At 45.7% G+C, this 144179-nt stretch overlaps 3 protein-coding genes across 4 annotated transcripts in view; 1 reads left to right on the top strand and 2 right to left on the bottom strand.

Annotated features, from left to right (window-relative positions):
- The first annotated feature begins 20565 nt into the window (after positions 1 to 20565).
- LOC120987190 (low molecular weight neuronal intermediate filament-like) lies at positions 20566 to 48839 on the top strand. The gene is made up of 5 exons (XM_040415794.1): positions 20566 to 21333; positions 44067 to 44387; positions 44662 to 44786; positions 46370 to 47690; positions 48806 to 48839. Exons 1-4 carry the CDS (start codon positions 20620 to 20622, stop codon positions 46656 to 46658), a joined length of 1449 nt encoding a protein of 482 aa, XP_040271728.1. The 5' UTR covers positions 20566 to 20619; the 3' UTR covers positions 46659 to 47690; positions 48806 to 48839.
- An 18730-nt stretch (positions 48840 to 67569) lies between these two features.
- On the bottom strand, positions 67570 to 87137 carry C1H2orf42 (chromosome 1 C2orf42 homolog). Of its 2 annotated transcripts, none has more exons than XM_040414426.1 (9): positions 87045 to 87137; positions 83454 to 84289; positions 80577 to 80702; positions 78997 to 79089; positions 76671 to 76775; positions 73906 to 74013; positions 72513 to 72613; positions 71009 to 71168; positions 67570 to 69343 (listed from the first exon to the last, which is right to left on the bottom strand). In XM_040414426.1, the coding sequence occupies exons 2-9, from the start codon at positions 84274 to 84276 to the stop codon at positions 69132 to 69134; spliced, it is 1728 nt and encodes a 575-aa protein (XP_040270360.1). In that variant the 5' UTR covers positions 84277 to 84289; positions 87045 to 87137; the 3' UTR covers positions 67570 to 69131. The 2 variants fall into 2 exon arrangements, with proteins under 2 accessions (XP_040270360.1, XP_040270361.1); XM_040414427.1 differs by lacking the exon at positions 87045 to 87137 and adding an exon at positions 84377 to 84461.
- Positions 87138 to 103145: 16008 nt separating this feature from the next.
- TIA1 (TIA1 cytotoxic granule associated RNA binding protein) overlaps positions 103146 to 144179 on the bottom strand; it is a 44458-nt gene continuing 3424 nt past the window's right edge. The window contains exons 2-13 of the mRNA XM_040414428.1: positions 133066 to 133162; positions 121911 to 122009; positions 121497 to 121551; positions 121139 to 121171; positions 116370 to 116457; positions 115428 to 115503; positions 115194 to 115302; positions 113401 to 113496; positions 113236 to 113320; positions 106012 to 106135; positions 105520 to 105665; positions 103146 to 104348 (exon numbers count right to left, since the gene is read on the bottom strand). Of these exons, the coding sequence (XP_040270362.1) occupies positions 104222 to 104348; positions 105520 to 105665; positions 106012 to 106135; positions 113236 to 113320; positions 113401 to 113496; positions 115194 to 115302; positions 115428 to 115503; positions 116370 to 116457; positions 121139 to 121171; positions 121497 to 121551; positions 121911 to 122009; positions 133066 to 133162 (1135 nt within the window). The 3' untranslated portion in view covers positions 103146 to 104221. The remainder of the gene's footprint in view (positions 104349 to 105519; positions 105666 to 106011; positions 106136 to 113235; positions 113321 to 113400; positions 113497 to 115193; positions 115303 to 115427; positions 115504 to 116369; positions 116458 to 121138; positions 121172 to 121496; positions 121552 to 121910; positions 122010 to 133065; positions 133163 to 144179) is intronic.

The raw sequence follows: 144179 nt of genomic DNA on the forward strand, positions 1-144179 counted from the left end.
TCTTGTGTAGGATGCCATTGTGGTGCATGTGGTCCGCTGCCGACATCCTCCATTGTATGCATTTTTTCTGGGGATTGCCGCCCAAACCCCTGATGAAGCCAGATCACTGGTGAAACATGTTGGGGGGCAGACTTAGGTTTTAGAAGCTGATCTCTCATGGAAATGTGATCTAGATGGTTAGGAAATATTCTCTCACACGCGCATGTTTAAGAGTGGATCACAATCAGAGCGGTGGTGTGGGGAAGTGCACTCCCAGCCACCCTCTACAATCACCCAGATACATGGCACTGATAATGAGGATCAGCTAGTTTTAACCCGCATTAATATAGCTCACTTATAGTATTGGAATAGTTTAATAGTTTTACCATTTTAAACAATTCATTAAAAGTTATATTTTAATATCTGGGAGAAGAGAGAATATTAGCTTGTAGTTATTTTATTATTTATTGTTAATCCTTTCCCATAGAAACATAGAATGTGTCGGCAGATGAGAACCATTTGGCCCATCTAGTCTGCCCAATATACTGAATACTATGAATAGCCCCCGGCCCTATCTTATATGAAGGATGGCCTTATGCCTATCCCATGCATGCTTAAACTCCTTCACTGTATTTGCAGCTACCACTTCTGCAGGAAGGCTATTCCATGCATCCACTACTCTCTCAGTAAAGTAATACTTCCTGATATTACTGTTAAACCAGATAGGGTCTAATTTATTTTTGGGACATCCTCCATTGTATGCATTTTTGCTGGGGTTGCCGTTAGCAGCAGATCACATGCGGAGGAATTGCTCCCCGGTTATAAACACGCCACAGTGTTTGGGGGTTTTGAGCATTTCCTCCCATTTAGGCCACTTTATTTCAGTTATTATTTTATAAAACAGCTGCATAAAAATACACACTGATGTGCACTAAATATGTATTTTACATTAAAATACAAGGCAAGCTATTTGGTGGCGATTAGAATGTGTACTACACAGCCTCAAATGCCATTCTACATGACCAAATCCACAGTGTTTTTTGACCTTGTGAACACAACCATACTGCTTAATGTCTGATTTTGTCTGTACCCTCCGATTGTAAAGTGCTGCAGAATTAAGGTTGCAAATGTATTAGAGCTGACATTTTCATTATGTACTGTAGATACTGCAGCAGCCCATAATGCGATTACTGCAAAAGGTCGATTGTTATCATGTTATATTACTAAAGTGAAATATTTTGATTGAATGTGTTTATGTACCAAATAGAACTGTATGGATAATTCAGGGTTAACCACCATGAATCAACCTCTTTGAGGTTGTTAGGAGATGGACCTGGGTCTGCCTCCTAGTTAGTGTTGAGTCTGTGCTTAGCTGAGGAAAAGAGAGGACCTACACGTGCTTACTCCTAAGGACTAGGCCTGGGTCCCAGAGAACCATTTCCTCTGAACAGCTAGAGTTACTTCATCTGAAAGGGCTTGAGAAAGGAAGATTAGAAGTTTCAGAATCTGCAAGGCCGTGCAGTACACCTTTCCACACTTTGAGACAGTCTAGCCAACTTTATCTTAATTCTGTTCCCCCTTAGCCTGGGGATTACAGAACTTATATCAAAAACCTCAGTTGCATGCCTACAGTTCTGCAGAGAGACTTTGGGGAGACAAAGAGAAGTTCCACAGTATCACAGTCCCCATCATTGCTGCTGTCCATCCTTACATTGCTGTTGGGAAAGGATTGCAATGTGAACTGCTTTTGGGATTGTGCATTGATACTGTTGGATGTACTACTACCCCAATTCTGCACTTTAGTAAAGAGAGACCAATGCATTTGCACCAACTGGTCTGTTCACTGATTCAATCACCACTCGCTGGGCATTGCACCTTCATCCACACCCTTTCACTTTTTTAACATATTGTTATGTTGTGGCCTTGTGCTAAAATAAAATAAAAAATCATGTTTTCCCCAATCATTCTGCACTCAGTACCTTATAATAGAGACAGTAAAAACAGAATTTAAGAAATGTCAGCAATATTTTTTAAAAGGAAATATTTTGCACGGACATAAGTATTCAGACCCTTTACTATGACACTTGAAATTTAGCTCTGGGGGCCTCCGATTTCTCTTGATCATCTTTGAGATGTTTCTACACCTTGATTGGAGTCTGCTTGTGGTAAATTCAGTTGGTTGGACATGATTTGTCCCCTGGACACCATCAAGATGTCACCACATGTTACTGCTCTCCAGAAGGAAAGGCGTGGTGCTCCCCAATAGGAAATAAGTCCAGAGAGTCAGAGTCTGACTGGAGGAATTCAGGTGTAAAACAATACAGGCGAGGCATTGGGCTGGCGTCTCCAGTCTCCTCCCTGGCAGAAGAAGGGTTTGATGCTGAGGAAAGGCCTGCGCTAGCTGTCCTTCTCTCTCTCTCAGAAGGCTGGTACCCTGGTCAAAGGATGGTGATCCAGGGTCTGTGGCAGAGTATCCCCATCTCAGCATCTTCTTCTGGTCACTCGATAGTCTGGCAGAGTCTCCTCTTCTAAGTACTGATCCCTAACTGCAGAACACTAGGGGCTCTGACTGCTCTCCTTGTATAGAGTTTCTGACTGAACTGGAACCTTCTAGGGGGTGGAGTGGAGAAACTCAGCACAAACATATACAATGTTACAATGTCCCGTCTCTCATAGACATGTTTTAGAACTTCAATGATACTCAATGTCAATGACACAGCAGTTTTTCCAGACAAAAACAGGTTTTCTTACATAAAGCTACTTTCACATTAGAGTTTTGGCTTTCCATTTGTGAGATCTGTTCAGGGCTCTCAAAAGTGGTCCAAAACGGATACGTTTTGCCCTAATGCATTCTGAATAGAAAAGGATCTGCTCAGAATGCATCAGTTTGCCTCCATTCAGTCACCATTCCACTCTAGAGTCTGACACCAAAACTCTGCCTGCAGCGTTTTGCTGTCCGTCTGACGAAGTGGAGCCAAACGGATCCGTCCTGGCACACAATGTAAGTCAATGGGGACGGATCAGTTTTCTCTGACACAATCTGGAACAATAGAAAACGGATCCGTCCCCATTGACTTTCAATGGAGTTCAAGATGGATCCGTCATGGCTATAGAAGACATAATACAACCGGATCCGTACATGATGGATGCATGTGGTTGTATTATTGTAACGGAAGCATTTTTGCAGATCCATGACGGGTCCGCAAAAAACGATAGTGTGAAAGTAGCCTTAGATAGATAAACCAACATTCAAAAGGTCAGTCTGACTGGTTTGGGTGGTAAACAAAGTCTGGCTTTTTTCCCTCCAAAACATGCTCTTCTTTAAACCTTATGGTAGCTTTGGAAAATTACCAGCTTCTCATTATTATTCTACAAAGTACCAAAAGTCTCTCAGTATTCATTAACCCTTTCCACAGTGCTGTGCAAACACAATGCAAATGAACAGGATATATATCACAGCAAATATATAAAATAAAGTTACACAGTATTAAACAGTATAAGTCAATGCAGGTTAATCCTTTAAAGTGAAATAAAGTAAGGAGTTGATGACTTTGGATAGGGGAAACAGGGGCAAATGTCCAGACTCCAAAGGTCCCACAGCTGACAATGATTATCAAAGCAAAAACTAAGCTATGAGGAGGAAAGGGCTGCCTGTAGAGCTCATAGACAGGATTGTGTGGAGGCCAAATGGAGAAGGTTACAAAGAATTTCTGCTGCACTAATTTATTCTGTTTTCACTTTTACATTATGGGGTATTGAGTGCAGACTGATGGGTGAAAATTTTTTTTTTATTTTAGCACAAAATCGCAACATAACAAAATAGGACAAAAGGTCTGAAGACTTTCTCAATGTACTGTATTTTTGTGCAAAGAAAGAAATGGGGGTTAGTCAGCAGGTGCACATCGCCATGACAAACACAATGCAACAGCACCCTGCAAACACAAATAATCAAGTAAATACAATCGTGCCGTACTCACTATAGAAAATGTATACAACATTACAATTATAATTTTGAGATTCTTGGCAAATACATTTTGTACAATATTATTTGTGCCTGTCCGCCGACGACAAGGTGATCTCTTTAGGACAGGAGTCTCTATTAAATTCAGGGAATGCAGGTTCCACATGCATGCTGAGCGCACACTGTATTATACCTCTTTTGGTGCCACAATTGCCTCCATTAAAGGGGTTGTCCAGGTTCAGAGCTGAACCAGGACATATCCCTGTTTTCACCCAGACAGGCCCTCTGATATGAACATTTCATGCTCCGCTGCTCTCCCTTGCGCTGTATAGTGCAGGGCAAGGGCTGTTTATTTATATTTTTAAAACTGCTTCTGCCCCTGCAATAGAGAGTGAAATCCACAGTCATTTTCACAGCAAAATCCACTTATAATACATGCTGCAGATTTTGAGGCAGATTCGTGTCAAAATCAGTAGTGAATGTTTCCACTATATTTTCAGTCCAGTGTGGACGTACCCTCAAGGAAGAAGGTTTTATGTGAGTGAATGAGAATGTTCTTGTTTACACACAGAGCCTACACCTTTACATACTAGATCTGCTCCAGGGCCCTGAAAGTAGTGGCTGTTGCGTAAATGTATCAATGTCCTGAAGGTGATAATACAGTTGGTTAGTGTGGCAGGGCACAGAAACCAATGGTTCCTGGCCCGGGATCTCGGCCAGACCAAAGGATGACGCAAGGGAATAGGAGGGCGGGCATAGGCAGAGGCTGGGGCGGGAAAACAATGAAAAAAGGCAGAGCAGCCTGGGCTCCAACACAGTGAACGACGCCCCTGGGCACTGTATATGGCCGTATGGAGGTGACAGACTCCCTTTAAGAATATTTCTGTACTTTGCTCTATTTAGCTTTCCCTCAACTCTGACCAGTCTCCCTGTACCAGCCACTGAAAACCACCTCAACAGCATAATGCTGCCACCTCCATGCTTCACTGTAGGGTTGGTATTGGGCAGGTGATGAGCAGTGCCTGGTTTTCTCCAGACATGATGCTTAGAATTGAAGCTAAAAAAGTTCAATCTTGGTTTCATCAGACCAGAGAATCTTGTTTCTCACTGTCTGAGAGTCCTTTAGGTGCTTTTTTTTTTTTGCAAAATCCAGGTGGACTTTCATGTGTTTTTTTGTCCCTAAGGAAAGACTTTTTTCTGGTCCCAGATTGGTGGAGTGCTGCAGCAATGGTTGGAAGTTTCTCCCATCTGCACACAGGATCTTTGGAGATCAGCCACAGTGACTATTGGGTTCTTGGTCACCTCTCTTACCAAGGCCCCTTTTCTCTGATTACTGGTGTGGGCAGTCTTCCAAACGTCTTCCATTTAAGAATTAAGGAGGCCACTGTGCTCTTGGGAAATTTTGGTGCAGAAGAAATGTTTTTGATCTCTCCTCCAGATCTGTTCCTCCACACATTCCTGTCTCTGAGTTCTACAGGCAGTGTTTTTCTCCTTGTGGCTTGGTTTTTGCTCTGACATGCATTGTCAGCTGTGAGAACTTATATGTGTCTTTCCAAATCATGTCCAATCAACTGAATTTACCACATGTGGACTCTAATCAAGATGTAGAAAACTCTCAAAGATGGTCGAGAGAAATGGGAGGCCTCAGAGCTAAATTTCAAGTGCCATAGCAAAAGGATTTTAATACTTATGTACATGCCAAATTTTATTTTTTTCATTTTAATGTACAAACCGGATTCCAAAAAAGTTGGGACACTATACAAATCGTGAATAAAAACTGAATGCAATGATGTGGAGGTGCCAACTTCTAATATTTTATTCAGAATAGAACATAAATCTGAGAAAATGTACCATTTTAAGGGAAAAATATGTTGAATCAGAATTTCATGGTGTCAACAAATCCCCAAAAAGTTGGGACAAGGCCATTTTCACCACTGTGTGGCATCTCCCCTTCTTCTTACAACACTCAACAGACGTCTGGGGACCGAGGAGACCAGTTTCTCAAGTTTAGAAATAGGAATGCTCTCCCATTCTTGTCTAATACAGGCCTCTAACTGTTCATCGTCTTGGGCCTTCTTTGTTGCACCTTCCTCTTTATGATGCGCCAAATGTTCTCTATAGGTGAAAGATCTGGACTGCAGACTGGCCATTTCAGTACCCAGATCCTTCTCCTACGCAGCCATGATGTTGTGATTGATGCAGAATGTGGTCTGGCATTATCTTGTTGAAAAATGCAGGGTCTTCCCTGAAAGAGATGACGTCTGGATGGGAGCATATGTTGTTCTAGAACCTGAATATATTTTTCTGCATTGATGGTGCCTTTCCAGACATGCAAGCTGCCCATGCCACACGCACTCATGCAACCCCATACCATCAGAGATGCAGGCTTCTGAACTGAGCATTGATAACAACTTGGGTTGTCCTTGTCCTCTTTGGTCCGGATGACATGGCGTCCCAGATTTCCAAAAAGAACTTTGAATCGTGACTCGTCTGACCACAGAACAGTCTTCCATTTTGCCACACTCCATTTTAAATGATCCCTGGCCCAGTGAAAACGCCTGAGCTTGTGGATCTTGCTTAGAAATGGCTTCTTCTTTGCACTGTAGAGTTTCAGCTGGCAACGGCGGATGGCACGGTGGATTGTGTTCACTGGCAATGGTTTCTGGAAGTATTCCTGAGCCCATTCTGTGATTTCCTTTACAGTAGCATTCCTGTTTGTGGTGCAGTGTCGTTTAAGGGCCCGGAGATCACGGGCATCCAGTATGGTTTTACGGCCTTGACCCTTACGCACAGAGATTGTTCCAGATTCTCTGAATCTTCGGATGATGTTATGCACAGTTGATGATGATAGATGCAAAGTCTTTGCAATTTTTCGCTGGGTAACACCTTTCTGATATTGCTCCACTATCTTTCTGCGCAACATCGTGGGAATTGGTGATCCTCTACCCATCTTGGCTTCTGAGAGACACTGCCACTCTGAGAAGCTCTTTTTATACCCAATCATGTTGCCAATTGACCTAATTAGTGTTAATTGGTCTTCCAGCTCTTCGTTATGCTCAAATTTACTTTTTCCAGCCTCTTATTGCTACTTGTCCCAACTTTTTGGGGATTTGTTGACACCGTGAAAATTGGAATCAACGTATTTTTCCTTTAAAATGATACATTTACTCGGATTAAACGTTTGATCTGTCATCTACGTTCTATTACAAATAAAATATTGACATTTGCCATCTCCACATCATTGCATTCAGTTTTTATTCACAATTTGTTTAGTGTCCCAACTTTTTTGGAATCCGGTTTGTATTTTATTTGGATTTTATGTGATAGACCAACACAAAGTAGCAAGTATGTGTGAATTGAAAAGAAAATGATACATGGTTTTCAAAGTTTTTAATAAATAAAAATCTGAAAAGTGTGGCTTGCATTTGTATTCAGACCCCTGTACTCTGATACCCCTTAATAAAATCCAATGTAACCAAATGCCTTCAGAAGTCACCTAATTAGTAAATAGAGTTCACCTGTGTGTAATTTATTCTCAGTATATCTACAGCTGAGGTATACTCAGGCCTCAGAGGTTTGTTAGTGATCAAACAACATCATGAAGGGGAGCTTCCTCCGTCTATGCAGGAGGCGGTAATAGTAGTCATTCCTAAGCCGGACAAGGATCACTCTCTCCCTGACTCGTATAGACCGATATCGTTACTCTCCACTGATGTTAAGTTGCTTGCAAAGGTCTTGGCCATGCGTCTGTCTAAAGTGATTCTGTCTATCATACACTCTGACCAGACTGGCTTCATGCCTCAGAAATCAACGTCAATTAATATTAGAAGAGTGTTTGCCAGTATTCAACTTCCAGCTGATAATGTTGGAGATAGAGCTATCCTTTCTTTGGATGCGGCCAAGGCCTTTGACAGCATTGAGTGGAGATTCCTGTGGAGAGTTATGGCGTATATGGGATTTGGAGATGAGTATATATCCTGGGTCCGGGTGCTATACTCTAAACCCGAAGCATGTATCGGGGCGAATGGAGGGGTGTCCCCCAAGTTCTGTCTGGGCCGGGGTACTAGACAGGGGTGCCCGTTGTCGCCTCTGCTATTTGCAGTTGCGATTGAGCCATTAGCCGCAGCAATTCGTAAATCAATGGACATCCGGGGGTTCCAATATGGGACAGTTAATAATAAAGTGGCGATGTATGCAGATGACACCTTGCTTTTTCTGGGAGATACTGGTCCATCGTTGGAAGTGGCTATGAAAATCATTGATTGCTTCGGGGATCTGTCGGGTCTGACTATTAACTGGAGTAAGTCGGCGATTATGCTGCTCGACGGGCAAGTGCAATCACAGACAGTGCGAGACAGAAATATTCCATGTGTAGCGACCTTTAAGTATTTGGGTATCCATATATCTCCGAGACTTTGGGCGCCTTAACTTTGACCCGTTGGTTATCAAATTTCGTAATAAGACTAAGGCATGGTGTAAACTATATCTGTCGGTGGCGGGAAGAGCTAATCTCATTAAAATGGTGTTGATGCCCCAGCTACTCTATGTTCTACATAACTCCCCGGTCTGGCTGTCAAAATCCAAATTTGTTCCTATCAATGCTACTTTCAGGGAGCTCATATGGCGGAAGGGGCAACCGAGAATTAAGCTTGAAACGTTGCAATATCCTAAAACAGAAGGGGGCCTTGCAGTGCCAAACCCCTGGGTGTACTTCCTGGCTGCACAATGCCAACATTTTAAGGGGTGGATGGAACTGGAGTCGAGTGAGATGTCGTGTCAGTTGTTTAAACATTGCTTGTCCTCTAATGACCTAATGCTGATCCTTGAGACTAGGGGGGCTGGAAAGAGTGGTCCGATGGGCGATTTGGGACACTTGATGCAGTCCGTATGGAATAAGGTCAAGCTCCTGAGGGGGGTTTTCGGCAATACGGAATATACTCCACTGTGGGGCAATCCTGTGCTGCCGGAATTCCTCTCCCTATCTGAGTTTGGGGCATGGAAAAGGAAGAGTATTCTGAGGTTGGGCCATCTTTTGGAGGAAAAGAAATTCATGTCATTTGCCAGATTTCAAGAGAAGTATGATCTGCCTAGAACTCACTTTTATAAGTACCTTCAGGTGAGACATGCATACAACTCCACATTTAAAGGTACGAATGTGGTGGCTGGGAGAGATGCTGCATTGCATCAGATTCTGTCCAGGGGGGCGAGGAGAGGTATGATTTCCTGTATATACAAGCTGCTGCTTGAGAAGTTTCTAATGTCGCATCCGCTTACGGCTAAAAGTAAATGGGAGAAAGATGTTGGCGAATTAACTGATGACCAATGGTCTGACATACTGGAGGCGATACCTCTCTCTTCCTTGAGTGAAGGACGTAAACTCTCGCAGCTGTTTATTGTCCATAGGGTCTACAAAACACCGTTTTTTTTTGTTCCGTATAGGGTTCAGACCCACGGATGAGTGTCCAAGATGCTCTGTGGTGTCTGCAGATTTGTTGCATATGATGTGGACGTGCGAGAGGTTAGGGAGATACTGGGAGTTGGTACGTCAGACAATACAGGATGTATACAAGGTACGAATACCCTCTGACCCGAAAGTGTGTGTGTTAGGATATGTCTCTGAATTGGCCACTGGGCAGGTGCATAAAATAGCTATAGGGAGAATGTTATATGTCGCTAGGAAGTTAATAGCCCTACATTGGATACAGACAGCGCCGCCAATCCTAGGCGAATTCCTAAGTGCGGTTGACACAATGCTGAGTTATGAACGGATGGTGTACCAGAAGCGTGGATGTCCAGCGAAATTTGAAAAATTGTGGGATCCATGGCTGTCGTTTCGACGTCTGAATAGAAATGTTTAAAAATGTGCCTTTGTATTTTGTAGGTTAGGGTGGGGTGGGATGGGGAGGTTGGATTGGAACTGGATTAATACACATAGTTTGGTGCCCTTTTTGTTATTAGTCCTATGGACAATATGTCTCTATGTCATCCTTGTATGTATTGTGGAAAAACGTGTATTTACACTGTAAAATGTTTAATAAAAATTATCTGTTTTAAAAACAACATCATGAAAACCAAGGAACACTCCAGACCGGTCAGGGATAAAGATGTGGAGAAGTGTAAAGCAGGCTTAGGTTATAAAAAAAAAAATATCCCAAGTTCTGAATATCTCACGGAGCACTGTTCAACCCATCATTCGAAAATGAGTATGGCACAACTGCAAACCTACAAAGACATCGCCACCCACCTAAACTGACAGCCCAGGCAAGGAGAGTACTGATTACAGAAGCAGCCAAGAGGCCCACTGTCTCTCTGGAGTGGCTGCAGAGATCCACAGCTCAGGTGGGAAAATCTGTCCACAGGACAACTATTAGTTGTGTACTCCACAACTCTGGCCTTTATGGAAGAGTGGCAAGAAGAAAGCCATTTTTGAAAGCAAGCCATAAGAAGTCCCATTTGAAGTTTGCCACAAGCCATGTAGGGGACATAACAAACATGTGGAAGGAGGTGCTCTGGTCAGATGAGACCAAAGTTGAACTTTTAGACTTAAATGCAAAATGCTATGTGTGGAGGAAAACTAACCCTGCAAACCATCCCCCACCGTAAAATATGGTGGTGACAGCATCATGCTGTGGGGATGCTTTTCTTCAACAGAGACGGGGAAGCTGGTCAGAGTTGATGGGAAGATGGATGGAGCTAAATACAGGGCAATCCTGGAGGGAAACCTGTTAGAGGCTGCAAAAGACTTCAGACTAGGGTGGAGGGTCACCTTTCAGCAGGACAACAACCCTAAACATACAGCCAGAGCTGCAATGGAATAGTTTAGATCACAGCATATTCATGTGTTAGAAGGCCCAGTGAAATTCCAGACCTAAATCCCATTGAGAATCTGTGTCAGGACTTGAACATTGCTGATCACAGACGCTCTCCATCCCATCTGACTGAGCTTGAGCTATTTTGCAAAGAAGGATGGGCAAAAATTTCAACCTCTAGACGTGCAAAGCTGGTAGAGACATACCCCAAAAGACTTGCAGCTCTAATTACAATGAAAGGCGCCGTATATAGGTATATTTTATTAATTGACATATTCAGGGGTTGTATAGGGTGGATTTTTATCCTCATTATTGGGAAAAGCTGTACAATAGAAATGAAGCTCTAGGACCCTGTTATGCCTTCTCTAGCCTGGATACAAGATGATATATGGTTAGGCATGGAGGCATATAGGTTCTGTATGGTATCCAGTGGCAAATTTTCCCACAGACGTTACAGTTGGGTCTGTAGATCCTGGACACCTGAAGGTTGCTGAAGGCCTAGCTGGTCCAATGAAGCAGTGTGCGAAACGTACACTGGGGAGCGGGGTAGTGTGGTGGACTATTAATATGGTATGTAGGGAGTATTATATTTTGTGCATGTGATTATATCAAGAAGAGGTATTTAGTTATTGCTGGGATTTATTATTGTGGATAAATGTAGAGGTATGACCCCTCTCATATTTATATGATATTTATATATCTCGACTTAAAGGTCTATACACGGGAGAGAATTATGTTGGTTTATGTAGGATGAGACTTTGTATCCTTTATTGGTTAACAGTTGTATCTACCCCATGTTCTGCAAGCTCCATCCTGATACATTGTAGCAAACTAGCAGAAATGTGTGCAGCTGCTGTTTATGTTTCACTGATCATCATATACTGGATACAAATGTAACAGTATAAGCTAGAGAGTGCCACCATAAATAGTGCCAGACAGAGAAAGTGCCCCCATAAATAGTGCCAGACAGACAGAGTGCCCCCATTTCTTCAGGAAATTACACATCTGTATCTCTCCTTACCTTTCCTCTTGGCTCGCATATTCCAAGATTGCTGACACAAAATGATCAGTCTTGGAAAGCTGGTTATTTCATGACACTGATCAGGATGTGAGATGGGGAAACAGCTGTTGTTTGAACACTGTTTGTGTGGATTAAATTAAATGTTCTGGACTGATGTTCTGCTGTTTGGCCATAAGATGCCGCTGTTTCCTAGGCACAGCTGACTGACTGCATATACAGTGGATATAAAAAGTCAGTGGATAAAAATGAATGTCAGGTTTCTGAGATGTAAATAAATGAGACAAAGATAAATAATTTCAGAACTTTTTCCACCTTTTAATGTGACCTATAAACTGTACAACTCAATTGAAAAACAAACTGAAATCTTTTAGGTAGAGGGAAGAAAAAATATAAAAATAAAATAATATGGTTGCATAAGTGTGCACACCCTTAAACTAATACTTTGTTGAAGCACCTTTTGATTTTATTACAGCACTCAGTCTTTTTGGGTATGAGTCCATAGGTATGGCACATTTTGACTTGGCAAGATTTGCCCACTCTTCTTTGCAAAAACAATCTCTTGTGCACAGCCCTCTTCAGATCACCCCACAGATTTTCAATCGGATTCAGGTCTGGGCTCTGGCTGGCATTCCAAAACTTTAATCTTCTTCTGGTGAAGCCATTCCTTTGTTGATTTGGATGTGAAGTTCCTCTTCATGTTTAGCTTTCTAGCAGAAGCCTGAGGGTTTTGTGCCAATATTGACTGGTATTTGGAACTGTTCATAATTCCCTCTAGCTTAACTAAGGCCCCAGTTCCAGTTGAAGAAAAACGGCCCCTTGGCATGATGCTGCCACCACCATGCTTCACTGTGGGTATGATGTTCTTTTGGTGATGTGCAGTGTTGTTTTTGCGCCAAACATATCTTTTGGAATTATGGCCACAAAGTTCAACCTTGGTTTCATCAGACCATAACACCTTTTCCCACATGCCTTTGGGAGACTTCAGATGTGTTTTTGCAAAATGTAGCCTGGCTTGGATGTTTTTCTTCGTAAGAAAAGGCTTTCGTCTTGCCACTCTACCCCATAGCCCAGACATATGAAGTATACGGGAGATTGTTGTCACATGTACCACACAGCCAGTACTTGCCAGATATTGCTGCAGCTCCTTTAATGTTGCTGTAGGCCTCTTGGTCGCCTCCCAGACCAGTTTTCTTTTTGTCTTTTCTTCAATTTTGGAGGGACGTCCAGTTTTTGGTAATGTCACTGTTGGGCCATATTTTCTCCACTTGATGATGATTTCACTGTGTTCCATGGTATATCTAATGCCTTGGAAATTATTTTGTACCCTTCTCCTGACTGATACCTTTTAACAATGAGATCCCTCTGATGCTTTGGAAGCTCTCTGTGGACCATGGCTTTTGCTGTGAGATGCGACTAAGAACATTTCAGGAAAGACCAACTAGAGCAGCTGAACTTTATTTGGGGTTAATCAGAGGCACTTTAAATGATGGCAGGTGTATGCTGACTCCTATTTAACATGATTTTGAATGTGATTGCTTAATTCTGAACACAGCTACATCCCCAGTTATAAGAGGGTGTGCACACTTATGCGACCACATTATTTTAGTTATTTTTTTTCTTCCCTCCACCTAAAAGATTTCAGTTTGTTTTTCAATTGAGTTGTACAGTTTATAGGTCACATTAAAGGTGGAAAAAGTTCTGAAATGATTTATCTTTGTTTCATTTTTTTACATCACAGAAACATGACTTTTTATATCCACTGTATATTTCCATATTCATGAGAGGAGTGGTTTTCAGAGCATGAAGAAGAAGAGGAGGCAGCCATCTTAAGGAGCAGAGACTGAGGAGCTGTGTGAACAGTGAATCTGACGGCATCCAGGTGTAAGAGTGACCAGAGCGGCAGCTGAGGGAAGCTGATCGTGTCCAAGACCCTGATCCTGTCCAGAGGAAGGAAGATTGTGGCCAGGGACGCTAATGAGAGCAGAGGAACAAAGCAACATACACTGCGGTACCGCATTCTTGTTGGAGAGATGTTTGTTCTGTTCGGAGTCACCAGCGGATGCAAAAGAGACCCGGGTCGGTAAGATCGTGCACACACCTCATCACTGTGTTGGTGTCTAGAGACTGAGACCAGGCCTGTAGTTAGTTAGTTAGGGTTTCTGTTTGTGTCAGGCCACAAGTGTTAAAGGGGTTGTCCGGGATCAAAGTTTTTTTTTTTTTTTAAGTGTACCCATATGTTTTAAGGTATTTTTGCCATTTCCGCGCGCTCCGACAGTCCCCCACGCACTGTTTACATCTCTGTTTATTTTTGTCTAACTTCCTGACGTTCTGCTGGGTCCCAGCACAGCGCGGCATCACGTGCTTTCAGATGACTCACATCTCTGCCATGAATCCGCCCCCTCATTGTTATTCCGCCTCCTGCCACACATCGCCACGTCCTCCATGCATCCGCCCCCCTTGAATCATATTCCGCCTCCTGCCGCACATTTTCCTCCCCCTTAGTAATGCCCCTAAACTCCTCCTGGCTCAGTCCTTTGAAACGTGATTAGGTTAGAGTATTGATTCTATCTCCACCTGCCGCTCCATTTGCCTGCATTAGAGGCATTTACTATGCTAATTAGCATGGTTCCCTTGCCTCTTTCATTGTGAACAACACGCCCTGCCCGGTGATGTCACCAGACCGGAGGGGCATGGCTTAGAGAGATCTGTTGCCGCTGAGGTACCGCCCCTCCGAGCACTCTGAATAATGCCTATGGCTGATGGTGACGTCACCGGGCTCCCTACAAAGCGGAAGAAGTGGCTTCGCTCTGCAGAAGGGACCCGGTACGTCACTGAATGTGAGAAAAGACTAACTTTTGCCTGAGAATTTGTGTAATGAATACGGGGCATCAGAAAAGTATAGGAAAGGTAGGACAGTCATGTAGGAGATATTTATGCCCTTGTTAAACAATTAAACCAATATCTTTTGTAACACCCCAGAGTTGTGTTACTACACTCCTCTACCCTGCTACTATCTTCTAGGAGCTGTTATATTGTCATCTGATGTGATTTTGATTATGTCTTCACAAATTTGCATGTAAAACCTATGTTAAATACAATGTTTCCTGTAATTTTACAGGTCCACCAGCAGGTGGCAGCAATGGATTGGTAAGGAATTAATTTCAATTTAGTATATCTAGGCTGGAATGGTTCATTCCAGCTTAGCTCCCCCTCTGTGGAGGTGTGGACTGTTCCCACATCCTGCAGCTTGGGTGGAGAAGGAAGTGAGAGTCAGTGTAGCCCACCCCCTGCTAGGGGTAGGGTGTGTGTGTCTGTCAGGAGTCCCCCTGAATAGGGAAGAAAGACAGGATCTTGTATCAGCTGAGACATCGATCACCTCCCCAGCCTGAGAACCCTCAGCCTCGGCTGGATGAAGCAAGCAGACAATCTCCAGAGTTTTAGGACGAAAGCATTCCCTGAGAGCCTATCTGTGAGTAATGTCCAGAGACCTAGGAGAAGCCATATTCCTCCTCAGCTAGTCAGTTCCCACAGAGCAGAAGTTAAAGAGAAATGCAGAAACTAAATTCCTGCCACAGTTATAGAGCTACTAAGCAGACATCTTTTCCTGCAAGCTCCACATTTATAGTGCAGAAGATTTATTCCTGACAACCATTGCCAAAGCCTGTTGGACCAAAGACCAAAGCTGGATTCTCATGAATAAATAGAAGGAAAAAGCGGCACTCATCGAATCTTCACAAATCGTAGCTTTATTACAGGTTAAAACACTGCGGATGCGGGTCACAATTGCAGCAAAATCAGGCAACAGCCGTTTCGCGCTAAGATCGCGCTTTGTCAAACCAACTATGACGTGAAAGGGGAAGGTCCTAAATACCTCACCGTACGTCACAGCCAGACAGGTGTATCAATCATATCTACGGATCACCTCTACAAATAATGCGATTTGTGAAGATTGCCGCTTTTTCCTTCTATTTATTCATGCGATTATTGGTCTGCTAGCTCTGGCAGAGCACCACCTATTTCACTGCATGTTTGCTGAAAGAGAAGTGTTGCTGACATTGGACCGCGTTGAGTAGTGACGGCTGTGATTTCTTCTTGTTGTGACAAAGCTGTATTCTGTTGGGGATTCAAGTTATCCTCAGTAAAGAAAAGTTTGAACTACACCTAAAGGTCTGGACATCATTTCTGCTGCAAAATTCCTCTATTACTGCTACTATCACTACACTCAATTTATTGCAAGTGAGCCAGGAGCCAGGAGTCCAGCCGTACCCAGGTAGGAGACACCGTTGACACCATTATGACCACCATACAGAGACATTATAGGCCATGACACCGCTCTGGCATTGCTAACCTGGGACGTGCGTTATAACACCTTGGGAGGACCCTGTGATAGTACCCTGCACACGCTGCAATTGGCGTCACAAACAAAACTACAAACTATCTGTCTACCCTGTTCCTGGTCACTGCATCTCCAATCCCGGACAACCCCTTTAATACTGTTCATTGCAAGGACTCCATAACTTAAAGGGACATTTCACCTTGGAGAGCTTATAAATCCCCACAAACTCAAGCCAGGCTGGCGTTTTGCGCAGAAGGAACACTCAGGCACGTACTACAGGACCAGTTATGGGAGGGGGAATACTGTAGAACTTGGTAAGATTGTAAGCTGTTGTGCTGCACCGCAGCCGAGCCAGTACCACGCACCCAAACAATTGTTTTGTGTTTTTTTTAGAATAATAACAGGTAAGGTGTGGCAGTTTAGTTGTGCCCGCCAGTAGGTAAATTACAGCATTTTCCTCCTACATCCATCGGAGGGCGCCGTTCTGTGCAGCACAAGGGTCTCAGCCTTCGGGCTGGGTGTATGTAAATTTTTTATTTTATGTTCCTAGCATTTGTGGTTGTGTTCATTATCATGTTTTAGTAAAATCCTGTTTTGGCAAAAGATGGTGTTGGAGTTGCTTTCCTCGTTCGTGACTTCGCTGTATGGGGAGCCCACCCCGATACACAGCTTACAAGGACATTGTGAGAAAAGTAAGGAAGAACACATTTGAGCAGCCAAAAAGCGGCTGACGTGTTACATCTTCTCCCTGGTGTATGGGTCTGTTCCTGTCATTCCCACAGAGCAGCAGCACACGTGCTCGCTCTCAGCTCCATAAAACCCCTCATTACCACCGTCATGGTGGAAGTGTGGACTGGTGCCCCCCATTCTAGCCACCATTGGGTGTCCTATTGGTCATCCCACCACCTAGCTAACATTTATAAACTACCCCTTTAAATGAAAAATACTGTAAATCAGGAAATCTTGTTGGAATGCCATTTCCTGTTACATCATTCTGGCTCATATGCCGTCTCCATACATGTGTTTAATCAGCGCTTGAGATGAAGCAGGGCCCTGGGGGCTTCACTAATGATCCATCATCGGCGTTGGTGATGCTGTTTCCCACCTCCAGACTGCAGCAGTTCTGCAGCGAAGCAGCTGCATGTAGATGAGGGTTTCTGTCTCTCAATGCGGCAGCACAGGATGAATAACTTATTTTTGGGACAGACCTCTGCAGATCCAGCAGCCTCGGTGATGATGAGGATGGTGGGGAGCTCTGCAGCAGAGGCCCTGAGCACCGCTGACGCAGCAGCTTCCAAGGTTGCAGCATCTGCATTACACAAGCATCTGACAGAAGAGTTCCTGATTGATCCAGCACTAACATCTCCTAGAGGATTAAGGACATAATGGCCACACAGCACTGAATACATACCGTGTTTATGGGCACTATATCCGTGCAGAATACACCATGCCGTATTATACAGTCATTTCCCAAGAGGAACATATCTTCCCTTTCAGCTTGATTGGGGGATAGTAACGATCAGAGTATAGCATGGCGATTATTAACCATTTGGGACCTGTTTTATATTATAAAAAAAGTATTGGCTTAAGCCCCATATGGCAGTATTAGTTATACCGTCCTTTGTTTGTATATGGGAATTACACTGACGACAACTTGCTAATATGTTACTTTATAAATAGGAGGATTTCTCTTGACAAGTAGCAGTGAAATCGGGGATTGTTCTGTAGTCTTTATGCATCAACCTGTGATATCCGTACTCGTATGGGAGAAATGGATCTCGTTTCTCCCACTGCAATTCTTTGTAGGCCTTCAATGTTCACAGGATGTCCACTTTATTTTCTCAACTCTTCTTGTGTACTTTTGGACATGTGCTTCTGCTGTAAGGACTATTTTACCAAAAACCCATACACATTTCTTCACATTTCTGGCCTCTCACCCAGTTAAGCCAGTTCTCTCTGCTCTGCACTGATGAGGGGCAACCACCCCAAAACAGCTGTCCCTGCAGATGAGGCGCTGGCTTATTTAATACCTTAGTCATGTCTCAAGGCCTGTTTAAAGGGTTTGAACATTGACTTATAGGATAGCTTTCTTACATCTGGAAGCTTGAACATAACAGTAGTCGGCATTACTGAAGAGCTCTATTTCAGTTTCATCTTTCCAAAGGATTGCAGTTTGTCTTGATGCCTCCTGACAGTGTTCAGTTAGACCTTTTTATGGTCCATATTGCCCATAGAGGCCTTCTTTGTTCCGTATGGGAGACACCATACAATTTGAAGCCATGACCCCAGTTGTCTCCAGCTCAGTGTGAATTTCTTTAGATGTTGTATGTGATTTATTTTGAACATTTTGAACCAGTACTTGCGGGGTTCACTCATCAGTTTTCTTCTTCCCACCACTTCACGGAAGATTCTGGATTGTTTTATGAATAGCAAATTTCATGAAGACAACCCCTGTCCATATTCTGTATTATATATGGACATATGGCTTTCATGCATGAGTCCAGCAATGAAACATTATTTTTTCCAGCAGAAAGTTGGATTCTATGCTGGACACTGCCGGATCTCATTGTAGTGTATGGGGATCCGGCAGTGCCCAGCGGTGTCCGGCTAAGCTGGTAACTCCTCTGCTAGAACACAATGCAGATGTGGAGCTGATTCTGTCCTTTCTTTGAAAAGGCACTGTGAATTCAGGGGTGGCAAAAATCCTAACCACAACTACCTATCTTTGCATCTGTCTGTCTATTTCTATCGCATCTATCTCATATCTATCTATTTCATATCTATCTATTTATATTGCATTTATCTCATATCTATCTATCTAAAATACAGAGTTCCACGGCACATCCAAGAAAAGTGTACGTTTATTTCACCAGAAAAAACAGCAACGTTTCAATCCTCTCAGTGGGATCTTTCTCAAGCAGTGATGATCTATTTATCTATTTATCTATCTATCTATCTATCTATCTATCTATCTATCTACCTATCTATCTATCTATCTATCTATCTATCTCTCTCTATCTATCTATCTATCTATCTATCTATCTATCTATCTATCTATCTATCTATCTACATATCTATCTATCTATCTATCTATCTATCTATCTATCTATCTATCTATCTCTCTCTCTCTATCTATCTATCTATCTATCCTGTATCTATCTATCTATCTATCTATCTATCCTGTATCTATCTATCTATCTATCTATCTATCTATCTCATATCTATATCTATCTATATCTATCTATCTATCTATCTATCTATCTATCTATCCTGTATCTATCTATCTCTCTATCTATCTCTCTATCCTGTATCTATCTATCTCTCTATCTATCTCTCTATCTATCTCCTATCTATCTATCTATCTATCTATCTATCTATCTATCTATCTATCTATCTATCTATCTATCTCATATCTATATCTATCTATCCTGTATCTTTCTATCTATCTATCTATCTATCTATCTATCTATCTATCTATCTATCTATCCCATATCTATCTATCTATCTATCCCATATCTATCTATCTATCTCATATCTATCTATCTATCTATCTATCTATCTATCTATCTATCTATCTATCCTGTATCTTTCTATCTATCTATCTATCTATCTATCTATCTATCTATCTATCTATCTATCTATCTATCTATCCCATATCTATCTATCTATCTATCTATCTATCTCATATCTATCTATCTCATATCTATCTATCTATCTATCTATCTACCTACCTATCTATCCCATATCTACCTACCTATCTAGGCCACCATATTGTATATCTAACCCTCTGAGTACCTATAGAGAGGACAGCAGCAGTTGAGCACTGCTACATTCTCTCTAGGTCAGACTGCAGACTTGTGGGGCCATCCCACTGACTCCCACACCCTCCAAATCCTCCTGCAGTAGGGAGGTCCATCTCTCTGGATGGGCATGGCGGACCACGGGACAAAAAGGAGTGGCCGCCTTACATGTATGATAGGAGGCTGTTTATTATTATCACCCTGTATGAATGTGTATTACTTGTAACTTTCAAACCAATACAGCAGCTGAATTTCTTCCCCATCGAAGTCTACATTTTCCTATGTATCTATCTTTTTATTGATTTTCATATGTTTTTTAGGAAAATATTTGACTCTAAAACTAAATTTGTTGAAAAACTATCTGCCTTCTAATACCTTATTATGGGTAGTCATGTTCTAGCAGGTATAGAGCCAGTATGGACAGTATAGGAGAGCGCTGCTGTCACTGCTCCAAGGTGCTGGATTCTGCTCTGTTCTTTAGCTGCAGCAGTGCTCTGAATTGATTAACCCTTCCCCGTGGTGGATGGGATAACTGCAGAGCACATGCTATAGTGCTGGGAGTGGCTAGCTCCTGGGATGGGTGGCTGGAGCAATGTGTGTATATAAAATGATGCTGTGGGTCTGCAGTGTGCATTGTGTAGAGGGAAAGAAGGAAGGTACTACATCCTCAGCATTCACCAGCAGCGTACCACACCCACCTCCAAGGCTTAACCATGGCTTCCAGGGATCTTTACACCTCATCCTACAAGAAGGTATTTGGGGACTCTCCCAGGTCATCGAGCCACCTGTACTCTTCTAGCTCCAGGTCCTCCCAGTCATATAAACCTAGAGATACCTACTCCAGCATCTCCTCCTACAGGAAGACAAGCAGGTCTCCTGCCAGCCACCTTGCCTCAGTGCACCAGGTAGATTTTGATTTGCCCCAGACCACAGCTCTCAGCAATGAGTTGAAGATAGTGAGGACCAACGAGAAGGAACAATTGCAGGGTCTCAATGACCGATTTGTCACTTACATTGAGAAGGTGCACCACCTGGAGCAGCAGAACAAGTTACTGGAGTCAGAGGTGACCTTGCTGAGGCAGAGGCAATCAGAACCTTCAAGGCTCAGCCAGGTCTTTGAGCAGGAGATCAGGGAGCTTAGGTCAAGGCTCGAGGAACAACTCCATGAGAAGGATCAAGCTCATCTTGACTGTCAGCATCTGGAAAATGCTGTACACCAACTTCAGGAGAAATTGGAGCAAGAGACAAGCAAGAGAGAAGAGGCTGAGGATGCCATGAAGAACTTTAGAAAAGATGTAGATCAAGCCACCCTGGACCGTCTACAGTTAGAGAAGAAAGTGGAGTCCCTGCTAGATGAGGTGGCTTTCTTGAGGAAGGTCCATGAGGAAGAAGTTGCTGAGCTTCAGGCTGCAGTGACAGAGGCTCAGGTGGGTCCCATGGGCGCTGTCTGGGCTGTGGCTCCAGGAGGGAAGGGATGAGGGGGGTGGTGTGTGTGTGTGTGTGTGTGTGTGTGTGTGTGTATGATGGAGACAAATGAGGCATGCACCAAAGAGGAGACAAGATGCCCAGATATCTATAAAATGTATTCATTAGTAAATTGTGACAGTAATACATATGCATGTGGACTCTGCAGCTGATATCACTGATGGGGGACGAGGGGGCACAACCAGCATCAGGTCAAATCCTGCAATGAGCGAATGGGATGCACAAGGTGCTCCAGTACATTAGTGTTCTGCTAATATTTAATTGAGGACCATGATGCTATTGTATGAGTCCTCCACCCACTGCATTGATTATGTATTATTCCTCTCCTCCATGGACAGAGGGAGAAGATAGAAAGAAGCAAACAACCATCCAGAAGTGTTACTCATAGAAAGTGAGAGTCTGTGCAATAAGTGTAATGAAAGGTTATTAGAAAATGTGTAGGAGGGAACCAGGAGTACAGCACAGGAGATCGGAAATATGGTTTGGTTGGGCACTATAGTCAAGTGCTTAGGGCTGCACTTTGTAGGGAATAGCAATTATTTTGTAATTTATCCTCCTCTAATATTCATATTTTACAACATGTTCTGTGCAAAAATCGAACTGAAAGCCAGTGGGACCACCACTCCCTAAGCTGGAAAAGAAGGGACTGATGCTCCTTTGTGACAGGTCTCTTTTGGTCGTCCAACCATCTTTTGATTGCATAAGCCAAAGTTACAGAAACTTTGAAGAGAGGGAGTCCATATATATCTTGTATACATACCTTTAGTAGTAGTGAGCTCCTGGCAGCAACACATAATTGGAGGCATGTGATCCATAGGGAATGGATAGATGCTACACCATGCAGGATCATGCACAGGGAGGAGGCCCACACCAAATGAGAAGATGAAATTGGAAAACTGCTGAATTATTTAGGAAGGATGAGCCACAAGGGACAAAAACTTCCAGCAGGGCTGTTACAACATTTGTATATGCCACAGGAATTCAGGGCTGGCACAGAAGTGTAGGAAGGAAAATAAAAGATATATTATAAGAAATCAATTATACTGTAACCATAATAGCACACACCCTATCTCTACAGTGGTGTGCAAACAGTCTGATTGTTGTATCGAACACTACCAGCTATTGACAATAGCCATGGGATCTATACAACAATTCCCCATGATGCAGTAGTGCCGGGGGGATCCGATACTGATTGCCAGCAGTACCACACCCACTTTCACAAAGATCAACATGGCACAAAAGGCATTTAAAAGACACCTCACCTTTAAACACACAACACATTATGTATAGACATTAGATACCATAATAGACCACATGGTCCATAGTCTGTCCTTATATTATTTGTATATAGCTTAGGATAGATATCTATATAGACTTGCTTACATATTTACACTGTTCTTCTCTGTTTAAAATTTACATTTAAAATGTTTTCATGGAGGGCGACTAAAATTATATTTCTCTTTGACCGGCATAAACCCTTGCACTAATGCCATTGGATTGGACTACAATGTCTATCTACTTTACCATGGTTAAAGCAGTTCATTTATGTTTTGCCCTCGTCACGCCCACCCAAATTATTTCTTTGACATGTGCAAACCAAATCCATACGTGTGCACATGTAACGCCTTTCTTTCCATATAGAAGAATCAGGGTAGGAACATCTGAGGTACCAGGGCAGGCAATTAGCTTTTTTTTAAGCTTTTTTGCCTACTCCTCTATGAATCTGAAGACTCATCAATATTAAAGCTACTAGTCCTCTAGAGAGAACATAGACATGATGTGTTCCCCGAGGAGCAGAGGGAGATAGATCTGGTGACTTCTGAAGGTCAACTCACAAACGTGATCAGAGATGAGTTAATAGGGTAATAAGGAAGCATTGGACAAATGTAATGTATTCTTTAAATGGGGGAAAATTGCTAAGATATGCCCCCATTGTCTGATAGGTGCAGGTCCCACTGTTAGGAACCGCACCTAAATTGAGAACGGAGCCCTAAAAGTGGTGGAGGGCACACTTCATTTCTATGGGGCTGTCGGAAATAGCGGAGCACTGGCTCATAGAAGTGAATAGGAGTGGTGGGCGGTCATGCAAGGTGCGCTCCCAATTCACTTCTATGGGGAGAGCATATGGTGGTGGCTGGACTGGAGTCCTTCATCTCCATTTTTAGGAGATAGGTGCGGCTCCTAGCCGTGGGATCTGCACCCATCAGACAATGGGGGCATATCCTAGCTGTATGCCCCCATTGTCTGAGATGAGACAACCCCTTTAAGTTATCTCTAGTCATTAAATATTTCTTGCCAGATTTGAAAGTCTAAAGGTGGCCATATTTCTTAATGGGTGTGGGAGTCTCCTGACTAATCTCCAATGGAAGAGGTGTCTGACAGCAGCTTATTCTCTTTACCTTAAAGGGGTTCTCCATGAATGATTTAAAATGGCCGCCATTAACCTGTCCTAGAATGTCAGCAGGACTGGTTGCCTCCACTTGCAGAGCTGCCTAGGGGATTGAGGGGGCAGAGCCTCACTACGCACTACATATTGGTGAGTTTTCCTGTCAGGCTGCTCAGCCATATCATAGGCAGGATAGCAGTGCAGTGTGTACTGAGGCCCCACCCGCCCACCGCCCTAGGCAGCTCTGCAAGTGGAGGCAACTAGTCCTGCTCACATTCTGGGACAAGTTGCTGGCGGCCATTTTAAATAATTTATTTTTGCTAATTAAAACTATATCCCGACATATATTTTGTTCTGTTGTTTTATTGTATTTTATGTTCTGTACATGATTATGTTTGAGCTGTTCAGCAGTTTAGAAAGTTACAGAAGCCACACGGATCTGCTGTAAGAGACAACTTTTAGAATTTTACGGAAGCTTTCTTAGTACAGAATGACAATTCATAAAAACATTCTTACTTATATACTGATACTGCTGATACAGGGACAGAGCTAGTTAAAGAGGGTCTCTGAGACCGATCCGGGGCCAGGCATGGTGCAAAATGTAAAAAAAAAAAAAAAAATGCATTCAGAGACCAGAGGTCTTGGAGAACCCTTTTAAGTGCATCAGAGATCTCGTAACTAGATGGGTGCCAGGCATCACAAAGCTGCTTCTTGAGCCAATAAGATCTAGAGGCACCATTATTAGCATATGATCCTTAATTTTGAATCACACCCCAAAAGGAAGCTTGAGTGCTGTTTAGCAGGTGCAAAAGGTCCTGCTTAAAGGGGTATTTTAGTTGTGACAACTTATCTCCTATCCACAGGATTGGTGTAAGTTGTACCACTGGGACCCCCACTGATAACAAGATTAGGGACCTCGTACCCCTCTATGCTCCCAGAAATGAAGGGAGCAGCATGTCGAAGAGTCCCCACCGATGGCACTCTCACCAATCTAACAGTTATCTCCTATCATATGGATAGCATGTCACAACTTGAATACCTGTACTTTCAAATAACTTTTGACATGTTATAGTGTTGACGTTTTTATCGGTGGGATTCGGGTGCTGTGCCCCTTCAGATCTGATCTCCATTCCTCAGGCTCATAGACTTCTATCTTCAGCTATCTTACTGCCGTCATCTAATGTGGAGAGACGATCATGAGTACTTCAGCCCCTTCACGTTAGTATTCAGTGGTGGTCTCAGCATCCAGACACCCACTGATTAAAACTTCTGACATGTCAGTATGACACGGCAAAGGTTTTCTAAAAGGACAGGTACTCAATGGGATAGATTTATTAACACTCTCTAATAGTAATAGGAAGAGTGTAAATGTAAATCTGCACCAAATTTATCAAGGTGGATGATACTGGGTGATGAATCTGTCACATCTTTAGACTGTCTATATAGGCGCTTTTAAGCCACTCCCCTTTCCACTAAGCCACACCCTCTTGTCAGACAAGGCATAAAAAAGGTTAGAAAACTGTCTAAAATACATTATAAATGCAGTGCAAAGCAAATTGCCAAGTACAGCAGTGTAGAGATGACCAAGCTACTGCTGTCTACCACAACCACCCCAGATTCTGGCATTTCGGGAGACAGCATAAGTCAGTGATAGGATAGGTCATCATTATAAAAGAGGGCACTTTTTTACACCATGTCTTTGTATATATTTGCGTATATGGAGCTCAGTTTTCCTGATACAGAGCTCCAAATCTCCTGCATAGAGTAAAATGAAAAATTCTGTAGCTACTTCTAGGGGGAAGATTAGATACTGCATAATGATTTATTATTGAGTTCTATGCTGAATAGTATGCATTTACCTCTGAAGCTCCCTCTAGTGGTGGCTGGCAGCTAGCTAAAATATTGTCGTATATTGCTTTTCTATGCAGGAGATTTGCATCAGAAAAAAGAAGCTCTGACTGGTATTAATCAGTACAGAACTTTGGACGTATTTAGGTTAAGTGACACTGCATAAGGTTTAAAGTGATGGTCATCTCTTTAAGCTCTCTAAGAATTTTGCAATTATCGTATATAATTCATAAACAACCATTATAACCAAATGCGTATTACTGAACAGTAGTATATACACATAATGATTTCCTATTAATCATATATATCATTGATGGCAGTTAAATTATCGTATGCATCCAATTAATTGCAGTACCTGCACTTGCTATCACAGTATCATAGATTCTGCATGCAGATTACCGCTAATTGCTGCACTTGCCACAAAAGATCAACAAAGATCTTATATGGCCTCATAACAAAACTTATCACAGGCCCCCCACCCCACCCAGTGTCCCAGTGTGCATGCAACAATCACTCCCAGACAGCTCAAAGCGTCCTCCTCCAGATTTCTGATGAATTTACATTTTTATTAAATGGGGAAAAAAAAAAAAAAAAAATTTTATTTAAAAAAAGTCACCGTCTACCTCACCTTCTTTATCTGACTTCATAAATATGGGACTTATTCTGAACATCATATTCCTCTATGTATTTACACCAGAGAACTGGCAAAAATACATTGATAAATTTCCTGTTTCCCTGTATTACAAAACGGATGTCTGCAGCCACCACTAGGGGGAGCTCTGTGCATAGGAATTTAGACAATTACCATTTACTGGACTGGAAGCTGAAATCTTAATTTTGCATTGAACTCCCCCTAGTGGAATCTGCATGAAAATGCAGCATGGATAGATTTGGAGGAACTGAGCAGATAGATGTGTATTTTAATGGGGGGGGGGGGGGGGGGGGGGGGGGGGGGGGGGGGAATATGTAAAATATGTAATTTATTCATTTACACTTTTGCTAAACCTCTGCTTAGGAGTCATGTGGGCGGTCCTAGTCAGTGACTGATCGCTAAATCATCATAGAGAGATAGCTGTAAATCGGGGATGCCCAACCTGCACCCCGCAGCTGTTGCAAAACTGCAACTCCCAGCATACTGGGACAGCCTACAGCTATTGAAGCATTCTGGGAGTTGTAGTTTTGGAAGGTTGAGCATCCCTGCTGTAAATTGATAAATGTGATAAGCATAGGAACAGTAGAGGTTTAAATGTATAAATTATACGTTTTACTGAATCTTTTCCCATAAAACGATATATCAATCTGCTCAGCTCGTCCTGCTCTATGACGTGCCACCTCCAGACTGCACCGTATTTTCATGGGTTCCCTTCAAAAGCATCATGTTGAAATATCTCAAAATTAGTACAAAGGATCAGTTGCTCGTAGGAAGCAATTAGCTGATTTCATTTTACAAAGTGCTTCTGAGAAATATGAGCTGAAATCAGATTGGTTGCTATGGGCAACTGCACCACTGTTTCTGTGCACCAGACTTGATAAATCTCCTGTATATGGATTTCTGACCTATCCGCACCTGTTTTTCATCTTTGGCTATTGTATTCAGGAGGATTAGGCCTCTGCCCAGTCCTATAGTCTTGCTTCTCATAGTCTACACTTGTCTTGTCTTAATCCAGCAGATAAGACGATCTCTCAGTAATATAACTGCATATCACAAGCGGGGGGCAGATGTAAGTACGGTGCCTTTGTTCCGACATTGCTTGTCGCCCTTTTTCTTAGCTGCTGTATTGATTTTTGCATTCGCTTTGCTATTCTTAGCTGAGTGCTGTCACTTTGATTTGTCCTTGTACTGCCGCAGGTCATGCTATGAAGTAATATAGCTGTTAGAGTCATGAATACAAGATTTTCCTTTAACTTAATGTACATTTTCCCATCTGTCAGGCCTCCTACCATAATGGATTCTGGCCTTGATTTGTCCTGACTCTTTTCAGCTGACTCTTAAGGGGGTTGTGTAGCGATATAGCCAGCACCCCCGCCGATCAGCTGTTTGACGAGGAGGTGGCGCTCCATGCAAGCACCGCTTCCTGTTATTATACTACTCGCTGTCTACTGTGGAGCGGTGGCGTAGCGTAATTACAAGTACTTGCTCCATTCAGTTGAATCATTATATCTGGCTGGACAACCCCTTTAAGGTGGCCATTTACATTGGACTTTCCTGTAACTGACTCAGCTTCTAACAGAACATATGGCTGGTGGCAGTTGATGATTTAAACTGAGCGTGTGCGACCAGCTCAGTGAGGCGGACACAAAATAAGAAAAAGAACAAACAGCAGGTGGCGCCATACAGATAACTCAGTGGCTATACTAAATTTTGAATTACATGCAATTACAAAAGTATTCAGATCCGTGTGATGGTTTGAAAACTGTGGAACACGGTGGCTCAGTGGTTAGCACTGGGGGATTCTAGGTTTGAATCTGCATGGAGTTTGTATGTTCTCCCCGTGTTTGTGTGGGTTTCCTCCCACATTCCAAAGACATACTGATAGGGACCTTAGATTGTGAGCCCCATTGGGGACAGTTTAAGTCTGCTGAACCTGCCGATTTCAGACAGGTTGGCCATCTAATGTATATGAAATGGCCCAGCTCATGTTCATTTGGTATATGTTGGAGAAGAAAGTATCGGGCATTATCTCATGAGCAGGGCCAGTGCAAGGATTTTTGCCGCCCTAGGCAAGATAAAAATTGCCGCCCTTCCCCCCCTTATCAGATGATCTGCCCATATCATGTTCCACCCCTTTCTCAGCATTTAAATTAAAAGAACTGCTATGTTTCCTTTAGGGTTAATCAAGCTTCTTGTAGCTGTCTCTTTTTGCGGAATGGAATTGCGGACCCATACATTTCTATGGGGCCGCACGACGTGCGGCCCCGATCCGGAATTGCGGACCGCACTTCCGGGTCCACAATTCCGATCCTGAAAAAGATAGAACATGTCCTATTCTTGTCCGCAATAGCGGACAAGAATAGTCCTATTCTCTTAGTGACGGCAATTTGCGGTCCGCAAAATGCGGAACGCACATTGCCGCTGTCCGTGTTTTGCGGATGTGTGAATGGACCCTAAATGTAAGGTAAATTAGTTTCCAATGTAGTATTGATAACTAAACAATTAAATAATAAACATATTGCATTGTCTACTTACCACCAGGACAATAAGATGATCTGGTCTCTGGCTGCAGTCTGGCTCTTGGTCTGGCTCTGGGGACCCCCTTGTCACTCTCTTCTCCCCCCTCCTCCCTTGTCACTCTCTTCTCCCCCCCTCCTTCCCTTGTCACTCTCTTCTCCCCCCTCCCTCCCTTGTCACTCTCTTCTCCCCCCCTTCCTCCCTTGTCACACTCTTCTCCCCCCCTCCCTCCCTTGTCACTCTCTTCTCCCCCCCTTGTCACTCTCTTCTCCCCCCTTCCTCCCTTGTCACTCTCTTCCCCCCCCTCCCTCCCTTGTCACTCTATTCTCCCCCCCTCCCACCCTTGTCACTCTCTTCTCCCCCCTCCCTCCCTTGTCACTCTCTTCTCCCCCCCCTCCCACCCTTGTCACTCTCTTCTCCCCCCTTCCTCCCTTGTCACACTCGTCTCCCCCCCTCCCTCCCTTGTCACTCTCTTCTCCCCCCCTCCCTCCCTTGTCACTCTCTTATCCCCCCCTCCCTCCCTTGTCACTCTCTTCTCCCCCCCTCCCTTGTCACTCTCTTTCCCCCCTCCCTCGTCACTCTCTTCTCCCCCCCATCCCTCCCTTGTCACTCTCTTTCCCCCCCCCCTCCCTTGTCACTCTCTTCCCCCCCCCTCCCTCCCTTGTCACTCTTTTCTCCCCCCCTCCCTCCCTTGTCACTCTCTTCTCCCCCCTCCCTCCCTTGTCACTCTCTTCTCCCCCCCTCCCTCCCTTGTCACTCTCTTCTCCCCCCCTTGTCACTCTCTTCTCCCCCCCTTCCTCCCTTGTCACTCTCTTCCCCCCCCTCCCTCCCTTGTCACTCTCTTCTCCCCCCCCCCTCCCACCCTTGTCACTCTCTTCTCCCCCCTCCCTCCCTTGTCACTCTCTTCTCCCCCCCCATCCCACCCTTGTCACTCTCTTCTCCCCCCCTCCCACCCTTGTCACTCTCTTCTCCCCCCTTCCTCCCTTGTCCCACTCTTCTCCCCCCCTCCCTCCCTTGTCACTCTCTTCTCCCCCCCTCCCTCCCTTGTCACTCTCTTCTCCCCCCCTCCCTTGTCACACTCTTCTCCCCCCTCCCTCCCTTGTCACTATCTTCTCCCCCCCCTCCCTCCCTTGTCACTCTCTTCTCCCCCCTCCCTCCCTTGTCACTCTCTTCTCCCCCCCCTTCCTCCCTTGTCACTTTCTTCCCGCCCCTCCTTCCCTTGTCACTCTCTTCTCCCCCCTCCCTCCCTTGTCACTCTCTTCTCCCCCCTCCCTCCCTTGTCACTCTCTTCTCCCCCCCTTCCTCCCTTGTCACTTTCTTCCCGCCCCTCCCTCCCTTGTCACTCTCTTCTCCCCCCCCTCCCTTGTCACTCTCTTCTCCCCCCCCTCCTTGTCACTCTCTTCCCCCCCCTCCCTCCCTTGTCACTCTCTTCCCCCCCTCCCTTGTCACTCTCTTCTCCCCCCTCCCTCCCTTGTCACTCTCTTCTCCCCCCTCCCTCCCTTGTCACTCTCTTCTCCCCCCCTCCCTCCCTTGTCACTCTCCTCCCCCCTCCCTTGTCACTCTCTTCTCCCCCCCCTCCCTCCCTTGTCACTCTCTTCTCCCCCCCTTCCTCCCTTGTCACTCTCTTCCCCCCCTCCCTCCCTTGTCACTCTCTTCTCCCCCCCTCCCACCCTTGTCACTCTCTTCTCCCCCCCTCCCACCCTTGTCACTCTCTTCTCCCCCCCTCCCTCCCTTGTCACTCTCTTCTCCCCCCCTCCCTCCCTTGTCACTCTCTTCTCCCCCCCCTCCCTTGTCACTCTCTTCTCACCCCCCCTCCCACCCTTGTCACTCTCTTCTCCCCCCCTCCCACCCTTGTCACTCTCTTCTCCCCCCCCTCCCACCCTTGTCACTCTCTTCTCCCCCCCTCCCTCCCTTGTCACTCTCTTCTCCCCCCCTCCCTCCCTTGTCACTCTCTTCTCCCCCCCTTGTCACTCTCTTCTCCCCCCCTTCCTCCCTTGTCACTCTCTTCCCCCCCCTCCCTCCCTTGTCACTCTCTTCTCCCCCCCTCCCACCCTTGTCACTCTCTTCTCCCCCCTCCCTCCCTTGTCACTCTCTTCTCCCCCCCATCCCACCCTTGTCACTCTCTTCTCCCCCCCTCTCACCCTTGTCACTCTCTTCTCCCCCCTTCCTCCCTTGTCCCACTCTTCTCCCCCCTCCCTCCCTTGTCACTCTCTTCTCCCCCCCTCCCTCCCTTGTCACTCTCTTCTCCCCCCCTCCCTCCCTTGTCACTCTCTTCTCCCCCCCTCCCTCCCTTGTCACTATCTTCTCCCCCCCTCCCTCCCTTGTCACTCTCTTCTCCCCCCTCCCTCCCTTGTCACTCTCTTCTCCCCCCCTTCCTCCCTTGTCACTTTCTTCCCGCCCCTCCTTCCCTTGTCACTCTCTTCTCCCCCCTCCCTCCCTTGTCACTCTCTTCTCCCTCCTCCCTCCCTTGTCACTCTCTTCTCCCCCCTCCTTTGTCACTCTCTTCTCCCCCCTCCCTCCCTTGTCACTCTCTTCTCCCCCCCTTCCTCCCTTGTCACTTTCTTCCCGCCCCTCCCTCCCTTGTCACTCTCTTCTCCCCCCCCCCTCCCTTGTCACTCTCTTCTCCCCCCCTCCCTTGTCACTCTCTTCCCCCCCTCCCTCCCTTGTCACTCTCTTCTCCCCCCTCCCTCCCTTGTCACTCTCTTCTCCCCCCTCCCTCCCTTGTCACTCTCTTCTCCCCCCTCCCTCCCTTGTCACTCTCTTCTCCCCCCTCCCTCCCTTGTCACTCTCTTCTCCCCCCCTCCCTCCCTTGTCACTCTCCCCCCCCTTCCCTTGTCACTCTCTTCTCCCCCCCCCTCCCTCCCTTGTCACTCTCTTCTCCCCCCCTTCCTCCCTTGTCACTCTCTTCCCCCCTCCCTCCCTTGTCACTCTCTTCTCCCCCTCCCTCCCTTGTCACTCTCTTCTCCCCCCCCTCCCACCCTTGTCACTCTCTTCTCCCCCCCTCCCTCCCTTGTCACTCTCTTCCCCCCCCCCCTCCCACCCTTGTCACTCTCTTCTCCCCCCCTCCCACCCTTGTCACTCTCTTCTCCCCCCCTCCCACCCTTGTCACTCTCTTCTTCCCCCCCTCCCTCCCTTGTCACTCTCTTCCCCCCCTCCCTCCCTTGTCACTCTCTTCCCCCCCTCCCTCCCTTGTCACTCTCTTCTCCCCCCTCCCTCCCTTGTCACTCTCTTCTCCCCCCTCCCTCCCTTGTCACTCTCTTCTCCCCCCTCCCTCCCTTGTCACTCTCTTCTCCCCCCTCCCTCCTTTGTCACTCTCTCCCCCCCCTCCCTCCCTTGTCACTCTCTTCTCCCCCCCCCTCCCACCCTTGTCACTCTCTTCTCCCCCCCTCCCTCCCTTGTCACTCTCTTCTCCCCCCTCCCACCCTTGTCACTCTCTTCTCCCCCCCCTCCCACCCTTGTCACTCTCTTCTTCCCCCCCTCCCTCCCTTGTCACTCTCTTCCCCCCCCTCCCTCCCTTGTCACTCTCTTCCCCCCCCTCCCTCCCTTGTCACTCTCTTCTCCCCCCTCCCTCCCTTGTCACTCTCTTCTCCCCCCTCCCTCCTTTGTCACTCTCTCCCCCCCCTCCCTCCCTTGTCACTCTCTTCTCCCCCCCCTCCCACCCTTGTCACTCTCTTCTCCCCCCCTCCCTCCCTTGTCACTCTCTTCTCCCCCCTCCCTCCCTTGTCACTCTCTTCTCCGTCCCTCCCTCTCTTGTCACTCTCTTCTCCCCCCTCCCTCCCTTGTCCCTCTCTTCTCCCCCCTCCCTCCCTGCCTTGTCACTCTCACCCCCCCCCCCTCACATCTAGTGTAACGTGGCTGAGCTCTGTTGGGTCCGTGGTACAGGAGCATTTGTACTGCCTAGGTCGCCTTACAGGTGGCGCCGGCCCTGCTCATGAGAGATAAGCCGCCACCACCAGAGGTGTCTGGCAGGAACTAACGCAATAATGTCACGTCTCGTGTGACCATCGCAGCCTGTGGTTGGCTGCAGCCATTACATGGGACAAGATGTCATTGCAGGAGACCTGGCTGTACAGAAAGCAGGAAACGGAGCCATGGAAGGTTTAATTTTCAAAAGAGTTTATTTTCAAAGGAGGATTTGGGGATGTTGCTGTGGATCCACCTAAAATCCGCATCAAACTTCACTAGAGCTCATTCACACGTTGCCCCTACGGCGGGTCCGTAATACATGGGGCACCGGCCGCGTGCATTACGCATCACGGATGCGGGCCCATTCACTTAAATGAGTCCACAAATCCGGGCATGCGGTGCGGAATGGAACGGAAGCATGGAACGGAACCCAATGGACTCCCCTCTGGAGTGCTTCCGTGGGGTTCCATTCCTCCGCACCGCAAAAAGATAGAGCAAGTTCGGACGGACCGCGGACCCCATTCAAGTGAATAGGTCCGCGATCCGCATGCGGCTGCCCCACGGTTGCCCTTACGTTCGTGTGAACAAGCCCTTATGCTGATTTCATGCAGATGACATTCTCCCTATTGAAGTTAATAGGAAATGTCTGCAAAAAAATCTACTATGGATTTGTAACATAAATTGACATTGCAGATCAATGTTATGCATGGAAATATTCTGCAAAGGGTGCATGACATTTTGATAATGTAATTGACTTTACTGCTGCTCTATTGCGCTGTGGACTTGCTGCACAAAAATCCCTGTGACCTATCTGCATGTAATACGCAAGGCGTGCAGGCGGCCTCCGAATTTCTCCGGACACCAGACTACAGCAGCATTTCCGAATAAGTGGGTGGAAATTAAATGTTTTGGAAACTGCGTTAAAAAGGTATATAGCATTTTTTTACCTCTGTGATGTGGAAAAATCCATGCCGTATAAACTGTGATGCGTAATGGGAGGCGGATTTTATGTGGCTAAATACGCACTGAAATCAACGTGAAAAAAATGCAGGTGATTCGCATATGAAGCTCTTTGTCCTTTTTATTACCGCTGCTAGGGAAGGTGTAAGAATGCCTGTATACGTCTATAGGTGAGAAGTGCCGGAGCGGCCCCCATGTAATATGAGGACACAGATAGCAGCCTGCATAGAGACATCTTCAAGGCTCCTTGGCTTCCTCTGGGAGATGAATGATAATAAGATTTTTAAAGATGTCTCTGTCCAGCCTACACTTACTGCCTCCGTCCCCTCTGTCCAGCTGTTCATTTAATGCATTTGTCTTACCCATAATCCATTGAGGTCCTCTGATGGGATTTACAGTCAGCAGTCATTGGATTAACGCTTTCACTGCCCGCTGTAGGTCGAAGGGTCAGGATTTCCATTAACCACTGTATTCCTATTAGACATAAATAATTGGAGCAGTGTAGAAGACCTGATCGGAAAGTAACAACATTTCTCAGGACTAGTAAAGACTTTCAACCTATAGCACACTTCCTTTGTCAAAAAAAAAAAAGCTCCTAGCATTGGCACCAGAGGGGGTATGCTGGAAGGTGTAGTTCTCCTACATGCGGAGATGTAAATATTGCAGACAACCTATGGTTGAATTGAATGCCTCCTATTGGAACTTCTTCATTTAGATAACCGGCTTTACATTATGGTCAGTTGTTGGTCATTTCTGACCATTAAAGGGGTTGTCTCACTATGTTCCAGACCATTCTGAAATGGGACAATGGGGCATACCACCACTTCTCCACTTCTGTGAGTGAGACTACTACTTCACCACTTTTGCTATGTGCCAGACCATTTCTTCCCCAGCAATCCTATGCCAGTCCTCCAAGTAAAATGATAACTGCAATAACCTTCCTACCTACCTCTAGTATCTAAAATGTGTGCCAATCCATACTAAATGTGTTTCATTAACCAAAATGTAATTAAATGACAAAGAACATAAAATGAGTTCTCTCACTTCAATAAACTGCATTTATCATGAAGAGAAAGTTAATACAAGGCACATACTAATGTATTGTGATTGTCCAGCCCTCCTTTACTGGTTTGATTCATTTTTCCATTACATTATACACTGCTTGTATCTAGTGTTTACGACCACCCTGTAATCCAGCAGCAGCGGTGGTGGTGCTTGCACATAACAAAAAAAAAAAAGCGCGGCCTCTCTGGTGGCCAGAACCTTGGGAGTACGTATAGGCACTGTAAGGGATTGCTCTCTCTCAGGGGGTCGCAATCACAGACTTCTCCTCTGACAACAGGGCTCAGGTCCAAAAGGTGCTTTATTTTGGCACTTCAGCACCATCACACAAATAAACACCTGCCCGTCTGGGCTCTACCTAATACACGTGTTGTCTCTACCTCACCTATAGAGCGCCGTTCATATACGGGATTAGATCCGGCTTCCTCAGCCATATACGTCCAGCAGCCTCCAGGCTGTGACCACACCAGCACCCTTGGGGAGAGATGGTCCAGAAGTCCTCCCGACTCTGACCGTGCAACCCTCTTTCCGTAGGCGTCGCTGGGCCCCCCAAACTTCAGGCTTTACAAAGACTCGTGGCCCATCAGCCCTCCTGGCTGAAACCACACAGAGCCTATCAAGCTTCCCTCTCTCTCAGGCTTTCTCAGCCGTTCTTCCTCCTCTAAGGCCTCAAGCATACGGCCGTTGCCCGACCGTGGCAGTATTGCGACCCGCAAACAGCGGGTCCGCAATATGCGGGCACCGGCCGTGTGCTCCCTGCATCACAGATGGGGACCCATTCACTTGAATGGGTCCGCACTCCGGACCTGCGAGGTGGAACGGAGGCACAGAACCACTATGGAGTGCTTCCGTGGTGTTTCTGTCCGTGCGGGCGGATTACAGACCCATTCAAGTTACAGACCCATTCAAGTTGACATTGCCCATGCAAATTGCGGTCTCCAATGCATGGATCGGCCATGTGCATGAGGCCTAAGTCATACACAGAGGGTTGTTTTATCCCTTCTTGATTCCAGCAGCAGGCCTCACCTGCGATGACCTCCGGCAAAGGACAATACATGTAGTGGAAGGGTGTGGACTGGCAGATCCCACTACTAAACCTATCCCCCAGTCCACATGAAATCCAGCCCAGAGCAACATCTAGACAAAACTGTCTCAGCAAACTACACTTTGCTGAAACCACTGCAGCTTTCTGGATTTCCGTTATCTCACCCAGCTGAGGTATCTGGGTGGAATATACACACCTCCCAGCACTTATACTGTACACATCACCACAGCACGTATGTGCAGCAGCTGCCGTCCTGGCATAATCGTATCTGCGCTGCAGCAATGGCCATAACCCTGGATATGAGCAGTGTATAATGTGATGGAAGAATGAATAAAGCCAGCAAAGGATGCAATATGGACAATCACAATACATTAGTAAGCAGTGGCGACTCTAGGAACAATATATAGGGGGGCACATAAGATACCACAGTCAAAAATGGGGGGGGGGCACTAATAATTTTCACCACTTAATCATACTACTGAAATAAACGAAATAAGTATATATAAATAAGATTACAAAATACGAGAGTATTGCGGTATGCAGGAATACCTTTTTATTGTACTAACCCAATACTTAAAAGACAAGCTTTCAAGAGTTTTCCTTTCTTCCTCGGTATTGCTTCAGACCCGAGAAAGAGAGAAACACTCTCGAAAACGTTTCTTTATAGTTTAAAGCAGTTTCAGCAAACGCCAGGGCTGTGTAAATAATCCCAAGACCAATGAACAGACGCTCACAGGCTTATTCACAAAAGGGTGAAGAGTTTGGAGAAGGGAACAATCTAGGACAACATAACTGAATAGGAAAGTGAGCTGAATTGGAGAATATTTTTCAAATCAGCTATGTTGTCCTAAAGCAGTGCTTCTCAATTATTTTCTGTCATGCCCCCCCCTAGGAAGAAGAAAACATTTCGCGCCCCCCCGCGCGACTGTAAATAGTATCATTTGTCTATAAAATTGTTATAAGTACACCTCTGCATAACACTGTATCCTTATTAACGTATAAGAGAATAAAAAAAGAAAGAAATGTGGATCGGACACACACTTATGGGGGGATCTGTGGATGACGGACACTTATGGGGGGATCTGTGGATGACGGACACTTATGGGGGGATCTGTGGATGACGGACACTTATGGGGGGATCTGTGGATGACGGACACTTATGGGGGGATCTGTGGATGACGGACACTTATGGGGGGATCTGTGGATGACGGACACTTATGGGGGGATCTGTGGATGACGGACACTTATGGGGGGATCTGTGGATGACGGACACTTATGGGGGGATCTGTGAATGACGGACACTTATGGGGGGATCTGTGGATGACGGACACTTATGGGGGGATCTGTGGATGACGGACACTTATGGGGGGATCTGTGGATGACGGACACTTATGGGGGGGATCTGTGGATGACGGACACTTATGGGGGGATCTGTGGATGACGGACACTTATGGGGGGGATCTGTGGCTGGCACTGTTACAGGGGGATCTGTGGCTGGCACTGTTACAGGGGGATCTGTGGCTGGCACTGTTATATATGTGCCATCCACAGACCCCCCACCCCATAACAGTGCCATCCACAGTGCCCCCCCAGCCCATAACAGTGCCATCCACAGACCCCCACCCCTTAACTGTGCCATCCACAGATTCCGTGTGCCCGCCGCCGCCATTTAAAGTTATTAAACATGCCCCCCTCACTCCTAATAGTACCGTATATATCCGAATTTCTTCTGTATAATGCCGGCAGGCGGGCCGGGCGGCCGGCGCGTCCCTCAGTGACGTCACTTGTCTGCGCCGCCTGCTTCATTCATAAAGCAGGCGGCGCAGGCACGTGACATCACTGAGGGACGTGCCGGCCGCCCGGCCTGCCTTCTGGCATTATACAGAAGAAATTCGCACACCCCAAAGGCCGGCCCTGAACGAGCCCCCCTTTACGGAGCCTGGCGCCCCCCTTGGGGGGAACGCCACACTATTTGAGAAGCACTGTCCTACAGGGAGTGCAGAATTATTAGGCAAGTTGTATTTTTGAGGATTAATTTTATTATTGAACAACAACCATGTTCTCAATGAACCCAAAAAACTCATTAATATCAAAGCTGAATATTTTTGGAAGTAGTTTTTAGTTTGTTTTTAGTTTTAGCTATTTTAGGGGGATATCTGTGTGTGCAGGTGACTATTACTGTGCATAATTATTAGGCAACTTAACAAAAAACAAATATATACCCATTTCAATTATTTATTTTTACCAGTGAAACCAATATAACATCTCAACATTCACAAATATACATTTCTGACATTCAAAAACAAAACAAAAACAAATCAGTGACCAATATAGCCACCTTTCTTTGCAAGGACACTCAAAAACCTGCCATCCATGGATTCTGTCAGTGTTTTGATCTGTTCACCATCAACATTGCGTGCAGCAGCAACCACAGCCTCCCAGCAACCACCCATTTCAATTATTTATTTTTACCAGTGAAACCAATATAACATCTCAACATTCACAAATATACATTTCTGACATTCAAAAACAAAACAAAAACAAATCAGTGACCAATATAGCCACCTTTCTTTGCAAGGACACTCAAAAGCCTGCCATCCATGGATTCTGTCAGTGTTTTGATCTGTTCACCATCAACATTGCATGCAGCAGCAACCACAGCCTCCCAGACACTGTTCAGAGAGGTGTACTGTTTTCCCTCCTTGTAAATCTCACATTTGATGATGGACCACAGGTTCTCAATGGGGTTCAGATCAGGTGAACAAGGAGGCCATGTCATTAGATTTTCTTGTTTTATACTCTTTCTTGCCAGCCACGCTGTGGAGTACTTGGACGCGTGTGAGGGAGCATTGTCCTGCATGAAAATCATGTTTTTCTTGAAGGATGCAGACTTCTTCCTGTACCACTGCTTGAAGAAGGTGTCTTCCAGAAACTGGCAGTAGGACTGGGAGTTGAGCTTGACTCCATCCTCAACCCGAAAAGGCCCCACAAGCTCATCTTTGATGATACCAGCCCAAACCAGTACTCCACCTCCACCTTGCTGGCGTCTGAGTCGGACTGGAGCTCTCTGCCCTTTACCAATCCAGCCACGGGCCCATCCATCTGGCCCATCAAGACTCACTCTCATTTCATCAGTCCATAAAACCTTAGAAAAATCAGTCTTGAGATATTTCTTGGCCCAGTCTTGACGTTTCAGCTTGTGTGTCTTGTTCAGTGGTGGTCGTCTTTCAGCCTTTCTTACCTTGGCCATGTCTGTGAGTATTGCACACCTTGTGCATTTGGGCACTCCAGTGATGTTGCAGCTCTGAAATATGGCCAAACTGGTGGCAAGTGGCATCTTGGCAGCTGCACGCTTGACTTTTCTCAGTTCATGGGCAGTTATTTTGCGCCTTGGTTTTTCCACACGCTTCTTGCGACCCTGTTGACTATTTTGAATAAAAAAAGCTTGATTGTTCGATGATCACGCTTCAGAAGCTTTGCAATTTTAAGAGTGCTGCATCCCTCTGCAAGATATCTCACTATTTTTGACTTTTCTGAGCCTGTCAAGTCCTTCTTTTGACCCATTTTGCCAAAGGAAAGGAAGTTGCCTAATAATTATGCACACCTAATATAGGGTGTTGATGTCATTAGACCACACCCCTTCTCATTACAGAGATGCACATCACCTAATATGCTTAGTTGGTAGTAGGCTTTCGAGCCTATACAGCTTGGAGTAAGACAACATGCATAAAGAGGATGATGTGGTCAAAATACTCATTTGCCTAATAATTCTGCATTCCCTGTATATTGTTCACTTCTCCTGACTTCTCCAAACTCTTCACCCTTTTGTGAAATAACCTTGTGGGTGTTGTTGGTGTGTGCAACTAATACTACTTATTCTGCTTGTAACGCAGAGTGCGGCGGTCAGGGGTGCGTGTAACGCAGAGTGCGGCGGTCAGGGGTGCGTGTAACGCAGAGTGCGGCGGTCAGGGGTGCGTGTAACTCAGAGTGCGGCGGTCAGTGGTGCGTGTAACTCAGGGTGCGCTGGTAAGGGGTGCATGTGACGCAAGGTGTGCTGGTAAGGGGTGCATGTGACGCAAGGTGTGCTGGTAAGGGGTGCATGTAACGCAAGGGGCAGATAAAAAAGGTACTTACAGTTTTGATGTGCTCTGTCCTCGTGCCTTCTTCCTCTAGGCATGGTGGCAGGGGAGGGGAACTACTACGTTTAGCTGTTGTGGTTCTGGTGACTATAGTGTCCCTTAATATAGAGGGGAAAAAAAGAATCAACACAAAAGTATCAAATAAAATGACTGTATCATTATTCTAAAAATTAAAAAAGCACAACTTCTGACACAGATATATAGTATTTTGCTAATTATTATTATTTTTTTTTCAATGTGCAGATAGTACACTGTACTACTAACCCCTCCATCCACCGCTACATACAGGGTAATACAGTGCCACATATCTCTTACATCAAGTGACGTCTCTTTGATGTAGATGTTCACTCTCATCGTCTCCTTTCAGACCTTCAGACCAGATCACCATTTTTCAGCCATTTCTCGTCTTCTCGTTTACTACTTTTCTATCATCCTCCCATCTTCTGGGCAAATCATCCTACCACCCCCAATACTGTGCCGCTGTGTTCCCCAATACTATACTACAGAAACAGATAAACCCCCTGATAATAGTAGTACCATGCAGATAGTGCTCTTCAATAATTATTGGCACATAGTGCCCTAAAATAACTGCGCCCAGCAAATAGTGCCCCTGATACTAATAGTGTAAACATAATGTCCCCCAAAAATAATTGTGGTAAGCTGATACTGTGCCAAGGTGCCCCCACAGTAATAATGCTCCCAAAATGAATAATTCTCTTCTAGAGCACACATGGTAGTAATAGTGCTCCTACAGTGCCCCCAACATGTCCCCACTGTGCCCCAGAAGTAATAATGATCCCATAGTGCCCATACTAGTAATCATGTTGCCCATAGACCCCCAGTAGTAATAAAGCCCATCATAATGCCCCCCAGTAGTAATAGTTCTCCTTATAATGTGCCAGTGCAAATTTTTATGCCCCCAGTTGAGCTAATGTCCCCATAGTGCCCCCATAATGTGGCAGTATAAAATACCACTATATAGTGCCCCCAGTGTGCTCCTCTCCCCCTTCTTCCTAGTGCCCCCCATAATGTACCAGTATAAAATGTCCCATATATAGTGCCCCAGTAGATGCCCTCAGTGTCCCCCATAATTTGCAAGTATAAAATACCCCTTCTTAGTGCCCCCATAGATGAGCCCATAGTACTCCTTTCTCCCCTTCCCCATAGTACCCACCATAATGTGCCCCAGTATAAAATGCCCCTATACAGAGCCCCCCATATAAAATACCCCTTCTTTGTGGCCTCAGTAGATGCCCCCATAGTGTTTCCCCCCTTCCCCCATATAAAATACCCCTTCTTTGTGGCCTCAGTAGATGCCCCCATAGTGCCCCTAATAATGTGCCAGTAAAAAGTGCCGCCATTGATGCCCCCACAGTTCCCTCCAATCATGTGCCAGTAATATATGCCCCCATAGATGCCCCCCAATAATGTGCCAGTAACAAGCGCCCCCATAGATGCCCCCCAATCATGTGCCAGTAACAAGTGCCCCATAGATGCCCCCCAATCATGTGCCAGTAACAAGTACCCCATAGATGCCCCCAATCATGTGCCAGTAACAAGTGCCCCCATAGATGCCTCCCAATCATGTGCCAGTAACAAGTGCCCCCCAATCATGTGCCAGTAACAGGTGCCCCCATAGAGGCCCCCAATCATGTGCCAATAACAAGTGCCCCCATAGATGCCCCCCAATCATGTGCCAGTAACAAGTGCCCCATAGATGCCCCCCAATCATGTGCCAGTAACAAGTCCCCCCATAGATGCCCCCCAATCATGTTCCAGTAACAAGTGCCCCCATTAATGGACCCCAATCATGTGCCAGTAACAGGTGCACCCATAGATGCCCCCAACTCATGTGCCAGTAGCAGGTGCCCATATAGATGCCCCCAAATCATGTGCCAGTAGTAGTACCATATAAAAAAATAAACACATACTTACCTCCATCAGGCTGGCAGTGAGGCGATGCAGGCCTCTTCCGGCCTGTGCCCCGCGCTGTACAGCTCAGGCGGCGTGATGACGTCATGAGGACGGCTATACAGATGACTATGGAGATGAGCGCTTCCACAATGGAAGCGTTCATCGCCTTGTGCCCTGCCGCCGCCCCCCACGCCACCAGTGGTTAGCGGTGTTCAAGAGGCAGCTTCCCCCCAGGAGTCCCTGGGCCCGGGGCAGCTGCCCCTTTTGCCTCGCATTAAAGATGGCCCTGGACAGATTACCGCTGCACTAGCGGCGGCGGTGGCCAGCATTTTAAAGGGGAATCAGCGGGGGGCACGCGGGGGGCACGCGGGGGGCACGCGGGGGGGGGGGGGGGCAAGGAATAACCTAGGGGGGCAATTGCCCCCCTGTAACGACATCTATGTTAGTAACTTTCTCTACAGGATAAATGCCATTTATTGAAGTGAGACAACCCCTTTAATGTCATTTAATAACATTTTGGTCAATGAAACCATTTGTGGTGGAGAAGGAGTAGTCTAATTTATAGCAGAGGTGGAGAAGGAGTAGTCTCACTTATAGGAGAAGTGGAGAAGAAGACTTTTTTTTATAGCAGAGGTGGAGAAGGAGTAGTCTCACTTATAGCAGAGGTGGAGACGGAGTAGTCTCATTTATAGCAGAGGTGGAAAAGGAGTAGTCTCACTTATAGCAGAGGTGGAGAAGGAGTAGTCTCACTTATAGCAGAGGTGGAGAAGGAGTAGTCTCACTTATAGCAGAAGTGGAGAAGGAGTAGACTTTTTTATAGCAGAGGTGGAGAAGAAGAAGTCTCACTTATGGCAGAGGTGGAGACGGAGTAGTCTCACTTATAGCAGAAGTGGAGAACAAGTAGACTTTTTTTATAGCAGAGGTGGAGTAGGAGTAGTCTCACTTATAGCAGAGGTGGAGAAGGAGTAGTCTCACTTATAGCAGAGGTGGAGAAGGAGCAGTCTCATTTATAGCATAGGTGGAGAAGGAGTAGTCTCACTTATGGCAGAGATGGAGAAGGAGCAGTCTCATTTATAGCAGAGGTGGAGAAGGAGCAGTCTCATTTATAGCATAGGTGGAGAAGGAGTAGTCTCACTTATGGCAGAGGTGCAGAAGGAGTAGTCTCATTGATAGCAGAGATGGAGAAGGAGTAGTCTCATTGATAGCAGAGGTAGAGAAGGAGTAGACTTGTTTATAGCAGAGGTGGAGAAGGAGTAGTCTCACTTATAATAGAAGTGGAGAAGGAGTAGTTTCATTTATAGCAGAGATGGAGAAGAAGTAGACTTGTTTATAGCAGAGGTGGAGAAGAAGTAGACTTGTTTATAGCAGAGGTGGAGAAGGAGTAGTCTCACTTATAGCAGAGATGGAGAAGAAGTAGACTTGTTTATAGCAGAGGTGGAGAAGGTGTAGTCTCACGTATAGCAGAGGTGGAGGTGTAGTCTCATGTATAGCAGAGGTGGAGAAGGAGTAGTCTCACTTATAGCAGAGGTGGAGAAGAAGTAGACTTGTTTATAGCAGAGGTGGAGAAGGAGTAGTCTCACTTATAGCAGAGGTGGAGAAGGAGTAGTCTCACTTATAGCAGAGGTGGAGAAGAAGTAGACTTGTTTATAGCAGAGGTGGAGAAGGTGTAGTCTCACGTATAGCAGAGGTGGAGAAGGAGTAGTCTCACTTATAGCAGAGGTGGAGAAGGAGTAGTCTCACTTATAGCAGAGGTGGAGAAGGAGTAGTCTCACTTATAGCAGAGATGGAGAAGGAGCAGTCTCTCTTATAGCAGAAGTGGAGAAGTAGTAGTTTTAACTCATAGCAGAGGTGGAGAAGGAGCAGTCTCACTTATAGCAGAAGTGGAGAAGGAGTAGTTTTACTCATAGCAGAGGTATATAAGTTCTGGCACAAAGCAGAAACAGGGAGGAGAGACCTGATACATATAACTTATAAGAGGTGGGAAGAAGTGGCCAGGCATGTCACAGTCATTCCACAATGTGTCTGTGGTGTACGTGTACCATATGCAATGGGAAAGTGCTTGGCACATACGTTAAATGGACCCATTATACTAATGGAAGTGTTCTTTCAGCTTCTGTTCAGTCATATCACAGTGTGTTAAGATGATAAGAAAGTTTCAGTATGATTGGTCTCATAGCAGAGGTGGAGAAGTAGCATTAAACTTGACTTTTTTACATGACTATAACTTTTAACATTTTGCCTTACAGATTACTGTAGAGATGGATGTGGTCAGCAAGCCTGACCTTACAGCTGCCCTAAAGGAAATCCGCATGCAATATGAGGTCCTGTCCACTCGTAATCAGCAGTCAGCTGAGGAGTGGTACCAGACCAAGATTGCCAACGTGTCTCAAGAGGCAGCCCGCAACAATGACAGCGCGCGCCAAGCCAAGGAAGAGATCACAGAATACCGAAGACAACTGCAATCCCGAACATTGGAGATTGATGCTCTACGCAATGCTAATGAGTCACTAGCGAGGCAGCTCCAGGAGTCGGAGGACAGGAACAATGATGAGATAGCTCAGATGCAGGTAATACTTCTGCAAAGTCTTGTTAGGAAGACCTTGTTCTAGGGAATAGCTGTTTGGTCTGGTCTTGCATGGGTAAGGGGTTATACCTTAAAAAAATATTTGGAGGTATAATATGTAGACAAACTTTCTATTTTTGGTTTAAAAATTCATGAAGGTGATGTGGAATACTTGATAGTAATATAGTACAGTGCTACTATTCAAAGTCAGCAATTCTTGGTGTTATCAATCTACTTTGAGCTTTTTTATATTGTCGTTGTCTTCATGATTTCTCTAGGAAACCATAAACCAACTGGATAATGCTCTAAGAACTACTAAAGGAGAAATGGCACGTCACCTGAGAGAATACCAGGATCTGCTCAATGTCAAGATGGCTTTGGATATTGAAATAGCTGCATACAGGTAACTGTCTCATAAATATGAAAAAGCAATCTATCCTAAGAAGCTACCACCACTTTAAGAGTGAATATGGTGCCACAGACTTCAGGCTTTCAAGAGAAGCATAATTGCCAATCAAATGTACCTAAGGCAATGATCCTCAATGGCACTACACTGATGTTCTTGAGAGACAGCTCCATAGTCTCCCTGCTCATACAGTAAAGAATCCTCTGCTATGTTAGCGTAGAAACCCTCTTTTTTCTAGTCCAGGGATGCCCAACCTGCAGCTGTTGCAAAACTACAACGCCCAGCATGCCTGGAAAGCCTACAACTATTAGGGCATGCTGGGAGTTGTAGTTTTGCAACAGCTAGAGGCCTGCAGGTAGAGCATGCCTGCTCTAGACATAAAGGATGTCCCCTTGTCACAGTCTTGGAAATAAATGGATCATGGGAGAGATCTCTGTCATGGTCTTTGATATATTTATACATAGTTATTTCACTTATCGTTTTGGTAGGCCACGCATGCAATTTATTACTTTGGTAGAACACCACTGAATCTTCTGGCAGTATGTAAAGCGGTAAAAATACAGAATGTTCTAATCATGTGCATCTACACTCTTTTTGCATCCCATGATCTTATATGCCTTGGCAGCAACTGACTGACACTGATATTCCTAAGTGCTTTTCCATATCAGTTTTGCCCATTGTTTTCCCATTTAGCATGTAATGGTGGAATGCAACATAAAATTGGTAGCAATTATCTCTGTAATTTATTTAATCACTTAAAGGCTCTGTAAACCTTTGTGGACAATTTCTTTTATGATTGAATTTTACTCATTTTGGACTAAAAAAAGAATTTTTTTAATTGGTCTTCTTTAAAAATATTCAGTTGTTCTGTCAAAAAGGGATAACTGTTTTTCTAGCTGTGTGAATCCTACTTTTTACCGTCACTTTGTGTCATCTAATAAACCTTATCTCTAAATTACTAAAAGGTCATAAACAATTTAAGCCACATTCTTATCAGTAAGATAAGAATTGAGCCAGTCAGTTAAGCTGTGTGATGGAACAGAGAGAGAGAAAATTCACATCCTGCTACTAGAGAAACTCAGCCCTGTACAAAGAAAAGGGCTCCAATTTTTTTTAAAATAAAGACCAACTGAAAAAATGACTTTTAGCATAAAATGAGTACAAGGCAATAATAAAAAAAATAACCTTTAAAGAGGTTTCCCATTAAATGCAGTTTCAATTTTTGTCAGGCACATCATACAATTTTTGTCAGACTCTCTCCCACAATCCCCTATCATCTAGTCAGCAATATGCAGGGCAGTAGAGTTAGTGTGCACAGAGCTTTGCAGGAACAGACATGGAGAGAGATTGTACTGTGCAAGTGTGACCACCAGATGCAAGAAACTCTGATGAATGTTAGCACTAGAAATGAAGGACTGCTAATAAGGGAATAATTGTTGAAAGATGCAGCTCCAAATATAGAATTCTGTGACAAACAGTAATATTTTTGGAATATCTAGCTAGATTTAGTTAGTGGGAAACCCCTTTAATATAAATTCTATACAGTACTGATGTTGACTTAACCATAATTATATTTTCAGGAAACTCCTTGAGGGGGAGGAGACCCGTTTAACCACAGTGGGAGGAGGCAGCATGTTTGGCATAGGTTACCCATATTCTTCTGGCTCTTACTCTGGCGGAAAGAGTTATACCTCAAGTACAGTCACCATCCGGAAAGAGGAGAAAAAAGAAGAAAAGAAAGAAGAGAAAAAAGAAAAGAAAGAAGAGAAAAAAGACGCATCTGACGGAGGCAAGGGAGATGGAGCTAGTCAACCCAAAGCCCCAAAATCAGGAGAAGCATCCTCAGAAAAGACCTCCTCCAAGATCTGAGCTAGCTACAATACGCTGAAACCCACACCCCTGCCAAACTAATGCTTTTTATTCATCCATTTCCTTTTCAACTTTTTGCAGCTAGGCTAGCACAGGTTTAAAAAAAAGAAGCCATAAAATATTATCAGGAGCCACTGATAAGCTTTATCCAGTCATCTGGTGTAATGAATTCAATAAAGAGATTTTCCAGAACTTAGATATTAATGGTTATCCTCAGGATAGGTAAAGTATATCAGATGAGTGGGGATCCGACACCCAGCACCTCTACCAATTGGCTGTCTCGGGCAGCCACTGGCACTGGAAACTGTACTATGGGTGGAAGGCTCCGTATACTGTGTACTGGTGCTGGAGAATTGCACTTCACTTGAATATGAGCTGCAGCACCCAGGCATGGCTGCTCCACAGTGAGCGGAGCCTTGTGTTCTCAGCTCTGTCTACTCTATAGTTTCCAGGGCTGGCGACGGCCAAGACAGCTGATCATGTGAGTGCTATGTGTCTGACCCCCACCGATCTGATATTCATGATGTACCCTGAGAATAGGCCATCAATATTTAAGTGCTGGAAAAACCCCTGAAGCAGTTCATCCCATTTTATTCATCCTCCTGTCAATAGACTGTTATTATATTGTTTAACTGTAATAAGCCTATGATCAAATTCAGCAAAAATAAATCAGTACCAATATATATCTGAGAAATGACTGGAACAATCCTACGATATATATGTAGCCCATAAATTGCAATATTTTCTCACTGCTGTGAGATTTCATTATGCATAATGAGTAACCCTGGAGTATGCAGGTTTCAACATTAGGCCCAGGCTGTTATTCACAAATGTTCATGTGCCAGAGGAAAACTGTCTACAACATAGGATATAGATAGAAATCTTATATTAGACCTGTCTGTCCTTAAACAGTAGTGGTTAGTATGGGCTCTGATCCAAAAAGCCACAATGGGGAAAAAAACAGGATTTCCCATTTTGAGTATTTTTTAGCAGACCCTCTTTTGTCTTCTCCCAAGATGAGCACCACTGGAGGTGTGTCACGGCTGAGGATGGGGGAAATCCTCAGCCGTGCGGTGATGGAAGATGTCCAGTCGCTACTCGCCAGGAACACAGAATCAGGGCGCAGGTCACCTCCTGTTGCGTCCCTAACGCTGACCCTGTCTCCTACCTGCATGGGCCGACCTTGATGGTAGGAGGACCCATGCGCAGGAACCTTGGATCCCTGACTTACCCTCCGACCGGTCCCTGGGCTAAGGAGCAGGGTAAGACAACCCACTCCTCCTAGGCACGGAGGAGCAGGAGTCTCACTGGGCAAGCAGCATGAAGAAGGGGGTACATAAACAGGACTATGGATAAGACAGGTGAACCAAACAGTTCCACACAAACCTGTCTCAGCCTTACTGACTGGAACCCGTGCTAAGGAAAGGCTGTCCACACAGACAAAGGTAAACAGCACACACATGAAGACACACAGGGACCAGGACATCCATAGCTGCACAAAACACAGAGACACAAGACATCAACAACACATCACGGTATTAGAACTTATGACCGGAAGGGTGGCCCTTACAAGAAGATGGAAAATCACAGGAGGCTGCAACAGCAAAGCATGACTGAAGCAACCTACTGAGCCATGCCAAAGTGAGAGGCTTTATAGGCCTAAGAGGCCACACCCAACGGTCAGACACACCCAGTGACATCACACACACTGGGAAGGGAGTTAACCCTTCCAGCACCACAGGAAAGGGAAAACACCAACTTAAAGGGAAAGTGTCCAACACAACAAACACACTGTGGTTGTTGCCGCAGGCAACGACATGGGTGGCAACCGTGTCCTGGGAGTCAGCCCCAAGGCCGAGACACTGCCACCACATGTACACAACGACAAACGTTGCCACGGGCAACCACAGTGCAGGAAAGGTGTCCGTGCACACCACACACTACACAGAGTCCACACAGACAAACGACAGTGCATACATACACGCACACAAACTCCAAAAGGACCGCACACATACCTGTTGTCCGCGGCAACCGCACTTGAGGCAAACAACATCAAGCCTCAAGCTGCGGTTGAAACAACAACCCAAACCGCGGGCAACTGTATGCGGCTCCCAAGGAGTCACGGCCAAAACCGTGGCTGTGACAAGGTGTCCGGCTTCTGATCACCCTTTCCCCTTCCATCAAACAATTGGTCATCAGTTGTCCTTACAGGTAATCTGGATTTATAAGGCCCGATGTTTGATGGATTATTGAGAACAAGCATTCCTGCAAACGCTCATTCCTGATAATCGGTCTATCTAAAATGTGCAAAATGCTCGTTCATGGTTGGTGCGGACACCTTAATCATTGTTCTTGGGCAGCAGATCGTGCTGTCTAAACAAAAACAATGATTTTGTATGGGAACAAAAGGTAGCAGTAGTGTTTGCTTGTCCTCCCACTGTGAAGGTGATCTTTGCATGTAAATGCACCTCTTCATCTCCACTTAACGAGCAGGCGACAGTTGGGAAGGAACAATTGGCTGCTCCTCGCAGCATCTAAATTTTCCTTACTGGTTTTCCTTATGGGGATCCAGCTCAGGTAATGATAATTTTTGGCCAGCAGTTATCTAATGGGAATGGACAGCTGCAGCACCTACACCCAGTGTTGGACTGGGGTGCCTAGGGCCCACCAGTAAAATTTATTTTGGGGGCCCACTATAAAGCTACATGCAAATACTAACCACCCATACAGTGGCAGCAGCAGCAAGATGCTACAATGTGATTATGGGGGCCCATGCAGTGACTTTGAGAGGGCAGGTCATGGGGAAAGAGGACATGGCTAGCTTGAATCTATACCTAAAAGCCATCACAGCCCCCCCCCCCCCCCACCCAATGTGTCTATAATAATAAACTGTGCACTTTGTTAAATAATGTGCCCAGGTTTTCATATCAACATAGGCTGGTTGAGCCGCTCTATGCTGCCTATCTATATCTAGTGCAGTCCGTCTACTGCGCCATGTGCCACTTCTAAAGGGAGGGGAGGGACTAGGGGGAGTCACCTGTACCCCTGTGGGCCAGTCCGAGCCTGCCTACACTATATAACAATGATTCCATTCTAAAGTATAGAGACTTCCAAAGGTGCTCATCAGATCAGCTCATAGATCAATGAGCTCCAATGTTCCCGGTTTGCTTGTTTCAGATGTGGACCTCCGTCACGCACTCCAATAATGTATATCCTTGTAACATTCATGAAAGTCAATGGGAATAATTTATTATGACCCCCTATGTGACTTTTTGAACACCACTGTGCTTAAGGTTAGTGGAGTTTGTATGCTGTCCTTCGAGATGGAGGCCTAGTGTGGGTGGGCCCATTGGCCTCAGAACGTTTACTATCTTTTACGCCAATTTACTGGGATAAATGAAATCAGTGTAGATGCATGGACTATGCCTCATCATAAATTAAGAGCATCTTCCAGTGGCGCAGGGGGTATCAAAGACCGGTGTAAAATGCAGGTCTTTGATAGATGTCTTTCTACCTAGGAGCAAAGAGAAGCCAGTTTTTCATCACTGCCATAACCACTAGTTATACGTCACAGCAAGATTATTACACTTCTAAACAGTAGAAAGTAGAAAAGTAAAAGTAGATGGACAGTATTGTATTATGGCTGAATAGAAGGAGTAGGACCTTTCAAGAGGGTTTATAAATGTGTATGTATCTGCTTTTGTACTCTGAATGTATTTGTGAGAATTATTCTATGTGTCCTTATCTCTCCATCTATCCTTTCTATAGATATACTAGTATTGTGAGTATGGTGATGGCTTATGCGGGGTTAACATTGAGCTTTATAAACTAGACATCATTTTTCTTTTACTATTATGGTCCTAAATAACTTATACACTTTGGGTAAGGCCATACTTTGGGCCAAAACAGAAGTCCCTAGACATAAAAGGGTTGTATGAGATCATAAAAACATGGCTAGTTTCTTCCAGAAAAGTTGCAGTATGGACAAGAATGCACTGCTTCTGGAAGAAAGTAACCATGTTTTTCTAATCTCATACAACCCCTTTAAGACATCATGGACTAGTGAAGTTGCTAACAAAGCCTCGTTCCTTGTGAATTGTATTCTCAGGACTTTACGTAACTGCCTCCACTGTAGTTAACAGGGTCATGCATCAGGAATTTTCTTTCCTGTATCGCCTGAGATTCAAAGTGTTGTGCAGCCCAGTTATTAAAAGGGTCCCTTGGGGACCTTTTCTACAGACACCACAGCGTGGTCGGACCCACAGTGGTAATCCTACGTACCTAATCCCTGTTGCTGGGTTCTGGCTCCATCACTGTCCCGCAGGCAGTGTAGGTCCAGAATCTTCTCGCGTCAACTTCCAGTTTGAAGCCAGGTTATGTGACCACTGCAGCCAATTACTGGCCACAGTGGTCACATGTCACCCAAGCAGCACGTCACTGCTGTGGCCAGTCATTGGCTGTGACCCAGCGTCAAACCGAATGATCATGGGGGGAGACCGGGGTATCTACAGAGCCAGAGGGGCAGTGATGAAGCTGGTACCCAGCAGTGGGGATCAGGTAAGTACGATTACCACCACAAGTCACTCTTTGAGGTCTGTAGAAAACGTTTAGAAAGGTGAACAACCCCTTTAAGAAGACAATGCTAAAATACAGAATATAATCTCCAGTACATGAGCCCTGTGGGATAACTGTAGAATGAATGAGAGGCAAGTCTAATATGGAATTAGCCATGTGTACAGGTCACTGTGGTAGTCGATGAATCTTTGCATGTAGATCTGAGTTTTGATGTGGAAGACAATAATAAAAGAGAACAGTAACACCATGGCAGTGTTTTGAGGGTTTTATTTCTGTCTAATTTTTGATTTCTGTACTGTTATGGCTAAGGACTATCCTACCAAGATCTGCTCCATCCATGTTAACAAAGTCTATCTACTGACCATATACTGATGGTTATGGTTGATAAAATTACCATCAGGGATGTAGGTAAAGGTGGTGGAAAGGTAGCAGTGATCCCTGAGCTATGATGCCTAATGGCAACCAAAGCCCCCTTGAAACTTGAGAAGATGACACTATTATAAATGGCACATGGTAGTGGGGGCCTTGTGACAGATTTTAGGGGCCAGGAGCGTTTAGAGAGCTTAGATGCACTGCGCAATAAAATACTGTATACCTATATCCAAATAGCCTTTAAAAGGATAATTCAGATGATCGGATCTCCATACTTCTCAACTAGATAAACATAGGGCTCATGCGCGCAAACATATTTTTTTCTCCGTGTCCATTCAGTTTATTTTTTTTTTTTGTGGCCCCTTTGCAGAAGCATTCACTTCAATGGGGCCGCAAAAAAAAATAAAAAAAAATGACTTCATGTGCATTCCGTTTCTGTATGTCCGCATGGCCATTCTACAAAAAAAAAAATCGAACATGTCCTATTGTCCGCATTTAAGACAAGGATAGGACTGTTCTATTAGGGGCCAGCTGTTCCATTCCACAAAATACGGAATGCGCATCGTCGGTATCCGTGTTTTGCGGATACGTAATCTGCGGACTACAAACAACAATGGTCGTGTGCATGAGACCATACTCTGTGGCTGAATATTACACTTGGCATGTTGTGTATATCAGTTTGCCCTCTGCACATCTGCCCGCATCTTCGATGGTACATTAATGTCCAGGTAAGGACACATCTGGCACATATTTTACGCTGCTGAATTCGCCACAAATCTGTATATGTTACATGCGGATTTTGATGCAGATTTCACCGTAATTGACGATGCGGAATTGAAAAATTGGAAGAGAAAGCTCTGTGTAGATTTTTTCCCACAACATGTGGATGGCGGGTTTTGAAAACCTCTTCCACATGTTTGGTGCTGTTATTGATTTTCATTGTGGGATCCACACCAAAAAACTGGATGAAAAAAAGAACACCAACGTTATTAAAGGCTGGTTTCAAATGGTAGTATTACGACAGCATTATACTGTCCACATTGTGGCTGGAACACCCAGACCTCCTATAGTTCTATTGTCCCGAACTACGATGAGCAATGCATGGTGGAACCGGCCATACCCATCTCGGTAAATACTAGCCCACAAAAATCTATTAATTATCCTGATGAATTATTAATATTTCTTCTTGAAATACATTACCTACAAAGGCAGGCACATTCACTGAGGTTCAATTAGGCAGGTGGAGGAAATAGAAATGTAATTATTTCAGCAATGGGATCAAGAGAAGATATAAGAGAACTAGATAAAGATAAATAAGAATGATATCCTCCAGATTCACAGGCCAGGCAGGAATTTCAGCAGGACCCCTTCCATCTTTAGAGGATCAGCCAGGCTCTCAGAGGGCCAAGGTAATTAGATTTCAGACCCAAGACATACCACTGATACAGCTGTTTTATTCTTGGTAGACATCTAAGAATATCTACATTGATGACCACCACAGGGAAGTTTCACCACAAAATGTGTGATTTATCTGAAGAAAAGGAAATCTGGGACATCTTGCTATGTGTCAGTACTGAGATGAGAGACCTGAAGATGTCGCTCTGGTCCTCATATCTAGTGTATCAAGGACAGGTCAGAAAACAACCATTCATTTATTGATTTCATCAATCAATTAATGTGTGATGTATTACAGAGATACTGAATATAAATCTGGTGGAATCTGCTGACCCCCTTTAAATGGATGATGCTGAGTTTTGTTGCCTTTTTTTTTTTTAGCCAAAGCCAGAAATTAATTTAAAAGTAATGGGTTACATAAAGAAGGACTTCTACTCCTTCCTGCTTCATCCACTTATGGCTTTGGCTCAAAAACTGCATCCAAAAAAACTGCCACAAGAAGCTGTGTGTGACACCACCCTCGGGCCTCGTCCACACAATTTGTCTGCAAATTTAGCATGGATTCCACACCTAAAACCGCAGGACTGACACGCGGAAACTGCCTTCCATCGTTTATTTCTTGGTGTTGTTTCCTGTGCGGACACATCTGGAAAGCAGGGTGGGTGTGTGCTTACAGTTTAGCCCCATTCAATGGGGCCAAATCGCAAGAAGCTTCGCTGCATTGAAAAAGTGTAGCAGAAACTAAAGGGTTTGTGCTTCAGACTTTGCGACAAAGGCAAAATCCACACATAGTTTCTGTTTAAAAAAAAAAACACCCAAAAACACCTGACCTGTGCTGCATTTTTTAGGCATCTATTACAGGGGTTTTCCAATACTGGTGACCTATCCAGAGGATAGCTCATCAGTTTCTGATCGTGGAGGTCCTGCACCCGGGACCCCCGCTGATCAGCTGTTTGAGAAGGTAGCAGCGCTTACAGTAGTGCCACAGCCTTCTCGTAGCTTTGCCTAGGACATGTCCGCCAACGTTTATCGGTAACATGGCCTGGCGCAGCTCAGCCGCATTGAAGTGAAACCAAGCACCAACCATACAATGTACGCCAGTGCCTTCTCAAACAGCTGATCGGCAGACTTCCTGGGTGTCAGATACTAACGACTTATCCAGAGGACAGGTCAACAGTATAAATGTCTCGGAAAACCTGTTTAAGTATTGTGGGCCAAACAGTACGTCTGAAAACATATTTTCGATTGGAGTTTTTTGCAAGCCTTGCATTTTTGTATAGGAAACTATGTACCTCCTGTAGCATCACATCCTCTGTAGAGCAGTATGGGGAAAATACATTGGTTAATAAAAGACCAGCAAAAACTACATTGTAAAATGGAAAGCATGTTGCATTTTTTCAAGCAGGGTAAAAAATAAAAAATAAATAGATGTCCATGAAACAAAAATGTCAGACAATGAGGAAAAAATATCACACCCAGAGCATGCTGTGATTTAAAAAAATTACATTGACCCCCCCTCCCAAAAAAAAAAAACTTGTGTCAAAAGTGTCACTACAAAAGAGAAAGAAAACAAAATACACTTGTTTGTTCTCTTTAATAATTCCCAAAGACTTCCATGTAACATCTGGAGCTTTGTAAAAAATCAGCAACAAGCACCAAAGAAGCAAAAGGACCAAAAAAAGACAATGGCCAACATAAATCAACCCTATGCACCGGAAACCTGGGGTGAAAAAGTTGCAAATTTTGGTGCACAGCCCACTTGTGTTAAAATTTTCATTTTTTTGGAGCAAACCCTGAACATTTACAGCAGTAAACTGGTATAAATTGTACCTAAAATCTACACCAGCTCCCTCCATGGCAGAGATTTCAGTGCACAGGCCTGCAGAGATGTGTTGCAAATAATGAGTCGTACCCCTCTTAATAATTGTGTCATATCTCACAACAGGGTGTGCAACACCAAAATTTGGCGAACAGTGGCTCAGTGGTTAGCACTGTTGCCTTGCAGCACTGGAGTCTTGGGTTTGAATCCGACAAAGGACAACATCTGCATGGAGTTTGTATGTTCTCCCCGTGTTTGCGTGGGTTTCCTCCGGATATTCCGGTTTTCTCCCACACTCTAAAGACTTACTGATAGGGAACTTAGATTTGGGGTCAGCATAATGCTAGTGTCTCTAAAAGCGCTGCGGGATATGTCAGCTCTATATCAGTGCATAAAAAAAATAAAAATGCCAGCCTTAAAGGGTTGTTCCCAACCTCTCATGGCGAAGATGGAAATAAGCACTGTCTGGAAGAAGGTGGAATTATGGTAATATCCAAGTGGCCAGCACTCCACTGTTTCTCTAGCCCCCATAGCAGTGAAGGGGAGCTCCGCAAACAGCATAGCAATGCAAACCTACACTCTTTCCATAACTCCCTAGATACTGGGAATAGTGTAGCTTGAAGTGATACGCTCTTTGCAGAGCTCTCATTCACTGCTATGGGAGTTACCATGAAAGACCAAGATGGGAATACACCTTTAGTATATATCCCCTTATATGTGACACCACCCGAAGAGAAACTGGAGACAGCACTTAGGTCCCCCAAGTGAAGGTGGGTCCAAATTGACAGGACAACAGAAGTAGGCAGGGCCTCAAATACCATAGTGCAGCACAAAATACGGCCACCCTCGCCACAGTATTCAACTATATCACTATCCTGAGGACGCAGATACAGTTGCGTTCAGGAGGGCACCTGCGGTCGTTGGCCAGGTGCATAAGTTCCTGATGCTTAGAGCATCAGATCATTATGTAACCAGCTGGCAGCCATGAGGAGGGCTCGGCCAGCCCCCTGGGCATTGGCCACCAGAAAATATCTCTGTAGGGCTGTTGTGCCCCTGGTTCCCCCACATTTATGTCAGGTTGAAGAGATCTAAAAGCATTCCAGTGGAGAAACCCTGTAAATGTTGCAGCATTCTGCATTTATTCTGTCTGCTGAGCTGCTTTTGCTTGTGCCAGATACATGAAAGGAAATTTTTGAAACCCCTCCCCGGGGATCCTTACTGAGCGGAAATTATCAATGAGTGGCCTGTTGTTCTGCAGCCTTGCTGTCTTTATGTCTCTACCAGAAATGGTTCTAGAAATGAACACTAATAAACCGGGCATACACATGGAGCAGAGATTGATCACTTTAAATTAAAACTAACCTCATGACACCACTGAACAGAACACAGGGCATATGAGATGTTCAGAGGAGAAAGCAACAGAGACATATCTTTATCTCAAGATGGCTGAGCAAGCAAGAGAAAGATGAAGAGGTTCAGAGGGCAAAAATAAAGCAAAGCACATTTCCGACCAGCCTCTCTATCCTTTTCAAGGGGGCTCCACGGGGTATGGGGCCCCCGTTCTCGTGATTGGTGGGGGTACCAGCGGTAGGACCCCCACCGATCTAAAAGTTATTTCCTATCCTGTGGACAGGGGATAACTTCTTATAACAAGAATATCCCTTTAATGCGTATGGCCACCTTTAGGCCTCTTTCACCTGAGCGATACGGAATGTCTGTTCAGTGTTCTGTGTTTCAGTTTTTACCATCCATTATTTCACCCGCATTAGAAAAAATAAAGAATAACACTCAGCATCTTCTAGTAACCATCAATGGACAACAGACTTCATCCCAATGCCATGCATGAGCTGGCAGTTTTTTTTTCCTGCTGATCCGTTGGCATGAAAGGACAAGTCCTGTGCAAAAAACGAATGTGAGTGCACCTAGATTTTAGAGTGGAACAATTTCACGCATCTAGGTTTAGAGAAAGTTTCAACACCTAGTCCGAAAAGGGTATGCAAGGGGTGTGGTTCTGTGGACGAGGAAGGAAGCAAAGAAGCTGGTGTAGATTTAGATCGGAGGTGGATGCACCTCAGTTATGTAGAGGCCGGCGCCAGGATCCACCGTCAGGTATAGAGGTTAAGACCATTGTCTAACATGCCGGTCTTAATAAATGACCCCCATAATATTTTATACCACCAAGGTGCAGATTCAGTTAACTGGTGATGGTGGACGGGAGAAATCTTTTGTAAACATTGCACGGGTGGTGTTTAAAAAAAATGACAAAAAACAAGTTTTTCGCTTTTTTCAATGTCAGAGAACGGGAGTGTGGGGAATGATAAGTTCCTTCCGATGAGTTGAATAAGGTCCCTTGTCTGCGATCAAAGTGTCACATGATACACCTGTTCTGAAAGGCCCCTGAGCCTGCAAAATGACTAAGCAAGCAACATGAAGACCAAGGAGCTCTCCAAACATGTCAAAGACAATGGGGCGGGGGGGGGATTTATCATAGACAGGCGTTTTGCCCTGCATTGCTGGACGATGTGACTAATTTATAACGAGAAGCAGACCTCATCATAGATTAGGTGCATCCTTCGAATGTCTGTGTGCCAGAATTAAGTCTATGGTAGCTCGTTGCTGCCATAGATTTGTGTCTTCAGGCACAAATGAAGATAAATGTGGCATACCCACTGGACCCGTCCCCTTTTCAGAAAGTGGCAACATCAATACATAATAACAGACACACCGGATATGCTGCTGTGATCCCTGTTTGCTATTTTCCGCTGTTCTTGGGACTGCTGTGGATCTGTGGTCCTATCGCGGCTGTTGCATTCCTGGTTTGGTCGAGAGGTCCATCTGTGCTGCTCTGCAACCTTTTCATTCTGCTGTTTAGGATCCTAGGAGCGGGCACTGGGGACACGGTTATACTCACCGATGGATATACCCCCTGGACCGGGTAAGACCTCTGAGAGGGCCATTATGAGTGAATACCTTTATACTGAAGTGGACATTCACAGGTTAATAAATGAGGATGCCAGTGATGTGACATTCCTCAGTACTCCATCTATTGACCTGCTGAAAATAAAATTTAAACAGGAGTCTAAGAGACTTACTACCATCGAATTGCACCTCAGCACGCTGAGGGAATACTATAAAGCGCAGCGAGTGCCCAGGGGCCTGAGATCACACCTTCGCCCAAACCTCTTTCCCAACAATGAGGAATTCTGTACAAAGTTTGAGTCTGTTAATAATAAATATTCCTTTGAATTGATGCTACTAAACATTGAATATTTGCAGAAAGAGGTTGAGAGCATTAAGAAAATCCTTGCCACTCTGGAGGTGCAGATCCAGAGTCTATTATCTGCAGACGACTTTGTGGCTCACAAGGAGAAGACCATCCAACATTTGTAACGACACAGAAATGAGGTTAAAAAAAACAAAAGAGATAAGTGGCACCGTGACCTGGAAGACTACCAGACTGGACGGATATATAACTGGCAAAATCAACAACCTCGCAATAGACCCCCAAGGAGACGTGGTAAGGGGAGGAGATTTGACCAAAGTCACTTTGGCTTTACAACAGGTGACTCAGAGTCAACTGATGATTCCACCAAGTCGACTTTTTTAGGAAGACCAACACACGCAGTGGGAGGAAACTCCGACGTGGCGGTAGAAAACATCACAGGATCCAGAAAAGATCGGCCTCCACCCGCATACCCGAGCTACAATCAGGGAGCACGGGAGAGATTGACGAGACGCACACACAAGATATAAACCATCTGGTGGTGAATATATCATCCATCGAATTAAGCAGTGAGCAGATTAATGTCTTGGGACATGGACTATCCTTCTGCCCTAGGGCGGACACTGATTGGTTCGAGATGGAACTTGATCTATAGCGTTTTTTTAGGCGTCTTAGATTAAAAGCTTTTTTTGACAGCAATGTTAGCGACAGGGGTGTACCCAGTAATGATGTTGGTGAACTAGTCTTAGCAAATTATTAGCTGAGCAATAAGAGCAACTTCATGCCTCCACATAACAATCATATTGTGGAATCATATATCCAGATAGTTACTAAACAGATCAGAACGTTGCAACAACGTAATAGACAGACACATTTCAAACCCAATATGTCACATAAGGAGAGGGAAGCTCTTAAGACATTGACACAAAACAGAGATATTACCATCAAACCAGCCGACAAGGGGGGAGCTGTGGTGGTCATGGACACGGACAGTTATACTAGGGAGATACATAGGCAGTTGGGTAATGTGGAGGTATATGAGGTACTGAAACAGGATCCCAAATGGGAAATCGCCAGGGTGGTGATGGATATCGTTGACACCGCCCAGGCACGAGGTATCATTGATTCAGACTTATGTCAGTTTCTTAAGGTACCATACCCCATCACCCCACTGATCTATGTTCTCCCTAAGATACACAAGCGATTGATTGACCCCCCGGGCAGACCTATTGTGTCTGGCAGGGGGTCCATCTTTAGAAACATCGCTATTTTCTTGGACAGACTGCTCCGTGTCCATGCAACCTCAGCTCCTTCCTATGTCAGGGATACAGGACATTTCCTGACCAAATTGAGTGAAATTACGTTACCTGCCCATTTTTATCTAGTAAGTTTTGATGTAGTATCACTGTATACGTCTATTATGCATGACTATGGATTAAATGTCGTTGATGTGGCTCTGGCCGACACAGGGCTCACTCCTGATGCCCGCCGGTTTGTCCTCGACCTCCTGGAGTTGGTCCTCAAGAGGAATTACTTTCTTTTTGGCAACACCTTTTACCAACAGACACGCGGTGTGGCCATGGGGTCAAACGTGGCACCCACTTATGCCAACATGTTCATGACGGAGGTCGAGGACAAACTGGTATATGCATCACAATTTCGTCAGTGGGTCCTGTGCTGGTGGCGCTACATCGACGACATTTTTATGATTTGGAGCGGCTTCATGGACTCTCTTGATGAGTTCCATCAACATCTCAACAATGGGGTACCCGGGCTTCAATTTACTGTAACAGCTTCATCTGAGAAGTTGCAGTTTCTTGATGTCAGGGTATACATTGAGGGAGGTGAGTTAAAAACAGACCTGTACAAAAAGCCTACGGATAGGAATAACCTTTTAAGACATGACAGTAGTCACCCACGCCGCATGCTTGACTCCTTGCCTTGGAGCCAGATGCTGCGTGTGAGGCGGGTGGTATCTGATGATGATAGGTTCATGAACCGCATTGATGAGATGTGCAATAAATTTTCCAACAGAAGGTATCCAGGCAGGTTGTTACACAAATCGAGGACGAGAATATCCTTGACTGACAGAATGTCCACCTTTCAGGCTTCACCTAGGAAAAAGAATATGGGAGGCATCCCGTTTGTATCCACCTATGGCAATCACAGTGCTGACATAGCACACATTTTTCGAAGAGAGTGGCATATTCTACATAGCGGCCTCCCTACAGTAGACAAATTTGATCATCCGCCATTGATGGCATATAAACGGGGTACCAACCTACATGACAAACTTATTAGACCGACATAGGTGATGTTAGCAAAGGGGCCAAACATATCTGAAGCCCAGAAAGACAGGGAATTTCCCATGCCTTGGATGTTGCAACTGTGGGAACATGTTAAAGGGGAATACCTTTGTTCATCCATACAGTGGCAAGAAATTTAATATTGCAGAACATTACACCTGCCGGTCCAAGTTTGTCATTTATATGATTGTTTGTCCCTGCAGTTTGATCTACGCGGGAGAAACAACCATGGAACTCAGGGAGTGTATTAACAAACATCAAAGTACCATAAGGAAAAAAATGTTGGACAAGCCAGTCTCTAAACACTTCAATGATTGTGGACACTATGTCAGTCAATTGAGATTCCGGGTCATCGACTCGCTTCAGATTCCCAGGAGAGGGGGGGATAGGGAACGTATGTTAAGAAAGAAAGAGCTCAAATGGATCTTTACATTGGAATCCTTACAACCCCAGGGACTCAACATTGAATTTAATGTAAATAGCATAGATAGGTAGAATAATTTCATGCATTCCTGTCCGATTCAATATATATATGTTTTTATACAGTATTTTTAGGCATATTCTTGCACCTTTTTGCACTTTATTATCTGTCCTGCTCGGGGGCCAGTTTTATATTTAAGTCACTGACTCCATCTACACATACTGGTTCTCATTTTCCCATCCGTTTTTTTGCTTCTCTGTCCTCTAAGTCGATGTCTATAGATAATTTGACTATATATCAGTCACCACCAGTTATGTATTGATGTACGGGATACTTGTTTCTGATGTCTTTTTGGCAATTCATGGATGTGACCGGGTGTGTGTGAGACATATTTCATGTCCCCATCTGGACATCCGTGGCTAGATGTATGAGGTATATACAAGATCCTTTATGTTTTCTTTTTCTTGTGGATGATGTAGGACCTTGCGCCTGTCATGTGACGGTCATGTGGGCGGGTGACGCGTGACCTTGTGTTCTGGATGCAATCGCTTACTGGCTGCTGGAGTGGGTGCGGTTGCATCCCTGTGACTTCGGACGGCAGCACGCCCACATTACTGCATGGTGACGTCACAGACATGCGCAAGAAGCTTATTGAGACGCCGACTTGATGTGTAAGCATGGTGGACGGAATCGGATTTTATTCAATGTGGAATAAAAGGAAGGTATATATGGTTTTATTATTAATCACAGATAGCCTGATTGGAGTTCAGGCCGCTTTTAATTGTTACACATGCTCTGATTTCATTGAACCTCCAGCTGATTGGCTCTGACAAGTTATAGGAGTGGTCACCTTGGTGTATATATGTTGGCTCATTTATAGTATTTGTATACTTGATAAAGGCTACTGCGTAGCCGAAACGTCGTACTCTTTTGTGTGTGCACTCTTGGCTTCCAATAAACAGACACACCGGATATGCTGCTGTGCTCCCTGTTTGCTATTTTCTGCTGTTCTTGGGACTGATGTGGATCTGTGGTCCTATCGCGGCTGTTCCTGGTTTGGTCGAGAGGTCCATTTGTGCTGCTCTGCAACCTTTTCATTCTGCTATTCTCACAATAGGTCATCAATATCTGATCAGTTGGGATCCGACTCCCAGCACCACTGCTGATCACCTGTTTGAAGAGGCCCGAGGCCCTCCGGTGACCACTGCGCCTTCCTCACAGCTCACCAAACACAGTGCTGTACATCATATAGTGGCTGTACTTGCTATTGCAGCCCAGGCCCATTCACTTGAATGGGACTGCATAGCACCTAGACCATATGACTGATGAACATGACATTAATGGCCTCTTCAAACAGCTGATTGGCGGGAGTGCCCACAGAACAGATATTGATGACCTATCCAGAAGACAGGCCATTAATATCAAAATCTCAAACAACCCCTATAAAATGTCTTGGAACAGCCTAGTCAAAGCCCAGACATCAAACCAATGGAGAATCTGTGGCATGGCTGAAGACTGCTGGACACCACTGCAACCTGTCTAACTTGAAGCAGTTTTGCCTGGAGAATGGGCATAAATGCCATTGTCTAGATCTGCTAAGCTAAGAGAGACATACCCCAGGAGACTTGCCTCTGTAATTGCAGCGCAAGCAGTGATGAGCAACAGGGGCAATATTCGAATTTGCGATACTTCGCGAATATTTGTCATATATTCGCGAATTCGAGATCTCCAGTTATTATTTTCTTGATTCAATCTGAAAATTTGTGATAAAAATTTGCAATGCGAAAATTTGCGATCAACGCTACTCCTAAAGTCAAAGATATTGCAGCCTTCTCATTGGCCCACAAGCAAGAAGCAGTGAGGGATCATGGGGACTGATGAAAAAAAATCTAGAATATTTGCGATTATGAAGCACTAAAGTCTAGATATTCGTGAATTCTCAAAGTGCCAATATTCACGATAAAAATTTGCGATTAGAATATTCGCGATCAACTTATGAGGGGTGAAAACTTATGCATATTAAAGTGTTTTGTTATGTCTTAAAGGGCTATTCTCATCCCAGACAATGGGGGCATATCGCTAGGTTATGCCCTCATTGTCTGATAGGTGCGGGTGCATGCCTATATTGAGAACGGAGCCCAGAAAGTGGAGGAGGGTGCACTGCACATGCGCAGCCACCCTCCATTCATTTTCTATGAGGCCGCCGAAAATAGCTGAGCGTTGGCTCGGCTATTTCTTTCGGCCCCATACAAGTGAATGGGAGCGGTGGACGGTCATGCGCGGTGCGCTCCCATTCACTTCTATGGGGAGAGTGCTTGGTGGTGGGCAGACCGGAGTCCTCCAGCCACCACTTTGCGGGGCTCCGTTCCAGATATAGGTACTGGTCCAAGCGAGATGCCCCCACTATCTGAGATGAGACATCCCCTTTAACTATTGTTTGTGTCATAGTAAAAATAAAAAAGCTGGTATTTAAAACGGGGTGGTGTATAGATGGGGAGCTTTCTAATATATAAGCCTCTCAAAGGCTTAAAATAAAAAGGATGTTTAAGAATTTACTGGCAGCGTCCAATGGGTCGCCTATAATATTTCTGCTGGTTAAACCCAGAGAGCGACACACATATCCTTTTTCATCTGTTTTTTTTTTCTGATTGCAGATATTTTTTATTCAATTTCCTGAACATGATAATGGGGGCGGCCGTCTTGCCTGAGCTGTTCTTAAAAGCATTTACAGCAGCCATCATGGACCATAGACACAATGGACGGACAGGAGGGGACTCATTGACTTCTATGGGAGAATTGTCTAGGCATGCTCTGTGACCTGTGCACAGAGAAGAAGTGTGGATAAGCTGTGACATTACCTATTGTGAGCAGTGGATCCTGTGTTATCTATATACATAGGTGTTATATTTCATTGTAATGATGACTGTGATGATAATGAGATGACTGCTGTAAAATGATCTGTACAGACGAGGAAGTGGTGCCTATTACTAGGCTTAGTGGCCAGTGCAAAAGCTGCAGGATTTTATATATATATATATATATATATATATATATATATATATATATATATATATATACACTGCGTGCAGAATTATTAGGCAAATGAGTATTTTGACCACATCATCCTCTTTATGCATGTTGTCTTACTCCAAGCTGTATAGGCTCGAAAGCCTACTACCAATTAAGCATATTAGGTGATGTGCATCTCTGTAATGAGAAGAGATGTGTTCTAATGACATCAACACCCTATATTAGGTGTGCATAATTATTAGGCAACTTCCTTTCCTTTGGCAAAATGGGTCAAAAGAAGGACTTGACAAGCTCAGAAAAGTCAAAAATAGTGAGATATCTTGCAGAGGGATGCAGCACTCTTAAAATTGCAAAGCTTCTGAAGCGTGATCATCGAACAATCAAGCGTTTCATTCAAAATAGTCAACAGGGTCGCAAGAAGCGTGTGGAAAAACCAAGGCGCAAAATAACTGCCCATGAACTGAGAAAAGTCAAGCGTGCAGCTGCCAAGATGCCACTTGCCACCAGTTTGGCCATATTTCAGAGCTGCAACATCACTGGAGTGCCCAAAAGCACAAGGTGTGCAATACTCAGAGACATGGCCAAGGTAAGAAAGGCTGAAAGACGACCACCACTGAACAAGACACACAAGCTGAAACGTCAAGACTGGGCCAAGAAATATCTCAAGACTGATTTTTCTAAGGTTTTATGGACTGATGAAATGAGAGTGAGTCTTGATGGGCCAGATGGATGGGCCCGTGGCTGGATTGGTAAAGGGCAGAGAGCTCCAGTCCGACTCAGACGCCAGCAAGGTGGAGGTGGAGTACTGGTTTGGGCTGATATCATCAAAGATGAGCTTGTGGGGCCTTTTCGGGTTGAGGATGGAGTCAAGCTCAACTCCCAGTCCTACTGCCAGTTTCTGGAAGACACCTTCTTCAAGCAGTGGTACAGGAAGAAGTCTGCATCCTTCAAGAAAAACATGATTTTCATGCAGGACAATGCTCCATCACACACGTCCAAGTACTCCACAGCGTGGCTGGCAAGAAAGGGTATAAAAGAAGAAAATCTAATGACATGGCCTCCTTGTTCACCTGATCTGAACCCCATTGAGAACCTGTGGTCCATCATCAAATGTGAGATTTACAAGGAGGGAAAACAGTACACCTCTCTGAACAGTGTCTGGGAGGCTGTGGTTGCTGCTGCACGCAATGTTGATGGTGAACAGATCAAAACACTGACAGAATCCATGGATGGCAGGCTTTTGAGTGTCCTTGCAAAGAAAGGTGGCTATATTGGTCACTGATTTGTTTTTGAATGTCAGAAATGTATATTTGTGAATGTTGAGATGTTATATTGGTTTCACTGGTAAAAATAAATAATTGAAATGGGTATATATTTGTTTTTTGTTAAGTTGCCTAATAATTATGCACAGTAATAGTCACCTGCACACACAGATATCCCCCTAAAATAGCTCAAACTAAAAACAAACTAAAAACTACTTCCAAAAATATTCAGCTTTGATATTAATGAGTTTTTTGGGTTCATTGAGAACATGGTTGTTGTTCAATAATAAAATTAATCCTCAAAAATACAACTTGCCTAATAATTCTGCACTCCCTGTATATATATATATATATATATATATATATATATATATATATATATATACACACATATACAGTACAGACCAAAAGTTTGGACACACCTTCTCATTCAAAGAGTTTTCTTTATTTTCAGGACTATGAAAATTGTAGATTCACACTGAAGGCATCAAAACTATGAATTAACACATGTGGAATTATATACATAACAAACAAGTGTGAAACAACTGAAAATATGTCATATTCTAGGTTCTTCAAAGTAGCCACCTTTTGCTTTGATTACTGCTTTGCACACTCTTGGCATTCTCTTGATGAGCTTCAAGAGGTAGTCCCCTGAAATGGTTTTCACTTCACAGGTGTGCCCTGTCAGGTTTAATAAGTGGGATTTCTTGCCTTATAAATGGGGTTGGGACCATCAGTTGCGTTGAAGAGAAGTCAGGTGGATACACAGCTGATAGTCCTACTGAATAGACTGTTAGAATTTGTATTATGGAAAGAAAAAAGCAGCTAAGTAAAGAAAAACGAGTGGCCATCATTACTTTAAGAAATGAAGGTCAGTCAGTCATCCGAAAAATTCGGAAAACTTTGAAAGTAAGGGCTATTTTTCCATGAAGGAGAGTGATGGGGTGCTGCGCCAGATAACCTGGCCTCCACAGTCACCGGACCTGAACCCAATCAAGATGGTTTGGGTTGAGCTGGACCGCAGAGTGAAGGCAAAAGGGCCAACAAGTGCTAAGCATCTCTGGGAACTCCTTCAAGACTGTTGGAAGACCATTTCAGGGGACTACCTCTTAAAGCTCATCAAGAGAATGCCAAGAGTGTGCAAAGCAGTAATCAAAGCAAAAGGTGGCTACTTTGAAGAATCTAAAATATTACATATTTTCAGTTGTTTCACACTTGTTTGTTATGTATATAATTCCACATGTGTTAATTCATAGTTGTGATGCCTTCATAGTCATGAAAATAAAGAAAACTTTTTGAATGAGAAGGTGTGTCCAAACTTTTGGTCTGTACTGTATATATATATATATATATATATATATATATAGATATAGATAGTAACATGGAAAATTAAAACTAACATCACCAAAAATTCTTCAAAAATATGTTTAACATAAAAACGAGTTAAAAAACAGGTCATTTTCTGATGAAACATTCCCTTTAAGGGGTTAATATGGATGGAAGGGGTTTGATGCACAGACATCCAGGGCTCGGACCGCTGTAGAATCTAATCAGCATACAACACAATGATAAAAGGTGGAGATAGACTATCAGGAGGTTATGACAGTGAGAAGGGCCTAACTACCTCTTACCTTCACTCAATTCTGTGTAAACAAATTGGATGATATGGAGGTATTGTTGGTAACCCCACAGTTGTTAGGCTTCGTGTGCCTAGCAATGAGACGTGACTCTTCGGAGTTACAATATTCATAAATTTATGTAACATCGGTTGTCCCAAAATTCTGGACCATGATGCTTTGCCAAAAAGATCAGTGTTCAGACTCTTCCTAGGCTGGACCTTAAAGGGGTTCTCCGGGAATTAAGAACATTAAAATACGATACTTAAATATTACTTTATTATAAATATATTTCCAAATAGGGAGCAATCATTAGGAGAAATAAAATGGCTGCCGTCCTATTAGTACACACAAAACCTGTCCTAATCGCACAGCAGGACAAGTTACTTCAGAACACTGAACTAAAGAGCTACCTCATCCTCCTCTCTGCTCTACTTGTCAAGGATTATGATCCTGAATACAGACAATAAGATCTTCAGCTGAATCTCTGTAGGAATTGAGTTCATGAGGAGACATGAAGTACACAGAGGATAGACAGGACAGACTGAGGTAATGTGGGGCTGTGGTAATGGAGACTACATACAAGTGCTGCTGATCATTATCCACATCCCCCCCCTTCCTCTCTGTACTTCATGTCTCCTCATGAACATCTTTCCTACAGAGATTCAGCTGAAGATCTTATCAGCTGTATTCAGGATCCTAAGCCCTGACAAGTAGAGCAGAGAGGAGGATGAGGCAGCTCTTTACCTCAGTGTCCTGAAGTAACTTGTCCTCCTGTGTGATTAGGACAGGTTTTGTGTACTAATAGAATGGCGGCCATTTTATTACTTCTAATGATTGCTTCCTAGACAAAACAAGCCATTATAACTAATAAAAGATATTTGGGAATATATTTATTATAAAGTAATATTTAAGTATTTTCAGTAATTTTATTTTCCTAATTCCCAGAGAACCCCTTTAACTCGATTTCTCTCCAACGAAAAAAATGGAGATTGATCGGGCCAGTACCCCCAACAGGTTATGATCTGAGTAAAGCCCGACATGAATTATTGGGGGTACTAGAAGCCTGGAGCTGGGGTACTGTGGATTAAGCAATTGATCAGAGAACACGTAATGCTAAGTGATGGTATTCAACTTGCATTATTAAAAATTATAGCGGGGTCTAAAGGCAAAGGGACAGGTATAAAATATTTGTTTGAAATTAAGTGGTTATAGTTGTTGTATTACAAATATTTGTTGGAAATGAACTGTTTAAAGGTGTTGCAGAATGAGCACCTCTCTTATCCATGTGTTATTTCTGATTTTGCAACTTATTGCTACTGACTTGAAAACAACTCAGCTGCAGTTCCAAGCAGAGCCCATGGACAAGGGTGGGGCTGTTTGGACACAATTCCTGCTTTTCGCAAAGTCTAAGCGCAGACGCCTGGAACAGACAAAATAAGAAAATGGAGAAACCTTTGCTCATATCAGTTTGTGTGACTACAACTCTCATTCTGAGTCTTCAAAGGGATTTTACTTTTCTTTGTTCAGTCAAGGTAAACTAACAGTAACATTCCACCTGCATGATCAACTACGACTGCCCTCAAAAAGGGGTTAACTATATACACTTGGGATAAAAAACGGGTTTTAAAGAGGCAGGCAGAGAAAATGAGACAGGAAATCCACAAAAGGTTTTGGCAGAGCAAACACTTTTGTTTCTGGTGAGGATCCTCTCCTGCCACTCAGACTCTTTATGGCCGCGTTCACATGTCCGTTTAGGAGATCCGGCACAAATGTCGGCTGTCGGCCAGACAAAAATCATTGCATGTAACGTTTTTTGTCCGGCTAAAACCCAGCATTTATGCTGGAAATCGTCCAGATCACTGCCGGACCTCATTGCAGTCAATAGGGATCCAGCAGTGAAGTAGAGGATCCAGCAACACCAGATCCTGCGAGATCGGGCCGGCTGTTCTGTGACGTAACAGTCTGCAGGATCTCCTAACAGAAATGTGAATGAGGCCTATCAGAAAATGGTTGCTCTGATATCTGTTTTTGCAGACAGCTGTAAACCTTCCACGTCAAACGACCACAGGTAAAAATTGAGGGCCCATAAAATCTTAAACACAGAATTTCCCAAAAACGGATATCTAAAACACTGCATCCAAAACTCATGGGGTGACCTGAGCCCCATTACTAAGCAAGAGTCCAATCTTTAAACCTCCATCCTTGGACTCATTTCCAATATTGGCTGTTTCATGAAGACACAGACACTATTTAAATACACACAGAAGACAGTGTACCATAGCAGCAAATAAGATTACAAAAAGAAGAACCCTGCATATCAATGCACGAGAAGCCTTCATGGTCCTGAATTTGTCTCAACGGATCAGGTGCTCCTCCTTTGGCATCTGACTAATCAACAGAAAAAGATGACAGCTCCGGCAGCATCATCTTGCTGGTCGTTACTGCACAGAATTAATCAAATGTTATGGTGGTGAGAGGTGTGATCTCTAGGGTTTGCTCCAGGGCGTGGGGAGAAGGGTCAGTGAATTCTGGCAATGGTCCGTTTCGATGGTGGCCATATTCAAATTTAATGCGCAGTTCTCCGATCTTGGACAGAGGCAGAATATCTGGGATCCACTCAATGGTGAATGGAGTTGGCTCCTTCTGGTCTGGAGAAGTGTTACCTGCAAATGTACAGAGGGTTAAAACTAGCTGCAACCACACTATACCCTCGCAGACCAGACCGCATTCCACTGTATAACAGAAAATACTTTTTCTACTAGATAGACACACACGCCACAAGTATACTAGATAGAAGTAAATGGGTTTTTCTAATCCTGATCATAAACATGCGGAATACGTCAGGGATCAAGTGGAAATGTAGCAGATTTCACCCGTTGTAATGTAATGGGTAAAATCTGCAGTATAATCCTCGCTAAAATCTGCATGTAAATTCACACGGATTAAGGTGCAGATTCCTCCCCCCACCCCAGTGTATGAACCTCGCCTTAAGGGGACAAGTACCATCAGGAATTAAAATGTTATTATTGTTAATTGTAGTTTTTGCTTTGTCACGTCTACCTTTATTCTCGTGCAAAGTAAGCCAACTAATAGGTGGTAAAAAGACAGTCCGAAGGTTCACCAGATTTATCATTCAGCACTAGTGTTGAGTGAACTTGCGTTTAAGTTCGGCGTCTAAAGTTCGGGTTATCGAAGAATCCTGTTATAGATTCCGCTACCACGGACCATAACGGAATTTAGAATCCATAATGCGATTCTTCGATAACCCGAACCCGAACTCAAAACACGCTCAACACTATTCAGCACCGGTCACTGTGATAAATCTGGAGCATCCGACCAAGTTTACAGCAGCCATGTTAGTGGAATCATGTACAAAGTATTTAAGGGGTAGCCCCACCATAACAAGGCATCAGTAGTGATCAGCAAATTCGTATAAATTGAATTCATTAGAAAAATAAATAAAAACAGCCTCCTTGAGCAGCCAAGGGGTTGGCCCCGCTGCACAATAAACCCCCCTCCTCCACCCTGATTGACAGGACCAGTTATCTTGCATGGCCCTGTCAATCTCGCTCCTGCTCCATTGCTCCGAGAAGCGGCGCAAGCGCAGAGGCACTGCTACTGTTGCCTAAGCAGTGCAGATGCCGACTGTGCATGCACTGCTACACTTCTGGGTGAACCCAGACATAAGGCACACTTAGTTTGCATCTGCACTGCTCAGGCAGCAGCAGAAGACCCTTTGCGCTTCCGCCGCTGTTCAGAGCAAAAGCGTAGACGGAAGACCGACAGGGCCAGGCGAGATGTCTGGCAATGTCAATCAAGGGGCAGGGCATCTTGAGCAGTGGGCCATCCCCTTGATGCTCAATTGGTGACTTTGGCACGATTCGTACAAACTGATTTACTCATCTATACTCATCACCTATACAAAGAATAAGTGCCAAGTATCTGATTGGAGGGCATCCAACTCCTGGGACCCTCAAAGATCATAAGAATGCTTTTCCTGAAGTGATGGGACTGCCAAAGGGAACTTGCGTACAGTGCTTGCTATCTGTGGCAGTCCTATAGAGATGAATGGGGCAGCAGCTCACATGCAAAACTAGCGCTCCATTTACTCCGAGGACTCAGGATACCTACAAGCTACTCTGTGGCTAGGTGCTAAATTGGTGGAACAAGCCCTTTGAATGTTTAATTTAACAAAAAATAAGTCTTTAATAACTTTCATGGATAGAACAGTTTTCACATATTTGTATTTTTTTCTTAGAACATCTCAACACAGAAGACATGTCACATCTAGATTCTCAATATCAATAAGCAATGATTCTACAACATACCAACTTTCAAGAAGGTTTTCAGCTCAAGAGGGCGTATAGGATGCTTTTCCAGTCTGCCATATGTTTCTGCAATATTCTCCACTTCCACTTTCGGGCACTTAAATAGATCAAATGTTCCATCTCTGTTCTGGACAAAACTTCGAGTAATTTCTAGGGGCATCTGAACAAGGGGAAAACAAAAATTATACGTTTACTGGCCAAGTGTACTCCCTTTTGGTATAAGTCTTGGTAAGGATGGTCTATGTGCATTTCGGGAATATACTACAGCAGACCTGTATATATAATGAATGTTCACCACACATGAACCTAGACTACCTTGTGCAGGAGACCAAGATAGCTCAGAAATGACCTATTTTGAAAGTCCCATGGCAGTGAATGGAGAGAGCAGCATCCTGTCCAGTCCCGATGGGGTCCCATTCTCGAGATAAAAGCAAGTCCCAGCAGACACTTTAGGTCCTTATTGTTCTAGGCTATACCGTCAAATGCTATATAAAAGGTTATTGCTTCTTTGACTGCCAATAATCATAAAGAAATATATGAAAATGTGTAATATATGTTATTAGGGGAGTGTCATCTTCCTCTGCTACCAGCAGTCTGTAGCTGTCCTGTTTGCAAGCTCTCTGTAAATGCTCAGAAATCTCTTCAATCCCTAAAAAACTGGTCTTTAATAACACAGTAATTATGAAGCAAGAAGGAGGGGGTGCAGCTGCAGTTACCCTTTATGTGTCTGTGAGACTGCATACCATCAGAGGAAAAGGGCAATGAAATTGTGGGACATTTGACTAGCTCAGAGTGCTGGGAAAGTAACACTCTGAGAAGAGCCCGCGTGTTTACTACACATGGAGAGAGATCTGCATTTTTAGACGGCGGGCACATGGACAGAATAAGACCCCAAGACACACGCACAAAACTCTACATCTTCCTGAGAAGTAAACACCAATAAGTAAGCATGGCACAACTGATAATGAATACACTTTATTTCAACAATATAATAGATAAAAATCTAAATACATACAATGCAGACCAGAGTGATGATCAGCAGCGCCTGATGCTGATCATCACTCTGGTATTTACTACTTTGTCTATTTACACTGCCATTCTTCTGTATTTTGCACATTGCACTTTATACATAGATATGTATTTGGCTTAGTGCAGTGTCCTATGGGTCTCAGGTCAGAACCTCTCACTCTATACCCATTTGGGTATTTGTTACTTATGGACTTTTGTACCTTTTATGACCTATTTATTATATATTTTATCATGTTATCTAGATTGTGATTTTCTATATACCCTGTGTGTTTTTCATCTACTGCTGCATTGTATGTATTTATATCTATTATATTGTTGAAATAAAGTGTATTCATTATCAGTTGTGCCATGCTTACTTATTGGCGTTTGCTAGTTTAGTATGTTGGCATCGCACACACACTTATTTTGAGCTGGTTACTATAGGTGTGTCCCTTCCTAAGAAGTGCTGATAGATGTGCTTTAAACAGTCTCTTACCTCAGGTGTGTCGAAGATCTGTTTAACATGCAAAATGTTAGTGATGTGCCAGGTATACTTGGAGAAGGTCCCCAACGGAAGAGCATCTTTTCTTACAAAAGCTGAAATATACAGATATTCAATGAAAAAATGTGTAGAAGCAACAACATTTGTACCCGTCACATCCCTTACAGAACTGCAAGCACCAATAATGTGTAAGGTTTACAAAAAAAATAATAACAATATAAATTAAAAAAAATGCATGTTTGTAGCAAAAAGTCTGACTGTAGCACAGACTGATTATATGTATAGGATTGTTAAAAAATAACTTTCAAGATGTGCAGAATTTAAAGGGCTTCTGTCATCAGAAAAATCGTTATGCATCTGGCTGACATTAGTGATGTGCTAATGTCGGCACTACATAACTGTATGATTTATAACTCTCTGTCTTCTCACCCTTTGGCACGCCCAGGTCCAGTTGATTGACGTCCTAGTTCTCCTCAGTGCCCCGTAAATCCCACGCCTGCGCCGGCCCATTTAGTATTCGGCGCAGGTGCAGTGAGTGAAGGACATGGGCGTGCCAAAGGGTGAGAAGACGGAGCCTCTAGGTGCTTCAGCAACGCCCCACTAGCACCTAGAGGCTCATTAGCATATTATAAAAGTCTTTATTTTGAGGGAACGGCGGCAGGCAGGGAGTTATAAATCCTACAGTTATGTACTGCCGACATTAGCACATCACTAATGTCAGCCAGATGCATAATGACTTTTCTGATGACAGAAGCCCTTTAAACATGTTCCTTAGACTGTATGCATGTCGACATTGGCATATCTTCAAAAAATCATCACAACAGAGGAGACGAAAAAAATCTCTCTGATCCACCAATGGGCTTACTAGACTTAGGGGGTCATTAGGCATCTAACTGCTCATAGTCTCACTTAATTAAAAGTCTCACTTAAAAAAAAAAGCCCTTCTAAGGGTGGACACACACAATAGGTATTTAGTGGCATTTATCGGCACCTCTAGGAGCAATAGGGGCATTGCCATTACTCTTAGAGGCTCAGTTCTCCCTGCAACTACTGCCATCACGCCTGGTACCGTCAATCAAAGTGGGGCGAGTACGGCAGTTGCAGAGAGAGCAGAGCCTCTAGGTGTAACGATAACACCCTTGTTGCTCCTAGAGGCTCATTTGCATATATTTCAAAACATCATTTTTCTCAGCAATTCGGGCACATATGGACATGGGATCAACACAGATGCCTTCAGTTGCCAAGTGCACATGTAACAGGTCAGCCAGTGTCATAGGGACAAATCTGCTGACAGATGCCCTTTAAAGTAATATATAGTACCTGAACTATACAACCCTATAAACATATGAATCCATAATGTTGCTGCATGCCCAAGGTATTATAGTACCTGTAGTGCAGTTTGGAAGGCGCATCCTTGCATGACCAATGGACAACCTCTGCGACAAGGCATCAAAGAAAGACTGGGGAATGTGAAATACCAATGGCTCTGGTTTACCTAAGAGAATGAACAAGATTAAAGGGGTTCTCTGAGATTTACATACTGATGAGCTATCCTCAGGATAGGTCATCAATTTGAGACTGGGTGGGGTCCCACTCCCGTCACCCCTGCTGATCAGCTATACAAAGCGATGCTTAGGCCTCTTCCTAGGCCAGTGACATCACGTTTATTGGTTGCATTGCCTAGGCGCAGCTCAGTCCCATTCAAGTGGACGGCTGCTATACGATGTACGGCACTGTGTTTGGTGATCAGCGGGAGTGCCGGAAGTCGGACCACTGCAAATCTCATATTGATGACCAAACCTGAGAATAGGTCATCAATATGTAAATCCGGGAAAACCCCTTTAAAGATATGCAAGACAGTACAGACAGAACCCTCCTTCTCAAAGCAATATTTAGGCAAAACAGTATTGAGGTCCATTCACACATTTGCAAGTGTTTTTGCTGTCTGCAAAACATGGACACCGGCCATGTGCGTCCCATATTCTGTGGACCGCACATGGCCGCCCCTGTGATAGAAATGCCTATTCTTGTCCCTGACTGCGGACATGAATAGGACAAGCTCTATCTTTTTTGTGGGGCCACGGAACGGAACTATTGATGCGGACAGCACACGGTGTGCTGTCCGCATCTTTTGCGGCCGCATCAAAATGAATGGGTCAGCACCCGCTCCGCAAAATTGCAGAATAGATGCGGAACCATTAATATGGACGTGTGAATGGACCTTTAAATGAAGTTCACACTTCAGTTCTTTGGTCATCAGTGATTGTGAGCCAAAACTAGTTGCGTGTTAAAAACACAGAACAGGTGCAGATCTTTCCATTGTACCTTATCTCTGTGAAGGCTTCACTACTGCTTTTGGCTCACAATAACTGATGGAAATGACCGACCAAATAACTGAAGTGTAAACTCGACCTAAGACCACTTTCACACAGTCAGTGTTTGGTCAGTGATTGATCAGCGATTTCCATCAGTGATTGTGAACAAAAACTAGGACTATGCACTATTGTTGACATCAAAAGCAATCGAGACCGTGATGGTCCCATAATGCTCACAGCACAGTTGTGAACCAAACTTTACACTATTTTACATTTAACAAGTTGAACTTCATCTGCACAATCCATATAAAAAGCAAAGTGATTTTGTAAATACACTGCACCACAGGATAGGGGAGAACTACCGCTGGGAGCACGAGAATACCCTGTGGAGCCCCCTTGAAACGGAAAGGGCGGCTAGTCGGAAATGCGCGCTGCCATTCATTTCTATGGGAGCGCCAGGGATATGAGAGGAGCGTTGGCATGCATTTCTGACCAGCTGCTCTGTCCCATTTCAGGGGAGCTTCACATGATCTGTGGGAGTTCAAGTACAACTGATGACCTAACCTCCAGAAGACTCTGTCCACTGGATACTGCACTGCTGTTCCCAGCTACTCAGAAGAGGCCATCGATATTATAAAAAAAAACCACAAAATAACAAACAAAAAAAAAAAAAGCTGAAAATCTCTTTAAAGCGATATGATAATGGTCTCCAGTAATCCGTCCTAGAGTTTGACTGGAACATGTTGCCTACATTTGTACAGTTGCTTAGTGGGGCAAGGGTGACGGGGCCTCATTACACTGCACTCCGGTGTCGACATTCACTTCACACTGCTGAAGTTTGCTGTCAGGCTGCTTGACCTGGCAGGTTATCTTAGGCTACTTTCACACTCACGTTTTGGCTTTCCGTTTGTAAGATCCGTTCAGTGATCTCACAAGCGGTCCAAAACAGATCAGTTTTGCCCTAATGCATTCTGAATGGAAAAGGATCCTCTCAGAATGCATCAGTTTGCCTCCAATCAGCCCCCATTCTGCTCTGGAGGCGGACACCAAAACGCTGCCTGCAGCGGAGCCAAACTGATCCATCCTGGCACACAATGTAAGTCAATGGGGACGGATCCGTTTTCTCTGACACAACCTGGCACTATAGAAAACGTCATGGCTATAGAAGACAATACAACCGGATCCGTTCATGACGGATGTATGCGGTTGTATTATTGTAACGGAAGCGTTTTTGCAGATCCATGACGGATCGGCAAAAAAAGCTAGTGTGAAAGTAGCCTTATGCAAGGTCTCTCCATTACCATCTATTGAAGTGCAGGAAATCTGCTCTACAATAAATAGTAATGATGCAATCATGTGTGGGATATGCTGTCATGGGTGAGCAGCCTGACAGCAGACCTCAGCAGTGCGAGGCGAGTGCCGGCAACCCATCCAAGTCATATTCTAGGATGGATTGCTGAGGCCATTATAATACCATTCCTGGAGAACCCCCTTATAGTCTAAAACTTTCAGACTGTTTAAATGTAGCTTTGGACTATAATATGGGCTGTAATTTGGAACCATATATTGCAATGTATTTCCAAAGAGTATATATAGAATCAGAGGTGTAGACTGAAACTCCTGGGCCCCCATGAAACATCTGTAACAGGTCCCCCACAGGTCTTATGTAGAGAGGCCTCCTGAGGCACCAGAGACCAGGGGCTACTGCTACCTCTGCATCCCCTATATCAACGCCCACGTTCAAAAGTGGCCATGCAGACCTAATATAGATTTTTAATTCTGTCCTCACTCGAATGAGAAATCTACGTGGCACATTTCTACTCACATGTATACTCACCATCAAACTGAAAATGCATGGTCTGATGGATCCTTTCTGTCACACTGGCCAACCAGTCTAGGAAGGTCAAAGACACCTGACACTCATTCATCAGCTGACTTGGCACTGAGACAAAGGATGTGAACAAGCATTATAATCATCCTGCTTCAGGTGGTAAGACAGTAAACCTGGAAGGTTATTAGTGGGACAAGCAACCACTCGTCGGGGGAGTATATTTGGTAAGGTTTTCCTAGACTACAATATTGATGGTCTAACGTTAGGATCAGTAATCCCATCAATCCCACCGATCAGCTGATTGAAGGCGCGCCCTCTTCACTGTTTACCAGGCCATCACCATAGATTTGGAAGTAGCTGTGCTCGGTTTTGCAGCTTCATGTGAACAGGACTCAGCTACCATACCTCATATAGATACTAACAAATGTAAGAGCTGTGCCTGGTAAAAAAATGGAGGGGATGTTGAGCTCACAGCTTGCTGAACGTGCACGCCTTCACATAGTGACACCAGAGAAAAAATTAAAAGGCACTTATGAAAATCAGCCAATCAACTACTTTATGTATAGAGTGAAATAGTACAGAAAATGATCAATATCTAAGCAGAGAGGAGCGCGAGATGTCCAAATGCAATTACTTAAAGGGGTTGTCCACTTTATTTTTTGTATGTTTCTAACTAAGCAAATGTAAGGGGTTTTCAATTGACTTACTTCATCTCCAGTGGCCCGATTCTCCTAGTTAGCTGAGGGTCAACCGTGATGTCAGCTTCTTTCCCTGCTCTGATGACGTTCTGTGCACAAGCCTGGGCTACAGGAGGAGCAGGTCTGTGTAGGAAACGTTACTGTGGGCTGTGCTGGTTGGAGCAACAAGCCACGCCCCCTGCACTGCCCTATCTGCTGGCCACGCCCCCTGTACCACTGATCTGCCTTGTGTCTCCCTCCCACTGGATTCTTCAGCACAGTTTAACCCCTTCTACCTTCAGCAGCACAGACTCAGGGCAGGAGGCTCTGCATCAGGTACTGGGCAGCTGCAGGGTTTCCTCTTCTCCAGGCAGTGAATAGACAAATGCTGTGCACAGGATCCTCCCTCCCTCCTCACCCTGCAGACACAGAGTAGACAGACTGAAGGCGTTCTCTCCTCTGTACTCTTCTGCTGTCTGCAGAGCATTGCACAAGAACAGGTAGAGGAACATCCTGTGTGTATCAGCAATGTCATTTAACTGTACAGCTGGGACTTGTAGTCCAACCCAATATCCCAGCAGTCAGACTGCAGGCAGGGCAGCAATTTTATTCACTCCCTTTGCAGAGCAGGTGGAGGGGAAAGTCTTTGTTGACACCCACAAATATTGATGAGGAAAACCTCAACAATTGTTGTTACACGCCCTCACAGCTCTGCAACTGCATGTCGACAAAGGGCCAGAACAGAACCAGGGAAATTAGGATTTATTAATTTTTTGCCTAAAACTTGCTTAGCTTATTTATACATTGCTGACCATCTGATTTAGAGTGCTTTAATTTTTGGATTATTTTTTTTTACATAACTTAAGACAACCCCTTTAAATAGGTTTTCTGGTATTTTTAACACCAACATAAATACATAGGAAATAAGACGCAAAACAAAGACAATTCCAAAATTAGACTCAAAATAATGCCTCCTAAACAGGTGCAAAATCAGGTGGTAAATGAGACTTGGAAAATAAGACAGTTAGGCTGAGTTCACACGGGCGAGATTTCCGCGCAGGTGCAATGTTTTTTAAAATATATTTTTTTTAACCCCTCCAGCCCTATTGTACTATGCATTCTGTATTCAGAATGCTATTATTTTCCCTTATAACCATGTTATAAGGGAAAATAATACAATATACACTACAACTAACCCAAACCTGAACTTCTGTGAAGAAGTTCGGGTCTGGGTACCACAGTCGGTTTTTTATCACGCGCGTGCAAAACACATTGCACCCGTGCGATAAAAACTGAACATCGGAACGCAATCGCAGTCAAAACTGACTGCAATTGCGTACCTACTCGCGCGGGTTTGCCGCAATGCACCGGGACGCATCCGGACCTAATCCGGACATGCTCGTGTGAACTTAGCCTAAAACAATAGCCGCAAACACTATAGTAAATGTGCCCCGCTGTGTATAGATGATCAACTAAAACGACCAGCACGTGGTTTGTTTTATTAATTTTAGCCATATTTATACTCTAATTCTGACATTATATATTTAAAAAGTTCAAATCACAGTCATGCTAAATATAAAAATCTGAAATACATTTTCGGATTTCTACATGCCCTGTTATTACCAAATTGTATACAATTATGGTACAGAATTTACCTGGTCTTTTTGTAGCAGCGTTGATCACTGGCTTTTTTGGGGTGCTTTTCTTCAGACTCGGAACAACAACATCCTGGACTATAGAGTTTGCACCTGACACACGAGGAGAATTATATAAAAGAGTTGAAATCGTGGAGAACTACCATGAGAGTCACATATTATGCACTGCTTGGGGTGTTATAACATCCACCATAGGTGGCAAATTGTATTCCTTCAGGCTCATTCTACATTTAAAGGTGTTTCAGAGGAGATGAGAGCTGCATATACACACAGCAGTCATCTCCTCTGTATGAGAACTAGCAATCGCTACTCTGATCGCTCGTCCACACAGACGCACACATGCCTCCAACTTCCCCGCAGTGCCGACACACTGTGCCACGGGGACCACCTCATCTGTAATTCTTGTGACCAAGATCCTATTGTGACCGAAACGTCAAGAAAACAGTCACAGTTTAATTATTGGCAATTGTTCTTTATGATTTTTCTTCTTTTGGAGGACTTGTCAAAAAATAAATAATTTTGTTTTGCATATAACCTGAGTGTGCGGTGGTTCTCTTTATTATTTACGTTTGGATCATATCCACTCCACCGAAGCACCTCATCCTTTGGACAGTGAGTGCAACCCCAAACTATTCAGATCATTGGTTCTGGGCAGCAGATTGCTGCTTACACACAACACTCTGCCCAGAAATGATGATTTAGGCTGGGGCTACACGGCAATCTTGACTGTGACATCCATTGCACAAGCAAGGATCATGGTGTAGAATTGCAGCCACTGAACTGAATGGGGTCGTTTCGCAACTCGCAAGTTGTTGAAACTGCTGGATTCTGGAGTCGTGATCTCAGCGACTTGTGAGTTGCACTTTGGCCCCATTCAGTTTATTGTCTGCAATGACGCACAGCAATTCTTGGTTGAGGTCAAGATCGGCATGTAGCCCCAAATTTAAGTAACTGCAGCGGCGATGCCACTTTCAAATAGTTGCCCCAATTATTGGACTGTGTAAAGTGCTTATCCAGTAATTATTATCGATAATCTATCCTCAGGATCCGTCATCGATATCAGATTGGCGGGGGTCCGACACCCGGGAACCATGCCTATCAGCTGTTTGAAGAGGCTGGGTGCTCAGTGAGCGCCATGGCCTCTTCCTAGGCCATGTGCCATCACTGTACATCGGTCACGTGGCCCAGTTGCAGCTCAGCCCCATAGAAGTGAATGGGGCCGAGCTGTAATACCAAGCACAGCCGTCATACAATGTATTTATACAATGTACAGCGCTGTGTTTGGAAAGCTGCCGGGATCAGGCGGGACTCGGACCCCCGCTGATCTGATAATGATGACCTATCCTGGATAGCCGCCTTAAGTTACACTGTCTAGTCTATCAGTAACTCATGGCTTTCCTCTTGTACTAGACTGGCCCTTAATTCAATGTATGGACGAGTATGGTTTCCACTAAGAGGCAGCAATCATTTATTCATATATTTTTCCATCACTGGCTATAGTGCTTTCACACTGTCCATAGATGAGACCCAACACACAGACTCCACTGCACATTTGTAGGTGAGGTGTGTAGTATCTTTACCTGGAGACTCCTCGTTTCTTGGTTTCTTGGGTTTGAGCATTGGAGCCGATTCTTCATGTATCTGCACCACCGTTTCCACAGTATCCATCTTACTGTCTGTCTCCAACACAGTAATCTCTTTAACGCCTGCCGATTTGCAAGGAAGAAACGGTTAACATTAAAATAATTAGTTTAGAACTTCACAGCCAGATTTTAGTGAGACGTTCTAGTAGTTCTGGGCAGTTAATTAAATCTGATGATTTTGGGTTGTTATTATTTTATTAGACCTCAATTGTTTTCTTCTGAAGCTCTGTATCAGCACAACCTGCATCCTCTTCTTAGTCCCTGCCACCCACGCCATTAAACCTGGTGAGGGCGCTCCGGAGCACTGACTGTAGCACTGACAGACTCCCTCTGTAACAGCCAGATCGGAGGTGACTCCCATGCAGGTCGCTTAACTCCCTAGATACCGTGGTCAGTAGCAATCACACCATCTAAGCAAGTACACAGAGGCTCCCTGTCACTATTGGCCCCCGCAAAGACAATCGCAGGGCACCAATGTGTTGCCATGGCATTCGGGGGCCTAACAAAGGTACCCTAGGCCTGCCATAACTGTATGTCTATTACTCTGTTACTGTGATGGGCTATAATGCAGTGGTATACAAGGTCTTATAAAAGCCACACTCCCTAGTGAGAGTAAAAAAAAATAACTGAAGGTTAATAAAGTTTATTAAAAACATTTTTTCCATAAAAATTGTGTTTTATTTAGTAAATGTGGTAAAAAAAAAAACAAAAACACACATATATGGTATTGCGAAGTTTGGCACACCATGCATAATAAAGATAACATGGTAAACAGGCCCATGAACAAAGGGAAAAAAATTTAAAATACATTTTTGGGAAAAAGTAAAAAAAAAAAAACACTGAAAACTATACAATCAAAAAGTTTATATGTACTCCAAAATGATAACACTAGAAACTACTATTTGACTACAAAAAACAGGCTACAATTCACAGAAAAATATTAAAGTTATGGCCAGACAAGAATGAAAAAAATAAAAAATAAATTATGTAATAGAGAAAAATCGATAATTGTCCTTAAAATAACCAAGCCCTATCTAGTATTACATACAGCTACAGCTTCATCCTATTCATTCCAATGGGATTGTGCTGCTAAAAGTGCAGATCTACAGCCTGGCATAGTAAACAATGAAGAGACCATGGCACCCGCCAGAGATCTAAACCACAAATCTAAGATCAATGGCCTGCAGTCATGGCTAACCTCCGCCACTCCAGCTGTGGTGAAACTACGACTCCCAGCATGCTCCATTCATTTCTATGGAGTTCTGAGAACAGCCAAGCAAGGGGGCAGCTTGGGAGTCATAGTTTTACCACAGCTGGAGTGGCCCGCAAAAATTATGAGGCATGTCCTATTCTTCTCCATTTTGCGGACAAGAATAGGCATTTCTATAATGGGCCTCCTGTTCCGTTCCGTAAATTGCCGAAGGCACACGGGCGGCATCCATTTTTTGCGGATCCGCAATCTGCGGACCGCAAAAAACGGCACGGTCGTCTGCATGAGCCCTTATAGTAACAATAGGCCAGCAATTTAAAGAAGTGGATAACCCCTTTAAAGGGGTTGTCTCACTTCAGCGAATGGCATTTATAATGTAGAGAAAGTTAATACAAGGCACTTGCTAAAGTATTGTGATTGTCCATATTGTCTCCTTTGCTGGCTGGATTCATTTTTCCATAACATTACACCCATCTTATATCCATGGTTATGACGACCTTACAATCCAGGAAAAGGTGCCAGCTTCTCTGGAGACAGGGAACGCGAGAGGGCACATAGGCCATTGCTTTTTCCTATAATGTGCAAGCACGACCACCACTGTTGGATTGCAGGGTGGTCATAATCCCTGAATATGAGCAATGTATAATGTGATGGAAAAATGAATCAAGCCAGCAAAGGAGGCAATATCGATAAGAATATAAACAATACATTAGTAAGTGCCTTGTATTAACATTCTCTACATGATAAAGGCCACTTGCTGAAGGGACACAACCCCTTAACTAGTAGCACGCAGTCTACTGAGGTTCACTGTTGAGGGTATAAAACTGGATTACAGCTTGATGGTAAATTCTGTATCGAAGAGCTCCAGCAAGTGTGAGGAAAAACACTAAGGGTCCATTCACATGGCCGTATAAACGGGTCCGCACCCGTTCCGCAATTTTGCAAAACAGGTGTGGACCAATTCAATTCTATAGTAGTTCCGTTCCGCAGCCCCACAAAAAAACTAAACTTATTCTTGTCTGCAACTGTGGACAAGAATAGGCATTTTCTATGATAGTGCCGGCCATGTGCGGTCCTCAAATTGTGGAACGTACACAGGGCGGCATCTGTGTTTTGCAAAACACTACAGTCATCTGAATGAGCCCTAAGGGCGAGTTCACATCTGAGTTGGAGGCTCCGTTCAGGGTCTCCGTCGCAGATTCTGTTAAAAAGACCGGACAAAAAGGTCCTACATGCAGGATTCCGAACGGAAACTGAACAGATGGAGTCTGTCCAGCTCCGTTCTGGTCAGTTATGTGCCGGATCCAGAACGTCTGTTATTCTGCTCATCTAACGGAGCAGAACAACAGTAAAACTAGAGGTGATGTGAACCCGACCTAAGCTGCACATTGATGCTACGTACAGGGTCATGGCAGCTTTCGTATGGCAGTGTTATAGAGACCGCCATCCACCCATCATTAGAGGTTATCGCTGGGGGGAAGGGGGGGGGAAATCACATCGGGCCGTGCACTTCCCCCGCGGCGGTTACTGCAGGAAAGATGGAAGTTACGTGACAACCATCTGAATGAAGAGGCCACTCTAGCACTGGAGTGTTCTTCTGTTACCTTCAGACATGACATAGAAATATTCGGTGAATTCCTCAGTGAGGCCGTCATCGCTGGCGAAAGCCCCCAGGCAGGTGTAGAAGTGCACACATCTCTCCTCATTTTCACCCTTGGATGATGTCGGTTTGGCAGTTTTTTGGGCTTCACAAGAACACTGGAAAAGGTGGTTGGATCCTTTCTGCGTGCCAGACCTCTGCGTGAAGTAGACATGGATGTAGCCCAGGCTGTGCTGTGGGCTAGGCTTGCACCGCACTACCAGGACAGATTTGTTCACCCTCTGAACCAATGGCCCCATGCACTCACTGGCTAGCACCCAGATATCCTGCTTGATTTCTGTTGGGATCTGCATAGCATTTAACACTGAGCTTTTCAGTGGCAGTGGCTCAGCTTCAATATGGCAGCTTATTGCCTGCTTAATGTGCTGGCACTGGTTCTCTACCACCCCTCGAACTGCTGCTTTAAGACAAGATGGGGCAAAGCAGCGGCCGGAGCTAATCTGAGTGATGATTGTCCCTTCCGCAGTCTGTATGGTGGTCTCAGAAATACCCAGGACGACCAGACATCTGTGATCAGGACCTCTGTCCCTCTGCCTGACTGAGAAGATCTGCATATCAGATCCGGTAAGAAGCTTCACGGCATCTCGAGGCGGAGGCTTGTTGTTTCGACATCTGAAGACGGTGCCGCAGCTCTTGTTTTTGCAGCTCAAGCCACGGGTTCCATTGTAAGTGCCACAGTGCGGGCATTTCCGAACACCTCGCAAGGTAGGTTTTCCCAAGTTAGATAGGAAGTCGGGGACTTTTAGTTTCCCAGGACTTGGTTCCATACTGATCTTTACCCTGAAATGACAATACAATCACAGTCAGTTTATTCATCAAAAAAAGAACGGAGTGTGAACTTAACCACTACAAGACGGGGCCACTTACCCCCTACTGAACCAGATGCATTTGCCGTTTTTTCATGACATGCTTATGAGGTAATTAAGAGGTAATTTTTCCCCCTCCTTTGGTTATTACATAATTTTTACATCTTTTTATCGTGATACATGGGGCTTTATTTTTAATTACTATTTTTTGTTTTTACATCCGGGAAAATGTAAAAAAAAAAAGGAAAAATATTTTATTTTTTATTTAATAGCAGAAAGTACAACTTAAAAAACTACTTTTTTTTTTATTTTGGTGCCTTTATGAAATAAACAGAAAGAAATACTGCATACAAGGCTGCACCTCTTATTATAAAAAAATATAATTTATTAGAAAACACAAAGCCCAAAGAATCAAATCACTGTGTACAATTACAGCACTGTGTGTGGACTAGACATATGTCCAACACACATACCTACAACTACCGGTTTCTGAATGGAAACATATGAACACCGCCAGAATATTACATAATACGTGAGTAAAGCATCATAAATAAGGCATCGAAAATGGCAGATACTTATCAGAATAAAAAGATCAGAGGGCATGGTGTGTAGGTAAGATACGCCCCACACGTATCGCCAGGTCAAACCGGCTTCCTCAGGGGTCCATAGTCTAGAACAAATGTGCAAGGTATATAAACATAAACAATTAAAATGATAATAAACTTCACCTGTTAAGAGTAAATTCACAGAGGACAAGGGGGATGTGTGGTGTTGATGCTCCTGGCGCAGAGCCCATGTCTACACATAATGGCGCCACTTCCGGTCTTTGGAGCGCATTGCCATTTTACTTCCGGTCGTGCGCCATCTTGCAGGGCCATACTAAGCGGCGCCATTATGTGTAGACATGGGCTCTGCGCCAGGAGCATCAACACCCCACTTCCCCCTTGTCCTCTGTGAATTTACTCTTAACAGGTGAAGTTTATTATCATTTTAATTGTTTATGTTTATATACCTTGCACATTTGTTCTGGACTATGGACCCCTGAGGAAGCCGGTTTGACCTGGCGATACGTGTGGGGCGTATCTTACCTACACACCATGCCCTCTGATCTTTTTATTCTGATAAGTATCTGCCATTTTTGATGCCTTATTTATGATGCTTTACTCATGTATTATGTAATATTCTTGCAGTGTTCATATGTTTCCATTTAGAAACCGGTAGTTGTAGGTATGTGTGTTGGACATATGTCTAGTCCACACACAGTGCTGTAATTGTACGCAGTGATTTTATTCTGTGGGTTTTGTGTTTTCTAATAAATTATATATTTTTATAACAAGAGGTGCAGCCTTGTATGCGGTATTTCTTTCATATGTTGTGCATTTATACCATGGTTTGCACTCTACTAGGTGTATATGTTGTGCCCCCTAAGCCTAGTTCTCTTATTTTGGTGTCTTGCTTCCATACTGGTTACTTTGAAATAGGGCAGGGATACCCAACCTGCGGCCCTCCAGCTCTTGCCAAACTACAACTCCCAGCATTGCTGGACAGACTACAGCTATAAGGGCATGCTGGGAGTTGTATTTTTGCAACAGCTGGAGGTTGAGTATCCCTGAAAAAGTGATGTACGGGTCATGGTTGCCATGGTTGGCTAGAAACTTTAGTGTGTTTTTTTTATTCAATTTTATGCTTTCTGTCCCCACCCCCAGAACATCATACAAGACCAACTTATTGCTGATTTGTCCTGTAACTGGAGCTGACATATTAGTTTCAGTTACAGAGGGAATATAGCCCCCGAGGCTTTACAATGCTGTAAAGCCTCGTTGTAGAGCTCTTCCGGGTCTACTAAGACCCAGCAGCTCAAGCATGTATCTGACCCCTGGTGATCACATGATCGCTAGGACCAAAGCAGGAAGTGGCTGCATTGCCTCTTCCTGATCTGTATACACAGCTGGAGACAGTGAAAAAACCCACCCCGGCCTTCACTATGGGGATCATTCATAGCAGGCTCCATGCAGCTGCCAACTCCGCAAGGACGTTCAGAAACATCCCTGTAGAACTGGAACTAGTTGTCCAGCTGTTTGGACCATAGCAGGGTGCTCTTCCTGTTGAAAAATAAACCTTGTTTTATGCTCCCTGTCCTGTAAACGTCTAGATGGACCAGATCACATGACCAGCTGCAGCCAATGACTGGCCTCAGCAGTGACAGGTCCACAAGCAGCACGTGACCTGTTTTTTTTCTGTATGTACAGAGGTATTCTCCCCAGAAGCATCTCTCCATACATACAGGAGCACATGGCGGCTTGCTGGGTGGACTTTAGTCCATTGCTAATAGTAAGCTCAGTCAGTGTGGGATGGTGCACCGTATACTCAGCACTTACTATTATATATTATCTGCAACATTTTTTTTGAATTGGTATTATCAATAAATATAACTATGTAATCTGTTGCAATTGCAGGAGACACAGACACTGCACTGATTTCCACACACAGTATATATATATATATATATATATATATATATATATATATATATATATATAGTGTCTTGTATGTAACGTCACGAGAACTCCCTCCTCCATATAACAAGAGCCTGCAGCAGTCTCTGGTGACGTCACTTCCGGCCCCTGAGCTCGCCGCCGGTACCTCAGAGTCCCGTTATATACCACCCGTATCTACCGCCTCCCCCTCACTAGATACCAGCTGCCCGGTGCTCCTCCTTCTACTCTTACCTACAACATGGACACCGCCTGGGGCCCCTCTGTCATCAGCAGGGCCCTTGTCTTCCCTCAGACCCTTCGCTGGAGCTCCTTACAAACGCAGCCACCTCTGTAACAGAGAGAGTGATTGGAACGGTGCTGATCACGTGGACGGCGACGTCACCAGGGCATGACGGGAAATGTAGTCCGGGTCCACAGCGCTCTGTTGTGTAGGGGCTGCATGGGAGGAAGGCTTTGAGATGTGATAGGTGTGCACAACTACAAATCCCAGCATGCCCGGTCACAGACAGACGTGCTGTACACCTGGGGTGTCACAGGAGATAGGGTTCAGACTTGAACGGAGTTGGTAAAACTGTAACCCTAAGGCCTCATGCACAGGAACGTATTTTCTTTACGTGTCCATTAAGTTTTTTTTGCGGACCGAATGCGGAACCATTAATTTCAACGAGTCCGCAAAAAAAAAACCTGAAGTTATTCCGTTTCCCTATGTCCGTATTTCCGTTCCACAAAAAAAAGAACATATCCTATTATTGTCCGTATTACGGACAAGGATAGGACTGTTCTATTAGGGGCCAGCTGTTCCGTTCCGCAAAATACAGAATGCACAAGGAGGTCATCCATAGGTATACAGCAGTGTGCTGATATGTGTGGTAGGAGATGTACTTTATAGCTCACATATCAGTACACTGCTGTATATACGAAACAGAAATACACCTATATTTGGCGTATTTCTGGTGCAGAAAATGCCGCACAAAGGTCCTTTGCACCGCAATCTGCGACTTCTCCCCGTTCATGCCAGGTCTAAAAAAGTGGTGGGGATGGGCCAGGAGGCCTGTCTCGTTTACCATGTTCTACACGTAGAAAATGGTTTAAATGTAAGACAAATAGGAAGCTTACATTTGGAAGCGGAGGCCGGCGCCTCTTTATAACTGCAGCGGATCCACCGCCACTGCAGGGCTTTATTAAGATCGGCACCTAAATCGTTATTATACCTCGTACCTTACATATCCAAGTCACGGGCCTCATAGAAATCGGGTCAGGGCCACCTATTACTCTTATCCATCCCCGGAGGAGTCCTTATGCCAGTCCAGTACTTGCTGGTCCACCAGCGGGAAGTCTTCCTGCTGCCCAGATTCTCTGGCTTCGGAGATTGCCGTCTTCCACACCAGCCCGTTCCTGCTCCTAGGCCCTGGCAGCAGTCATCATCTTGCTCCTCTGGCACTCTCAGTACTTGCTGCAACCTCTCCACCGCAAGGATCCTCAGCGTCATACAGCAAGCGGCCACGTCACAAAAGGAATATAGATCTGATCCCCCCAAATAACCAATCCACTGGTGCCTCATTGTTCAGCCCGTGGCAGTATTTGTTGGGAGCTTCTGTCTGCCATTTTTTAATGCCAGGTGGATTTATTTCACTATAGTAAATGCAAAATAGTTGTCCAAGCAGCCTGTGCGATCTCGTTCATAGTATTGTGTACACTGGTCAATTGTGTACCCCCTTTAGGCAGAAGTTATTGCTTTTTCACTGGCCTCTGTACCTACAAGTAGTGTTGAGCGAACTTGTGTTTTCAAGTTTGGCGTACAAGGTTCGGGTTATCTAAAAATCTGTTATGGATTCCGTCCATGGTAGCGGAATCCATAATGGAATTGTACACCAAACTTAAAAACACAAGTGTCACGGTCCCTTCTGTGACAGATGTCAGGAGATCAAGGAGCGTGGAGGAATCTAACAGCCTCTTTGATTACTCTTTATTCCGTGTTTGTTTGTGACGTCATCCCCTGTTTCAGGTGTAGCTTAGTACTCATTACTCAATCCTATTTAGTGTTGCCCCACCCTTCTGACTGTGCAGTAGATAGCTTCATTTTTGTTTGGCAGAGCTGGTGTGAGCTCGTCTCTGGTGTTCCTGATCTTCCATCACTACAGAAGTTTTAAGTGTTGCGTTTGTGTTTTCCCTTCCTTGCTTTTTGTTACTAGGCCTCAGGGAGACACCTGTTCCTTCATCGGGGAACCAACGGGTGGTCTCAGCCCTGACAATATTCTTAGGGTCTCCAGGGTATGGGCATTTCTACCTTCAAGGGGTGCCCATATGGTTAGGAGTCAGGGCCAGGAGTAGGGTTACTAGGAGGTGACCTTTTCCTTTCCCTAGCTTTGAGACCTATTGGCTTTCCCTTCTGGTTGTTAGTTTGGTGTTTCCTCCTATACCTCATCCGTGACAACAAGTTCACTCATCCCTACCTACAAGTCTATTCAGTCCTCCCATGCACCTTCAATGGCGAGTGATGCTGCACTTGACAAGCCTATGTGTGCAACAGACGGCCACATTGCCCCTGTTTATGGGTAGACGAATTGCACTATCAGTAGATTATGTGTCCTACTTGGTACCGGCATGCACCAGGGCATCAGTATTACCCCCTTCAAGGGTGGAGTAATTGTGTTGTAGCTAGCCGCTACACTTTACAAGTCTGTCTAGTTCAATGGTCAACCACATTACCCCCCTAAATGGGTAGAGTAATTGTGTTATCACTAGACGCTGGGTCTGACAACCCTATTTAGAACCTGCATGCACGAGGCATCAGTAGTACCCTTCACAATGGAGGAGAAATTGCATGTTACTACAGGCCTATGCACCTCGACAAGCACAACCACATTAACCCCTTCAATAGGTGGGTATTGGCACTACGTCTTGCTGCCATACATGCCAAGTGTATCCAGTTCTGATGTGCTCCAGACAACCACATGACTCCCTTATCTAGGTGGAGTGTCTATACTAACACTAGATTCCCTAGATATCAAGTCTGCTTGGCACTATTATATCCAGACTGTACTTGGCGAGCTGTAGCAGTTCTGATGCATCTCATGCAGCTGCACCTCTCCCTTCAATTGCGTTCCAAACAACGGCATTGCCCTGTTTACAGGATAGGATAATTGCCTGGGCACCACTTGCCATATATAACATGTCTAAGGGTACTTTCACACTTGCGTTTTTCTTTTCCGGCATAGAGTTCCGTCACAGGGGCTCTATACCGGAAAAGAACTGATCAGGTTCTGAATGAAGAGTAATCCGTTCAGGATGCATCAGGATGTCTTCAGTTCAGTCTTTTTGACTGATAAGGCAAAAGATAAAACCGCAGCATGCTATGGTTTTATCTCCGGCGAAAAAAACTGAAGACTTGCCTGAATGCCGGATCCGGCATTTTTCCCCATAGGAATGTATTAGTGCCGGATCCGGCAGTCAAAATACCGGCATGTCGGATCCGTCCTTCCGGCCAGCGCAGACCGGTAAAAATGTGAAGAAAAATACAAGACTAATCCGTCTGTCCACATGACAAGCGGAGAGACGGATCCGTCTTTGCAATGCATTTGTGAGACGGATCCGCATCCGGATCTGTCTCCCAAATGCTTTCAGTCAGCGGCGGATCCAGCGGCCAGTTCCGACGACGGAACCGCCCGCCGGATCACACTGCCGCAAGTGTGAAAGTAGCCTAAGCAGTTCTGATGTGCACCAGGCAGCTGCATTACTGGTCTGCGCCCTGCTCTGGGGCTTGACCCTAGAATTTCACACAAAGTCCCCACATCCAGGTTTTTCCTAGCATGGTCCTAGCTCCCACCTTACAGTGTGAGTTTTTCAGACTTCTGATCTCAGTTAGGGGCTTTTTTTCCCGATGGTCACAGTTAGGGCTCAGGAACCTTGTGTCACCCTCTATTGATGTATGGTAGTTTTCAAAAAAATATTAGTAAAGTTTAAAAAAGGAAATAAATCACAAAACCATTATAACTTTTATTTCCTTAAATGCCAATGCTCTGGAAATACTACACATTTAATTCAATCAAAATACTAATGAGCGTTTCCATTATGGTGTACTGTGGCCTGAATACAGTGCTAGGGGTCCTCTGACATACTGTCCGCAGTCACTAGATGCAAAAAGAATCATTTTGTTTTCATCAGTCCACAAAATGTTGCTCCAGTCCTCTTAGGGCGAGTCAATATGGTCCTTGCCAAATTTTAACCTATTCAGGACATGTTTTATTTTTTTCAGTGGGACTCTGCAGGGAATTCTTTCTGGTAACTTGGCTTCACTTTAAGTGGTATTCCTATCTTACTGATCATAGAGTAAGCTTTTACTTAGGTGCCCTAGATCATTTTTGTAATTATGTTGTTTTATCTAATTCCCACCCTTTTTGACAAAATTCCTTCCCTTTTACCCCATTGTTGTATGAAGGTAACCATGATACGGCCACCGCTTCTCTCCAGAATCCAGGGGCCGCGCTTGCGCAGAAGACACTTTATTTTCACCCAGCCGGCCGCTCATTGCAGTCCTGAAAGAGCACGCTGCTGCGCATGCGTAAAGCTTATTTCTTCAGTGCCGCGTCTCATACATGCATGCTCTGTATGCAGCGTGGCCATAGGAGCAGCAGAGATAGGACTTTGAGGACGTGCCCTGCACCTGAGGACCAGGAGAACAAAAAGCCTATGCGAGTGGCAGGTGTACTAATTCATTCATCCCCCCCAACGATTTTATATTTTATGACAATCAAGGGGGTTATCGGACACTGATGCAGGACACTATGCAGTGGAGGGAGGCTGGGGGAGGACGCTATGGAGTGGGAATACGATCTACATGAACAAGCATGCAAGGACTGAGTTCTCAGTGTAATAAAGAGACGTGGACGGCCTTCACTCAAACTGCCTAAGCCCGCCCAGCCTTAGCAGCAGGAAACCAGGAAGGGAACAGCAAAGCTGGCTGCAGGTGAGGATGAAATAGCAAGATGGGAAAACCCCTTTAGGGTACTTTCACACTAGCGTTATTCTTTTTCGCTATTGAAATCCGGTAAAGGGTCTCAATACCAGGAAAAAACGCATCAGTTTTGTCCTAATGCATTCTGAATGGAAAGCAATCAGTTCAGTGTGCATCAGGATGTCTTCTGTTCCGTCCCTGGTATTTGACCGGATAAAATACTGCTGCGTGCTGCGGTATTTTTTATGGCCAAAATCCCGGTACAATACCGCACTTGCCAGATCCGGAATTAATTTCCATAGATATGTATTAATGCCTGATCCGGTACCAAGTGTTCCGGAAATTGCCGCACCGCCAGATCCGTTATTCCAGATAAGATGGATCCGGTATTTCACCGGAATTATCTAACCGATCCAGAAAAAAAACAGCTTTCCGCATACTGTAAAAAAAACATTTCCCGAACTCTGGTTTGGTTCCAAGTGGTACCTTGGAACCGAACCAGAGTTCGGGAAATGTTTTTTTACAGTATAAATTAATTTCTGAAGTTATTATGCAAAGTCTCGCAAGACTTCGCAAAGTAATAACTTCGGCTTATCAGAGCCAATACATTCTAATACTGTACGGAGCGCTCGCTCCGTACAGTATTGAAACAACGTTTTATGTGAAATGACTTTAGATGTTTCATCCGAAGTCGATTCGCTCATTCCTAGTTGCCAGTTCAAAGCATTTGAGATCATTTTATCTGAGCAGCCTGTAATTTGCTGCACTTCTCTATATATGTTTTGCCTCTCTAATCAACTTTTTAATCAAAGTAGATTCTTTCCACAGTATTTCAGAAAAATGCACTATAAGGGCTCATTCAGACAGCCGTATGCTGTCCGCAAAAATACTGAATGCTATCCGTTTTTTTGCGGATCCGCAAAAAAACGGATAGCATTCAGTATTTTTGCGGACAGCATACGGCCGTCTGAATGAGCCCTAACCAACATGGGTTTTCAGGATTTTTATACTAATGACCTATCCTCTGGATAGGTCATCAGTATCTGATCAGTGGGGGTCTGACACCCGGGACCCTTGGCAATCAGCTGTTTTGAGAAGGCAGAGGCGCTCCAGTCTTCTCGCAGCTAACCAAGCACAGCCTCATACATTGTATAGCGGCTGTGCTTTGTATCACGCTCAGCCCCATTCAATTAAATAGGGCTGAGCTGCTCCTAGGCCACGTGACACATGAACTTGTCATCAAATGGGCAAAATTTTGCAAATGTGACATGTCTCACTTTATGTGGTAATATAGTGTATCACAAACGTGAGTACACCCCTCACGTTTGTAAATCTTTTATTCTAGCTGAAGATATGACACTTTGATACAATGTAAAGTAGTCAGTGTACAGCTTGTAGAACTGTAAATTTGGTGTGCCCTCAAAATAACTACACACAGCCATTAATGTCTAAGGCTACTTTCACACTAGCGTTCGGAGCGGATCCGTCTGATGTTTCATCAGACGGATCCGCTCCGATAATGCAGACGTTCGCATCCGTTCAGAACGGATGCGTCTGCATTAAAACTTAGAAAATTTTCTAAGTGTGAAAGTTGTCTGAGCGGATCCGTTCAGACTTTCCATTGAAAGTCAATGGGGAACGGATCCGCTTGAAGATTGAGCCATATTGTGTCATCTTCAAGCGGATCCGTCCCCATTGACTTACATTGTAAGTCTGGACGGATCCGCTCGCCTCCGCACGGCCAGGCGGACACCCGAACGCTGCAAGCAGCGTTCAGGTGTCCGCTCACTGAGCGGAGCGGAGGCTGAACGCTGGCAGGCGGATGCATTCTCAGTGGATCCGCCTCCACTGAGAATGCATTCGGGCCAGACGGATGCGTTCGGGGCCGCTCGTGAGCCCCTTCAAACGGTGCGCACGAGCGGACACCCGAACGCTAGTGTGAAAGTAGCCTAAACTGCTGGCAACAAAAGTGAGTACACCCCTAAGGGAAAATTGCCAAATTAGCCATTTTCCCTCCCCATTTAAATATGACTCGTTAGTGTTACAAGGTCTTACAAATTTGGTGTTATCGCTCTCACACTGGTCACTGGAAGTTCAACATGGCTCCTCGTGGCAAAGAACTCTCTGAGGATCTGAAAAAAAGAACTGTTGCTCTACACAAAGATGTCCTAGGATATAAGAAGATTGCTAACACCCTGAGTCTGAGCTTCAGCACAGTGGCCAAGACCATACAGCTGTTTAACAAGACAGGTTCCACTCAGAACAGGCCTCGCCATGGTCGACCAAAGAAGTTGAGTGCACGTGCTCAGCGTCATCTCCAGAGGTTGTCTTTTCAAAATAGACTTATGAGTGCTGCCAGCATTGCTGCAGAGGTTAAAGGGGTGGGGAGTCAGCCTGTCATTGGTTAGACCATACGCCACACACTGCATCAAATTGGTCTGCATGGCTGTCGTCCCAGGAGTAAGCCCCCTCTAAAGATTATGTACAAAAAAGCCCACAAACAGTTTGCTGAAGACAAGCAGACTAAGGACATGGATTACTGGAACCATGTCCTTAGGTCTGATGAGACCAAGATAAACTTATTTGGTTCAGATGGGGTCAAGCGTGTGTGGTGGCAACCAGGTGAGGAGTAGAAATACAAGTGTGTCTTGCCTACAGTCATGCATGGTGGTGGGAATGTCATGGTTTGGGGCTGCATGAGTGCTGCCGGCTGTGGGGAGCTACAGTTCATTGAGGGACCCATAAATTCCAACATGTACTGTGGCATACTGAAGCAGAGCATGATCGCCTCCTTTTGGAAACTGGGCCGCAGGCAGTATTTCAACATGATAACGACCCCAAACACACCTCCAAGACAACCACTGCCTTGCTAAAGAAACTGAGGGTAAAAGGTGCTGGACTGGCCAAGCATGTCTCCAGACCTAAACCCTATTGAGCATCTGTGGGGCATCCTCAAATGAAAGGGGAAGGAGCGCAGGGTCTTTAACATCCACAAGCTCAGTGATGTCGTCATGAAGGAGTGGAAGAGGATTCCAGTGGCAACCTGTGAAGCTCTAGTGAACTCCATCCCCAAGATAGGTAAGGCAGTGCTGGAAAATAATGGAGGTGATTTTTTCATTGGTACCATTTTGGAGTAAATATAACTTTGATCGCTTTATATTACAATTTTGGGGAAGTGAGGTGACCAAAAAAGGATGATAATTACTGGTAAATGGATTTTCCTTAAGCCTCCACAACAGCACCACCCGGAGGGTATCCAGCCTCCCCAGAGACAGGAAACTAGGAGACCAGTGCTTAAAAGCCTCCTCCCTCTTACCTTCTCAAGTTAATAACCTAGGACTCAAATATAGATGCCAGAACAACATTTATTTTGATATCTACTAGATCAATATCATAAATTATTGACTAAATAAAAGAAACAATTGGACATATATAGTCAAAACATCAAACGCAACAGAAATTTTAAGGGTGGGAAAAAAACTGTGCCGTTGTGGAGGCTAAAGGAAAATCCAATTACCGGTAAGTAATTATCATCTTTTCCTCGCTTCTCCACAACAACAACACCTGGAGGATTAACAGAGAACCCATTTTGTGGGGGGACAACAGCAGACAATACCTTCCTGCCAAAGGTCAGATCTCTGTTAGAAAATACATCAAGTCTGTAGTGTCTGAAAAAGGTTGAGGGACTCGACCAGGTAGCTGCATGACAAATTTCTTCCAGTGAAGCCGAAGCCCCCTCCACCTAGGAGGTGGACACTGGCGTGTGGAATGAGCCGTCAACCCCACTGGAGGAGGAATGTCCTTTAACTTATAGCACATGATGATGAAAGATTTGATCCAGCAAGCAATGGAAGACTTCCCCTGGTTTCTTCCCCAGTATTAAATCAATACTGTTCCGACTGCCTGAAGGACTATGTGGATTCCAGGTACTGTAAGACAATTCATCTTACATCTGGAACAGTTTTTCTTTTTCGGTTACTGCCTGTGGACAAAAAAAAGGTAGAGAAATTTCCTGTTGCCAATGGAATCTCGACAATACCTTTGGGAGGAACTTTGGAGAGTGCCCTAAAATAATTAGGGCCCTAAAATAATTATATTCTCTAGAATAGTCAAATAAGGTGGTAATATGGAAGAGGCTTGAATCTCACACACTCTCCTAGCTGTTGTAAATGCTAACAAAAAAAAGCTGTTTTTATAGTTAAAATTTTTATAGAGATTACAGAAATCGGTTCGAATGGAGGTTCCATTAAGACAGAAAGAATCAGATTCAAAGTCCCAAGGAGGCACCAAAGATTTAAAAGAGGGACAAATGCTACTAGCACCCTTCAGGAATCTTTTTATTAAAGTCCAATTCTGCTAACCTTATCCCCATAAAAGGTACTAAGGGCTGCTACCTGTACTTTCAAGATGACCCTTAGCTAGGCCAGATTCCAACACCGGGTTGACATCAGGAGGCATGGACGGATCCCAGGTGTCTTTTACTATAAGAAGAAAGGCCTTCCAGGATCTTAGGTAGATCTTTAAGGTTACCGGCTTCCTGCTGTGTATCAGGGTAGTGATTACAGCACCAGACAGACCTTTCTCCTTCAAGATGGCCCGTTCAACATCCAGGCCGTTAAGCGACGATGAGGCACGTTCGGGTGATATACTGGACCTTGGGACAGAAGATCTGGTCGGCAGGGTAGGGTTCAGAAATCCTGCTAGGTTCCTGATGGGGAAACTATGCTATTTTTGGCCAAAAGGGTGCTATCAAGATGATCCTGGTCAGTTCCTCTATGGCAGGGTTTCTTAACTCAGGTCCTCGGGACCCACCTACCGGTCAGGATTTGAGAATATCCCACAGAATGAACACCTGTGGTAAGTCCTGATGCACTGACACTAATTATATCACCTGCTCGATACTAAGGAAATCCTGAAAACATGACAGGTAGGTGGGTCCTACGGACCGTAGTTGAGAAACCCTTCTCTATGGTCTTCATGAGCACCCTGGGAATGGGAAAGAGAGAGAGAGAGAGAAAGAATACAATAGGCCTCGTGGCCATGGTCTTGCTAGAGCGTCTACCTGACACAGATTATCTCGTAACAAGAGAGAGAAGAAAATTTTTTCCCCTTTTACATGAATCGCTGTTAGAGATTTCAGGTTCTGTTCGACCCAAAAAAGTATCTTTTGCGACATTGTCGCCAGAGAACGACTTCTTATCCCCCGTTTGTTGATAAATGAGACTGTCATGGTGTTGTCTGACAAGATTTTTACATGTCTTGCATGAACTTTCTGGGAAAAGGCCTTTAGGGCCTGGCAAACTTTACAGAGCTCCCGCATGTTTGAAGAGCATCTGACAGATTATTTTACCAAACTCCTTGGGCTACTGAATCTTCCAGATGAGCTCCCTATCCCAGTCTGCTGGCGTCTGTTATAATTATATGCTGCGCCTGACGCCATTCCACACCTTGAGAAGGATTCCTGAGATTGCACCACCACTTCAGAAATAGTTTTACTGCAGACGGGACTCTCACCTTCTTGTTTATGGATATTTGTCTTCTGTCCCATGTTCTCAATAGGAACGCTTGTAACGTTCTTGTATGGGTCTGGGCCCACTTGACTGCTGGAATCGAGGCGGTCATAAGGCCTAGGATGGTCATGATGCATCTGAAAGATACCCTTTCTGCCCCACAAAATTCCTTCACACTCCGCTTCAGGGAGACCTGCTTCTCCATTGGAAGGAAGGACGACATGAGGCAGGAATTTAGGAGAATTCTCAAAACAATCTTTCCTGGGCAGGAATTAAGTTTGATTTTTGAACACTGAGTATCCAACCCAGCTTTGATAAGGAGTCTATAACAAGCTGCAGATATAAGGAGGCTGTCCAAGTATGGTATTAACAGTATTTGTGATTGATGGAGATTTCGGGATTTCTTCACAATTACTTATGTGAAGACTCTTGGAGCAAAATGGTAGAACCTAGAACTGAAAATGCTGAAGGGAATCCTCAATCCATACTGCTATTCTTAAATACTTCTGGTATTTTTTGTGGATGGGGATATGATAGTATGCATCGGTTAAATCTATTGTCACAATAAAAGAGTTAAATTTATTGTGGACCTCATCATTTCCATCTTGAACCTTTTGTATACTATGTACTTGTTGAGGATCTTTATATTGATAATTGCCTGGAAGGTTCCATTTGGATTTTTCACCAGAAATATTGGGGAATAGAACCCTTCTGTTCTTTTCTGAAACAGGACTGGAACTATAACTCCTTTCTGGATGAGTAGAGAAATCTGGAGATCCATTACTCTCTGAGCCTCTCCGTTCAGTCTTCTGTTTACCCAATATCTGCTGGGAGGAATTTTTAAGAATTCGAACTGGACCTGATTTTAATCACTGATAACACCCACAAAGCTTTTTGGTCTTGCACTGACAGAGGTTCTTTTGATTCTTCAAGATTTTTAGTGGCCCTAATATTTTTCAAAAGAGATTCGCTCTTCAATAGAGCACAACGGCCAACCTGACGTATCTTCTGAGAGGCTGGAATGCGAATCCAAGGATAGTTCACCTTCATCCAGATCTAAATCCTTTTCTTCCGGTGGAGAAGACAAGGCTTTGGATCTGGATGGTCTAGGAGGAGCCACAGCTAGTTTTTCTTCAATAGCAGCCCCAACTTCCTCTTTTACTAATTATCAAATATTCTCTATCGGGGAGGGAGATTCATCAGACACAATCTTATCCGTACACTTTGCACATAACTTTTTTGCATGATACAGAAAGGGCTGTTTTACAAAAGGGGCATTTCCTTTTTTGTGTTGACCCGGTTTTAAAAAGTGTAACTCTTTCTATTTTTCATTTGTGTCAAACTCTTCCAGAAAAGGAAGTTATGCTCTATAAGATAAGCCATGAGTATGTTTGGGATGTTAACAGCATGCATTCCCTTACTAACCTGGAGTCAATTCCATTGCTGCACCATTCAATTCTGGAGATCTGGGACAAGCAGCAAAGATTCCTGAATGGGAAGATTTCCATTCCAGGTTTTGTGAAGACTTCCCTATGCTGGTGGAAAATAGACAGGAACCTCTCACAAGGGGTAGCCTGGAGAAAAGCACCTTATATCCAGATCAAGACAGACACAGGCCTGTCAGGCTGAGGTGCAAAAAATGGAGACTTTTACTACTAAGGCTCCTGGCCCCTATCGGTGAGCAACCAGTCCTCAAACTTCAGGGAACTGAGGGCGGTGTGGGAATCTCTAAACATGGTGAGAAAGATTCTTCAGGATCACCACCTAAGAATTATTTCGGACAATACAACGACAGTGGCTTACCTCTTGAATCAGGGAGGAACTAAATTTTAAAAAAATCTTCTGAACCTAAATCAAACAAAAATTTTCACTGGGCAGAAAAAAAAAACCTTAAGATCTATTTTGGTCCCTGACTAGAAGTCTTCAAAATGATAGTCGACAGACTGGGAACTCCAGACATAGACTTGTTTGTGTCAAAAGACAACAGGAAGGTGATGCAGTTCAGTTCCCTGGATCCCAGGGGCAATCCTTGGGGAATAGACGCATTTGCCGTAACTTGGGACTGGAATCTGTTTTATGCATTCCGAGAGCGATTCAAAAAATCCAGCAAGAGAGCTCGACAGTCATCTTGACAACCCCTTTCTGTCCGAAAAGTTGGTTCTCCTCCCTCAAAAGACTTTCAATTTGCAGCCGTTGGACCCTTCCACTCAGGAGGGACCTTCTACATCAAGGTCCCATTCTACATGCTCACCCAGAATTCTTAAGACTTCGGCTAGGTCTACACAACGACATTGGTGCAACAAAATGTCGCGCGACCAATGTCACGCAACAATTTTTATAATGGCAGTCTATGGTGTCGCACTGCAACATGCTGTGACTGCGACACAACAGTCACAGAAAATCCATTCGAGATGGATTTTTCTGCGACTGTGACGTCGCATGTTGCAGTGCGACACAATAGACTGCCATTATAAAAATTGTTGCGCAACATGGGTGCAACAAATGTTGCCGTGTAGTTGTGCCCTGTCACGCGACAAATATCGTTATGTAGACCTAGCCTAACAGCTTGGATCCTGAGGTCGAAATTCTGAAGCGACAGGGCCTTTCCGACAGATCTACCCTCAGGTCCAGTAGGAAAAAAGAGTGACGTCCGCCATCTACCTAAAAAATTTGGAAGAGGTTCTGTTCCTGGTTAAGGGAACATTCTGCAAACCTGGAGGGGCCAAAAATACAGAAGATTTTAGAATTCCTGCAACAAGGTCTTGATCTAGGCCTCAGACCTTCTACACAGAGTGCAAGTATTTTCTCAATTCAAACTTAGCAGATCATAAATGGATAAGGAGGTTCATGAGAGGTGCGTCTAAGGCTAAGGCCCACATTGAAATCACGAGTTCCTTCCTGAAACCTTAACACCGTACTGAATGGCCTAACAAAGAGGCAGTTTGAACCCTTGGAAGACTGCCCGCTCAAATTCCTATCCTTTAAGACAGCCTTTCTAATTGCGATCACATCTGCAAGAAGGCTAAGTGAAATCCAGGCCATTTCAATTAGAGAACCTTATCTCAGAATCCTAGATGATAGTATTGTGCTTAAACTGGACCCTGGTTTACTACCCAAGGTGGTATCTACCTTTCACAGGGATCAAGAAATTATTCTCCAGTCTTTCTGTAATAACCCAAAAAAATGGCGGGGAGTCTACCTTTCATTCTCTGGACGTTAGACGTACAGTTTTAAAATACCTACAGGTTACTAAAAGTTTCAGGAAGTCCGATAGTCGTCATATTCAGTTCTCGGGGAAAAACAAAAGTATATACAGCCAGGTCCATAAATATTGGGACATCGACACAATTCTAACATTTTTGGCTCTATACACCACCACAATGGATTTGAAATGAAACAAACAAGATGTGCTTTAACTGCAGACTGTCAGCTTTAATTTAAGGCTATTTACATCCAAATCAGGTGAACGGTGTAGGAATTACAACTGTTTGCATATGTGCCTCCAACTTGTTAGGGACCAAAAGTAATGGGACAATTGGCTTCTCAGCTGTTCCATGGCCAGGTGTGTGTTATTCCCTCATTATCCCAATTACAATGAGCAGATAAAAAGGTCCAGAGTTCATTTCAAGTGTGCTATTTGCATTTGGAATCTGTTGCGGTCAACTCTCAAGAGGAGATCCAAAGAGCTGTCACTATCAGTGAAGCAAGCCATCATTAGGCTGAAAAAAACAAACCCATCAGAGAGATAGCAAAAACATTAGGCGTGGCCAAAACAACTGTTTGGAACATTCTTAAAAAGAAGGGACGCACCGGTGAGCTCAGCAACACCAAAAGACCCGGAAGACCACGGAAAACAACTGGTAGATGACCGAATAATTCTTTCCCTGGTGAAGAAAACACCCTTCACAACAGTTGGCCAGATCAAGAACACTCTCCATGAGGTAGGTGTATGTGTGTCAAAGTCAACAATCAAGAGAAGACTTCACCAGAGTGAATACAGAGGGTTCACCACAAGATGTAAACCATTGGTGAGCCTCAAAAACACGAAGGCCAGATTAGATTTTGCCAAACGACATCTAAAAAAGCCTTCACAGTTCAGGAACAACATCCTATGGACAGATGAGACCAAGATCAACTTGTACCAGAGTGATGAGAAGAGTATGGAGAAGGAAAGGAACTGCTCATGATTCTAAGCATACCACCTCATCAGTGAAGCATGGTGGTGGTAGTGCCATGGCATGGGCATGTATGGCTGCCAATGGAACTGGTTCTCTTGTATTTATTGATGTGACTGCTGACAAAAGCAGCAGGATGAATTCTGAAGTGTTTCGGACAATATTATCTGCTCATATTCAGCCAAATGCTTCAGAACTCATTGGACGGCGCTTCACAGTGCAGATGGACAATGACCCAAAGCATACTGCAAAAGCAACCAAAGCATTTAAGGGAAAGAAGTGGAATGCTATGCAATGGTCAAGTCAATCACCTGACCTGAATCCGATTTAGCATGCATTTCACTTGCTGAAGACAAAACTGAAGGGAAAATGCCCCAAGAACAAGCAGGACCTGAAGACAGTTGCAGTAGAGGCCTGGCAGAGCATCACCAGGGATAAAAAAAAAAACAGCGTCTGGTGATGTCTATGCGTTCCAGACTTCAGGCTGTAATTGACTGCAAAGGATTTGCAACCAAATATTAAAAGGTGAAAGTTTGATTTATGATTATTCGGTCCAGTTACTTTTTGGTCCCTTAACAAGTGGGAGGCACATATGCAAACTGTTAGTCCTGATTTGGATGTAGATACCCTCAAATTAAATTAAAGCTGACAGTCTGCAGTTAAAGCACTTCTTGTTCGTTTTATTTCACATCCATTGTAGTGGTGTATAGAGCCAAAAATGTTAGAATTGTGTCCATGTCCCAATATTTATGGACCTGACTGTAAATCCTCACTTGCCAGATGGATTAAGAATACCATTTCCTACTGTTATAGCATTAAGGGGTTTTCTTCTCCCGCTAACCTAAAAGCTCATTCAACTAGAGCGTCCTCTTCTCAAGCAGAGAAAGCGGGTACTTCATTGGAAGACATTTGTAGAGCAGCTACCTGGTCCAGCATGAATACTTTCATAATACAGCACTACCATTTAGAATTTGCTAATACTGCTGAATTGTCTTTTGGACGTAAGGTCCTTCAGGCAGTTGCCTGGAAGCACTGGTGTATGTGGGGGTGTTTTAACCTTTCTCTGTTCCTGCCCCTACAGAGGTCAGGGGTCAATCTCCTTTTGTGGCCGTCATGGTGATCTCATGGAAACCGAATTATCGGTAAGACTAATTCCAAATTTTTCAACTTTAAAATTGATTGATGCTTTTTATTTTTGTCCCACTAGGAGGAATTAACTTTTGAGGGTCTGTTCCCTTTTACAATGCAGTAAAATACCTGCTGTATTGTACCGAATTTGAACTGTCAGTTTTACACTGACAGTTGCCTATGAGACCCAGCCTGTGGGCTGGGCCTTATAGGCCTCCATAGCTGGCAGGCCTGGAGGCCTTTGTAAGGGCTCAAGCTGTCTTAACAGCCATCAGCACCCTGTGTGTGACAAACCATTTTTTTCCCTGTCTGATTCATATGGAAACACCCTCTGTGTGAAACTAGATGAATACAGAGCTACAGTAAAGGCCCCAAGTACTTTCATGAGTGGCCAATTATGGCTCTGTACAAAACGGCGTCGCGACATGGTCACAAGCATGAGGCCTAACGTCAGGACTTGTGAAAGCAACATAATGCTACTGCCATGCAACAATCAGTGTATACGGACATTATGACAAATCTGTCAAAACACTCAAGAAAGATGCAACATGACAAGATTGTTAATTAAGAATTTCACTTTTTTTTTTTTTTTTTAAGTCATTTAATTACACAGGAATATAATACTTCCCGTCCGTTCCAAACAACTTTTGTTTATCACAGAAGATAAAAATCCTTGAGAAATAAATCCAGTGAGGATTTTTTCCTAGGCACCTTCTTGACAGCAAAAAACAGAAGAAAAAAAACAAAACAAAAAAAAAGAAAAAAAAAAAAAAGAAAAGAAAAGAAAATAACAAAGGACAAAACATGGAATTGGAACCATGGGAGATATTGGTTTTCACATACAGGCTCAGATCATGTCACATTTTTGTTTTCCTAATGAAAAAGTTTTATACGTACAATCTGAGAGTGATCGAAGCCCTCAAAATCATTCAGCAACGTTATAAAGGCAAAAAAATAAAAATAAAATGGGCAATATTAAAAATGGTCAATATTAACATGAATGTAAACAAAAAGGGGTAAAGAATTTTAGACAGTGTATACAATCTGAACAATATGAAAGTGTTTTTCTCGTATTGAAGGCTTCATTGGAAGGGAGAAAGAAACATAACCTTCACAAGCACAGCGTCACAAATTTTGTACAGGTAAATTTATAATACATCTCAAATCATACTAGGAATGCGCTCTAAAACTGCACACTACTTCAGTGAAAGAAAAAAAGAAAATAGACTTTGTGCAATTTGCTGCCCAAAATGGCAGTGATCCCTGCATTGTATATTTTTATTATTTCAAAAGGATCTTAACCCTTTCACTGCCAAAAAGATCTGGCTAGCAAGGCTTGGCTGTTCTCTTCAAGAGAGATCGGGTTAAGTAACAGTTACATATACATATAAAAAAATTAAAAGAATGAAAAAAGGAAGGCAAAAATTGGCGAACATCCAGCATTTCTAGTATTTTTTTTTTGTTTTTTTTTGTAGTTTGTGTTGTAACCGAGAGGGTGATAATGTCATGATTAAAAAAATGTTATTTTCTGCTGTTTCAATAAATATTCTGTTTCTGACATCTGCACTGACATGATTACAGAATGGTATCAAAGTAAACAAATGGGCCAGCAGCAGACTGCTGGGGTGCGAGTCCTTCCGCTCATTGTGTTTGGTATCCAGCCATACGATAGCCCGTTTGGTTTGTGATCAAGGTTCCATTCTGCCCGGGGGTAGGTTGCACACTGTAATTTGGTCCCATCCATGCTGTTGCAGATGATGGTGTTTGACTGAAAACATTAACGACATTTCATGTAAGGTTATAAGACACGCACACAAGGCAACAAACAAAAAAAAGTGTTGGTCTTCCTTAAAGAAACCAGACCAAGCTTTCATTTCCAAAGCAGGTTCTAAAATAAAACAGAGGAGCTGATCTTACTGTTGACAATGGAGAAAAATTGTGCTTGTGTTCTCATGCACGGGGCCCAAGGTATATAATAAGATGGGACAAGCATCATTAAAGGGGTTGTCCACTTTTTTATATTGATGACCTATCCTCAGGATCGGTGGGGATCTGACTCCTGGCACCCCCGGTTATCAGCTGTTTCAATAGAAGGCACCTGCCCCCCTCTTCATTGTTTGCCTGCTCGCCGTCGCAACCGCAGCGGTGAGCAGGTGTAATTACAAGAAGCCATCCCAATCACTTTAATGGGATGGCTCCTTCATATTCAAGTGAATAACTACATAGACGTCTCATAGAAGTGAAAGGGAAGGCTTAGGTGTAATTACTGATCCGATATTGAGGACCTATCCTGAGGATAGGCCCTCAATATAAATAAAGCAGAGAAGCCATTTAAAAGGGGTATTTGGGGAATTATCTTCAAGAAAGGTCTTCAACATCTCATACGGGGTTGTTACTTCAAGCATCTCCGCTGAACAACATTTTAAAGGGACCGAGTCCATTGCACTACTGCTGCGCCCTCTCCACAGATTACCAAGTACAACGCTGTACACTGTATCGTGGCTGTGCTTGGTACTGAAGCGCATTCCAATTCACTTGAATGGGACTGAGCTGCACAGGAACCATGTAACTAATGGACGTCACGTGCCGGCCTACAAAGCAGAAGCGGTGCTCACCCGAGCATCAAGGCCTTCCCAAACAGCTGATCGCCGTGGGCCCCAGCAGTCGAACCCTGCAATCACAAACTGATGACCTATCCTGCAGATAGGTCATCAATATTCAAATCTGGAAAACTCCTCTAAAAGATGTGTTCAAGACTGTGGAAATAAAGTTTGCTAAAAAGAAAGGACCACAGGACATGCTCATGGAGCTGGATATTTCAGCCAGTGCATGGAGCTGGATATTCATCCACAGTATTAAGCTGCATCTCTCCAGGCAGAAGAGATCAGACGGCTCCTGCCAGGCAGAGGATGCAAACAGCATGTTGCATAATCACTTACCTAAATCCCTGCTGATTCCATGCTTGGCCATATACTCCATATGCAGGTACCTGCCAACCATTGGGCATATACTGGCCTATTTGCTGGGCACCTCCATACCACTGCCCCCACTGTCCATAGGGTGGAGGAAAGCTTATTTGGCTTTGCTGTGGCCATAACAGAACAGAAAGACACAGACAAGAAAAAAAAAAATGAAAATACAGTAAATTAGCCTGGTCCAGAAAACTGACATACAAGAAAAATAGAATAATGCTGGAACCAATTCACTAGAACATAGCAGCTTGTTAATGTACATCCCCCATGACATGCAGAACACACTAGTGGTCTCTGGCACCCCAAAATATCACCCAGCAGAGATGCCGTTGTGTTAGTCAGGGGAAGAAAAGCACTGCACCACTGCCTCCATCGCACAGGTACACTGCCACATCAGCCATATCGCTGACACGACCGGCATAAAATCAAGTGAAGAATTAAGTCTTTCTCCTTTCTTACCTGCTGCACAGTATTAAGCATGTCCGGTGTTTCTTTGCCCCAGTAACATTTTACCACGTGACCTTCAATGGTAGTGCCATTCACACTGACTATGGCATGAGCAGCACTTTCATGAGCATTGAACCTACAGATACAAAAATGTAATGAGGATACTGCCCAGAATCAACAAAAATCTAACAAACATATTTACTGGGGTATATCAGGGTATTAATATTGGTGGCCTTAACATTCATCAGCTTTATTCAGAATCCCTAAAAGCCAGAGATACAGGCCACCTACCTACATGTTTCAAACCCACTTTAAAAGCAACAAGAACTCCTCACCTGTGATTTACAAAAAATTAAAGCGAGAACAAAAATAGAGTCCGGGTCCGCAATTCTGATCCCGAAAAAAAAATAGAACATGTCCTATTCTTGTCCACAATTGCGGACAAGAATAGGCATTTTCTAATAAGTGCCGGCGATACGTGTGGTCCGCGTTTTGCGGATCCGCAAAATTAGATTTTTGTATAACTTGCCAGTAAAATCTCTTTCTCGCTCTTCCTTGGGGGACACAGGAGACCTTGGGTATAGCTCAGCTCCCTAGGAGGCGTGACACTAAGTGAAAACTGTTAAGCCCCTCCTCCAGCAGCTATACCCTCAGCCTGGAGAGAGAGACTGCCAGTTGCGTGTCCAAGTAGTGAGAAAAGGCAATGTCCAACAATGTGTAACCAACCAGCCAAACTACCCAACGGGGTAAACCAAGTCTGTAACCGTGTACTAAAAACAAATGAATGGGTGGGAGCTGTGTCCCCCAAGGAAGAGCGAGAAAGATTTTACTGGTAAGTTATACAAAAATCTCGTTTTCTCGCCCATTTTCCTTGGGGGACACAGGAGACCATGGGACGTCCGAGAGCAGTCCAAGAGGGGAGGGACCACAGCTCCAGAGCGAAGCACCCGTAGGCATCAAAGAACCGCCGCCTGCAAAAAACAGGCGGCCGAAGGCAGCATCCGCCGATGCATGAGTATGCACCCAGTAGAACTTGGTAAAGGCATGCGAGAAAGACCAGTGGCCGCCGTGCACAAATGTTCGGCCGAAGCCTGATGTCTCCGGCCCAAGAGACACCGACCGCTCTGGTGGAACGAGCGGCGACACCGAAAGACGGAACCTTGCCCCTGGTGCGGTAACCTCAGCAATAGCCAATTGATGAAGCGGGTGAAAGCCAACTTGAAGGCCAGCAACCCTATGCACAGACCTTCAGTTACCACAAAAAGAGTCCGAGCGCCGAAAGGAGTCGGTGATCTCCAAGTAAATCTTCAAGACCCGAACGTCGTCCAAGCAGCACAGTGTCCGTTCCCAGGGGTGGAAAGGGGAGGAGAGGACGATGGCCTCGTCAAAATGAAAGGCAGATACCACCGTCAGAAGGAAGAAAGGAACGGGATGGAGAACAGCCTTGTCGTGGGGAAGGACAGAAAGGCTCGGAACAAGGAAAAAAAAAGGCCGCTAATTCAGACACCCGTCTGACAGACATGATGGCTACAAGGAACAGGACAGAGGCGTAGAGAGACAGTCTAACAGCTCGAAGCTTAGAGCGCCGAGAGCACAGTATTTAGTTTCAAGGGCGGTACCGGGGGACGGTACAGAGGAATCAAGGAGCCACCCCATGGATGGGGCCAGGGGACGCCGGAGGAAGATGGATAGCGCCGACACTTGACCCTTCAAGGAACAGAGTCCCAGTCCGGACTGGAGAAAGGCGGAGTGGGAGAACGCCCAGCTTCCCACAGAACCGCAGGTAAGATTTCCAAGACTGATAATAGACCCTGGACGAAGCACATGATCAGGCACAGACCAGTAGCACGGGCGGAAGAGTCCAGCAAAGCTGGTTCATCGGCCCACTAGCAACTCCGTCCCGTAGCCACCCAGAGTAGGGGAACCGAAGAGCGGACGGAAGGAACCGAAGGGGTCCGTCTAGTAGCCGACAGATGCCAGGACATGTCAGGCTAAAGTCCATGTCGATGGTGCCACCGGAGGAAGGGGTTCTACCATTCCTTTGAGGGAGGTTTAAGGATAATAATTGACCGAAAAGTAGTCCTCAAGCAGGGGCAACAGCAGAAAGGGATGAGGATAGCCTTGCTGTAGAACACAATGCAGCTACCCCCAGTACAACAGGAAGATAGTCGCGGAACAAAAAACAGCAGGTAAGGCAGAGACAACTAACCTCGAGACGGATGAGGTATAATTGATGGCACCATCACTACCTCAGATCCGAGCGAACGGATTACCAGTACAGGGAGTGAGAGGCTACGGCCTACCAGTTAAGGCCAATATGGCAAGGAATAGAAGGTAAGTCCTGGAAGCGCTACCGTTACCACTGTAGAGACCCAGATTCAAGCCTGAAAGGTAAGTTTACAGCAGGACCCCTGCCTAGAACGGAAAAACGCAATCTGCCACAAGCGTGAGGACAGAACACAGCAGGTACGGTAAGTGGGCACACGGCCATTACAGCTAGTGTGAACGAGGGAGACGGTCCGAGGTCACAACAGGAACTCCGGAACCATCCAAGACAACAACCATACTATCCCGAGGAGAGGGCTGTGAAGGAACAGCCTCTGAAGCCTGACCAGGGCAGAAGCCACATCGGAGGGATATGCCCTGAGCAGGAGGAAAAACAGAGCCGGCAAGAAGAAGCAGTCGAGGCAGACACCGGCATAACCCCTCCAACCGAAAGGAGGAGTGGGTAACAGGGTAGTCAGAGTAGGACAGCTCAAAGGCAGAACACCCGATACTCTGTGTCGCCCAGCTCACCGCCTCGCAGAAGGCGAACACCCTGAAGAACCAAAGGTGGAGGTCCCCCGGACCTGGCATAACCGAAGCACCTAAAAGAAGTTGGGTGACCCTCCAAAGGAGAGCGGCCCGAACCTGGCAGCAGAGCGGCACTAAAGTGCAGAGGGCGCCCATAGGCAGGACTCATACCATACCACACCACATCCGAAGAGGAGGGAATGGTAGTAGGTGAGGGAACCGTAGTCCCGCCAGAGCCAACGTAGAATTCGAAGGGCACTGCAGACAGCCCTCTCGTCCATGGGACAGTTTGCGCAGGGAAGCAAAGCAGCAGGAGGACAAAACGGGTACGCAACCAGGAGCCATGAACACTCTACAGGTGGAAGGGCCAACGAGCATGGTGGATACTGCCACAAGCGGAACCGCAAAATACTGTCCAAACCCGAGAATGAGCCCCGCCTAGCTCGGTGCAGGCAGAGAGCAAATAGACCACGTCCGGACCAGGTTGAAGCAGAATAATCTCTTCGGAGAAGAGAGTGTAAGGCGTGCGGCTAGTATCGTATCCCAAGAGAAACATGTATGTCGCGGGAGGAAGGGGGACATACGTACGGTCAGCCCCGTAAGCAGTGAGAATGCCAACCCACCTACGGGAGGAGAAGGCATATACGGCCCATACAATGCACAGAGCATGCATGAATGTTCACCCACTGTAAATATTCACTCTGGGAAGAGGGGCCATCAACAGAGCTCCACAGTATCTACAGAAGTGCAATATGCCGCCTGAAAGGGAGTCATGCACAAGACTAGTACAGTATGCGATGGAACGCAAGCAGTCCGCCTAGAAAAGGGGGATATGCACCTGGCAGACACTGCATTCGGCAAGAGTGTAAAGGCCCGCCTAAGAAGGGGGTGATGCCCAAGACCAGTACCAACTTCAGATTAGTAGGGCATACCATATTCCGCCCAGAAGGGGGTCATGCACATGGCCGCACTGTATCCAGTAGGAACGCATCGAAGTCCGCCTAGGGAAGGGGAACATGCACATGGATACCAATTGCATTAAGTGATAGTGCAATAATCCACCTAACACCATATCCCGTGAGTGCAACTACCCCGCAAATGAAGGGGGACATGCACGAGGCCAGCACAGCACGTACAAGGTCAGCCTTGAGTCCCTTGAGCGTGCATAATTCCGCCTATGGAATGAGGGACGGTCATGCACATGGCCAGCATCGCATCCAGTGGGAGTGCAAAAATACCACCCAGGGAAGGGGGTCACACACATGGTCAGCACCACATCTGGTGAGAGTGCAAGCACCCTGCCGATGGAAGGGGGGCGTGCATATGGCCAGCAATGTACCGGCGAGAGAGAAACCACAGGCAGTGAGAGCGCATTATGCCGCCTAAGGAAAGGAGGCATGCACATGGCCGGCATCGAATCCAGTGAGAGTGCATAAATTCCGCCTATGGAAGGAGGTTGTGCACGTGGCCAGCACCTCCAGTGAGTGCAGTATTCCGCCTTGGAAGGGGGGCATGCACATGGCCGGCAGCGGATCCAGTGAGTGCAGGATTCCACCTATGGAAGGGGGGCATGCACATGGCCGGCAGCGGATCCAGTGAGTGCAGTATTCAGCCTATGGAAGGAGGTCATGCACATGGCCGGCAGCGGATCCCGTGAGGGTGCGGAATTCCTCCTATGGAAGGAGTTCGTGTACATGGCTAGCACTGTAGCCGGTGAAAGTGCAGTATTCCGCCTAGGACGGGGGGTCATGCACAAGGCCAGTACCGTAACCGGTGAGGGTGCGGAATTCCGTCTGTAGAAAGGGGTCATGCACCCGGCCGACACTGTACTCAAAGATTCCACCCAGGGAAGGGGTATGTACTTTGGCCAGCACCGTGTGCGGGGAGCGCCACATGCCGCCTATGGAAGGGGGGGCATGCACCTGGCCAGCTCTACTGAGATCAGGCTGCAGCGTCCAGCGCAGCCAAAAGAATGCCAAAAGAATTCCATAGCGTACAACTTTGATACAAATTTTATATATTTTTTTGAAAATGACACAGCCTCTCTGAGAGGCAGGAAGGGGCCACCATGCAGGCCCATGAGAAAGGCCGGGATCTCAGGGGGGCCTCCTCTATACGGGAGCCGGACCATGGAGATGGCCGGTACCTAAGTGGTTAACTGGGAGCCGGCCTGGGGGCGGCGCAGCGATCCCCTGGTGGAGGAGGAACCTCCAAGCGGGAAGAATTCGCACCTGGGAGAAGTTCCCTCCCCCTGCAATTAAGGGATGTACCGGCGGTCGACCAGGGCCTGGAGAGACCCGGAGCGGCGCGAAGGCGTCTGCATGTACATGCCGGCCGCGGGCCGGAAGAGTCAGGGGCCCGGAGAAGAAGAGCCAGAATTGCGGACTAGCAGGCCGCGAAGCCAGGGCCTAAATTTGTGGAGCACAGCCGACCGGGAAGTACCGACGGTCGGCCGGGGCCAGGAGGAACCCGGAGCAGCGCGAAGGCGTCCGCATGTACATGCCGGCCGCGGGAGCTCACCCCGCGGCCGGAAGAGTCAGGCGACCGGGAGCTCGTGAATAGACGCCATAGAGATGGCCGATGCAGAGGAGGGTCTGGGACAGCTTGGCGCGGGCCTCTCGGCCCTGCCGCAGGGAAAGGAGGCAGAGCGGCTATATCATGGCTGCCGCGGAGGAGCGGTGAGGTGACCGCCAATGTCCCAATGGAGGTAGAAGGCAGGAGGGAAGGAAGGGGGGGGGGGGGGGGGGGGGCTGAGAGCTTGGATTGCAGCCCTTGCGACACCCCAGGAGTCAGCCTGCCCGAGTAAGCCCCCCGTTATCAGCCATTTCAGAGGAGAGTACTGAGGCCGGGGCCAGGGATGATTGTAGGACAGGAGACACCCAGGAGCCAGCCTGCCAGAGTATGGGGGGGGGGGGGGGCAGCCACGCAGGAGACCGGGGTGGTGGTGGGCCGTAGGGCTAGGTTAGCCACTCTCGCCATCAGCCGTCTTCACCCTCGGTCCGTTCCAGAAGGGTCGCCCCTTCAGCTACTGGCACCGTAGTGACAGGACGCTGGAAGAGGGACTTGGGCGTGCAGGCGACCCTTGCGCTGGCGGGATGCAGGGGAGCTAGGCTGCCCTGGTCCACCTTGCCTTCTGTGGGGGAGGCAGCAGTGCGGGTGACCGGCACTGGCGCAGCTCAACCCCGGGAGAAACAGAGGTCTATTGCGTCTCTGTTGTCCCTGATGGTCTGGAAGAAAAAGAAAAAAGTAAAAATCTAAAATTAAACAAGGAGAAGCCAGCCCTGCAGAGCAGGGAGTGTCTTGCCTCCTTGGACACTAAGCAAAAACTGGCAGTCTCTCTCTCCAGGCTGAGGGTATAGCTGTGGAGGAGGGGCTTAACAGTCTTCACTTAGTGTCACGCCTCCTATGGAGATGAGCTATACCCAAGGTCTTCTGTGTCCCCCCAAGGAAATGGGCGAGAAAACACACACGGATGTGTGAATGGACCCTAATGCGTAGCCTATATGATTTATAACATGTCGTGCAGTCTTAGTCCGAGTCACAATTTAAAGAACTATTATATACCTAATAATATATTATAGTTTTATCAGTATAAATACAGACATGACTCCATGGCACAGAGGCGTACACATATATATGCTGTTCCATATGCAGATCTGTACATAGCGATTGCCGATAATGTAAGACATATGGATGCACTCTAGATTTTTGGGACAAATCACAGGTGATGAGAGATTGTTGCTTTTAAATTGAACCCTGTGTCTGAAACATGTAGACAGGTGGACTGTATCCTAACGACAGGCCCTGGAATAGCCCTTTAAATAAAACCCTGATCATCATCATTCAGAGCCACACTCACAATTCTGCAGGCTCATAGCTGGGATCTCCAAGCACTCCTTCTTGCTGTAGGTCCCGGAAGTCAGACCACCATAAAAGTATGACATACCCTAGCGACACGCCAATGCTTTATAAGATGGGAATAACCCTCTAAACTCTGGGGCGTTGGCAAGCCTGCTGACTGCAAACCTGACAGCAGACCTGAGAATGCATGCCTGGTTCACGCCTTTTCTGTAGATTATTCCTATGCATACATAGTAAATTGCTGTTCCTATGAGTCACAATTGATCCATGAATTCATGGGACCCACTTAGTTATAATACTGACAAGCAGTAGCAGCTTTACAGAACTGTAAGTAGGCATACATGCATGTAACAAAAGTCATTGCATCAAAAGGCAACTCTCACAGCCTCACCAATTACTATTGAATAGAACTGGACCTGATGAATTCAGAATCAACAGCAAAAATGTCAAAAATGTTATAGGACAATCACAAAGACCTCAGTGAAGGGACTGAAAGCTTTTTTTTATTTTTTATTTCCTTTTATTTCAGAGGCTTCCCGGAGAACTCCTTTAAGGAACAAACAACTAAGTGCCTGAACATACCTTACAAATGAGTACCCTTTATCTGGGAAGACACGAACTTCCATTATTTGGCCAAAAGGAGAGAAGGTCTGACGCATGAGTTGTTCTAGGGCAGAGACACAAAGTTAGAAACATGGACTTCTAACACAGACTATATAAACCAGGAATGATAATGAGCGAGCGTACCTGTTAGCCCGGATGTAACGCCTCCACAGTACACGGTGCAGTTGCTGGGGCTGGACTGGTTCACCACTTCTTCATATGACAACTGCTTTGTATTGGCTAAAACGGGAAAAAATAATAATAATTTCATTTTAAATACAGAGCATTAAAGTTGTTATACAGGAAAATATATTTATGACTCAGTTACCACTGAGGAAGGGGCCGGGAATAGACCCCGAAACGTGTCTGGTTACAGGAGACCCGCACATCGGCTGATGGACCTATACCCTCTAATCTCCTTCGCTTATGGACAATCATCTATACAAGGTCCATTACAATAGATACCAGCTTTACCTCCTATTTCACACACATGGGACGCCGTGACTTAATCTCCTGAATCGGAGACGTCACACAAACAATTGCAGCAGCCGGAGACTTCTCATAAAGAGACAGCGGTACATTGGAGGAACATACCTCAGAGACAAGCGTCTGAAGCAGCTGACAACTCTAAGACAGGTGGGACGCCACTGTGAGCGCAGGCTGAATACTGCATCATTTTTTATCAACCTGACAATAGGGTTATATAAACTACGTGTGTACCTAAAGAGTTGAATTATATCATTATTGGTCAGCAGACCAATATTTAACATCTCCGTGCAATATATATTTATATCAAACTGCCTTCTATTCACGGGAGTGAATACAATTAGGATTTACAGATGTGACATTTTAGAAGCTATCAAACGCTACTATTTATTATTCACTTTCTGGATCGGACAGTATATGAATATCATCGGTGTATGACAATTGCTCCACATAAGTATCGGTGATTCAACATATGCTCACCTTTATTTACCTTTTTATGGTGTAATTATATGTATTTACTCTAGTATTCTTACGTATGATCTTATACTCTAAGTCTTACCATAACCCATCCCACTGTATTTATATGTATTGTTCATTTTATGCAATTTGTACACACATGCGCCTTTTTAATTAATAAATTTCCTAGGCGTTTTGTAGCCATTTTGTCTTCTATAGCCCAGATGGCGAGTGCTCAGCCTTAACAAATACTATTTTATATTTATGACTTCTCCTCAAGATATCAGATTTGTGGGTGTGCAACACCTGGGAGACCCCCACCTATCAGCTGTTAGAAGAGGCACTGAGCTCCTCAGTCTCTTCCTAGACCAGCGACATCGCTGTACATCAGTCACATAGTTGCATCTCAGTCCTATTCAAGTCAATGGGGCTGAGATGCAATACCAGGCACTGCCACTATACGATGTACGGCGCTGCCCTTGGAAAGCTGCCAGGAGCCTGCATCGTTCACCAGAGCTCCGGTAAGCACAGCGGCTTCCTAAAAACAGCTGATCGGCAGAGATGCCGGGACTTGGACCCCCGCTGAAGTGATAATGATGACCTATCCTGAGGATAAGTGATCATTATCTTTTCCAGGATAATCCCTTTAAAGTGTCTGATTGTTGGGGATCATGTGAACGGATTCCCTGAGTGCCCCACGATGCTCAGACCCCCAGCAAAATTGGTGTCCACTGCAATCACACAGGCTGCACTGATCAAGGCCTGACCAAATGTGCGCCTTTCTTTTCCTGTCCAGCTGCAATAGTAAATGCAGCCGAACAGAAAAAGGAGGGCACCCATCAAGTCCGGACGTAAGTGGAACAACAGAGATGGCGGTGCGACAGAGGGGTAAGTACTAACTAAACTATCTTTCTTCCATGAGACAGAACAAAGGACTGATTTCCTAAGAAGCCTGGAGAACCCCTTTAAGCAAGAAGACCACTTTGTATGTTTACATTCATAGGTGCTCTTTGGAGCTGGTGGTTTTCTTGTGGCCCAGTTAGTTCTGATCTGTCGACCTCCGAGCCACTGCCCTCCCATCTGTGCAATGGCGTTTTCTGCATCCTGTGGACAACACATAAAATATGGCAGTCGTGATTTTGATTCTCGGCTCTGCGTCAACAACCCATGGAATAATCGGATATAAAATAAGGTAACTGAAAAAAAACAAAGAAAAACACACAACTTACCCATTTATTGAAGAAGGACACAAAGCCATAGCCTTTAGATTTTCCTGTTGTCATGTCTTTGACTACCCGGGCATCCCTGAAATAAACACCTGCCGTTTACCCATAAAATCCTAACCATCGAAACAGGTACAGATAAAGGGAAGAAAAATGACAACAGACCACACAGTGCCCCCCAAATTACTCTTCCATCTTCTATTACAAAGCCAAAAAGGAGGAAGCGCTAGCAAACGAAAAACTGGAAAGCGGTCCCCTTAAATCTCCTAGTGGGAGCTAAGACTAAAAGGCTTCTAATCAAAGCAAGAGGGTAAAATGACGCGTCATCAGGTAGACATGCAAATTAACCAGGTCTGAAAACCGAAACACTGACACATACTACAGCTGATCCCACTAACAACATGGCTACTTCCACATCAAGCATGGGCTAAAGCAAGCGGCTGAAAACTGGGCCTCTTATCCTACGCCTAGTTGTACACCTCGGGAGTCAATGACTTCCACTTTAACTCTTTCAGTGCAGAAGGGACCTGCAACAACTGGTGCTCTGCAGACCACACCAGCTGTGAAAAAGTTAAACCATGCAATTTTCATCCTGGTCATTGCAAACACATTCTAAATTACTGAATGGAAATAAAAATAAAACGGAAAATAGGAAAAATGATATATATATATATATATATGTAAAAAAAAATAGGAATTAAAAAAAAGGGCATACGTGGCCTGTTAACTGAATTCTCAGGTGAATGCGTTAACCCCCTTTTTGGTCTGTGGCCAGCTGTAAATTTTGAGAAATTAAATATTAAAAAGGCAGTTAACAGTAATAAAATAAAAATGCAATACTGAAAATGTATTGGTTCTGGAGAACGCAGTATGTAACTACAGGAGATTCAAGTTACACAGCAAAGGCTGAAGAGTCGGGGGGTTTATTTTTTATTTTTTTTTACTTACGATATTCTCCCAAAAGGTCCAAAGGCAGCTTTTATGTCATCGGTTGTTATCTCTGGGCTCAAATCACCAACAAAAACATGGAAATGATCTTGTTGGGAGAAGGAGATGGGAACAGGGTGAAAGGGGAAAACAACAGTTCACATTTACAAATCTGACAAATCACACATCTATTCAGCTGATCGCTCATTAGTACAATAGGACAGAAGATGGCGCCAGTGAGAAACTGCACAATATTAGCCCCAAAACAGATACCGGTTTTAGCACTCTTTACTAACCACAGCCCCAACACAAGTTGTTACAAGGAGGACGAGAGAAGATAAGGCCCCACAGGTAGAGGTGTGTGCTTTGTGAGAAGGTCTACGCAGGGGCAGAGCCATGCTCCAGGGGAGGATACTGTGCAGCTAGTGCAAGGAGCTCAACGTCCACAGAGTATGGAGTAAGGTCTGGTGGACTCAAAGGCCATTTATAGGACTAGTGCTGTGAGTGGCGTCATGAAGGAGACCAAATATGATGGCTGCACCTTGAAACAGAAGGAATGAACATGGTAACCGATTACTATTTCTCTAATGGATGCCAAAGGTGAAACTAGGTTTGTGTATTGGGGAAATGTACCACAAGCAATAAACCAATATAACATTTACTTAAAATCTCTTAGGGCTCTTTCACACTTGCGTTCTTGTCTTCCGGCATAGAGTTCCGTCGTCGGGGCTCTATGCCGGAAGAATCCTGATCAGTTTTATCCTAATGCATTCTGAATGGAGAGAAATACGTTCAGGATGCATCAGGAACGTTTTTTGGCCAGAGAAAATACCGCAGCATGCTGCGCTTTTTGCTCTGGCCAAAAATCCTGAACACTTACCGCAAGGCCGGATCCGGAATTGATGCCCATTGAAAGGCATTGATCCGGATCCGGCCTTAAGCTAAACGTCGTTTCGGCTCATTGCCGGATCCGACGTTTAGATTTTTCTGAATGGTTACCATGGCTGCCAGGACGCTAAAGTCCTGGCAGCCATGGTAAAGTGTAGTGGGGAGCGGGGGGAGCAGTATACTTACCGTCCGTGCGGCTCCCGGGGCGCTCCAGAATGACGTCAGGGCGCCCCACGCGCATGGATGACGTGATCGCATGGACACGTCATCCATGCGAATGGGGCGCTCTGACGTCATTCTGGAGCGCCCCGGGAGCCGCACGGACTGTAAGTATACCGCTCCTACTATGGCAACCAGGACTTTAATAGCGTCCTGGCTGCCATAGTAACACTGAACGCATTTTGAAATGCTTTCAGTTCACTTGCGTTTTTCCGGATCCAGCGTGTAATTCCGGCAAATGGAGTACACGCCGGATCCGGACAACGCAAGTGTGAAAGAGTCCTTAAAGGGGTGCCCAAGATTTTATTTTTAAAGGGATTGTCCTGCCATATATATTGATCATCAGGATAGGACATCAATATCTGATTGGTGGGGGCTACACACAGTCTTCTCTCGAGCAGCAGCAGAATGTAACTACAAGTAAATGGAGCAAGTACTCTTCCAAGATCATGTGCAGTGTAAGGCCTCATGCACACGACCGTAGTTCGGGTCCGCATCCAAACCGCAGTTTGTGGCTCGGGTGCGGACCCATTCACTTCAATGGGGCCGCAAAAAATGCGGACAGCACTCCATGTGCTGTCCGCATCCTTTGCTCAGTTCCATGGCACCGCAAAAAAAAAATATAGCATGTCCTATTCTTGTCCGTTTTGCGGACAAGAATAGGCCTTTCTACAATGATCCGCCCGTTCCGCAAATTGCGGAAGGCACACAGGCGGCTTCCGTTTTTGCGGATCCGCGGTTTGCGGACCACAAAAAACAGAACAGCCGTGTGCGAGGCCTAATGAAGAGGAAGCAGCGCTCGCATAGAGCACCACCGCCTCTTCAAACAGCTGACCCTGACAATCGGATATTGATGACCCTATCCTGACAATAGGTCATCGGTATACATAAGGCAGGACAACCCCTTTCATTTTATCCCCCCCCCCCCCCGAGCAGTATCTACGGATTAGTCCTCATCATTCCACCTTGGGGCTCTCTCCCTACTAGACATCAGGTCCCAGTCTGTCAAATTCTGCACAGATGGGGTCACATGAGCCGTGGCAGCCAATGACTGCCCTCAGCAGCGAGGTGTACCCAAGTGGCACATGACCCTGCCATGACGTATCCCCGCTAAGGCCAGTCATTGGCTTCAGTGGAGAACGTGACCCTGTCCATGCAGGAAGATTTCTCCACAGATACTGCTGGCTGAGAAAGGGTGGGAAATAAAAAAAAATACATACACAACCCCTTTTGAATAGGGATTTTTTGCAGTGGAGGGCAGCAGCCTAGTATTACCAGTGGCAGTGCCTGCATTATCTGAATGTAGAAATCGGTGACATTGGATGAATTATGGCAGCCTCTGTGTTCCCTCCATTCAGAAAAAGGGTATTGGGTATTTAATTGCCCATCAGATTTCCTCACACGTCTGATCGTGGGGGGCCACCTGACACTAGAATGGAGGTCCTAAGCCCCAGCTGCTCCTCTTTACATGACCACAATGACTAGAAATTTGAATGGAGCGATGGTTAGGCACGCACCCTGCCACTCTATTCCCCCAGTCTCACAGGTGCTGAATGGAGCTGTGGTGGCCCCTAATAATCAGACATGTGGATGGGTGATAAAGTTCCTGTGTGGGAAAGCCCATAGGAGGTGAACAGAGGACCGAGAGAAACAATACATTAATGGGTCTTAAAAAGGTGAAGCTGCAAATCCCCAGGATTATTTGTCTTCGTATTCAATTATTATAACCCGATAATCTTTATTGGAGTGAATAATCATTCTCTTCTTGCAGTATTTGAAACCAAACTCCTGGCCCTCCAACTGGTCCAAAACTAGACTTCCATCATGCACAGACAGTCTACAGCTATCAGGGCATGCTGGGAGTTGTAGTTTTGCAACAGCTGGCGGGCCACAAGTTTGACATCCCTAAGGTACGGACTTCCTGGTGAACCTATGCTTATACACAGCAATTTGAAAAAGCAGAGCTTCTGTATAAAGCATAAGGGAGGGACAGAGCATTAGCCTGAGCTTCTAATATGACAGGAGACTAAGGGCCCTTTTGCATCGTGTAAATGTGCCACTATCAACTAAATAGCAAGCTGGTTTGGTGGCATGATCAGATTGCTTTGCGGATACAGGATGTGCTGCTGACAAAAAATGGAAATGTCTGGGGGCAAACAATGGCAGTAACAAACATTAACCCTCATACAGAGGGGATGATTGCTGATCATTGCCTGCTTGTGTCCCAGCGTAAAAAGGCCCTTACTCAAACAATGCAGTCATGCTGATCATAACTGTGCTTTAATACGGTCTAGCCAAAGAAAAAATAATCGCATGTAGTGTGCCGACATTTTTTCACGACTGCAACTGGAAACTTGCTTTGGGAACAAGGAGAGGAGAGTTGTAAAACCAATGTGCCTTAAAAGGGGTTCTCCGGGAATTAAGAAAATAAAATTACTGAAAATACTTAATTATTACTTTATTATAAATATATATTCCCAAATAACTTTCATTTGTTTTTATTGCTTGTTTTGTCCAGAGCAGGGATCAGCAACCTTTGGCACTCCAGCTGCTGTGAAACTACAACTCCCAGCATGCACACTTACTCGTCTGCTCTTGTAACTCCCATATAAGTGAAAGGAGGATTCGTGGAGTTGTAGTTTCAGAACAGCTGGAGTGCCGGAGGTTGCTGATCCCTGGTCTACGGAGAAATTAGGAGAAGTAAAATGGACGCCAAGTTACTTCACAACAATGACCTAAAGAGTGGTCTCATCCTCCTCTCCATGTAAGAGATTATGATAATGAATACAGTTTAATATGATATTCAGCTGAATCTCTGTAGGAATGGAGTTCTGGAGGAGACATGAAGTAGAGAGAAGAGGTGGGGATGTGGCTAATGAGCAGCAGCACTTGTATGCAGTCTCCATTACCACAGCCCCACATTACCAGTCTTGTCCGTCCTCTCTGTACTTGATGTCTCCTCATGAACTCCATTCCTACAGAGATTCAGCTGAAGATGATATCCGCTGTATTCAGGACCATAATACCTGACAAGTAGATCAGAGGAGGATGAAGCAGCTCTTTAGCTCAGTGTTGTGAAGTAATTTGTCCTGCCATGTGTGATTAGGACAGGTTTTATGTGCACTAATAGGACGGCAGCCATTTTATATTTCTTCTAATGATTGCTCCCCAGATAAAATGAGCCATTAAAACTAATGAAAGGTACTTGGGAATAGATTCATAATAAAGTAATATTTAAGTATTCTCGTTTTCTTAATTCCCAGAGAACCCCTTTAACAGGTTGCTATGAGCATCATATATTTATTTCCCCCAACTTCTAAATGTATAATCAGCATGTAAATCCCTTCTGCTTCAAGAAAATGCTTTCTATGAACTTGGAATAGCATCTCTTTTTGGTTCCTTACAGCCTCAATAGGTCCCAGGTACCTAGCCTTCCAACAGACGCTCCACAACTGCGTTGTACAATGGCACTATATGGAGACAGTTACTCCAGTCTTACAGAATAAGAGAGGTTAGATAGGGTTTACTAAATCTACTCAGTGATCCCGATGCTGCCAAAGTAACTGAAAGGAAAGTAAGCAGCTCGGGTGGGTGATGGCAGAAGAAAAGAGTGGGAAGGAAGAGCCTGAATTTTGCTGGTCACCCAAAAGATTGAATTTTTATCTGTATAAAGACACAATTACCTTGAGAACGCAGTGTGCTGACAACGGAACTACCTGATGACAAAGATTAGATTTGTTCTTAAATATATTATAGCAGAAACACAGCAAAACAAGTTATCTAAGGCAGCGTTACTCAACCCGCTTTATTTATCAAGCGCCTGCATAGTCCGCCCCGTTTACATTTTATTTCATTCTATGCACCAATTTTAGGGGTCAATAGGACAAGTGAACAGGATTTCTGCTACGTACAGTAATACATGGGGTTGAGAAACGCTGATCTAACGATTATCACAGTTGTGAACTAAGAATGTCAGATCTTCAACGGTTACTTTTACTTGCTACGGTAATGTACGTCAGAGAGAGGTGGAGGGACACTTACTGTTTGCGTCTTTCTTCTGGCTGCTAGGGGTGGTTGCCCAGTTGACCTTGACTTCCTATGGAAGTAAGAAAAACAAAGTCATAGTCATTAGCTGGATCTGTGCATTATAAACACTATGGGGCACATTTATTAAAACCGGCGTTTTAGACCGTCTTAATAAAGCCCCTGTGCTGGCAGTGGATCCGCTGAAGTTATGAAGAGGCGCTGGCCACATCCAACACCAGTTCTAAATGTAAGAACGCTTCCTTACTGTCTTACATTTAGACCATTTTCTACACCTAAAACAGGCACAAAAAACGATGAATGAGACAGACCTACCGGCCAGTCCCCTTCCACGCCACGTCCATAACTTTAGACCTAGCATGTACGCTTAATATAGGCATATTTCAGTATAATAAGTGCCCCCCTATGTACCTTGCCCATTATCTTGCGACCGTTCATAGCAGCGAGGGATGCAGCAGCATGGCGATGTTCAAAGAACTCCACAAAACAGTACGGGTCGTTGCCAGCAGTCTATCCAAAAACAAAACATATTAAAAGTAGAAACCATACAGCAGCATAATAATGATCACTCTGACAATGGGATAACCTAATAGAGCTATACTAGTTAGTGTAAATGCAGTAACCAAACAAGCCCCCCCCAAATGTCTAGGGTTACAACATAGCCCATATTATCCTTTCCTAATTCCTTGTAGACTATATGGAGGATCCCCTGAGTGATGTTAAAGAGTAGCTGCACACTGGCGTGGGGGGGGGATGCGGTATCGCAGATCAATCGCAAGGAAGTAGAGTGGATATACCGACTAAACACACTGCAACCAAAAGGGTTAAATGCAGAGTTTGATATAAAATCATGTTTGGTATGATTGTATTATCCATTCTGTGAAAGGGATCCAATAGGGATACAGAACACCTTGTGAGAAAGGAAGAGTAAATATGCTGGAGCCACTAGGTTGAATAATAATGAAATAGATGAATGAGGGGGGTGTGCGCTGAATGAATGGGGTTGTCAACTCCAGATTGGCTGACCGGAACACGTGACCACTTTATGAATGCGAAATGTGGATATAACGAGATTTTTGTATAACTTACCAGTAAAATCTCTTTCTCGCTCTTTCCTTGGGGGACACAGAAGACCTTGGGTATAGCTCATCTCCATAGGAGGCGTGACACTAAGTGAAAGCTGTTAAGCCCCTCCTCCACAGCTATACCCTCAGCCTGGAGAGAAAGGCAGCCAGTTGCGTGTCCAAGCAGTGAGAAAAGGCAAAGTCCAACAAGGAACCAACAAGCCAACTACCCAACGGGTAACACAAACTCGGAAACCGTGTAGAGAAAAACAACGAATGGGTGGGTGCTGTGTCCCCCAAGGAAAGAGCGAGAAAGAGATTTTACTGGTAAGTTATACAAAAATCTCGTTTTCTCGCCCAGTTTCCTTGGGGGACACAGAAGACCTTGGGACGTTCAAAAGCAGTCCAAAAGGGGAGGGACCACAGCTCCAAGGCGAAGCACCCGAAGGCATCAAGGAACCGCCGCCTGCAGACCCAGGCGGACCAAGGCAGCATACGCCGAAGCCAGAGTATGCACCCTGTAGAACTCTGTAAAGCGTGCAAGGAAGACCTGTGGCCGCCTTGCTCAAATGCATGGCCGAAGCCCAAAGCCTCCGGCCCAGGAGGCACCGACCGCTCTGGTGAAATGAACGGTGACAGTAAAGGCAGAATCCTGCCCTCGGTGCGGTAACCTCAGCAATAGCCAATCTGATAAAGCGGAGGAAAACCACCCTGGAGTCCGTCAACTCTAAGCGCGGACCTCCAGGAAACCCAAGAGACCGAACGTCGACAAGAGTCGGAGATCTCCAAGTAAAAACTGCAAGGCCCAAACAACGTCCAAATTGGTGAAGTGTTGAAGCGAAAGGCAAACACCACCTTCAGAAGGAAGGAACGGGATGTAGAACAGCCCTGTCCTGGGAAAAGACAGAAGGCTCAGAACAAAAAGGGGGCCATTCAGGCACCCGTCAGAGACACAACTGATACGGAAACACAACCGCACAGGACAGGAGGGGTAGAGAGAACTTCTGTAACGGCTCCAAGGACAAGATTGGAGCGCCGAGAACTCAGTATGTAGTTCCCAGGGCGGTACCGAAGGACAGTACAGAGGAACCAAAGAGCCATTTCGAGTAAGAAGGTCTTGACAGGCCCAGAGGGCTGGGGAACACTGGAAGAGGAAGAACAGCGCTGACACTGATACCTCAAGTAAAGGAATCCCAGTCCCAGGTCCAGGCCGGACTGGAAAAAAAGACAGAACCATGGGGAGAGAAAAGTCAGAGTGGGGAATGCACAGCTTCCCACAGAACCCCAGATAAAAAAACCATAAGTCTTACGACAGATCCTGGACGAAATACAGCCAGGAGCGGGCAGTAGCGAACCCGCTGGAGTCGCCTGGCAAGCGGGCGAAAAACCAAATGTGATCAGGCGCAGACCAGTAACACGGGCAGAAGTTGGCAAACTGGTCCCGTCGGCCCCCGAGCAACGTTGTCCCGTATCCACCCGAGTGGGGGAGCAGAAGGACAGACGGAAAGGAACCAAAAGGGTCCGCCCAGAATCCGCCAGATGCCAGGACAAGACAGGCTATAGTCCATGCTGATGTAGCCATGTTCTACAGTCCCGGTGTAGGAGATCAAAGGACAATCTGGACCGAAAGGTAGTCCCCCCAAGTTACCGAGAAGGTAAGTCTACAGCAGGACCATTGTCTTAGAATGGACCACACAATCTGCACTCAGCGGGAGGACAGAACGCGGTAGAATCGATAAATCGGCACAGCTAATACAGCCAGTGTGAACAAGGGAGACAGTACGAGGCCAAAAGGGCCACCGGAACCATCCACATGACAACCATGCTCTCCCCAGAGGGGAGGACAGTGAAGGAACAACCTCTGAAGTCTGGCGGGACAGAAGCCACATCAGAGTGATCTGTACTGAGCGGGGGCCAAACAGAGCCGGCGAGATAAGGTAGTCGAGACAGAGGCCGGCATAACACCCTCCAACCGAACGGAGGAGTGGGCAACAGGGAAGCCATAGGACAGCTCAAAAGCAGAACCCTGCTACACTGTGAGATGCCCGGTTCACCGCCTCGCAGAAGGAGAATACCCTGAAGAACCCAAGGCGGAGGTCCTCCGGACCTGGGTAATCGAGCACCCAAGAGAATTTGGGTGACCTTCCCGAGAAAAGCGGCCCGCACCTGGTAGCAGTTCAGACTGTAGCGTAGAGGCGCCAAGAGGAAGGACTCATACCACACTACATCCGAAGAGGAGGAAATTGCAGCAGACAAGGGAACCGCAGTCCTGCCAGAGCCAACGAAGAATTCGAGGGGCGCTCCAGACAACCGCACTCTCGACCATGTGACCACTAGCGCAGGGAAGCAATACCGCGGAAGGACGAATGGGCACGCATCTAGGAACCACGAACATTCCCTGGGATGAAGGGCCAACTAAATGAATGAGTACCACCCAGCTCCGTGCAGCAGAGAGCAAGTAGAGCCCGTCCGGGTCAGGTGGACAGAATGAACTCCTTAGAGACGAGTGCAAGGTTTGTGGCAGGCATCGTATCCCAAGAAAACAAAAGTATGCCGCAGGAAGTAGATGAGGCATACGTACGAGCAGCCCGTAAGCAGTGAGAAGGCCAACCCACCTACAGGAGGAGAAGGCATACACGGCCCAAACAACGCACAAGAACGTCCGCTCACTGCAAAAGGTTAATTTAGCGAGAAAGGGGGGCTCGCCACAGAGTGCCACAGCATGTACGGAATTGCAAAGTGCAACCTGAAAGGGAGTTATGCACAAGCCTAGTATAGCATGCGATGGAAACGCAAGCAGTCCGCCCCGAAAAGGGGGGAAATTGTATCTGGCAAACTGCAGTCGGCAAGAGTGCAAAGGCAGGTCCCAAAAGGGAGTGATGCCTAAGGCCGTACCTACTTCAGAGAAGCAGGACATACCCTATAATCCAGCATGAACGCAGGAGGTCCACCTAGTGAAAGGGGAACATGCACAGGGTTATCCTAGCATTAAGTGAGTGTGCAATAATACACCCAACACTGATTTAGCGAGAGTGCAACTACTCTGCCAATGAAGGGGGACATGTACAAGTCCAGCACAGTCATACAAGGACAGCCGTGAATCTCATGAGCGTGCCAAATTCTGCCCATGGAATGAGGGGTGGCCACGCACAAGGCCAGCACCGTATCCAATGGGAGTGCAAGCGTTCCACCCATGTTAGAGGGCAATGCTCATGGCCAGCAAGGTATCCGGAGAGAGTGTAGCATGCCGCCCAGAAAAAAAGGGGGGGGTAATGCACATGGCCAGCATCTCATCCAGGGAGAGTGCGTGCACCCGCCATATATGGGAGTCATACACATGGCCAGCATCGTACTGGTGAGAGACAAACACAGTCAGTGAGAATGTGTGTATGTCACCTGAGGAAGGAAGGCATGCCCATGGCAGGCAGCGAATCCAGCGAGAGTGCGTACACCGCCCACGGAAGAGGGGTCATGCATATGGCCGACAGCGGATCCAGCGAGAGTGCAAGCACCCCGCCATGTATGGGGTACATGCACATGGCCAGCAACGTACCTGCGAGAAAACAACCACAGACGGAGGGATGTATGTATGCTGCCTGAGTCATGCCTATGGCCGGCAGCGAAACCAGTGAGAGTGCAGCATAGCAACATAGTACATAAGTACATCATAGCACATGAGAGAGAGTGCAGCGTTCCGCCTATGGAAGGGGGTCGTGCACATAGCCAGTACCGTATCCGGTGAGAGTGCAGTATTCCGCCTAAAAAGGGGGGTCATGCACATGATCGGCAACAGATCCAGTGAGAGTGTAGCGTTCCGCCTAAGAAGGGGGTCACACACATGGCCGACAGCGAATCCAGTGAGAGCGCTGCGTTCCGCCCATGGAAGGGGGTCACGCACATGGCCGGCAATGAAACCAGTGAGAGTGCAGCGTTCCGCCTAGAGAAGGGGGTCACGTACATGGCCGACAGCGAATCCAGTGAGAACGCTGCGTTCCGCCCATGGAAGGGGGTCACGCACATGGCCGGCAGCAAATCCATAGAGAGTGCAGCATTCCGCCTATGGAAGGGGGTCATGCACATGGCCAGCACCGTATCCGGTGAAGGTGCAGTATTCCGCCTAAAAGGGGGTCATGCACCTGGCCAGCCGGCAGCCAGGGAGAGTGCAGTATCCCGCCTAGGAGGGGGGGGATGCACATGGCAGGCACCATAACTGGAGAGATGATGAATGCTGCCTACGGAAGGGCCGCATGCACTTGGCCAGCGCCGTATCCTGGAAGAGGGCAGGAAAACCGCCTAAAAGGGGAAATGCCCTAGCACCTACGCAGGTTGGGAGCGCAACACTATGCCACCTGTGGAAAGAGGGCATGCAGACATGCAGCACTACTGATGAGGCTGCAGCGTCCTGCGCAGTCCAAAAGAAATCTGTTATTATTATTTTTTATTTTCATTATTTCTTTTTTTTTTTATTAAAAACACAGCTTCTCTGAGGCTAAAGGGGGGCCACCTATAGGGGCACAGATAGTCAGGAAAAGGGGGGCCAGCCATACAGGCCCATTGGGAGCCGGCCTGTACCCAAAGGGTTAACATGGATCCGGCCTGGAGGGCGGCGCTGCGATCCCCTGGGGGCGGAGGAACCTCCCGGCGGGAAGAATTCGCGCCTGGAGAAGTTCCCGCCCCCTCCACCAGAGGCCGGAATTTTGCGGCCTAGTAGGCCGTGAAGCCGGGGTCTAAATTTGCGGCGCCCGGTATGTACCGCCGGGACCTGAGGCGGAGTGGCGCATCAAAACCGGCCGCGGGTGCCCACCCCGCGGGCCGGTCGGAATTGCGGCCCAGCAGGCCGCGAAACCTGGTCTAAAATTAGCGGAGCCCCACCGACCGGCACCAACGGTCAGCCGGGGCCTGCTGGGCATAGACGTCAAGCCCAAAGCCGGCCGCGGGAGCCCACCCCGCCGGCCGGAGTGTCAGGGGCTCGGAATGGCGGCTTGCCGGCCGCGGGAGCCCACCCCGCCGGCCGGAAGAGTCAGGGGCTCGGAATGGCGGCTTGCCGGCCGCGGGAGCCCACCCCGCCGGCCGGAAGAGTCAGGGGCTCGGAATGGCGGCCTAGCAGGCCGCGGAGCCTGGGCTAAGATTTTGCGGCGCCCGGCCGCACCGGACTACCAATGTCGGCCGGAGGTGAGGCCTTACTCCACAGCCGTCAGGAGCCTCAGGCCTTGAGCAACACTCCGGTAGGAGATGCCTGTGCTGATTTCCACCCATGTTAGTTGCCGCTTCTGTAGCTGGCTGTGGAGACAGCCACTGGCTGCATGTCTATGGGAGCCAGGCAGGGGGAGGCAGAAGGAAATTGCCGCTCTGCGGCACCTCAGGGGCCAGCATAGATCCAGCAGGGGACTAGAGGCCCAGTATGGGGGTAGGCACGCAGGAGACCAGGGTGGGGGACGTAGGGCTGGAGAAGCCTCTTTCTTACCACAGCCGTCTTCACCCTCGGTCCATTCCAGCAGGGTCGCCCCTTCAGCTACTGGCACCGTAGTGGCAGGACGCTGGAAGAGGGACTTGGCGTGCGGGCGACCCTTGCGCTGGCGGGATGTAGGGGAGCTGGGCTGCCCTGATCCACCTTGCCTTCTGTGGGGGAGGCAGCAGTGCGGGTGACCGGCACTGGCGCAGCTCAACCCCGGGAGAACAGAGAGGTCTAGTGCGACTCTGTTATCCCTGATGATCTGGAACAAAAAGAAAAGAAAAAAGTAAAAATCTAAAATTGAAACAAGGAGAAACCAGCCCTGCAGAGCAGGGAGTGTCTTGCCTCCTTGGACACTAAGCAAAAACTGGCTGCCTTTCTCTCCAGGCTGAGGGTATAGCTGTGGAGGAGGGGCTTAACAGCTTTCACTTAGTGTCACGCCTCCTATGGAGATGAGCTATACCCAAGGTCTTCTGTGTCCCCCAAGGAAACTGGGCGAGAAATAGGTATTAATAAAAACGAAGGAGTAATCGTGTGTCTTTTACTGTGGATCTTATGAGTCGAGATAAGAGGGTGTGGGTCAGGTGGCTGCTGAAGTGTTTTATATTAGGTAATATTGTAATGGGGGGTTAAAAGGACATGCCTCCGGATGTCCATAGATTTCGCCCCTGACGAAGCTTGAGTGCGAAACCCGGGTCGGGCAGCGGAGTGCTACTATCAGGATTTTATATATGCTATGAATTTTAGCTCGTTTGTGAGTATAATAAACCACAAGTTGTTTTACCTGTATCCGAAGTGCTTCACTATGGTGTGATTTTTTGGTGCCCTGCAGAGGAATCCAGGAGGTGTTTTGGAGTCCAGAGCTGGGAAGCACTGTTACCCTGTATCGGTCCGGTGGGCTTACAGCAGGGTTGGAAAATATCCCTTGTTCAGGCAGCGCGGTTCTTTACTTTAACGCATTGGAAAATGGGGGTATGTCCGGGTTCAGCTCTGAACCTGGACAACCCTTTTAAAAGAGGAGTTAAGCCCCCTTTACACTGCCCCATATTTGGGCAGATTATTGCTAACGAGCATTTGCACGAATGATTGTTAGAGATAATCTGCCTGTTTAAAGGTGCTGCCGATTACCCCATGAAGAAGAAAAACGTTTGTTCATCAGGTAACAGACTGCTGGTGCGGACACCTAATGAACATTTGTGGGTAAGAAGATTGTGCCATCAAAACAGCCTCTGCTGCCAGCAAACTGTTCATTCTGAATGGGGACAAGCGATCGTATTAGCGATTGCTCCTCCCTATGCTGTGAAGGAGATCACTGCATGTACAGCGGTCTTCTCCACTGACCAGCAGGTGATCGTTAGGAAGGAACACTTTCTTCCCGACAACCATTAGCTTCATCCTGCAGTGTAAATGGGTCTTTAGAAATGCTCAGCACGGTCTCACCTTACTGCTGAAAACTGGTTGTGAGAACATCCTCAATAGAAACCCCGTCTTCATCAGTGAGGAGAGGCAGTGCTCAGTTATAGTGATCAGCAGGGGTCTCAGCGCTGTCAGCTTAATATTATAGAGGCCTACACTCAATTACACCCAGCAGCCTGTCAATCACTGTCCTCAGGGGAGGAAGGGGCTGCGACGTCAACAGTCAAGTTCAAACTATCAAACTGCTGTATTCATTTAGCGACACTATGGTAGTTGTAAAACAGCAGAACATGTACCGTTTAGACTACTAGCTAGAATGGCCTGCCCTTACTTATTAAAGTGGGTTTCTGGTTGTTTCATATTGATGGCCTATCCAGAGGCGACAGTCCAACATCTGTAGTAGCTCTGCCACTGCAGGTCCATCCATTGTGTGTAGTGAGCGGAGCTGGTTCCTGCAGTGCATAGTGGCACTGAAGAACAGCGGATCAGCGAGGGTGTGCATTGTCAGAACCCCATCAATTAGATAGTCATGGCCTATTATGAGAAGAGTACTCTATTGACCCACTCCTTCTGGTTGGTTTTCATTCTATTATGAGAAGAGACCAAGGATGGCCAAACTGCGGCTCTCCAGGGCAGGAGAGCCAAAAAAAAAGGACTAGAAAACCCCTTTAAAAGGGAACCTGTCACCGGGATTCTGTGTATAGAGCTGAGGACATGGGTTTCTAGATGGCCCCTAGCACATCCGCAATACCCAGTCCCCATAGCTCTGCGTACTTTTATTGTGTAAAAAAATAAAAATAATTGATAGATATGCAAATTAACCTCAGATGAGTCCTGTCCCTGAGATGAGTCCAGCGTGAAGGAGCCCAGCACCGCCCCACATCCTTCGAATCTCCTCCTTGCTCCCCGACGTCACAAAGCTAGAGCGTCGTAATCTCGCAATGCGCGAGCTAGTGCATGCGCATTTCGTTCCGAGGCTGATGCCAGCACAGGGAAGGAACACTATGACAACACTGCGAATGCGCTAGCTCGAGCATCGCGAGAAACTGCTGTATGATATTGGGTACACTGAAGGCCATTTGGCTTTTGGAAGACAGATTTTGCTGGAAAGGTTCTCAGGGGCCATGTGAAATTTGCAGAGCCCCAGAAGTATCAGAGCAATGTCAATCCCCCCCAAAAAAGTCACCGTATTTTGGATACTAAACCCTTCAAGGAATTCACCTAGAGGTATCGTGATTGACTTGACCCCGTAGGTGTTTCAAAGAATTTTTAAGAATGGGACATGAAGTAAGGGTGGGTTCACATCTCCATTTCAGAGATCCGGCACAAATGCTGACTGTTGGCTGGACAAAAAAAACGTTGCATGCAATGGATTTCATCTGGCCAAAACCCGCCACTGATGCAGACCGGAAATTGACCGGATCTCATTGCAGTCAAGGGGATCCGGCAAGGCGCTCTAGGAGGAGATTCTGAGGATGCGGGGCGGTGCTGGGCTGCTTCACGCTGGACTCATCTCAGGGACAGGACTCATCTGAGGTTAATTTGCATATGGATCAAATCGTTTTTTTACACAATAAAAGCACACAGAGCTATGGGGACTGGGTATTGCGGATGTGCTAGCGGCGATCTAGCAACCCATGTCCTCAGCTCTATACACAAAATCCCGGTGACAGGTTCCCTTTAGGCCTCATGCACACAGCCGTTGTTTGGGTCCGCAAAAGATGTGGACAGCACTCCGTGTGCTGTCCGCACCCGTTGCTCCGTTCCGTGGCCTCGCTAAAAAAAATTATAACATGTCCTATTCTTGTCCGCGCTTTGCGGACAATAGGCATTTATATTGAAGGCTGTCCGTGCCGTTCCGCAAATTGCAGAACGCGCACGGACGCCATCCGTGTTTTGCAGATCCACGATTTTTGGACCGCAAAACACACCACGGTCGTGTGCATGAGGCCTTAAGAAAAGGTTACAGTGCAACAATTCCCCACAGAAACACTGCAAGGAATGATGTCAGTCAAGCACTGCACAGGAAAGAACACAAAATGTTTACATCATTTAAAAACTTTGGTCCCAAAGCCCAGACCTGGGAGAGACGCATTTTATGGGCAGCTGGGTTTTTCCTATGGATGAGCTGTGCACATTGATCTTCAATGTATTCTGCTGTACGTAGCTCTTCCTTTGAGTGACACTGTCAGAGACCTTGGCGTCGAATCTACCCATATTTAACATTTTGTACAATTAATTCCCAGTAACCATCCACTACACCAGTGATAGGCAAACTGCGGCTCTCCAGCTGTTGCAGAACTACAACTCCCAGCATGCAAACACTGCCTACAGCTTTCAGCCCACTGAACTACACCAGGCTACAGGACTACAAGGTATCTTGGGGGGGGGGGGGGGGGGGGGGTGTCAGGTGTGATATCAATGGTTTATTGTGAGTATTTGTCAATGTTAGGCTACTTTCACACTCGCGTTTGGTGCGGATCAGTCATGGATCTGCACAGACTGATCCGTTCAGATAATACAACTGTCTGCATCCGTTCAGAACGGATCCGTTTGTATTATTCTTTAACATAGCCAAGACGGATCCGTCTTGAACACCATTGAAAGTCAATAGAGGACGGATCAGTTTTCTATTATGCGAGATTATGTCATAGAAAACGGATCCGTCCCCATTGACTTACATTGTGTGTCAGAACGGATCCGTTTAGCTCAGTTTTGTCAGATGGACACCAAAACACTGTAAGCAGCGTTTTGGTGTCCGCCTCAAAAGCGGAATGGAGACAGAACGGAGGCAAACTGATGCATTCTGAGCGGATCCTTTTCCATTCAGAATGCATTAGGGTAAAACTGATCCGTTTTGGACCGCTTGTGAGAGCCCTGAAGGATCTCACAAATGGAAAGCCAAAACGCCAATGTGAAAGTAGCCTTAAAATCTTGGAATACCCCTTTAAGGGCTGCTTTGAGTCTCAGTTTGGGATCCATGCACCACTTTCTGTTCCTCTGCTCCCTATCAGAAGCAGGCCCAGGACTAAAACACTTCATATCTGCGGCAGAGAACTCCGGCAGGCTCTTCTGATAGAGACTGTTCCTCCGGATCTAGCATTACCGGATACTACTACCACCTTCCCGAGGGACCCCATTGACTATAATTGGGTAAGACAGAGAAGCGGCAACTGCCCCGCAAATATGCCGAGAATTGGCCAGACAAAAACTGCTGCATGCCTTTCTTTCAGCTGGCTGCAGGTGTGAAAGTAGCCCTACGCCTGACAGAACCCGACATAGAAACATAGAGAGTGTCGGCATATAAGAACCATTTGGCCCATCTAGTCTGCCCAATATACTGAATACTATGGATAGCCCCTGGCCCTATCTTATATGAAGGATGGCCTTATGCCTATCCCATGCATGCTTAAACTCCTCCACTGTATTTGCAGCTACCACTTCTGCAGGAAGGCTATTCCATGCATCCACTACTCTCTCAGTAAAGTATTACTTCCTGATATTACTTTTAAACCTTTGCCCCTCTAATTTAAAACTATGTCCTCTTGTAGCAGTTTTTCTTCTTTTAAATATTTGACCTGATGTAAAGCGCCCCTGCCAGTCATAACTAGTCATGTCAAAGTCAGAAACTCACATCCATAATCATCTTGCAGCTTTTGCACGGACCAATCTGGCTGAAGACTTGAAGAATAAGAGCTTCTGTAACATCCCTAGACAGGTTCCCCACATACCTGGAAAATAAAGGGGGAACATGAATCACACAAAAGACAGTCATGCATCATCACATGTGGCAGGCTACATAGACAAGAACACGTAGGAGCTGGAGCATGGAAACAATTATCCCTCAGCAAGTGGAAAGCTAAAAATACACAACTCAGACAATAATAGATGGCGTGAAAAGGCCGATCCGGGCACCTCCAGGATTTCAGGATACTGGGGCTTATTCACCAACTGCGGTCAGGTCACTTTTAGCTCAGTTTTTTCAAAATCACACTAAAATGTTTTGCAGCGTTTTTGGAAAATTGTGTGCAAAAAGCGCAACATGACCAGAATATGTGAACAACGTCTTCCATGTTACTGTCACGTTAAGCACATGCACTTCATTTTAAACGGCAAAAGAATTGCTATTTTCGGCAGCCCCATAGAAAATGAATGGAGGGCGGCTGTGCATGCGCAGTGCTCCCTAGACCACTTTCAGGGCTCCATTCTTGATATAGTTGCAGGTCCCAGAGGTAGGACCCGCACCTAGCAGACAATGGGGGCATATAGCCTAGCAAAAAGCCCCCATTGTCTGAGACGAGAATAACCCTTTAAGGATCGAGTGTAATTTAGTATATCTGACATGTGTCACTTTATGTGGTAATAAATGCTTTTACTTATCCATCTGATTCTGAGATTATTTTCTGGTGACACGTTGTGCTTCATGATAGGAAGAAATTTGGGTTGATATGTTTTACCTTTATTTATAAACAGAAACCCAAATGTATGGAAAACTTGGAAAAATGTGCAATTTTCTAAATTTGAATTTATCTGCTTTTAAGGCTACTTTCACACCTGCGCTAGGTGCGGATCCGTCTGGTATCTGCACAGACGGATCCGCACCGATAAATGCAAACAATGGTATCCGTTCAGTGCAGATCCGTCTGCATAACAGCTTTTTCAGATCTGAGTTTTCACGATCGTGAAAACTCAGATCCAACAGTATATTCTAACAGAGGCGTTCCCATGGTGATGGGGACGCTTCAAGTTAGAATATACTAAGAACTGTGTACATAACTGCCCCCTGCTGCCTGGCAGCACCCGATCTTACAGGGGGCTGTGATTCACACAATTAACCCCTCAGGTGCCGCATCTAAGGGGTTAATTGTGCTTATCTCAGCCCCCTGTAAGATCGGGTGCTGCCAGGCAGCAGGGGCCAGACCCCCCTCCCTCCCCAGTATTAAAAGAATTGGTGGCCTGGGGAGGGAGGAGGGGCGCACTGGCCACCAATGCTTTTAATACTGGGGAGGGAGGGAGGGAGGGGTCTGGCCCCTGTTGCCTGGCAGCACCCGATCAGGGGTCTGAGATCCACACAATTAACCCCTCAGGTGCGGCACCTAAGGGGTTAATTGTGCGGATCACAGCCCCCTGTAAGAGATCGAGTGCTGCCAGGCAGCAGTCATGTACACAGTTCTTAGTATATTCTAACTTGAAGCGTCCCCATCACTATGGGAACGCCTCTGTGTTAGAATATACTGTCGGATCTGAGTTTTCACGCTCAAACTCAAATCCGATGGTATAGTCTAACAGAGTCGTTCCCATGGTGATGGGGACGATTCAAGTTAAAATATACCATCGGATTGGAGAAAACTCCGATCCGATGGTATATTAATAGGGACTCCTGACTTTACATTGAAAGTCAATGGGGACGGATCCGTTTACAATTGCACCAATATTGTGTCAATGTAAACAGATCCGTCCCCATTGACTTACATTGTAAGTCAGGACGGATCCGTTCGGCTCCGCATCGTCAGGCGGACACCAAAACGCTTCAAGCAGCGTTTTGGTGTCCGCCTACAGAGCGGAATGGAGGCGGAACGGAGCCAAACTGATGCATTCTGAATGGATCCGCATCCATTCAAAATGCATTGGGGCTAAACTGATCCATTTGGGGCCGCTTGTGAGAGCCTTGAAACGGATCTCACAGGCGGACCCTGAAACGCCAGTGTGAAAGTAGCCTTAGAAGGATAGTGATACCTCACAAAATAGTTGACATTCCCCATATGTCTACTTTATGTTGGCATCATTTTGCCAATGTCATTTTAAGGATTTTTATGATCACTTTAAGAGGCTTCCATAAAAGAACCCACCCATAAATACCCCATTTTAGAAACTGGCCCTCTGGACTTAAAGCAAAGTGTAGGCAAAACTGTAAAATTAAATTTCTGGGGGGCAGATTTTTCATTTTAATCAAATCTTCCTCTAACACAGCAAGGGTTAACAGCAAAACAAACCTCAATGCTCATTACCCTGATTTTGCAGTTTACAGAAACATCCCATATATGTATGGGCACAGGGCAGGGCTCAGAATGGAAGAGTCGCCATATGGTTTTTGGAGGGCAGAGACCCTGAGGTACCTCTATAGTGGAAACCCCCAAAAAGTGACCCCATTTTGGAAACTATACTCATCAAGGAATTTATTAAGGGGTGCAGTGAGTGCTTTAACCCAACAGGCATTTCATACAATTTCAAAAGAAAGGGATGCAAATGAGCTGTTAACAAGCTCTGCCTCTGGCCTAAGGCCTCTTTCAGACTAGTGAGTTTTCCGTGCAGGTGCAATGTGTGACGTGAACGCATGTATAGCACCTACACTGAATCCTGACCCATTCATTTCAATGGGTCTACGTACGAGTGTTTTTTTTTCACACATCAGTTCTGCGTTGCGTGAAAAAGCAGCATGTTCTATATTCTGTGTTTTTCACGCAGCCCTGGCTTCTAGAAGTGAATGGGGCTTCAGTGAAAAACGCATTGCATCCGCAAGCAAGTGCGGATGCAATGCGTTTTTCACTGATGGTTGGTAAGAGATGTTGTTTGTAAACCTTCAGGGTTTTTTACGAAGGGTGTGAAAAACTCATCAAAATGCATTGCACCCGCGCGGAAAAAGCTGAACGCAATCGCAGACGAAACTGACTGAACTTACTTGCAAAATGGTGCGAGTTTCCCTGAATGCAGCCCGAGCCAATCCGTATTGTTCGTGTGAAAGAGGCCTAAGGCAGCTATCCTATAAGTGAATGTTCAACCCTTTAAACCATGGGTGTCAAACATGCGGCCCGCAATGAATATCTTTGCGGCCCGGCAGTCTAGTATCTATGAAGATGAGCGCGCTGCTATCGGCGCGCTCATGTTCTCTCAGCAGCACGGGGAGAAGGAAGCTGTCCTCCCTCCCCCCTGTGCTGCTGCCGCTGCCACCAATGAGAAGAGAGGGGGGGAGGAGGGGCGGGCGCACTGCGCCACCAATGAGGAGAGAGGGGCGGGCGCACTGAGCCACCAATGATAGGACTATTCCCATTTCCCACACAGAGCGGCGCCCAGCGATGTCTCAGCACTCACCATTAGTCCTGGGCGCCGCTCCGTTCCGTTCGCCCGCAGTGCCCCCTTACTGTCTCCTCTCCTGCTCCACATGCTGCTGATTACTATCGGAGCGATGGGAGGAGACATCAGCGTCACTAGTGGGCGTTCCTTCTTCCTGGCTGTAGCGCTGTCCAATCGCAGCGCAGGGAGAAGGAACGCCCACTAGTGAAGCTGATGTCTCCTCCCATCGCTCCGATAGTAATCAGCAGCATGTGGAGCAGGAGAGGAGACAGTAATGGGGCACTGTGGGCGAACGGAGCGGCGCCCAGGACTAATGGTGAGTGCTGAGACATCGCTGGGCGCCGCTCTGTGTGGCCTGATAGTGAAAGTCAGTCTTTAACACAATACAGGAGGCGGGTGCCGGCAGCAGAATCGCATTGCCGGCACCCTGTCGCTGACAGGGGGCTGCGATCAGAGGCAGTTAACCCCTTAGGTGCTGCACCTGAGGGGTTAACTGCTGATCTGCCAGTACCAGCCTCCTGTATAAAGGGGTAATTTATCATTGGTGGTGCAGTGTGCCCCCCCCCCCCCCCCTCAACCCCCCATCCCCTCAACCCCCCATCCCATTAAAATCATTGGTGGCACAGTGCGCCAGCCCCTCTGAACCCCCCCAGTATTAAAATCATTGGTGGCAGTGGCCACAGGGACCTCTCCCCTCCCCCTCATTGGTGGTGCAGTGGCAGCTTCTGATCGGAGCCCCAGCTGTGTAAGCCTGGGGCTCCGATCAGTTACCATGGCAGCCAGGACGCTACAGAAGCCCTGGTTGCCATGGTAACATCCCTGATGCTGTGTGCACAAGGCACAGAGCAGCAGGGACAGTGTGAAGTCCTATTCACCCTGATAGAGCTGAATAGGACAAGGGATGAAAGATCCCAGGTTCTCGCCCCTAAGGCTACTTTCACACTTGCGTTCAGAGCGGATCCGTCTGAGACAGATCCGCTCATATAATGCAGACGGTGGATCCGTTCAGAACGGATCCGTCTGCATTATATTGTAAAAAAAAATATTTTTTTGATGCGGCCCACATAAACTAAAATTTTGTTTTTTTGGCCCATGTTAGCTTTTGAGTTTGACATGCTTGCTTTAAACAGACCTTGAGACATGACTTGGATATTAAATAAGCCAGCACCTCACCTGCAGACAGCTTTTTCAGGGTGATTGCCCCTCATCAGCACAGAGCAGAGAGTTCTGGCTTACCTGGGTGAGAGGCCAAGTCAAGGTTTGGGGGTACTAGCTCTCCTTGGGGAGAGAGCCTTAGGGCTCGTTCACACAACCTTGTGAAGCCCGTGCCCGTATTGTGGACCGCATTTGCAGATCTGCAATACACGGGTCCCGTTCCGTGGCCATTTCGCATCACGGATGCGGACTTATTCATTTCAATGGGTCCGCAAATCCTGAGATGCGGAACAGAACCACTACGGAGTGCTTTCTGAGGTTCTGTTCCGTGCTTCCGCACTACAAAAAGATAGAGCTTGCTCTATATTTTTGCGGAACAGAGGGATCGTGGACCCATTCAAGTGAATGGGGCCACGATCCCTATGCGGCTGCCACACAGCAGGTGCCCGTGCTTAGCGGACCGCAATTTGCGCTCCACAGCATGGGCTTCACACGGTCGTGTGAACAAGCCCTTAGTCTTTGTGAGGAGACATAGGCTATAAGGCCTCTCACCCATTTAAGCCAGAACTGTCTGCTCTGTGCTGATGAGGGGCAATCACCCAAAAACAACTGTCTGCAGATGAGGTGCTGGCTTATTTGATATCCAAGTCATGTCTCAAGACATATTTAAAGGGTTGAATATTGACTTATAGGATAGCTGCCTAGGGCCTCATGCACACGACCGTTGTTAGGTTCCGTGTCCGTTGTTCCGTTTTCCGTGATTTTCTGCGGACCCATTGACTTTCAATGGGTCCGTTGAATACTCTGAAGATGCACCGTTTGTCATCCGCGTCCGTGATCCCTGTTTCCAGTCAGTGAAAAAAATAAGACCTGTCCTATTTTTTTCATGGACAACGGTTCGCGGACCCATTCAAGTCAATGGGTCCGTGAAAAAACTCGGAGGCACACAAGATTGTCATCTGCGTCCGTGTTTCTCCTATCATTTTCAAGGCAAACTTGACTTAGATTTTTTTTTTCACTTTTCATGTCTGGTGATCCTCCAAAAATCAAGAAAGACACACGGAAAAAAAAGGAAACAGATCACGGAACAACGGAACCCCGTTTTACGGACCGTGAAAAAATACTGTCGTGTGCATCTGGTGGCATCAGAGGCAGAGCTTGGTAAGACCTCATTTGCATCCCTTCCCAGAGGAGCATGTATGGCCTATAAGTCTCCTCACGCCGACTAAGGCGCTCTCTCCCCAAGGAGAGATAATACCTCGCAAATACAATTTAGAGGCACTTGGCAGTGCAAATAAAAAATTACATTTCATCCAATAAAATGTTGCTTTAGCCCCAAATTTTTCATTTTCACAAGGGGCAAAAGGAGAAAAGGCACCCCAAAATTGGTTACAAATTTTCTCCTGGATACGGCAACACCCCATATGTGGTCGTAAACTGCTGTATGGTATTGGGTACACTGAAGGCCATTTGGAAGACAGATTTTGCTGGAAAGGTTCTCAGGGGCCATGTGAAATTTGCAGAGGCCCAGAAGTATCAGAGCAATGTCAATCCCCCCCCTCAGGACAGCGATACAGATGAACAGTGCGGAGGAGCAGGGGAGAGGAGTCTCCCTTGCCCGTTCCTCTGATAGGCTACAGGCACTAGGTCTGTAGCCTATCAGAGGCCGACGCAGGCTGCGCGATGACGTAATCGCGCCGCCTGAGCCGTGCAGTGCGAGACACAGGCCGGAAGAGGCCTGCATCGCATCACTGACAGCAGCATAAAGGTAAGTATGTGAGTTTATTGTTTTTATTATTTATAATATACTGTGGCAAGAAAAAGGTTGGGGGCCCTATATGGGGGGGCGGGCACTATGGAGAAGAGGGGAAGCACTATGAGGCCCTATATACTGGCACAATATGGGGGGGGGGCACTATGGGGGCCCTATATACTGGCACATTATAGGGGGCACTATATACTGACACATTATGGGGGGCACTATGGAGAAGGGAAGGAGCACTATGGGGGCATCTACGGGGGGCCCTATGGAGTAGTGGGGGGGAGCACTGTGGGGGCTTTATGACGCGGCTCTGCCTGGCTCCTAACTTTTTTAGCTGGCTCCTAGATTCCAAGGAAATTTGTCAAGCCCTGTACTAGGCAGTACGATTACAGAGATAATTTTATATAGTTTTCCAGCTTCTAATCGGCCGGGGTCCGACACCCGGGAGCCCCCACCGATCAGCTGTTTGAGAGGGCAGCGGCGCTCCAGCAGCGCCGCGGCGTTCTCACTGTTTACCGCTGGCCCACTGACGTCACGACTAGTATCAACTAGCCTGGGCAGGGCTAAGCTCTGTTCACTTGAATGGAGCTTAGCTGCGCCCAGGCCAGTGATACTAGTCGTGATGTCACTGGGCCGGCGGTAAACAGTGAGAAGGCTGCGGTGCTGCTGGAGTGCCGCTGCCTTCTCAAACAGCTGATTGGTGGGGGTCCCGGGTGTCGGACCCCCGCCGATCAGAAGCTGATGATCTATCCAGAGGATAGATCATCAGTTAAAACAAAGTGCAGAACCCCTTTAAAGGGAACCTGTCACCGGGTATTTGGGTATAGAGCTGAGGACATGGGTTGCTAGATGGTCCCTAGCACATCCGCAATACCCTGTCCCCATAGCTCTGTGTGCTTTTATTGTGTAAAAAAACGATTTAACGCATATGCAAATTAACCTGAGACGAGTCAGAGCTTAAAAATATGACTCTTCTCTGGTCACACAAGTAAGATATGACTCTTATGTTAATTTGCATATGTATCAAATCAGTTTTTTACACAATAAAAGCACACAGAGCTATGGGGACTGGGTATTGCGGATGTGCTAGCGGCCATCTAGCAACCCATGTCCTCAGCTCTATACACAAAATCCCGGTGACAGGTTCCCTTTAAGTTAAATATTTTTATTTTAAACTTATTTTAGTCCCACTATCGGGCTTCAGCTTTTCAGGGAGAGATCCCTTTTTCAATGCAGTACTTTACATGCTGTATTGTACTGCATTGAAACTGTCACTATTAGGCCTCATGCACACGACTGTGCTGTCTCCCGCAATTTGCGGAACGGGCGGTTCATTGTAGAAATGCCTATTCTTGTCCGCAAAACGGACAAGAATAGGACATGTTATTTTTTTTTGCGGGGCTACGGAGCGGTGCAACGGATGCGGACAGCACACGGAGTGCTGTCCGCATCTTTTGCGACCCCATTGAGGTGAATGGGTCTGAACCCGAGCCACAAAAAATGCGGCTCGGATGCGGACCACAAAATCGGTCGTGTGCATGAGGCCTTACACTGACAGTTGCCTGTGAGAGCCCACCTGGGGGCTGGGCCTTATAGGCTTTCATACATGCCTTTGTAAGGCTTCCAGGTGACATGGCATTCATCAGCATCCAATGGAGTTACAGAGGGATCTCCATCCCTTTGTATACTGCTTAGATGTCGTGGTTAACATTGACTGCAGCATCTAAGGCAGGGGTAGGCAACCTCTGGCACTCCAGCTGTTGTGAAACTACAACTCCTAGCATGCATACTTGCTCTGCTCTTCTAAGCACTCTCATAGAAATGAATGGAGCATGCTGGGAACTGTAGTTTGACAACAGCTGGAGTGCCGGAGGTTGCAGATCCCTGATCTAAGGGATTAATCCACCAGCAGAGTTCTTCAGCTATACAGGTGGAAACATCAGGCGCTCAGAGGCCCCTGTACATGTACGGCGGATTGCGTAACCGATATGTTCACTGTGCTGTACACATACAGTGCTCGGCATTAAGCAGTTAAAGGAAACCCGTCACCATGAACATGTAGTGTCATTTGCAGGCAGCACATTGTGCAGCAAGGAGAGCTGAATGACATAGGAAATTATTCAGTATAACTTCTAATGTATTCATTTAAATCTCTGCTCTTCTTATGCTTAGGAGTCATGTGGGCGGTCCTACTCAGTGACTGACCGCTAACCCTGCATGACTAAACATACAAGCAGGACCGCCCATCTGACTCCTAAGCATAAAAATGTAAGTATGGAGCGGCCATATTGAAAAGGGACAGCTGGTCTCGGAGAACACTTTAAATAATGGCGAGACGCGACCACCTAAGGGTCTATTCACGCTTCCGCAAAATGAGTCCGCAATTTTGCGGAACGGGGTGCAGACTAGGGCTGCAGTAAACGATTATTTTAGTAATCGAGTATTCTAATAAGAAAAAAATAATACTGTTTTCCTTTATAAAAACTCAGACGCCCTGCCATTAGCCCCCAACACCCTTTGTTCCCCACTGTGCCATCAGCAGCTCTGCCCCCTTGTGCCATCAGCAGCTCTGCCCCCTTGTGCCATCAGCAGCTCTGCCCCCTTGTGCCATCAGCAGCTCTGCCCCCTTGTGCCATCAGCAGCTCTGCCCCCTTGTGCCATCAGCAGCTCTGCCCCCTTGTGCCATCAGCAGCTCTGCCCCCTTGTGCCATCAGCAGCTCTGCCCCCTTGTGCCATCAGCAGCTCTGCCCCCTTGTGCCATCAGCAGCTCTGCCCCATTGTGCCATCAGCAGCTCTGGCCCCATTGTGCCATCAGCTCTGGCCCCATTGTGCCATCAGCTCTGGCCCCATTGTGCCATCAGCTCTGGCCCCATTGTGCCATCAGCTCTGTTGCCATGCTCCTCCTGACACCCGTAGTGCACAGCGTCACTGGTTTCTATGATGCTGTGCACTCCAGGCGCCTGGCCTTAGTTGCGCCCCCACCCCCTCGGTTTCATCCACTTACCTTTCCAGCAGGGGCGCTGCCGACACTCCATCGTTCTGCGCTGCTCTGCTCCTGACGTCACACAGTGCGTCGGGTCACGGCGTGCGTACGTCAGGAGGTCAGAGCAGCGCGGGACCATGGACGTGCTGTGAAGTGTCCGGAGGCCGCCTGCTGGAAAGGTAAGTATTCCAAGCGCCGCAGGAGACCACGGAGCGGGAGTAATAGCAAGCGCTTCACTCCCGATCCGTGGTCACATGACACAAACGAATCTTCGATGCAAAAAATTTGCATCAAGGATTTTTTTGTGTCGAATTACTCGATTTAATCGAGTAATCGTTTCAGCCCTAGTGCAGACCCATTCATTTTCAATGGGGCCGGAATGTGCTGTCCGCACTTCCGCATTTGTGGATGCGCACTTCCGTTTCCACAAAATAATATTACATGTCCTATTCTTGTCCGCAATTGCGGACAAGATTAGGCATTTTCTATTATAGTTCTGGCGATGTACAGTCCGCAAATTGCGGAATGCACATTGCCAGTGTCTGTGTTTTGCGGATCCGCAGAACACTTACGGACGTGTGAATGGACCCTAAAAGCTAGAGGATATTAAAACCTAAAAGGTATTATTATTAAAAAATATTATAGGTTTTGTTAAAACTTTAGCAGTTTGGCTTCTGCAGCCTCCACGTTTTACATTGTGTGTTTTTAGAAGAAAAAAAAGAACAGCACCAAAGCTGTCCATAGCCCTTAGGCTACATAAAAGGGACAAAAAAATATATATATATAAAATAAAAAAATAAAAACTGCAAAATGGTCAGTTTTTAACAGCCGTTTTTTCCCCCACTGACGCCTTTCAATTGTAAGGAGGCGGTCTGTCTATTAAAACGGACAAAACAGGACATGTCAAAAGACCGGGCGTGTGAATAAGGGTCCATTCACATGTCCGTTGTTTCTTTCCTGATCTGTTCCGTTTTTTGCGGAACAGATCTGGACCCATTCATTTTCAATGGGTCCTGAAAAAAAACGGACAGCTCAATGTCTGATTTTTTTTCAGGACCCATTGAAAATGAATGGGTCCAGATCTGTTCAGCAAAAAACGGAACAGATCAGGAAAGAAACAACGGACGTGTGAATGGACCCTAACTTCATAGACTACCATTCCTAAAAACTGCCATGTGCCGTCGTTTTTTCACTGTCGCGTGAATGTAGCCCTAAAAAGCTTCCAATTCGCATGATCAACCCTATTAAACCAGGCACCCTGCCTGCTAGAGCTGATTAAAATCATACCTGTCATGTGTCAATTGCTTGCGCTGCTCCTGAGGAAAAAAAGGTGCACCGACGGGCAGGGCCAGCACTGGAAAGCTGAGGTGCACCGACGGGCAGGGCCAGCACTGGAAAGCTGAGGTGCACCGACGGGCAGGGCCAGCACTGGAAAGCCGTGTGAGGTTCCCCTTCAATGTGAGAAACTCGCTGCGTGTGGCAGTGGGAGGTTCCCCTTCTGACAGGATCACTCAGCATTATAATGATTTATAAACTGTGTCCCTGCGAAACCTGGAATCTACTGAATTGTTTCGACATAATGCTGTCAGTGTAATCCAGTAGATTCCAGGACTCTCAGCGTCACGCAGCCTTATAAATTATTATAATGCTGTGTGATCCTGTTAGAGAAGGTCAGAACGGGAATTCGCACTACTGCCACAAGTTCCGAGTTTCTCTCATTGAACTTGCTCGCCTGGCTAGGTCTACACAACGACATTCGTCGCGCGACAATTTTTAT

Source organism: Bufo bufo, chromosome 1 (genome assembly GCF_905171765.1).
Source record: "Bufo bufo chromosome 1, aBufBuf1.1, whole genome shotgun sequence".
NCBI classification, from domain to species: Eukaryota; Metazoa; Chordata; class Amphibia; order Anura; family Bufonidae; genus Bufo; species Bufo bufo.

Excerpts from the sequence above, each read along its gene's own strand:
- LOC120987190 (XM_040415794.1), top strand. The coding sequence starts at position 20,620 with ATGGCTTCCAGGGATCTTTACACCTCATCCTACAAGAAGGTATTTGGG. Across the intron at positions 21,334-44,066 it reads CTGCAGTGACAGAGGCTCAG|ATTACTGTAGAGATGGATGT; the intron begins GTGGGTCCCATG and ends TTTGCCTTACAG. Across the intron at positions 44,388-44,661 it reads ATGAGATAGCTCAGATGCAG|GAAACCATAAACCAACTGGA; the intron begins GTAATACTTCTG and ends TGATTTCTCTAG.
- C1H2orf42 (XM_040414426.1), bottom strand. The coding sequence starts at position 84,276 with ATGGAACCAAGTCCTGGGAAACTAAAAGTCCCCGACTTCCTATCTAAC. Across the intron at positions 74,014-76,670 it reads CATGCATTTTCAGTTTGATG|GTAAACCAGAGCCATTGGTA; the intron begins GTGAGTATACAT and ends TCATTCTCTTAG. Across the intron at positions 72,614-73,905 it reads CCTTCCAAACTGCACTACAG|CTTTTGTAAGAAAAGATGCT; the intron begins GTACTATAATAC and ends TGTATATTTCAG.